General features: G+C 37.0%; 1 protein-coding gene and 2 pseudogenes across 5 annotated transcripts; 2 read left to right on the forward strand and 1 right to left on the reverse strand.

Annotated features, from left to right (window-relative positions):
- Positions 1 to 18,240: 18,240 nt before the first annotated feature.
- LOC138836959 (small ubiquitin-related modifier 2 pseudogene) lies at positions 18,241 to 18,529 on the reverse strand (annotated as a pseudogene).
- An 18,404-nt stretch (positions 18,530 to 36,933) lies between these two features.
- On the forward strand, positions 36,934 to 106,529 carry Cytip (cytohesin 1 interacting protein). 5 transcript variants are annotated; one of them, XM_070022909.1, is made up of 9 exons: positions 36,934 to 36,989; positions 76,736 to 76,895; positions 84,556 to 84,605; positions 84,816 to 84,870; positions 88,832 to 88,934; positions 89,131 to 89,224; positions 92,342 to 92,411; positions 102,024 to 102,090; positions 105,094 to 106,529. In XM_070022909.1, the coding sequence occupies exons 2-9, from the start codon at positions 76,740 to 76,742 to the stop codon at positions 105,558 to 105,560; spliced, it is 1,062 nt and encodes a 353-aa protein (XP_069879010.1). In that variant the 5' UTR covers positions 36,934 to 36,989; positions 76,736 to 76,739; the 3' UTR covers positions 105,561 to 106,529. The 5 variants fall into 5 exon arrangements, with proteins under 5 accessions (XP_069879010.1, XP_069879006.1, XP_069879011.1 ...); XM_070022905.1 differs by having other exon boundaries at positions 36,978 to 37,058; XM_070022910.1 differs by lacking the exon at positions 36,934 to 36,989 and adding an exon at positions 38,745 to 38,805.
- A 5,244-nt stretch (positions 106,530 to 111,773) lies between these two features.
- LOC138837017 (coiled-coil-helix-coiled-coil-helix domain-containing protein 2 pseudogene) lies at positions 111,774 to 112,393 on the forward strand (annotated as a pseudogene).
- Positions 112,394 to 142,510: the final 30,117 nt, after the last annotated feature.

A 142,510-nucleotide genomic window follows, 5' to 3' on the forward strand; every position in this document is an offset into this window, starting at 1 on the left:
AAATATAAAGAAAACCTTAAATATTGTGATTTTTCCTTAACTGTAAACATAATTATGCATAAAATTGCTTACTTATAAAAATAGGGCAAAGGCATATTTACTGTATATACTCATGCTGGTGATTTTTATATATTTTTAATAATATTTTGTGTAATATTTGTTTCATTTAAATTTTGTTATGACCAAAAAAAATTCTTATGTTAGACTCAAAGTGTCAGTGTTCTTTTGATTTTCTGGGGTATAAAACAAAGGTTGGGGAAATGCTATTACGAATTTTTGGTACTGTGTCAAGTGGTGTTGGGATTTATATGCATCATCACTTTCTGAAAATAAGAGAAGCATTATTTGTTGCCAGTGTGTAAGCATGAATTTGTTGCCTCCTAAGTTATGCGTTTAGGTTTGTAACTGGTACAGATTCTGTTGTATGCTTTCTTCCATGTCTCAGATATTTGGCATGTCATATCTAGAATTCTTAATTTATGTTCTGACTTGAGAGTTAAGTGAAACATGACTGTCGTGCACTATTTTAGGCATAGCGCTTGCTTTTCATCTTCATACTTTCAATTAACTTTGCATTTTAAATTTCCATGATTGTATGAAAATAGTAATCTGATTGCAGTGTCAAAAGAATTCAAAATCAGCTTTTATTTTTTTAAATGAGGCTACAACAAATTCATTAGAGGAAAAGTTGCACAATAATTTATTGTTTTTAATACTTCTACCATTGTAGAAGAATTAAACAAAGGAAAACAAAACTTGTGACATTTTGGAATGCTACTACCACGTGATTTCCTTGGGCAGAGCAAGCTCAGGGCAATCTTAAAATCTGCACAATGGAATTAAAACACCTGAATGCAGGGAGCTGGTTTGTGCCAACAATCAAAGTTCAAGTGAACAAGTAAAAATTACTTGGGAGGTAATCACGATTTACTGCTTGTTGAAAATAAATAGGAAATTTTACATGGTTAAATATTTTTAAAACATGGAAATTTTATTTCCCATGAAGAAATTGAGTATCAATAGCAAGTGAATAAAAATAGGCAGTGAATTCATAAACATTTCCTTAGAGAAATTGTCAAATACAATATTATAAAAAGTATTTAACATTTAAGACATTAACATTAAACATTTAAGAAACCAAAACCATTCATGTGTTGAAAGGATGCCATTGGTTATTTAAAGACACCGTACATACCTTTTTTTTTTCTTTTGTGAACATAGTACTCCTTTCATAATAGTTTGTTCTGGTTTCAAATACTAATTTTTACCTGGATTTATTCATTGTTATAGTGATGACAGTAATTTCTTCCGAGAGCTTTATTTATTTATTTATTCATTTATTTTGAGGATTTTCCCTGAAACAAAAACAAAAGAGGTCAGTGGAAATGTTAAATTTGCAATACAGGTATAATACTATGTATAATTTCTATCATACAGGAAGTTTTCAAAGCATGCTAACAGATATTGAATTTATTCCCCCTCCCTCTAGCTTTTTACTGTCTTATTAAATTTCTTACCTTTTAAAAAAAGTAAACATTCCATGGAAATATCTTCCCAAATTATAATTCTTAACGCATAGCTATCGTGCCAGGCATCAGTGACTTACACTTATAAATCTAGTTACTCAGGGCTGAGGTCTGAGGATCATGATTTGAAGCCAGCAGGGGCAAGAAAGTTTGTGAGACACTAAACTCTAATTAACAACCAAACCTGGAAGTGGAGCTCTTACTCAAGTGGTAGAGCCACCAGGCTTGAATAAAAGAGCTAAAGGATATCCCCCAAACCCTTAGTTCTAGTCCTAGTTCAGTATCCAGTACTGGTACATAAAAAAATAAATAAAACATAGCAGTTATTTGAGTTAATCATTCTAGGAATTTAGCCTTCAAATTGAAAAGAATCTCTTAATGGTCTAGATTATTTTAGATGTGTCATAAGCAAAAAATGAAAACCAGGATTGGGAATTAGAATATGAGGCTTTTGAATTGGTTCTAATATTTTTTCCCATTTGTAGTATACTTATTTATTTATTTATTTATTTTATTGTGAAAATACCATACAGAGGGGTTACAATTACATGGGCAAGATAATGAGTACATTTCTTATCAAGCATTGTTGCCGCCTCCTTTGTTTCCCCTTCCCATCCCTTCCCATCCCTTCCTATTCCCCCTCCCCCCAGGTTCCTCCTTCCCCTCCTTGTTTTTCGACATAATGACTTGTACATCTCATTGTTGCAATGGGTCCACCTGTATCCCTGTTTAAACAATTTGTTTTTTCCCTTCCCCTCCACAAAGTATACCAACATCAAATACAGTGGAAACAAGACTTTGGTTGATGCTTGCCTTAAAATAGTGTTCTAGCACAAAATTGGTGTTACTTTCATACCAAATGGTCAGAACAAGCTGTTAAAAAAACACAAGAAAAATCGTTCTAATATTATATAGACCACTGATCAAAGATTAAATGATCTAGTTTTTATAGAAGCCTGGTGGTGACATACCATCACTGTGCTAATTTAACTAACTTTTACTCTAATTAAAGGTGTATTTAGGAGCTGAGAATGTGGCTTAGTAGTAGAGTGTTGCCTAGCATGCAAGAAGCCCTGGGTTCAATTCCTTAGTACCCCATAAACAGAAAAAGCTGAAGTGCTGCTGTGGCTCAAGTGGTAAAGTGCTAGCCTTGAGCAAACAGAAGCCCAGGGGCAGTGCCAGGACTGCCCCCCCAAAGTATTTAACATGTAACAAAACTTGCCATGACTACACATTAATATACCTCCAGTGAAGATGTTCAAATTGTTCATCTTTTTCCATTGAAATGATTTGTTCAGACTAAGGTCAGTGAGGGAAACTAAAGCACACAAAGGAAGAATTTAAATAATTGTTAAGGGAGGTAGAAAAATCACAGAAGTGCTGACAAAACTTAGGAAGGATGAGCATGCAGAATTTCCTAGTGTAGGTGTGCAGGTTGTAGGGTGGTGGATGGTAGCCCAGTCGGGAGGGGCAAATACCTAGCGTGTGCAAGGCCCTGGATTCCTTACCCAGAATTATTTTTTTATGTTTTAGTATAAGTAATGATTGGAGAAGCTTCTAACTCTTCCCTCAGCACCCTGTCTCTATGGACTGGGGTAAGGGTGAAAAGTGCATTTGTGTGGATGAATCTGAGGTTATGGATAATGGTATATTGTTTAACTTCACTCTCTTCTCCCTCAATTTCTCATTAGTTTTATCATTGACATTCTTCTTTCAGTACATTTGGGGAAAAAAAATCCTTGCCAGATCTCATCAACCCCAAATCACTCCATAATTCCTGTCTTTCTTTAGTTGTGCTCTAGCCCTGTCCAGATTGTTACACACTGAATTTCTTAACAAGATTTTAATTTCCCTACCCATGTATGAGTGGTTTCGCCTCATAATTTCACCAGTAATTATTCTCTTGGCACTATAAAAGAGGTTTTGTTAATGGCAGAAATGACTTTCTTTTAAACTTTAAAAAGACTTGTTATATTTTCATTTTTAGCTACAGAATGAAGAACATTTACTTTTGCTTTAATCCCAAATTCTACTTCAGACAGACTTTGAAAGAGAATAGAAAATAATATGTCCCATTAAGTGACTGTTAAATTTATTTCTGTGATGTTTAATACCATTGCTTTGTTTTGCTTATGCCATCTTTTAAAACTAATGCATTGTTTTTGGGGGGGTCTGGTCGTGGGGCCTGAACTCTGGGCCTGGGCACTATCCCTCAGCTCTTCAGCTCAAGGCTAGCACTCTACCACTTGAGCCACAGCACCACTTCTGGCTTTTTTCTTTTTGCTTATGTGGTGCTGAGGAATCGAACCCAGGGCCTCATGCATGCAAGGCAAGCGCTCTACCACTGAGCCACCTTCCCAGCCCCAAAACTAATGCCTTTTGTCATATGGTCTGGGTTTTATACTGAAATTTGATAATCATCACTATTTAAACATTTATCTATTAAGTGCAGGTATCTTCTCTACTGTGGTTGTGGATGAACACAACACTTGGGAGAACATGAGTTCTATTTTGTGTTTTTGTTTTTTATTTTTTTGTTTTTTTGTTTTTTGGTACCAGTCCTAGGGCTTGATCAGGGCTTCTTTATAGCCAAGGCTAGCACTCTACCACTTGAGCCAGATCTCCACTTCCTACTTTTTTTGGGGGTAGTTTATTGAAGATAGGAGTCTAACGAACTTTTCTGCCCAGGCTGGCTTTGAGCCACAATCCTCACTCAGATCTTAGCCTCCTAAGTCCTAGGATTACAGATGTGAGCTGCAGGGGCCTGGCTTTGTCCTCATTTTAATTTTGTCAGGTGAAACTATATTTCCAAATCATTGGTCCATTTTGTACTTCAAGAACTATTTTCTCCACAGACTTCATAGTATTAATTGTAAGATTTTGATCCTGGGATTTATGACTCTGCTGGTTAACATGGCCACTAAGTATGTGAATACAGAAGGAAATCAACCTCATATCCATTGTCACCACATTGATCTGGGTTTGTTGTGCTATTCACAAACACTCCTAGATGAGGGGCTATGGGAACTAAATAAGTTATCCTTCCTATCCAGATACTTTTATAAATTTGAAGAAAATAATTTTATGTGTGCTATTTATCTTCAGGAAAATGACCCTTCTTATATAGCTTCAGGAAATAGCAATTAAAACTTGAAAATGAATTTTTTATATTTGTGAATTGAATAGAGAATTTAGAAGAAAAAAGCACTTTGGCTTATTTGTCTTAACATTTCCTAGGAAAATAAGTAGGATGGTTTGCCCTGTTGCTATGTTTACCCTGTTAATTGACTATTTCAACCCAAACAATCTGTAGCAAAGTATACAGACCCAAGTTTTGATATCATTTGATATTCATTCTATATATGAACTTATTTATTAACTTTGCCTATCAAGTCAGGGTAGTATGCCTAGGCTCTGTCAAACAAGTTCAAACAAAGAATAAGATTTACTGACATTTCGAGTTTTCCCAAGCTAAATAGTAGTAAATAAGACATATTAAAGATCCAACACCTTTTCCCCTTTTATATAAAATGAGAACCTCTGAGCAAAATATTAAGTTCAAGTTCATTTCTACAATGACTGATGTCAAGTTCATGTACTTTTATGATCCTAGACTGGATAAAATTATTCAAACTTGATCTGTGTTTTAGGTTTAAAAATGCCATAAAAACAGAAAATTAGATTCAGATCTCCAAAAAAAGAATTTTGGATTGACTTTCAAAGTACTAATACTAATTATACTTTTCTTTTGGTAGCATGACTCTTCTTATACCTAAGAATATATTACAAATGTCAAAACCATTGCATTTTGACATTGCAAAACATGCCTTGAACTCTTGAACTACTGTGAAAAGAATCACTGTTGTAAAGACTTTAAACGCTAGTGGATTTTCTTAAATGTGTACAGAAATATTTCCTTTCAATAGAAAGATCCAAATGAATGTATATAAAACATGAAAAAAATAAATTTAGCTTTTAAAATGAGAACTGGGCAATACATATTATCAAATCTGTGCAGATGGGACTTTTAGTATGCAATTTCCATTTAATTGTTGAGAGTGAAGAGAAATGAAAATTCCAAAGAGAAATAATTGTTATTCAGATGGTTTATTAATTTTAGTCTGTGAAGATATGCATTTTATAGTAATATATACTTATTTTATGTAGAAATAATGGTATTATAAAATTGAACAAAAAAAGAACTTAGTGATAGCCTTCATACAAAAATGTTAAATTCTATCAACAGCAAGCCATAAAAGTATTTATTTTAAAGCTTCAATGTATTGTCTTTCATCTGCCTCCAGATGTAAATATTTATCTGCCTAAATGTTATATTTTTATGTATGCATTTTCTGAGGATGTATTGTTTTGTAAAGTGGCAAAGATAATAAATTAAGTACTTCTTGCACTTGTTTCTGTGAAGCACATAAAGCTCTATTTTAAATAAAAGAATTGTGTCATAATTTGGTTTCCTTGTAGTTATTTACTATTGTTTAAAACTGTGCTTATATTTATGTGCAGAACATGGAGTAAATTTTGCAAATTTAAATGCTAGCTCCAAGGGCTGGTCTGTACTTTTCCTTCCCTCCCTCCCTCCTTTCCTTCCTTCCTTCCTTCCTTCCTTCCTTCCTTCCTTCCTTCCTTCCTTCCTTCCTCTTTTTTCACCCTCCCTCCCTCTCTCCCTCTCTCCCTCCTACCCTCCCTCCCTTCCTCCTTCCTTCCTTCCTTCCTTCCTTCCTTCCTTCCTTCCTTCCTTCCTTCCTTCCTTCCTTTCTTCCTTCCTTCCTTTCCTGCTTGCCTGCCTGCCTGCCTGCCTGCCTTCCTGCCTTCCTTCCTTTTCCTGCCTTCCTGTCTTCCTTCCTTCCTTCCTTCCTTCTTGCCTGCCTGCCTGCCTACCTGCCTGCCTGCCTGCCTTCCTTCCTTCCTTCCTTCCTTCCTTCCTTCCTTCCTTCCTTCCTTCCTTCCTTCCTTCCTTCCTTCCTTCCTGCCTTCCTTTCTTCCTTCTTGCCTGCCTTCCTTCCTGCCTTCCTTCCTGCCTGCCTGCCTGCCTGCCTTCTTTTTTCCTTCCACATACCTAGAAGAGGGTTACAGAAATTTCAAATTTCTGAGGTGAACTTAACAGATATTCTCTATATGGCATTTACTCTTTCCAGCATATTGTACTTTTAAAGGTATTATTGAAGGACTAATTTGTTGAATTTCTCTTGAGCCTAAAATAGTTTGTATCCCAGTAAAATCACAAATGCATTCTCTATGGGTCTTTTTGAAATACAGTGTATATCTCTGCCTTCATTTCTGGTATCTCTCATCTCCACCTTCATACTCTGGCTTCTTCTTGTTCCTTGAACTTGGTCTACACATGTGTCCCCAGAGGCCTTTGCCAAGCCTGTATTTTGTGCCTAGAATATTATTCCTCCAGATATTTGTATATATTTGTAGGTCAGTGGTAGAATACCAGCTTTTCTAAAGTAATATCCTCTATCTTAGACTGTTTTGTATTATATATTGCATTTTGTTAATTGGATTTTTTATTTCTATATTGAATAATGTATAGTATCATCATGATTAACTCCTGAGCACTGGAATTAGAGATTATTTCACTTGTACTAAAGATATAGTATTAAAGCTTCAAAATAATGTATGATTTGCACAGTGAGAAATATTTTATGGGAACTTACTGGTCCCAAATATCCATAGTGAAACTTAAGAAATAATTAGAAACTCAATCAAGAGTAGTTTAGCTTAACTAATGAGCTTGTTCCAGAAGGACAGTATGAGATTATTTGTTTATATGTCTAACCCTATGAAGCTGATGTTGAGACTTATCACAAATAAGGCAGAACACTTAGTTTAATTTTTTGTAAAATTTCTTAAGTCCTTTTGCTGAATCTTTTTACTTTTCTGGGAGTAGTTTTATAATGTGTTCTGATTATCTTGTATCATGCTAGTACTCAGCAGATTCAAAAACTAAACTTTGCTGATGAACAAATATTAAATTTTTAGGGTCTTCTTTGGATTATGGAAGCAAGTAAATTATTTTTCATTACATAAATACGAATTTGATCAGTTGATCAAATGAATTTGTTTCAGTAGCCTTAGCAGTAGCTTTTTCTTTAGCTGTCATTCTACAATGTCAAGATCTTAGTTTTCAAATAAAGTTTAATAGATAGGCATACTGATGAAATAGCATATCTAATGTGTGAACTTAATACTGTTACATTTTTAAAATGTAACTTAATACAGTTACATTTTTTCCCATTAGGGTAAATTTCTAGAGATTGAGAATCATTAAACCTAGGCTGTTTTGTGGGGCATTCTGGAAATGAGAATTATAAAAGAAAATTCATGTCTTTTAAAGGAAATAAGCCTGTTCAGGAAAGTGTTTCTTAATGACATCCAAATCAAAGATAGTACTGCTCATAATAGCAAGTAACCTACAGAACTGAATGAAGGGTTTGTTTGTAAGGCTCAGATTATAACATTTACACTTGGGCCTGTCAGTTGTGGGAGACTGAGGGCTTTTTATAAGCAACAATAATAATGTGAGGTTGTAGTTAAAGGCAGCAAGGAGTAAGCTCAAGGGGAGAGTGGTAAACAAATGAAGAGATTGAGATGGACCATGCAGTCATAATATTCAAGGCATACCCAATGAAATTGGGGGAAATGAGGGGAGGGTTTACTTTGGTAGGGATAGAGGAGAATGATGATGGGATGATGACAGATCAAGGTACATTGTGTTCATAAAGTAATTTGTTGAATGGTAACTCCTCTGTACAACGTCTTAAAGATAATAAAATCATACTTAGAAAAGAAAAGCCAAAAATAAATAAACAAAGGCAAGAAGAGAATTACCTTCTTGAGCACTTTATCAAAGTAACCTGAAGATTCAGAATATCTTTTCTTTCCTAACTGGTAAAAGTTTGGAAAGAATAGACAGGAGAAGAATTTCAAGATGGTATGTAGGCTATAGAATCTGTTATATGGTACGTTGCCCTCACTGTTTCTTAGAAGCAAAACAACAATATTGCTGTAAGGAAGAGAAAATATGAATTATTTCATCTTTAATAATTTCATTTTATTACAAATATAACCCATTTCATTTATTACTAATATAACCCAGGGATTTAAACACACACACACACACACACACACACACACACACACACTTTCACTTACAGGAACAATCATTGAAAAAAGGTCTAGCTTGTAATTCTATCTCTGCATGAAGAAATTTCCAGGTGCCATTGAACTGTGCACATTAAATTTCAAATATAATCAAATCAGGTTTAGAAATACTAACGGCGATTTCATAGAAGAACCTTGCTTCAGCAACTTAGGAAATTACACTTGATTTTCTTTTGAGTGTTACTCAATTGTGCTTGAAATTGTTCATTCCAACCCTTCTAAACAAGAAGCAGGTGGTTAAATGCAGAGCTGTTTAACATTTACACAGAACATTCCAGGCACAATGCACTTTTGCCTTCTAAATGTCAACTGGCTTCCCCGCCCCCTTCCCCCATCCTGTCCTTCCATGGTCATTTGATTTGACCTTGTTGCATCCCTGAGAGGAGAATTGGCTCAAATGTAGTTACGTGCTGGGGAGCATTAGACTATTTTTATAGTCTTCCAGCTAAAGCTTTTAATGTGGCAACTGCTGGTTACTGAAGCAGCATAAGAAAATGGAATTGCTGAGTTTGCTTTTTATTTTGTAATGGAGAAACGCAAGGTGACACAATCATATAAGATACCATTGAACCAGAACCAAAAGGGGAAATATAGTGTAGGTTTTCTATACTGAGAAAAAAGCAAGGATTTACAGAACACATTCCAATTCCATAGCAGAATCTGGATGTTTCTTTGAGTGAAACACATGGAACTAGGTAATGATATGTACCTTTCAGTAGGTCAGCTTTTCCCTTACAAGAAATACACAGTTGATTTTTATTAACATCCAATGGGGAATCCCATCACTCTGGGGTATTTATTAAATACCCCAAAACAAAAACAAAAATAAAAAAAACCCTAGCAACCATGTGGGAAGATGAACTGTAGAATGCATGGACTGTACTCTTTCCTTTCTCAGCTTCCTGAGCACTTAGGAATACAGATATGAGCTACCCGTACTGCTTCTCAAACATTTTGAAAACTACTTCCTCTTGCCCATTGAAAACTCTAAATCAACCTAGTACAAAGAATGTTTTCTCCATGTTCACTTTGGTCTTTGGAAGTTTTTTTAAATAATAGAATATTTTCTCTAAGAATTATTTCCATTTGTTTCTGAGTTACAACTTTCTTCTTACTTTTTGTTTCCTTGTTCTTTCTCTTCTGTCTCTTTGTCTCTCTGTTTCTGACCATGTGTGTGTGTGTGTGTGTGTGTGTGTGTGTGTGTGTGTGTGTGTGTGCCAGTACTGAGGCTTGAACTCAGAGCCTTGAGCTTTCACTTGCCTTTTTTTGTTTATGGCTGGCACTTTAATATGTGGACAATGCTTCTAGTTTCAGTGTTTTTGTTTGAGATTAGTCTCTATTTTTATTATAATGGTGATATGCAGAGGGGGTAAGGTAATAAGTACATTTCTTTTTGAATAGTGTTAGCCCTTCCCTTGTTTTCTCCCATTTCCCCCCTTACTCACTCGCCAAATTGTGAAGTTTATTTCCAAGATAGTGTCTGTGAGTATCACTATTGAATTGGTTCATCCTTTGTCTCACCATTTCCATTATTCCCTTCCGTTCCCCAAATCAGATAAATGGATATACAAGACAAAGGGTACTGAAATCAGTTTTGTATGGTCTTGTTTGTGATCATTTGGGTAAATACCCAAAAGTGGTATTGCTGGGTCACAGGGGAGCTCTATGTGGAGTCTTTTCAGGAACCTCCATAGAAAGTCCGTGGATTGGGAGAAGATCTTCACTAGCCATACAACAGACAAGGATCTCTGATCTAAAATATACTTGGAACTCAAAAAATTAAATCCCCCAACAACAAATCCTCAAACAACTGCCCGATAAATAAGTGACCTAAGGACTTACAGAGAAACTTCTCTGAAGAGGAAATAAGAATGGCCAATAGACATTTGAAGAAATGCTCATCTCTAGTCAAAAAAGAAATGCAAATCAAAACAACATTGAAATTCTACCTCACCCCAGTTAAAATAGCTATATTCAAGAACTCTAATAACAAGAGATGTTTGAGAGGATGTGGCCAGAAGGGAACCCTACTGTACTGTATGCCACATTTTCTTACAGACAAGATTTCTCTGCTCTAGCTGGATCCAGTGATTCTCAGAACCCAGGCTCCTGAGTAGCTAGGATTACAGGCATGCAGCATCCTCATCTCACTCTGAAATATCGTTTTCTGATTCTCACTTTATGTCCACTTCATTTCGTTCTGTTTTCCATATATTTTCCTTTTTCTGTTTATGACATTTTATTTCTGTGTAATGTGCTTATATTTAACCAGAATGCTGGCTGGGGCATTCTTCATCCTAAGCATGGCTCCTTAGTGATTGTCTCTACACATTTGTCTTTACTGAGGCTGGTGACTTGGAAACCCACACATTTGTTCTCAACACTTCTTCCAGGATCCTGATGTTCAGAAGCCTCTGGAGATAGTCCCTGGGATATGTCAATGTCAAGTCAGACTCAAATATCAACGTGTGCTTCTTTGTGTCTGACTTCTGTTGCTTAGCATATTGTTTTTGAAATTCAACCCTGTTGATAGATGTATCAGCAGCTTGTTCTTTTATGTTGCTGGGTACGATTCTGGTCTACGAGCATGCCACATTTTGTTTATCCATTCACTTCTTGAATATTCAAATTGTTTCTAGGTTGGAACTATTATGAATAAATCTGCTAGGAACATTCATGTGTGAGATTTTGGAGGAAGCATGTTTTCATTTATCTTGGGTAAATACTTAGGAGTGTCACTGCTGGAGTTTAAATACCTAGGAGTGTAAGTGGGTAAATAGCTAAGACCGTAAGTGCCCAACGTTTCATGTTATTTCACACCCTCATTTTGCTGCAATGGATGGCAGAGAAAGCTGCTTCTGGCCTTTTCACTCTACTCCCTAATGAGGATGCATTAGCACCTCATTGTTGTTTTAAATGATACTTTGGTGGTCACTAAGTATATTGAGCTTCTTTTGAAAAGTTTTATTTGTTTACCTTTATTATCTTTAAGTAGTTGTACAAAGGAGTTGCCATTTAACAAACAGAATTTATGAATACAATGCATCTTGATCAGTGTCATCCCTTTCAACATTCTCACACATCCTTCCCCCCCCACACACACACATACCTTCCTTCATTCTTCCTAATTGAATTCTTGAGTGTGTTCTCTATCTCTTCTTTCATCACTCTTTTCCCCTTGACCACACCCCACTCCTTTCAAGTGCCCAGTTCCTGGTGTTTTATTTTGTTGAACTCAGACTTTGCCTTTCTAAGAAATTATGCTGTTTGAGTTCTTCCATATATCTGCCATGTTTCAGTTAACACATTGTATACACTTGCATACTGCCAAAAATATTTTCCTATAACTATTGACTTCTATATACTGTGGAGCACATTAAAATATTATGTTCACTTTTTCTTTTTTTGTCAGTCGTGGAGCTTGAACTCTGGGCCTGGGCACTATCCCTGAGCTCTTCAGCTCAAGGCAAGCACTCTACCACTTGAGCCACAGTGCCCACTTCCAGCTTTTTCTGTGCATGTGGTGCTGAGAAGTTAGTTGAATCCAGGGCCTCATGCATGCAAGGCAAGCACTCTACCACTGAGCCACCTTCCCAGCCCTATGTTCACTTTTATTGGTGGTTTTCTTATTACTGAGTTGTAAGTTTACTTTGTCTGGATACAAATACTTTATCATAAGTGAACTCACTGTCATTCATGATACAACTATTCATGACTCCTCTGTTCTACCCAACAACTGTGTCATATTGTCCCTACCTCATTAAAATAACTATTCCTCCTCTCCAACTTTCTGTCATTACTATACAGTGGAGGATTCATGATGCTCTTTGCCTCAGGCTCTTGCCAATTCCTATCTTGATGTCTTGCTGTGGCCTTTCTCATATAGTTTTTATATTTACACTTCTACAGTATATACTTCCTTCTCTTTAAAGAAACTATTAGTGAGTGTTCTAAATAGTGAGCACAATGATGATAAATCATAACCATCATCACATACTATTCCTTTAAAATCACACTCTACTATAAAGCCATAGTAATCAAAACAGCTTGGTACTGGCATAAGAACAGACCTCAGGACCAATGGAATAGAATTGAAAACCCAGAAATGAACCTACAGACATATAGCCATCTAATCTTTGATAAGGGAGCTAAAAAACTAGAATGGAAGAAAGACAGCCTCTTCAGTAAATGATGCTGGCAAAACTAGTTAAACACCCATAGAAAAATAAAGCTAGAACCTTATATATCACCATGCATATCACCATGCACCAGAACCAACTCCAAATGGATCAAAAACCTCAGAGTCAAAGCAGGCACTATGAAAACATTACAGGATGGAATAGGAGAAACCCTAGGTCTCCTTGGCTCAGGCCGAAATTTTCTTAATAGAGACCCAGAAACACAACAAATCAAAGAAAGGTTGGACAAATGGGATTGCATGAAGTTGCAGAGCTTCTGCATGGCAAAGGACATAGCTAGCAAGATCAATAGAAAGCCCACAGATTGGGAGAAGATCTTCACTAGCCATACAATGGACAAGGGTCTCATATCTAAAATATTCTTGGAACTCAAAAAATTAAATCTGCCAACAACAAATCCTCAAAGAAACAACTGCCCAATAAATAAGTGGGCGAAAGACTTAAAGAGAAACTTCTCTGAAGAAGAAAGAAGGATGGCCAATAGACACATGAAGAAATGCTCAACCTCCTTAGCCATAAAAGAAATGCAAATCAAAACAACATTGAGATACCACCTCACCCCAGTTAGAATGGCAAAAATCAAGAACTCTAACAACAACAGATGCTGGAGGGGATGTGGACAGAGGGAAGCTTACTTCATTGTTGGTAGGAGTGTAAACTTGTTCAACCACTTTGGAAAACAGTATGGAGGTTCCTTAAAAGACTTCACATAGAGCTCCCCTATGACCCAGCAATCCCACTTTTGGGCATTTACCCAAATGTTTACAAACAAGACCACACTAAAGCTACCAGCACAACTATGTTTATTGCAGCATTATATACCATAGCTAAGATATGGAACCAACCCAGATGCCCCTCAGTAGATGAATGGATCAAAAAAATGTGGTGTATGTATATACACAATGGAATTCTATGCCTCCATCAGAAAGAATGACATTGCCCCATTTGTTAGGAAATGGAAAGGCTTGGGAAAAAATTATGTTAAGTGAAGTAAGCCAAGCCTAAAGAAATATAGGTCCCATGGTTTCCCTTATTTGCAATATCTAGTATAAGTATGAGTCAAGCAGAAAAGGTCAGATAATGTGATGTTAGGAAAATGAACCCTTAGATATGTATTTAAATGTTTTTTTCTTTCATGCATTTGTTTCTAACGCATTTATAAGATTATTTCTTTGTTGCTTTGTATGTCCCTCCCCCCCAGTATAACCCCTGCTTTCACTATATTTGATGTCAGTATAATTTGTGGAGGAGAAGGGGAAAAACAAGTCGTTTAAGGATACAGGTGGACCCGTTGTAACAATGAGAAGTACAAGTTGTCAGGTCGAAAATGAACTTTACAACTTTGGTGGGGGGTGGGGGCGGATTGGGTAGGTGGGAGGGGGGGAGGCTGGGAAGGAATGTGAAGGGTAAACAAAGGAGGAGGCTGCAATGCTTGATAAGAAATGTACTCATTATCTTGCCCATGTAATTGTAACCCCTCTGTACAGTATGTTCACAAAAAATAAAAATAAAAAAAATCACACTTAAGGCTTTCCATTTACTTTTGAGATTAGGACTTATTTCCAATTCATTTCATTGATTTGTCTACTCCTAGGCTCCCTTTCTGTCTCTAATACTTCTACCAAGCCCAACTATCAGAAGTGATAGAAACATTGAATGCTCTTCTGTGATTCTGAGATTTTGCTTAATTATTATTCAGTTTTCTACAGCTTTCCTTTGTCTATATTTCTAATTAGTTTAAGAATCTTATTCTTTTGGATGTTCTTACACATATGTATTCTTGAGGTAGAAATCTGGCTTAGTATTAAAAAAAGAGCCCATGAAAAGTGGAATATGTTGGTTTGCTCATTTGGGACATGCAAGGCTGGAGTGGTCAGCGTAGAACAACTGCACTATTGCAAATAAGGGAAACCATGGGACCTATTTTAATTTGGGCCTGGCTGACTTCACTTAATGTAATTTTTTCCAAGTCTTTCCATTTCCTAACAAATGAGGTGATGCCATTCTTTCGGGTGGAGGCATAGAATTGCATTGTGTATATATACCACATTTTCTTGATCCATTCATCTACTGAGGGGCATCTGGGTTGGTTCCAGATCTTAGCTATAGTAAATAACGCTTCAATAAAAATAGTCATGCTGGTAGCTTTAGTAGGGCCTTGTTTGTGATCATTTGGGTAAATGCCCAAAAGTGGGATTGCTGGGTCATAGGGGAGCTCTATGTGGAGTCTTTTGAGGAACCTCCATACTGTTTTCCAAAGTGGTTGAACAAGTTAACATTCCCACCAACAGTGCAGTAGGGTTCACTTCTGGCCACGTCCCCTCCAACATCTGTTGTATAGCCATAGTTGTGGAGGTGGGAGGGAAGGGATGAAAAACAAAGGAGGAGGCAACAATGCTTGATAGGAAATGTACTCATTACCTTGCTCTTGTAACTGTAATCCCTCTGTACAGTGCTTTTAGAATAAAAAATATAAAAATAAAAAGAACAACTGCACTATAGTTATTTCCTTTAAGCATATGAAAAACTATGGTACATAAATAAACCTGTATGTGTGATTGAATCCTTACACTACACCTATGAAAAACATACAGGTGTCAAATTTAATCATTAAGGATTGAATGCCATTTTTCAGGTTAATAATAAAAATGTTCATTTTTGTAAGATATTCAACATTGAATTAGAACCCTAACCCATAACATCAAATAATAAAAAAACATAGAAAAGGAAGAAATAAATAGTCAGATGAATTGTACATACAAAAAAATCTATTTTTGTGTCCTGGCTCTGAGGGCCTGAGCCCTGTCCCTGAGCACTTGGCTCAAGGCTAGCACTCTACCACTTAAGCCACAACTTCACTTTCTGCTTTTTGGTGGTTAACTAGAGATTAGAATCTCCAGGACTTTCCTGTCTGAGCTAGCTTTAAACCATGATCCTCAGATCTCAGGCACAGGAGTAGCTAGGATTATAAGTGTAAGGCACCTGCACCTGGCCATAAAATATTTTTAAATACTGATCAGAAGGCTACTAGAAGTAGCAACATTAATTCAGCCAAGTCACAACACACAAGACTGATTTGCAAAAAAACAACTTAACGTGAATGGAATTAATAGAGTTTTACTGCTTTATGTAAGCACTAGAAATATTTTCTTCTACTTCACGATTTGCTTTATATTGACATGGTTTTCAAAGAGCAGAAAGTTTAAAACTGATAAAGTCAGTGAAGACCAATTTACCATATTTTTGGTCTGTGTTGTGTACTTTATTTTCTATCTAAAAGTCTGTCCATTTTATGATAATAAAAACGTGTCTTCTATGTGTTCTAGAACTTTTGTAGATTTTGATTTAGGTTTTTAGTCCCCTATGGATTTTTATTTGATTTTGTGTATGGTCTAAGATGAAGATCACACCCATACAGATGCCCACTGTTGAATATTTTTTGTAGAAAAGACGATGTTTTCGTATTTAAACATTACCACCTTTGTCAAAATTTGATTGGCAATACATTACCACACAACACATTTTTTACTAGGATTATATTGATGTCAAAAGATCAATTTGGACAAAATAGTTTTTCTAATGCCAAATGTTACATCTTATGACCATTATATCTCTTTTCATTTATGTGTGTTTCCTTTATTTTTTGCAGCAATGTTTTGAAGGCCTTCCTGCTTGCCTATTTGTCTTGCATTTATTTTGTTTAATTTATCCCTAAATATTGCAATTTTAAGATGACATAAAAGCTTTCCAATTTCATTCAAAATTGAAATTTTTTCACTATATTATTATTTAGAAATACTATTGCTATTACTAGATCAGTTTATCCAGGTCTTAGCCTTACCTTAACTATTTCTCATTTATCGATAGAATTAAAGACATTAGGATAGACACACTAAGCTGTTGGTCATTATCTGTTGAATTTAATAAGTCTGTGTTTGAGAGTTAATTTATCTCCAAGTCTGAATTTAATCAAGGAAGCATTGAGTTTTAGTCCCCCGTAAGTGATAGAGGAATGTCATATGTGTGTATATGTGTGTGTGTGAGTGTGTGTGTGTGTGTTGTCTACTTTAAAACTCTTTACTGACAGCTCACATCTGTAATCCCAGCTGTTCAGGAGCCTGAGATCTGAAGAATGCAGTTCAAAGCCAGTCCAAACAGAATAGTCCGTGAGAGTCTTATCTCCAACTAACCAGCAAGAAGCCTGAAATAGGCTGTGACTTGAGTAGTAGAATATCACCCGTGAGTGAGAAAACCTACTGGGAGGGTGGGACTCTGAATTCCAGTGCCAGTACTAGCACAAAACAACAACCAAATTCCTTTTTATAGGCATGTAATGGAACAGTGAAGTCAAGAAAAACCTTTCATTTGCAGGTGAGCAAACTGAGGACCGGGTATTAAATAGCCGACCATATGTGGTAATAATCACAGTTGTAGCCGTGACCACAGTAATCTGAATATTATGGAGGGAAGTGACATGCTGTGTGTTGCATTTGACAACTGCTATTTTCTCAAGATTGCCAAGGAATTCAGGATAAAGTTTAAAACCAGAGAAACTTATCTGGAAATTTTCTATGGATAGAAAGAGGGTGTGGATAAAAAAATCTCATTCTTCCTTTTTGTACCTATTCAATAGTAATATTGGACAAACAAAATAGGAAAAAGTCATGAAATGAAAGGTTTTGGATATCTGGACTCTGTTTCACATATACGTAGACTGACAATTTCCCAAGGGGCAAGGATAGACGTGGGGAGAACATCTGCCCAGAAGCTGTCACTATTTCCCCTTTGCTGTTAGCAGGTTGTAATGGGCCTCCCTACTGAGCTGTCATCTGAACTGAATCTTGTTCTATTTACTAGTGGTTTTTCCCCCAAAGGTCCTTACTCTGGTTGTTTTCTTTCTCAATGTATAAAAAAAATGTATGGCCCAGAGTATGATTGATCTTGGTATTTGTTCTGTGTACACTTTATTTTTTTTAACTCAGAACCTGGTCACTGTTCATGAGCTTCTTTTGCTCAAGGCTAGCACTCTACCACTTCCAGGTTTTCTGTGTATGTGATTCTGAGGAATCGAACCCAGGGCTTCATGCATGCAAGACAATCACTTTATCACTAAGCCACACTCCCAGGCCTGTTCTGTGTACACTTAAATTTAGTGTGTATTCCATAACATTGTGTATAATAAAGGAATGGGGAAGGGGAAATGAAAGAATAGAGAAAACTATACTGTAGTAGTCAGGATATGGTGGAACCAAATTGCAGTTTTCTAGTTATGAATGTATTCTTGGTCTATAAGAACAAAGTTCTGGAGCAAAGTAGCAGGTTCCCTTTTTTTAGTAGACACCTCCTGTCTGCTGCTGGAACACATCAATTGTATCTCCATCCTCCCTTTCCACCTGTTGAAGGTGTGTCTGCTTCATTGATTGGCTGCCCATCAAATCGGAATCTCATCTGCCTCATTGACAAACCCTGTCGTTCACAATAGACTTTCATTGGTTTACTAAGTGGTGTGTGCCTCTTAATCTTAAACTGTACCACAGAACCATCCTGTCCCGCCACCTTCAAATTAATATGATCCTTGTTCTCAGCCTTGACACCTTCCTTGGGCTTTTTGTCAGCCATCTAGAGCACCAGAGTCTCCTTAGATGCAGCTTCACAAAAGAGGTCCCCGGTCCACACCGAAGGAACACACAGGCAGCACCACAGCGGCTGGAGGAGGTGGCAGAGGTGGATCTGTTTTTGTCATGCATTTTATATCTATACATACTATACGTTTCAATAATATTTTGATTAAAGTTTTGTTTTAAGTAGCCAAATAGAGCTGTAGTCATAGTAGTAGAATGCCTGCCTAGTAATCACAAAGCCATACAACTGCTAAGAGAAGAAGAAAATGAAGAAAGAGGAAGAGGAAAAGCAGGAGAGAGAGGAGGAGGAATAAACTTTGATGAGAAAACAGTTATATTTTAATTAAAATTTGAATAAGCACTATTTCTTTCTTATTTCCTGTGATGGTAACCTTTTCATTGCATAGTTCTGAGGGTTTTACATTTATGTTTAATTGTTTGTGCTGCCATGGCCTTGTGCATGTTAGCAATCACTCCCTCAAGAAACCACATCCCAGCCTAGTTCTGAGTTTTGCTCAGACACTAGCTCCTTCAAGTTCTCTTCAGTTGCTCTTTCTTTTCCTGTGAATTATAATTTTCTAGTAATTTCCTATTAGATTCATGACACTGTAAAGGTTACACTATTGACTGTCTAAATTATTTGTCATTTTTTTTTCCTGGAGAGTTGAACTTTGCTTTGGAATTCATTTAAGGTGATCCAAGAATAGCTCATTCCTTTCCAGTCTTATTTTTAAATTTTGTTTGGAAAGGTTTACAGTAAACTTAACTCTAGGAATAGCTTACTCTTCCAATAGAACAAGGACTCTCCTGCATTTTGATCTAATGGCCAATTTTCAATAACTCTAAGCTCTATTAGTATTCATTCATCTTCCCTGCTCCACTCAAACTCTAGAAATTGATGCATATGTAGCTTCTGGTAATAGTTCTTGTCTCACTGACTGAAGATTCACTTAATTGTGTACCATATAACATTTAGAGAAAGACTTAAGAGTAACAATGTAGAATCTTATTTCTTTGTGAAGCATTATTCTTACCTTTGCAGTATCTCGAGTCCTCAACTCAGCAAGACTGCATGCTCAAAGTGGTTCTTCCTGTTTTCTTTTAGTGCCTCTAGGAAGAAATTCTGGACAATAGTGAGGCTTGTTCCTCTGGTTCATTATTTTAGAGATTATGATCCTGTACTGCCACCTGTTGTTCTGTTGTTGAATGTCTGAAGTAGTTTCGATATATACGTATAGTAAATACATATATATATATATAATAAAATGACTTCTATACATGATACATTATATTATATTAAATAATATCACATATATTACACATATGTATTATAATATATAATGTACACAATTTATATAATGTATATAATTTATATTATATATAACTATAATAATGCTATCTTGGTAGAGCGCTAGCCTTGAGCTGAAGAGCTGACAGTGCCTAGGCCCAGAGTTCAAGCCCCATGACCGACAAAAAATAATAATAATGCTATCTTACATATAATTACATTAAATATTAAACTATGTAGTATTATGTATGGCGTATTTTACATACATGTTGCATACATGTTTAATTAATATACAGGAATACACACACATATATATGTGTATATACTATCAATTTTTAGTTGTTTAGAGCAGGAGAGAAACTATAGTGCCAGGTAGTCTTTCATGGGTGGAAGCAGAAATCCCTGTTTATTTTTTAATTTCTAAACACACTATATTTGGTTTTGGGTTTGTTGATTGTTTTTTTTTTTTTTTACAATTATTTACTTGTGTTTTTCTATTCTATGGATTAGATCTTTTGAGATAGAATAAAATCCAAGGCAACAGATGAGAAGTACCTAAAATAAAATAAAAATTTGAACATATCCAGTTCATTAAAACATGTTGCTATTACTGGGAGAGAAATGGCAGCAATGGAAGAAATGGAAACGAAAGAGAAAAAGATCATGAGAGCTCCACAGTGGATTGCTCATATTGAGTACTAGAACAGTCAGCTAGTGGGAAGTGGCGAATAGTAACTCTTGTGGATGGACTAGTAAGCATGACAGATACCTCCAAAACTTCTGCTATGATGTGCAATCTTACTGATAATATTTGTGCTATGTTTATGTTACTTGGGTCTTTAAGCATTCGTTTTCTACAAAATTTGCCATTTTTTTAGGATGCTAGAACAAACTGATTATTTTTCTAAATACACACATTTGATACTTCTGTCTTATTTCTGACAGTTACAGTGTTTCCCTCTTTGGATGATTGGGGGTTGGATTGGCAGGTACCTGACGTACATGTACTGACGCACTCAGCATCATTTCTTACTCTCTTTTCCTTTCTGATTCAGTGTTCTTCTATGCCCCAGACTTTCTCACTTGAGAAGTATCATAGGAAGAAGTTATTAGCATTGGCTTAGAAGTGGGGAGAGTTTGGCTTATAACTTTAGTTATTAACTATAATAATTACTATTAACTATTATTATTTTTGGTGGTGGTGGTGGTCGTGGGGCTTGAACTATGGGCTTGGGTGCTGTCCCTCAGCTCTTCAGCTCCAGGCAAGCTCTCTACTGCTTGAGCCACAGCGCCACTTCCAACTATTATTAACTGTATAACATCTAGCATGATTTTACGAGACTAGGGTTGTGAAACAAGTGACTATTGCTTGGCTTTTGAGTATGAACAACTCTAGGGACAGTTGATACAGTGTCTCATGATGGCTTTAAGTTTTACCATCATGTACCTTTTAGGTACCTGCTCTAAGGAAATAGGAATTGTGAACTATTAAAGTTACTGTCACTTTCATTTGAGCTAAATTATAAAGGCAGAGTAAAGAAAGGGGACAATATATGTCTGCTTACATGTGTGTAATGTGCATCTATTAAATTCTAAAAATGGTTATATATGTAATTATTTTGATGTCAATCTCATTTTCCTAGTAATGTCTCTGAACAAAATATCTGTTGTTGACTCATAGTCATACAGAAAAGTAGGTCTTTTCCCCCAAAATATTTTAAAATATTTGTCTCAATGATACAAACTATTATTTCTCTGGAAATTTATATCTTATAGACTCTTATGGATGTTTTAACTTTCAAAAAGAAATTATATACACATGTCTGTTCAGGAGCTTCGTATTCAACCCAAAGGTCTTTAAAAACCACATCCAACTCTATGTTAAAGCTGTATTAAAGAAGAAGATGGGAAAATAAATGGGAGGGAACTGACATGTTGAGTACTTGTTTTTCAATATTAATTACCACACTTGAGGCAGAATACTTTTAGCAAAACCCATGGCAACAAGATTTTTGGTTCCACATAGACTTGCAAAACTTTGCCACTTCCCACCTGTGGAGTCCATTTCCCTCCCCTTAAATGCAGAGTCCATTAGATTGTCTCCATGAAAAGAATGCAGCAAAAGTGACCATCATAACTTCCAAGGGTAGGTCACGAATATCAGTACATCTTTCTGCTCATTAGTTTCCTTAACTGCTGATTTTAAGAACCCAGTCTTAATATCATGAGGAAGCCAAGGACATAGAATATTACATGAAAATGTTCTAGTCAATAGCCCCAATAAAAAGAAAGCATAAAATACACAGTAAAAACCAGCAGATATGAGCCTGAACAAGTCTTCACAGGAGCCCTGTCTCTGAACAAGTTACCTGTCTCACTCATTATAGAACAGTAACAAAAAGAGAATTCTATGCTTCCATCAGAAAGAATGACATTGGTCCTTTTGCAAGTAAATGGAAAGACTTGGGAAAAAATATACTAAGAGAAGTATGCCAGACCCAGAGAAATATAGACTGTATAGTTTCCCTCATTTGTAGTAACTGGAATATTTCTAGAAATCTACAAGTTAATCCAATGGATAGTAAAAGACAAATAATTACACTTGGACAGGATTAATTAAACAGTACTCTAGGCATTCATACTGTGAGACCAAAAGAAGGTATTCTTAGGAGAGGATCATAATGTCTCAGTAGCTATGTGCATATGACTATATAGAATGATGCTTATCACAATAAACTCCAAGAAATGGAAACAGGCATTTTTTATTGTACTGTTTGCAGTTGTCTCTTTTTTCTCTTTTTTCCTTTGGTTTGTTCCTTTTTGTCACTGTTTTTTATTTCTGTACACTTTGTCTTGGACATAAGTTTATCTGACTTGAAGAGGGGAAGAGAGATCACAAAAATGGTGAGACAAAGGGTAAAACAAGGGGCTGGGAAGGTGGCTCAGTGGTAGTGCGCTTGCCTTGCATGCCTGAGACCCTGGGTTCAATTCCTCAGCACCACATAAGCAAAAAAGAAAAAAGCTGGAAGTGGTTCTGTGGCTCAAGTGGTAGAGTGCTAGCTTTGAGCCGAAGAGCTGAGGGACAACGCCCAGGCCCAGAGTTCAGGCCCCATGACCGGAGGCCCCCCCCCAATAAAAAGGGTAAAACAATTCAACAGAAATACTCACTAGATACTATGTTGGAAATGAATGCCACAACTTGGGGGGAAAGGAAGGGAAAATGTGGGAGAAAATGAGAGGGGGGGTGACACTGTTCAAAAAGAAATCTACTTACATAACTGTAACCTCTCTGTACATCACCTTTATAATAAAACTTAAATTAAAGAAAAAAGTGAATGCAATCATCAGCATCTGCATTTTCCTTCTCTTACTGAATTGAGCCGAGATGAACAAAGTTGAGCAGAGATGAACAATACCTACAGAATGTTCCATAAATAGCAAAAATTTGAGCAAAATAAATGTCATTCTTTTAGCCCATCAAATTTCAGGTGGTTTTTATGGACAGGAGTAGATAGCTAAGACATATTTTGTAAAGTACAGCGCAAGTCCAATCTACTACATGGCAGTGGGTTTAGGTTTAGGCCACAGGTGGGGAGGCAAAGTGCCTTTGAACTTCTAGCTGAGTTCAAGGAGATGAATAGAAGAAATCTAATGGACCTTGAAAAGACTGATGGTAAGAATTTGGAGGAAAGAGAGTAAACTGCTATTGCAAGTAGGAAAAAAAAAGGAACTCTTGTTATCTACTGGCAGAAAGTTTAGCAACAATGTTTCCTGCAGTGAGGTGAAAACAGGAAACATACCTATTTTCTAGCTAAGGAGTGTTACAGAAAAAGGATTGGGAGTGCTTTTTGCCTTCTGTCTGTTTCTAGCTGCCTGTAGTAAAATGCAAGGAAGAAAGATGAGCTAAAGAAAGAACTGTTATATATAAAGTCTCCAGGACTTGCTGGGTTGGAAAAGAAAACTGCTTCTCATTCCCAGCCTCCCCAGATGGTAAATGATGCTAAATTAAGATATGGCTTCTGAGTAGAGATCAAATCCAGGGTGCTGTCAAGAAAACATGATCTAAAGATAAATACCTTTTGTTAAGGCCTCATGAAGTTTTGAAATAGTGTGTTAATGACCATTTTGAACAGGAAAAAAGGCCATATAAGGATTTACGATGTACCTCAATAATGCTGTCTTTGAAACAATCATTTCCAAGAACTTATGAGTGGGTATTCTTAAAGAAGTCACACTTTCAAAGAAAAAAAGTTATCCTACTGGTTTTAGGCATATGGCTTTTGTGTAATGGATTTTATTATAAATTGATTCATAAGAAACCCATAAGGTATCTAAAGGAACCCTATCACATTGTACTGAAAAGTAGTAATGCAATACAATTAAAAGAAGCCTTTCAACATCCGAATATCTATGGCAAGGAAAGTGGCCAAGAAAAACTGACTGAGCTACAAAGATGACCTATATTTTATGGTTTGGAGAAAGTACACTAGTGAGTTGATAAAAATCAAATACAGAGCAAAAGCCATTGAAGAATTCATTGGTGTAAGTCTAACCAAGGACTGGTATCATATACCTGGCTATATTTTGTAACTACTGTGGACCAATGACTTTTGTGCTTTGTCTGTCCTCTCTCAATGATTTTTCTCTATCACATTATTGGAGGCCTGGAGTTTGTGGAGTACAAAAATCATGTTAAATTCTCAGATTTTCAGCTCAAAAAGATTGTCAATTTAAATGGAAAACACAAGGAACTTTTATAAATCTTGACCTCAAGCTTGAGTCTGATAAGCTTGGAAGAAGAGTCAGGAGTGAACAAATACGTGCATTTTTCATAGGAAAGAGACGTGAATTGTTGTGGCTGAAACTGGATTATGGCAGATTTTAGTTTCCAAGAATATCCTCCCCAATACTTTTGGTGCCAAGTGTCTTTTCAGAATCTTGCCCTGTGAGTGCAATATATGGCCCATTTCCTAAAACTGGGTAGGACTCTGAAACTATTTCAAGAATGGAATCCCACCAGGCTGGGGATGTGGCTTAGTGGTAGAGTGCTTGCCTAGCATGCATGAACCCCATTCCTCAGTACCATATAAATAGAAAAGGCCAGAAGTGGCGCTGTGGCTCAGGTGGTAGAGTGCTAGCCTTCAGCAAAAGCAGCTCAGGGACAGTGCCCAGGCCCTGAGTTCAAGCCTCGGGACTGGCAAAACAAAAACAAAAACAAAAAGAATGAAATTGCACCAAAGTGCAGGAGCATGACTCCCTAGGCTAGATGATAGGAAGTTATATAAGTTCCACAGAACTGCCCTTTTCCTCAGAGTGCTTGTCTTTGGAATTCAGACCCCATATAGTGAAGTAGTCTAAGCTGGAGGCAGAGGTTGAGTGTAGCTATTCTTTTGGAGGGTACCCACTAAGATATAAGACAAGAGCCAAAAGGAGTTGTTTGACTTGTGAGAAAGGATGACACCTAAACACTGATTGGAGCAGGGATGAACTATTCCTAACACACTCATCAGATTACAGATTTATGAGCATAGTAAATACCATTTTAAGCCATCAAATCATGTGGCATATTTGCTATAAATAGTACACAATGCACTAAGAGTTCTGTAAGAGATATAGGAACCTATTTTACTAATGGGAAAGTATGCTGACAGACATGCATAATGTAAGTGATAGAGTTGAGTTGTGAACCCCTGTATGCATGAGGTTTGGATTCTTTTCACTCTTATAAGAGAGTATAGGTTGCCCAGAAAGACATGGAGTTGAACAAGAAAGCCCATTAAGCTCTGGTTTGAGAAAATTGAGCTCAGTAGACTCAAGATCACAGTTGTAATCTGTCAATACAGAGGACTTTCCTGACAAAAAACTAAACAAACAAAAAATATGGTCATATTCTGTTCTTGTATTTATAAAATTTCATGAAAACTTCAGCAATCTATATGATTTCTGTATAGGTAAGTTTTCTCAACTGGGAGATAAGAATATAGCTTCAATGATGCAAAGTTGTTTTAAGGAGTTAATTTTAACACGGAAATAAAAACAATATAATTTTTCTGAAGAGCTTTTGTCTAAAAGCCATACTAGGAGAGGAGAAGCCCACACCGAAGGCATTCTGATGATTCTTGAAGAAAATGTCACTTCTGTACTTTTCCATTGTCCAATTCTCTATTAGAATCCTACCACTCTCTGGAAACCTTCAGATATTTGTTAACCTCAAGGCCTCTGGTATCAGGAGTGTCTCCTCTCCTTTCATATCACATTGCCCTGCCACAAGATTTCCTGCCTTGAAATTGAGCTGAATTTGATTATTATTTGTTTAATGGCATTCAGTTGTAATGAGGCATAACCCTATGGGGCCTTTGCACTTTAAAAGAACAGCTCATTACCTGTTTTGAAACTCTTGATAGATTAGTGGGAGAGACAATTTTGTTCCCAGAGTTCTTTCCCTACAATCTCTCTCCTCCTACAATATCTTGAAAGTTACTTTGTAACCTCTCCATACCCTTTTGGAAAACACTCTGAAACCTGAAAAATATTCTAGTAGAAATGAAATTGTTGCCTGTGGAGAAAGTGGGGGATGAAAGCAAACACAAAGTAATCTTATTTTTAAAATTGTGATCATTGTTTTCTACTCTTCATCCTTCTCAAAGAGTGGGTAGAACTGCAAGGGTTGGTGTAAACCAGTATTTATTTATTGGCCATTTTGATACAATAGCTGTTTGATGAAAATGTCTTTTGGCTTAGTTAAATTTTATCTTTTTAGGAGTATATTCACTAGTAGGTGATTTTATGACCTCTGATGGATGGGGAACAGGAGAGGGATAAATACATTGTCCCTCTCACTGTGGAAGTGGCATCACTTTCACATCAAAGCATAAAACATTTTTCAGTTCTGTTACATGAAGGATCATGAGATAGAAACTGTGTAGGGAATAAAAATGGAAAGTCTTTGAGAAGACCTTTTATTCACTCGTTAAGAATCATGCATAGGAGATTTTTTTTACAGCTCAGAATAATAATGAGATGGAGAAAAAGAACAGGAGTAGATACAGCTTGTGTTGTATCACACATATTTGAATCGTTAATACTGTCCCCAAATTACATGGAATAAAATATAAAGTGTATTGTAATTTAATAAAAAGTATAAACACATTTTGGACAAAACAATATGGACAGTCCCTATCCAAATCTTTTTTATCTATTTCTAATCATATATAATTGTAGAATTCATTGTATTGCCTTTGGATTTACTACATTAAGTTTTCATTTGGGGCAAGCTTCCTGGTTTGCAATAAATGGACCCACAATTTTGTCATACAAATCTCATATTTTGTTTAGCCTCAATCTGGTTTCTATTGGCCTCTAATCTTAGTCTAGAAGTTGTGCTTCATTAATATCACCATATGATGTGAGTACCTCTCAAGTTGCAAAGTTCCCATGTTTGATTGGTTATCAGAATTTGTGAAAATAATTACAGATTTTTAAAAACTGTTATATCATTAAATTTATTTTTAATATATATATTTATTGTATAGATACTGTACAGAGGGGTTACAGTTACATGAGCAAGGTAATGAGTCCATTTCCTATCAAGCATTGTTACCTCCTCTTTTGTTTTTCTCTACCATCCTGTTCCTCCCCTCCTTCCTGACCCTCCCCTCCCCAGACAAAGTTGTAAAGTTTGTTTTCAACATAGTGTCTTGTCCATCTCATTGTTATAATGGGTCATCCTGTATCCTTGTTTCAGTATTTTGTTATTTCCTTCCCCTCCCCAAATTAGAAAAATGTATATATAAGATGTAGGATACCGGAATCAAATACAGTGACAACAGAGGTTATACTATGGGGGAAGAACATAAAAAGAAACAAAAAAAATCACACAGTACATTATAAGTACATTAACAAGAACATCAAGAAAGATAAAAATCTCTTGTGTCCCTATCTTGGTTCATTTCGCTTAGCATCAGCTTATATAGCTTTTGACCTCTTCTGCTTGTCCTACACATATAGTAGTTATTGTAGATAAAGGAAACCATGGGCCTTAATGTTTCTTTGGGTCTGGCTAACTTCACTTAATATAATTTTTTCCAAGTCTTTCCATTTCCTAACAAATGGGGCAATGTCATTCTTTCTGGTGGAGGCATAGAATTCCATTTTATATATATATATATATATATATATATATATATATATATATATATATATATGGAATGGTATATATACATATACATATATATGCTCATGTATATATACATTTTCTTGATCCATTCATCTACTAAGAGGCATCTGGATTGGTCACCATAGCTATGGTGACTAATGCTGTAATAAACATCACTGTTCTGGTAGCTTTAGTATGGTCTTGTTTGTGATCATTTGGGTAAATGCCCAAAAGTGGGATTGCTGGGTCATAGGGAGCTCTATGTGTAGACTTTTGGGGAACCGCCATACTGCTTTCCAAAGTGGTTGAACAAGTTTACACTCCTACCAACAATGCAGTAGGGTTCCCTTTTGGCCACATCCTCTTCAGCATCTGTTGTTTCTAGAGTTCTTGATTATAGCCATTCTAACTGGGGTGAGGTGGTATCTCAATGTTGTTTTGATTTGCATTTCTTTTATGGCTAGAGAAGTTGAGCATTTCTTCATGTGTCTATTGGCCATTCTTATTTCCTCTTCAGAGAAGTCTTTCTTTAAGTCCTTAGCTCAAAATTACAGATTTCTGAGGCCTACAAAGAGCTACTATACCATAATGCTCTTCGTATCTGCCCCCAGTCCTTGCTTTCATACTACCATTCACCTCTAAACATCTGTTCCCTGGGATGTTATACTTACATATTAAATTGCATGTCAAACATCTCTCATCTCCCCAAGAAAGCTTTTTCCAGGCAAATTTTTCTGTTAACAGTGTATCACACATATTATTCCATTGTTCAGTAACTATTATTGAATCACTACTGTCCTCAAGAAGAAAATTATCTTTAGTGTAAAATCTAAGACTTCTACTTGGTTATGGTATTATGTTCCAACATTGTTTAGTTACTAAGTATAGAGTCCTTTAGTCAGTCCAGGCTGGTATACCAATATGTAAAGGCCTAATCAACATTTATATCTCACAGCTATGGATCCTGGGAGAGGGAAATCAAACATTAGGTTACTGAAAGAAACACTTTCTACTGAATCACTTCCTTTTACTGATGCTGACTTTTTACTTCTTCATATGGTGAAGAAAGGAAGCCCTGGTATCTTTCTCTTCTTCATAGAGGCAGTGCCTCATGACCTTAGCTTATTTTCTTCCCAAGCCCCTCACCATTTCCTAATACCATTTGCATTTGGGACTCAGGCTTCAACATGAATCACAGGGGAAACTAATATCCATTGTAATTATCATTGTAAGAAAATGTCTGTCTTTCAAATTGGTTTAATGATATAAGACATATTAAATACAGTAAAATGTTAATATATGAGGAATCTGAGTGAAGTATCATACCTAAGAATTACTTTTACTAGCAAGTTATCTGTAAGTCTGAAATTATTTCAGCAGATACTTTTGTTTTATTAGAGGAGGGTCTTACTATATAGTGTAGTTTGTTCTTAAACTCACAGCCCTGTTGCCTCCAGAGTTCAACATAGATATTTTTAAGAGAATATATAACATCAAAGAAATCATAGGAAGGGAACCCTCTGTATTTGATATTTCTCAAAATGAGCAAAAATAATTCATGGTTATAAAAATCAGAGCAGGGGTTGACTTAGTAGAGAATATTTAGAGCAGAAAACACTCTGGGCTGGTCTTCTATACCTCAGGTGGACTGTGAAATTTCTAGGCATATATATTTGTTAAAGTTTATTGGCTCTACACATGATACTAGGTCAATTATACATTAGTAATACATGTAAAACAAGTTGTGGATGGGCTGCAAACACTGGGGATAACACACGGGAAAGGGTTTATAACCCCTGGAGAAAACCATGGTAAAAATGAGAACTTTAATGTATGAGAACCTTGGTCTACGAGAGACTTACATCTCTAAACAGGGAGACCTAGGTGATAAAACAGATTTCCAATCATCAGAAGGAAAATTACTCGGACCTAAGAGGCCAGTATACTGATTTCAGTTATGGACCCAGACAATGCTTAATGAATGTAAAGATGGAATGTAGAAGTTAATCCTCCTCTGCCGTCTTAGTTTTAGTGAGGGCTTCCCACTGCTTGAACCATTTGAAAGAGAGCATGATCTGTGTAGTTCATCTTCCCAGGGCACAGAGTAAGAAGGAGAATGTAAGTTAGGGAAAGAAAGCTATCTGTTTTTTTTGGTTCTGGGGTTAAAATCTAAGGCCTTGAAAGTATTCTATCATTAAGCTACACCCCAGCCTTATGCCATGTTTTTTATTCCACCCCTTGTGGTACCATTTACTTGTAATACTGATGGCTTGGCCAAAAGTTTGTACATGGAGAGTGGGCAAGTGTGTTAAGGATAAATGAAGGAAAGAAATTACAATAATTTAGTCTAATTTAAACAGCCTAATAATGAAAATGAGGATAGGGTGGGGCAAGGGACCATATTGTTTCTATTGATAGGCTCAATAGAATAGAGAGCATAGAAGCATCAAAGGATTGTTGGTGTTAAGATACCAAGAAAAGTTTTACAAAGTGGTGATGGAAAGATTTCAATTAACAGTAAAGAGATGCCAAAGGTACATCCATGGAATCAATAGCTAAAGTAGTATAGAATATTTTTAAAAATCAAAAGAAAGGAACCCAGAGAAAGATAATCTGCATATATAATGAAATCACTAAGGGTGAAGAGAAATACAGACAGCTAGATGTTAAAAGCTCCAGAAAATGAAGATTGAAGAGGAGAGGGCTTTGAATATCCACAAAGTGGGTAGTGTAGTCTATTAATGAGACATCCTGTTGTCTCAGCCCTCAATGTCAATCCATCCTTGACTCCTGACAATTTATTGTGATTATCAATAATAACTCTACTTTATTCACCATTGGAATTAAGAAAAAAATACTTCTCCTAGGTTGGCAAATCAGTTTTCTATTGCTTTCCCCATAGCTACTATTGTCAGTGTATTTTCTTCACTGCAGCCTCTTAACTTTTCTGAATAAACCTATCCTACAAGCTTGTTTACCCTCTTCTAATATAGTACTTAAAAATTTTCACTTAGTTTCCACTTCTTTCACTATCAGGACCCAAATTCTTTAGGCCAGGCAATCTGGCCTCAGTATACTTTTCCAATCTAATATAGCCACATTTTCTAGTCTTTTGTTTCCTGGTCTTTGCCTGCTCTGTTCTGCTTGCGCTGCTTGCTTTGCCTTCAGTCTGTTGCCCTCTGCTTCACTGTGTTCTTCCAGGTTAATTCATAGTTGTCAGTTAAAACTCAGGTCAGGCATCCTCAGTGTAATAATACCACGTCCAGCACTTCTTGGACTATATCTAATGAGACCCTAGATAGATGGAGCAATATGAATGCTTCTTAGAGGAGTCATTCAAAAACTATCTCATAATGAAAGATAGTTCAAATGTATGTTGACTTCTCTATTTCTAAAGTTACAATTGATCAATTGCTGGGACAGAAGAGGCCAATGGACATGAACAAAGGGATGGCCTGAAAGAAGTTACAAATACAGTTTAATGGCATGGCTGCAACCCAAAGCTCCAGTGGAGGGGAGCAAGATTAGACAAGTAGATAACTTGTGTTAGAAGCTCCCTCAGATGCAGCCTAGTGATACGATTTTGACTTTGAAACAGGACCAATTTTGAGCTGCATGCTTTTCTTCAATAGGGAAACAAGTCCCATGGGATCTAAAGCAATAGTAAGTTGAGTAGCAACAACATTAACATTAGACAAAAAACAAATTAAAAAAAACATTAAAACAAAAAACATTAAAAATAATGGACCAGTTCAGTCCTCTTAGCATATAATCATTAAAATCACTGAATGAATTTGAAAAAGATACCAATACTAGTGATATTTTCACAGGTGTATAAGTTTCTTTTTTAAAATCATTGAATTGTCTACTTCAAGTTTGTGAATTTATAGTATGTGAATTATACCTAAGCAAGTAAAAGTCTAAAAATAGGTTCAAATGTTTGCCCTCAACTTTGGCTAATCATAATAGAACATCTAGTGATAGTACTTGAAGGTGGACAGATATTAAAAGCCATCCAAGGAAATTTAGCAGCATCAAAGTAAGGTACAGATTTGTTTGGTTTTGAATTAGCATTATATTGCAGTATGAGGTGGTTTTGCAGTCATATTTCCATGCACACACTGCAATGTACTTTGAACAATTTCCCTTTGTTCTGTTTCTTCCCTTTTCCAACAGTATCTGATTGGTCCCATCATAATGTCTATCTATCTCTGTTCCGTCTTGCTCCTCCCACCCACCTACAATTTTATATGATCAGCTTACTATATTGGAGTTTGGATAGTCCTCCCATGGCTATGTGTAGCCAGAACAGCCAAAAAAAAAAGGTGTAGCTTCTCTGTCCAATATCCTGGAAGCTTTAAAAAAGAGGATCCAATGCTATAACATTTAGTCTGAGGCTGAAAGCTGGGAAGTCCCTGGAAGCGTTGCTTTGAAAGCCTGAAGAATTATAGGCTGAAGTCTAGATATGGCAGAAGTAAAAAAAAGTGCATAGTATCATCAGATAGGAAATAAAAAGCTATAAGACAATATATATTATGTGTGTGTATAAATCTATATATGCACATATTTGTGCAAAAGGAAATGTGGGAATTCTAAACAAAATACTAATTATTGAATATAGAGATTTCAGGGAATGGGATGAAAAGAACAAGGGACTTAGGGAGAAGGAAACATTTCTTTAAGAATTATCTGTATTTTTGTGAGTTTTAGATTCAAGTAGTATTTAAAATACTATAAAATAATATTAACTCAGATGTGTGGGAACTCAATAGACTGTAGTAACCAAGGAATCTAATTATACTAGAAATTAGTACCACAACCATAACAAATTGGATTAAAAAGCACTTCTTTCCTTCCTTGCTTCCTTCCTTGCTTGCTTGCTTGCTTGCTTGCTTCCTTCCTTCCTTCCTTCCTTCCTTCCTTCCTTCCTTCCTTCCTTCCTTCCTTCCTTCCTTCTCTCTTTCTTTCTCTCTTTCTTTTTTTCTTTCTTTCTTTCTTTCTTTCTTTCTTTCTTTCTTTCTTTCTTTCTTTCTTTCTTTCTTTCTTTCTTTCTTTCTTTCTTTCTTCCTTCCTTCCTTCCTTCCTTCCTTTTCCTTTTTTTTTTTTTTTAGTAATGGAGGTTTGCATTCTGAATCTTGTATCTTTCAGTTACCTGGAAGATAGATGTTCTTACTGCTGAGCTACATTCAAGTCCTGTTTCTTTTTTAAAAATTGAATTGTTATTGTAAAGATGATGCACAGAGGATTGTAGTTACAGAAGTCAGGTAAAGTGTACATTTCTTTTGGAATAATGGCACCCCTTACCTAGCTCTTTCTCAGTTTTCCCCTCCCATCCCCCACCCACAAGTTGTATAGTTGATTTTCAACATAGTGTGTAGTATCACTGTTGCATTTGTTTACCCCTTGACCACCCCCATTTCTGTACCTCCCCTTACATTCCCAGAGACATATAAATGAACAAACAAGGCATAAAGAAAGTAAAACAAAAACAGCAATAAAAAAGCCTCTTAGTCTACCATTGAACCTTGCCAGCTCTCAATCTCTGTATCAGGGCACATTTTTTTTCCACAAATGAATACACTATGGAGTGATTCTTTGATGCTATGTTGCCACGTGGGTGCCCTAGTTCTCAGTAATCTTATAACCAATTGTTTTATTTTATTTTTTTATTTTTTTGTTGGTCGTGGGGCTTGAACTCTGGGCCTGGGTGCTGTCCCTCAGCTCTTCAGCTCAAGACGAGCTCTCTAACGCTACAGCACCACTTCCTAACCAATGGTTTTAATATTTAGTAGTGAACCTTGTCCAAGTAAATTATTGCATTGCTAATTATTAGATTGTAAAATACAAGTACCAGTGCCGTTATCTTGCTCAAGAAGGAAAGCTTAGATATGTTTTTATTTCATAAAACAAATGTCAATTAAAAATTATTGGACTGAGGATGTGACTCACATGGTAATTTTCATATAGCAAGCCCAAGGCCCTGAGTTTAACTGCTAGTGCTAATAATAAAAAGAGGAGGAGGAGGAGGAGGAGGAGGAGGAGGAGGAGGAGGAGGAGGAGGAGGAGGAGGAGGAGGAGGAGGAGGAGGAGGGTGAGGAGGAGGAGGAGGAGGAGGAGGAGGAGGAGGAGGAGGAGGAGGAGGAGGAGGAGGAGAAGATCATAGGGAAAACAATCATTGAAAATTATAGACTTTGTAGTCTGTAATATAGTGGTAATATCGGCAGGCAAGCTGAGATATTCTTCAGTAACTATAGTTTTAGATTAAAAAACAACAACAACAAAACAAAAACCCAACTTCTTGTTCCCATTTCCTTGAGTTCATTTCAATAAATATTATTTTATATGATCAGATGTACATAGGCATTGCACCTGTGTTCCTCTTCTAAGTGTGTTCTCCTTTGGTCTCACTGTATGTGAATTCCTGGAGACCTGTATAATTTATCATGTCCTGATATATTTTAGATCTAGCTTCTACATATGAGAGAAAACATGGGCTGTTTTTCTCTCTGAGCTTGGCTTACCTCACTTAACATGATTTTTTTCTATATCCATCCATTTTCCTGCAAATGTCAAGTCCTGTTTCTTACTACTCATTTTAAGACAGGAGCTCTCTTCCTGCCTGGATACTAGGCCTTGTTAGATTTCCAGATATAACTAGAATAACAGGTGCTCACCACCACCACCAGCTTTCTTTTGAGAAAGTTTCTTTTGGACTTTCTACCCAGGCAAGATTATAGGTATAATATTCCATAACCTTGTTAGTATTTTCATTACATTGTGCAAAGACTAAAAGACTACACTGCACAGACATATTCTACTCTAGCAAATTTGTTTTTCTTAGGTGTATGCTAGTGATTCAGATACGATTTTATATACACTCTGAGTAAATATGTTTTTTTTTTGTATAAAAGGCCAGTTTCTAATTGTTAGAGAACAGAGTTACAGTGAGGGAAAAGGCTAGAATGTGATGTATGGATTAGAATTGGAAGTATGGAAGTACCGATTTGGTTTTATATAAACAGCTTTTCTTAATGTTTTCTGGATTTGTGTGTATGAGAAAGAGACAGAGAGACAGAGAAAATTATTGGTGGGCTGGAGCTCATTATCCCCTATCAATGACAGCTGAAGTAATAACAGAGTAGGGCATGTGACTAGAATGTGACTTAGAGCTGTTAAGAGTTTTCTAGGACAGAGGATAGATGCAGGATGTGGTGTGCCTTTAGATAAGTGGTGTGAATGCAGTAGTAGCCCAGCTATGACCTGAGAAAGACTACAGTGTTAAACAACAATTATTGGGGTAGATCTTAAATTAATTCCCTATGTAGACTTTAAAGCAAGACATTCCAAGATGATAATAGGAACTGGTTTGTTTTCAGTTCATAAAATCATATTCCTTAAGAAATGTGGTCATGCTTTAATGCAGAACTTTCTCTGGTATTTCCAGGGACATAACTCAGAACTCCTATTCTCAGGTCAGGACTCTACCCTGGTTCAGATTCAGGTGGTAATCAAGCAGCGATTCATTTGATATCAGATAACTCTCCACTGGGGTGTTGGATTGGTCTGGCTGTAGGCCATAGCCAGCTGGCCATTGGTGGCAACATCCTGCCCTCTGCTGGATCTGGCTAGAAAAATGAATCCGTGTTGCCCACTAAAGAATTAGTACAGGAAGCATTTAGTTTAATCTAAAAATAAACATTTGCTTGCATATTTATAAAGTTTATACATTGCCTAATGATATTTGTATTTTATGGGGATTTCAGATAGCCTGGCCAAAAAAAACCTCTCATTATGTGTCATTAGGTACTTCTTGCTTAATAAATTTGAGATCCACAATAGATAGATATTGCCCACATTTTGAAAGAAATGACTATTTATGATTTTTAAAATATATGTACATTTGTGAGACCTGTTGTAGTATTCATGTGTGTTTCAAACTGGATGAGTTTGTGACTCCCCCCACCTAAAAAAAAAAAAACAGAATCCTTACCTTGCATTTTTAGAAGACAACAGATTGAATCCCTTTTGATTCACGAGAAAGTCATACATTTTTAAGAAGCAACTACTAGCATCCTTTGTCCTGCTAATCTTAGAAAACTATGCAATGGTAACCTCAGGAGATGGGTTTAGAAATGATATCAATCACTTCCTGTGTTTGGCTTGCCATTTTGTCATGGAAAGTAAAACAATCAGAAAAAGACCCATGGATAAGGGCTGTCTGCTTCAGCTACATGCTTGCTCATCTCATTAATCATAGATGTAGATTAGGTATATAAACTGCTCAGCATGAAATTACCGATCTTAATTCTCCTCGTCTCCTGTAGCAGTTCTACCAACACCGAAAGAGACAAGGATTACTCACATGAAAGCTTTGTTTATGGCATCATAAAAGAAAGCACTTTGAATTTATATTCCTCAATTCCTGTAATTGTAATGAGATTTATAGGTAGCCTGATTTTTTTTTCCTTTTGTGTGTTTGCTCAGCACTTAGCACGTTATGAGCATTCTGAAGAGCAGAGCACATTCCATTAAACAATTTGGCCAAGAAAGAGTGTAAATAAATGTAACAAACAGTGTAACTCAGTGCATAGTGGCCAACACAGCAAGCAGTAGATCAGAGAATAATGTGATCTCTCTGTAGGCATCCTTCTATCTCTATCACCCTGCACATAGTAGGTGCGCAGTGAAGATGAGAGAGGTTATAAAAAAAATAAAAAGTCTCTTTTCTAATAACTTGCCTGGAGTAAACTATCTTAAGGGTATATGAAGTAGTGATTGCTTCATGACTACTTGGTCATATGAATTAATATTTACAAAGTACTTTGAACTTCTTGGAAAAAAGAATAGTATTTTTGTTGGCACTGTGTCATGTTTGCAGTGGCACACAAAATTTCTCCACCTTTTCTTCCTCTAGCTGCTGACATTGTGCCCTCCTCCAGCCACATGAGGGTTAGGATCATGAGGGAAGGCTGCCTTTCCTGCCTTCCTACAGCCTACTCCAGCACTAGAGCACAGGTAGGGATGGAGCAAACATCCAAATAATTTCTTCAAGGTCTCCAAGGAAGCTGTGGAAATAAAACTTGGGTATGTACTGATGACTCGTAGCAGTATTCATGTTCAGAGTGATACAGGTACTCAGGGAGCCATGGAACAGACAGACTTCTCCATCAAGCTAGAGCTAGAGTCTGAAAAAGAGAGAGAGAGAGAGAGAGAGAGAGAGAGAGAGAGAGAGAGAGAGAGAGAGAGAGAGAGAGAGAGAGAGAGAGAGAGAGAGAGGAGAGAGAGAGAGAGGGGAGAGAGAGAGAGAGGGGAGAGAGAGAGAGAGGGGAGAGAGAGAGAGAAAGACAGAGAGACAGAGAGACAGAGAGGCAGAGAGACAGAGAGACAGAGACAGAGAGAGACAGAGAGAGACAGAGACAGAGACAGAGACAGAGACAGACAGAGACAGAGACAGAGACAGAGACAGAGACAGAGACCGAGACAGAGACAGAGACAGACAGACAGACAGACAGACACAGACACAGAGAGGGATTATTTAGGCAATTTGGAGTATATACATAAATTGCTGAATTCTCATATTTCTGATGAGAATTCAGAATATTATATATATAGTTCAATCAGAAGAAACATATTAAGACAACCCAGATTTCTTTTATATAAACAAAACTTACAGCTATTATTACACTCTTCTATGTAAAATTTTTTGTATGTATATTTTATGGTGGCAGCTAGAAGGATTGCTTCCATTTCATATATGGTTGGTCTAGTCCACATGATTTCCACTGCATTTGTTACTATTTTGAAGAAATATCTTTATGCTTAGGAACTCAGTAATGAAATAGTTCTAGTGTGATCTGGAGAACAAAAGTTATCTCTTTTTTTCTTATGGAGAATTATGAATGTGTTCAAGCCAAAAAAGGTTTTATTTTCTAGATTTACAACTTGTTAGTTTTCAACTGATCACTCACAATAAATATCTGAAAGTAATACAAGGAGAGCCAATTACAGGTTCAAAACAAGGGAACTAACTCTGCCATTCTTGGTGGCAGATCTTAATGGGAAGAACAGCTTCTATTTCCCACAACGTTAAACTGATTTGTTTTCCAAACCAGATTATGAATTTCTCTATAAGGATAGAAATCTATTTATATGATAGCTGCTGTCCATGTGACACCATTTTTTCTTTCTATAAATTATAGAGAAATCAATGTTATCTGAGAAAAATAAACCAACATACCATTGCATTAAAAAGAGAGATCACAAAAAGCAGTGTGTTTCATGCGTCAAAGAAAAGAACTTCAGGTTAGTGTGGTTTTAATTGAAGAGCATGAAGTTAACCGAAAGTAGGGCTTTAAGTTTTAAAGCAAAAATGATAGAAGGAAATGTCCAACTGAAATGCATTCATTATTTATCTGCTAACAAAAGCAAGTGGAAGAAAATTTGCAGTTAATTACAATAAATAGCATTTGAAGCTCTGAAAGCTTACAGGCTGCACAAAAGCCATATTTAAAACCTGTATTTGCGAACTTTTAGAGAAGTAACTTTTCTGCTCTGGATTATAGAATGAATTTCCCATTTGTACAATGTTCAAGAATCATATAGATATCACTTGAAGTTTTGTTGCTATTTTTCTCTGTTTATGACTATCTGACCATGTCATGAAAAAAAAATCGGAAACTGATGCTGAGAAAATGAGGCAGGAAGAACAAATTAGGGCAATTCTGTTTCTTTCTCAGTATGTTATTGTTCTGTTGCATAATGGGGCTGTGAGTTCCTAGGAGTTTGGAGACCAAGAGGTCTCAGTCACTGTGCTTTGCTCACTACATCTATGGTAAGTTTGACTTTGAGATGTGTGGGTTGATTCTCATTGTTCCTTATTTGGTCTCCTGGGGGGAAATGAAGGGGAAATTTTTTAAATAAAGTTTTATCTATGAAGGTAAGAAACATATTGAAAGAATTTAATGCTGATTATGTTTTTACTCAAGCATTTAATTAGTAAACTGACTGCTTTTGGGGGTTTTATTTTCTCAGTAATTTGGTCTTCTACTTACTTGTTGGTATTAGATTATTTTGTTGTTTCCTTGTTATAGGCAATGGATTTGCTGCTAACTATGTCTTCTGTTGAGAGAAATGTTGAATTTAGGACATGCAGACATTTTTATAATAGAAATGTTTAATTTGAGTGTGACATCTTTGTAAGGAGAGGGACAAAAACAAGAGACTGCTCTAAAAAGTTGAAGGTTTTTATTAAGAGAAAAGAGAAAGCTGACAAGGCCAAGATTAAGTACTACAACTCAAACATGACATTCATATGAGTTAGATAGGACAAAACAGTGTGTGAATATGTAAGAGAAAGACAGAAAAAAACTGATTCTTTTTTATTTTTTATTATTCTTAAATAGTTGTACAAAAGAGTTTCAATTTAGCATGTCAGTTTGTGAGTATAATACATCTTTTTTGGTGTAAAATAAAAGCAATGCTTTTTGTTGCTTTCTTTTTCTTTTTCTTCAAAAGAGGTTTTATTTTTAAAATATTTATTGTAAAGGTGATGTATAAAGGGATTACAGTTATATAGGTAAAGCCATAAGTACATTTCTTTTAAACAGTGGTATCCCCTCCCTCATTTTCACCCAGTTCCCCCCACATTCCCTTCCCCTGCAAGTTGTAAAGTTCATTTTCAGTATAGTGTCTGGTGAGTATCACTGTTGCATTGGTTCACCCTTTGTCCTACCATTTGAATGCAATATATCTTGATGATTATTTTCTTACCTACCATCTACGCTATCCTTTCTTAGGATGGGATACTCTTGTTCTTTCTTCTCTGCATCATTTGCAAAGGAGCAGATAGTAAACATTTTCATCCAAGGGCATATCCCTTTTGTGTATTCTAAAAGTCAGCACCTATTTGCCTTTAGATGCTAAGAGGTGGACATGAATGGGGTGATCAGAGCTCAGCTAAAGGCAGCTGCAATTTAATAAAGTAAATCACCAGCTAAAAGGAGAGAGTTCTGAGCAGGGTAAGATAATTTGTTAAGCCCCCATCAGGTCAGTTACACTTTTGGGCTAAACCACCAGTGGTCAGCCTTTGTTGAATACACTAAGAAGAAAGATAGCACAGCAGATTCAAACATTTATTATATAAGCCCCTTGGTGAGTGTACAGTTCTGGCCCTTGGTGAGGTATAGTAGTTATGACTCTGAGAATCTTAATCTTGCGAATGGTACAGGTGTTGAAGGATCTTTTCCTTTTATTTATTCATTTTTAAATTTTTAGCCAGTTCTCACTGGTAGCCCAAACTCACCCTCCTGCCTCAGGTCCTGCCTGCTGGGATTACAGCTATGCCACCAGGCCCAGCTGGAGAAACTTGTCCTAGCATTTCTCTGATTTGTTTATTTTAACGGAGGCCAGCAATTTAGGTCAGACCAGTGAGAAATAACTGCAAATCTAAATGCAGAAGCAGATCCCGTGTCACCCAGACCTGAGTTTGAGCCCCTTGTAGCTTTTCCTCTGTAAGATTTAGGGTATTCTTTTTTAAATGTGCAGAAACACATCATATACCAAAAAATAAGGCATGCAAAGTTTATTGGCAAAGTGAGTGGTGCATAATAGCTAAAGCAATTAACTAAATTTCTAACAGTGGAGGGAGAAAAGTGATGTCTCTGCTGCTCTATGTGGCCAGAAAAAAAATGAGCAGAATAGGATTAAGGTGTCATCAGCCAGGTGACAGGTAGTGTTTGGGTTTTGGGAGTATAGACCTAGTGTCTACAAGTAGATTCTAGATTAGATGATGAATAAAGATGAGAATACAAGACACATTTTCTCACTATCACAAATTTTTCCAAGACTAGTAATGAGCAGTCCAGATGGCACAGTTAATTGGAATTATAATCAATCCCACAATAGTATTTAAGTCAATAGTTTAATTGATTTTCCTAAGGAAAGCCATTAGAGGAGCTGCTAAAAGAGAACAAAGTGAAATCCATCAAATCCATCAAATTCTGATTTGTTTACATCTGCCACCAGCCCTGCATGGAAGTAATGAAAGAAAAGGAAAATGGTCAGAGAAAGGAAAGGAACAGTGATCGCAAATCAACTAGACGGTGATTAAATCAAATACTCATCTGGTAATTCAGTGCAATGTCAGGTCAATCTGAATCAACTTGCTGGCTGGTATCAAGCTGATGACAACTACTCTTCACCGAAATGCAGCACCAGGAGTAGAGGGATCAGCATCATAGGTGTAGTTCTGAACAACCAAGGTGAAATATGGGGTACATAACTGCTGGGTGTAATAGCTGCAGCCAACACAATGGGAAATGTGAATGATGAGAGAGGTGATCTGTGATCAGGCTGCCAGATAGCTTAAAATTGTTTTAACCTCTCAGGGGACTTAATCTTCTCTGTTCTCTTTTAGTCTGGATCTACTGTAAGACAGTAGGGATAGCATTTTCCCTCATATTTTTCTTACCAGCAAAGTAGTACATAACTGGAGGTGTCGGAGTTATCACAAAATGCTAGTATTTTGAGGAGTGTTGTTTACCCTGAACTATAATTTTTTAGTTTCTTTTCCATAAACCAAAATTTCAACCTAAATGCCATTTGTAAACAGTGTTGTATCAGTGCTGATATGTCTTTGGGTGTTATTGGCATATAACTGACCAAGATGGTTATTATGCCAAATTGTTATCAGACATTGAACAACCAATAATCATTGGAAATGAGGAAGAAATGAGAAAAGCTCTGACAACTGTAGCCATCATTATTTGAGCACCTACCATTTGTCAGGCTGTGTTTGATTATCAATCCTCACCATTATAACCATTTCCCAAGTGATTTCTGAGATGTGAGAGAGGTAGTAAATTCATCAATAGACTAATTTTAACACCAATTTATTCCAAGTGATTGCTTGGTAATCCAAAGATACAATGGAAAGAATGAAATTCCAATCTAAATTATCTGGATTTGACTCTTTACTCACTGTTTATATTGAGTGATATTGTAAAAGCTATTTCATTTTTTAAATTGTCATCTCAATTCATTGGTGACAATAAGATTACCTTAATTAATTGAAAATGTGTTAAGTGAACATTTTATAATACGTTCAGCCATTTTATGTGTCCCTACACCCAATGTATTTCTAATTCAGCCCTTTTGCCTGATTATATGTAGTTTCACATTCTGAATCAGCAGTGTTTCCCTTACCTGGCAAAGTTAATATTAAATACTGTTATACTGCCTGCCAAATTAGTCTTTCTTTATGGCATTAGACATTATTATGATTTATTACAGCCTTTTCTATTATCTACACCATGCCATCACATTACTGTATATATACCCATTAATAGGTATATATGTGTACATATATAAATACACATATAGAAGCACATGTATAAAGAATTATGAGTATCTACTACATAAAATCTATTAATTCTTCCTATGAAAAAGAAGTGTCCTTCCAACTGGAGCTCCAGTAAAGATGTCATTCATGTAATCAGCTCCATGGTTCACAAGGGCTGGCCAATGAACTAGGAAGCAACATGGGTGAGTGAAAAGAGGCCACCTCTTCCTGCGATCTTATCTTAGACAGTGAATCTATTGTATTTCAGTACTGCAAAGAAGTACACATCATCGTGAGTATTCTGATTGTTACAACTCAATAGGAATGCTTTGTAACTGCAGTCCCCAGAAATTTGGATAGGTTTTTTCTTGGAAAATACTTTTTTGGTCAGTTGTTGGGCTTGAACTCTGGGCCTGGGTGCTTTTCCTGTGCTCTTCAGTTCAAGGCCAGATCTCTACAGCTTGAGCCACAGCACCACTTGCGGTTTTCTAGTGGTTTATTGGAGATAAGAGTCTCATGGAGTTTCTGGCCTGGGCTGGCTTTGAACCGTGATCCTCAGATCTCAGCCTCCTGACTAGCTAGGATTAAAGGTTTGAGTCCCAGGTGCCTGGCTTGGAAAATTCTTTTACATGTTCACAAATTCATTTCTTAACTAGGTTATGAAAACCAGAGAAAAAGCAAAATGAAAAGTGGCATGTTGAACATGGTGGTGCGATGATCTATATTTCACTAAAGGTCTACAAGAAAGATGAGTAAGAATAGGAGGAAACTTATTTAAAATAAGAAGAAAAAGATATACAGTGGGAAATTCAGAGATAAGGAAATAAGAGCTGATGATTGGAAATGAAAAGCACATGATGTCATCTCAAATCTGAAGCAACATTGGTATTGGAATGTAGCTTAGCACAAATAAAAACTATTGGGCCAATTGTTACCATTGGTTAGCTCCCTACAAGCACTGGAGTACACAGTACAAGTGGAAGGAAAGATCTGAGCTTGTCTTACTAAGAACATATTGATAAAAGTCAGTTAAAAAAACCCTACAAAACTGGTTCAGTCCTTAAATTTACATTTTAAAAATAGATACCACATAGCTTTCACTTTATTTCCAACAGATTCAGATTAAGATAAACCAAATGAATCAGGCACAGGTGAGGCAGGCCTATAATCCTAGCTACTCAAGGAGGTTGAGGTCTGAGGATTCAGATTTGAAATCAGCTCAGGCAGCAAAGTCCATGAGATTCTTATCTCCAATTAACCACTAAAAAGCCAGAAGTGGAGCTCAAAGGGTAAAATTCAGGTCTTGAGTGAAAGAGCTAAGGGACAGTGCCCAGGCCCTGAATTCAAGTCTTAGTACTGTCACACACACACACACACACACACACACACACACACACACACACACACACACACACAAACACACACACACACACACATACACACACACACACACAAAACATAAAAAGAGACAAATTAGGGGCTGGGAAGGTGGCTCAGTGGTGGAGTGCTTGCCTTACATGCATGAGGCCCTCGGTTTGATTCCTCAGCACCACATAAGCAGAAAAAGCCGGAAATGGGGTTGAGGCTCAAGTGTATAGTATAAGGCTAGTCTACAGCTGAAGAGCTGAGGGACAGTGCCCAGGCCCAGAGTTCAGGCCCCACAACCTACAAAACAAAAACAAAAACAAAAACAGACAAATGACATATATTCAAATGAACAAGACTTAGATTTCAGTCTCTTATTTTCTATTTGTTCACGAACTTTCTAATTCATGTTATAGAATAAATTGGGAAGGGTGTATGAACAGCAAAGGTAGATAAAATTTGCTGATTTACTGTTTCTGAAATTTTCTACAGTCTAAATATTTGTGAGTTTCCAACTTTCCTTACATTCTTTTCAGTTGTGACTTTCTGAAACTACTTAGAGGAATTTCAAAGATGTAATTATTTTCTTCAAACACCTTTCTCCCTTAGGAAGGTGAATATATTTCCCTCTTTCTTGCCTGTAGGCTCTGTTCTGTGGCTAGGACAATTTATGTCTCTCATTTTTTGTTCTCCCCTGGCTTCTTGGTTCTAGGCAACTTTCCCTGAGGAGTCAGATTCTAACCAACTTGCTTGCAATATAATGCACATCTCATTCACACAATCAAGTTTATACTTTCAGCTTCTATGTGCCTCTTCCACTAACACACAACCTTATCCCCTTCTGTACTAGCCTGAGCACCAGCACTCAGTCCTATGTCTTCTAACAGTGAATGACAACTCTCATAAGCCTGGTGGAAAGAATGTTGCTGTCTTTCATGTTCTTTTAGTATTTTGGCAAAACACCAATATGATTGTTTATATCTAATAAACTTGTAGGGAACCAAAGTGTATTCAAAACTATATTTTTATAAGGAAAATCATTTTCTTTCCACCCAGTCTCAGTAAGATGACATTCGGTTCTCTATTGGTCCAGGAGATGAGAAGATAGTTCTTGGATCTTGAAACTGTGAGATCATTGAGCACCAGGACATTAATCATCATGGCATATGTATTATTTTCTTCTTTGTTCTGCTGAGCCCAGATGATACATATAAACTCACACTCCTCCCTGCTCGCTTCGTTCTTTGTCCCTCTTCATTTTCTATTTGAAGGCAACTTTAGCTGCCACCAAATACTATACCCCAAGTGGCAATTTTTCAAATGCAAACAATACTGTGTCAATTTATAGGACTATCCCATCATTTGGGCTGGTCATCTCTCAGTGGGAACCTATCCACTGGCAGTGTAGTGATGATTTTGGTTTGCTGATTCTATCAAAATTATCACCAGAATTACATGCTCATTTAAAACTGGAATGTGGCTATAGGTAGCCTCCGATACATTTGGATTCACTAAGTTTGTTTGGAGGCGTGAAGGTATGTCAGCCTGAGGTTTCTTTCTATGTTTCACAGAACCTTTATTCCCTATTGGGATTCCTGCTGCCAGTAACCTCAGATGCAAGTTCTATTACCCTTGCCTCTAGCTCTAGCATTCATCATTTATCTAGCAAAGAAGGTGAGAGAAGAAAGAAGGAGAAGGAGAAGAAAGAAGGAGAAGGAGGAGAGAGAGAGAGAGAGAGAGAGAGAGAGAGAGAGAGAGAGAGAGAGAGAGAGAGAGAGAGAGAGAGAGAGAAAGAGACCGAGAGAGACCGAGAGAGAGAGAGAGAGAGAGAGAGAGAGAGAGAGAGAGAGAGAGAGAGAGAGAGAGAGAGAGAGAGAGAGAGAGAGAGAGAGAGAGAGAATTATCCATTGTCAGGCACTCTTAAGTGTTAGAAGCAATAGAGAGAAAAAGGATGAGACTACTCTGAAAGAAGGTAGAGGCTAGGAGAAATAGGGACAGGAGTTATTATTGTATGGAATGAAAAAGCTCTCATGCTGTGACACAACATAATACACAAGAGGAACATACTCAGAGTTATCTTTGGAAGCAGTGGCCAGGTAGAGTTCCATGGAGAAGTTAGAACTTGAAGAAGAAGGACTTACAGCTTCAAGCCTCATGCTTCTATCCCTTGTCCATGGATGCTCTGGGATTTCGAAAGCATCAGAGTGCCACAGCTGTAAACCATCCAGAGTAAGCCTGGCAGCCAAGGAGGATATGAACATCTTTAATCTCTGTTTCCTCTTGGGGATCGTTAGCACCATTGACATCTTGGGGAGTGTCTCTCAGTGTTATTTAATATATGTTAAAAAGAAAAAAATAAAGAATGATTTCTTTCAATGAACAGAAATGTTGAATGTGCTTGCCAGATGCAAGGACTTTTCTAGGGTCTGGCAACAGGCCTAATTCTCTGCAGGTTGGTTCCATGGTAGTACTGATTTTAAAGGATGACTTGCTCTGTGAATAGCCTCATTAGAGAAAGCTGCAGAAAGACTGAAGTGATGCTGCCATTCCTCCAGGATGCCTTCTGTAGGTTTGTCTCTACTCTGCTTGAAAGCAGACATCAGTGACTCATGTATCCTCAAGCATAGCATCCCACTGATTGTCCTGGTTGTTCCTAAGTTTGATCATCAGTCCTCATCCTTTTCCTTCTGCTCAGTATTGTTCTAATAACATCCCAGATGCCTTTACTAATGTTACTGCTGTTGCTGCTTCTGCTACTCCTAAGGCTTTTCATTGTTGTTTGTTTCTGAGTGACTACATGCTAGGCATCGTCTTAGACATTTTTATTTTTATAACAGCCCCCCAAAAGTAAATATTATCTTTCTTGATTCTTTTTTTTTTTAGTTGAGGCTACTGAGGCTTAGCAAATTTCCAAAGCTTTGGCTTATCAAATCTTTTCAGCATATGGGACATATTTAAAAATGAATGTACCAACTCTAACAGCAAACTACCATTGATCATCGTTTATAATTCCCTTGACTCAGAAAGGCTGAGTTGCTGACAGTGCTTCCTAATGAAGGGACTACTACGGCCATGTGATAAAATAGTCAAACAGGCCTTTTGTTATTGATGGTTGTCATAGGTTTTAAGGCAATCAAAGGAGCTTTTGGGGCCAGAAGTTCCCATTGAAGGAGAAAAAATATGTCAGACTCCAGAGGCAGCCAGGAGCCAGGAAGTCTGGCCACTCCTGTCTAGTACAGTCACTAGTGACTAGTTTTTATGTATTTAGTTTGTTTGCACTGCTTGTTGAGTATTGGTGATTATAGATTCTGGGCTATTATTTATTTTAGCAGTACTGAGGTTTGAATTCAGGATCATATGTTTGTCACGTTGGTGTTCTACCACCTGACCCATCCCTACAGCTCTGTGGGTTGTTAATCCTTCAAAAATTATGATCTGAAACTAGTTTGAAGCCCTTCCTTTTGGAGACAGGGTAAGAAGTTCTAGGATAATTGGGTCAAAATTACTAACATCAGGAAACTCTGTGCAACCAAGCATGCTCTATGACATTTATTATTAGAAGAGAGAACCTCCATTTATACCCAAAAGTTGTTTTCCTTTGCTACAAATTCAGATTGCTTATTCTAGTGATCCAAAAATTTAGATCTTGATAAAAAAAACAATTTAGATCTTGAAAAAAATAGGGGTCCATGTGCTAATAAATTTTTACTGTAGGCAGATGCCACATCCAGTGTGTCCTGGGCTCCTGAGACAACACACTGAACAGCCTATATATAAATGTAACAAGGACAAAAGAAATGTTTGAGGGGCTGGGAAGGTGGCTCAGTGGTAGAGCGCTTGCCTTGCATGCCTGAGGCCCTGGGTTCGATTCCTCAGCACCACATAAGCAAAAAGAAAAAAGCTGGAAGTGGCGCTGGAAGTGGCTCAAGTGGTAGAGCGCTAGCCTTGAGCTGAAGAGCTGAGGGACAGCGCCCAGACCCAGAGTTCAGGCCCCACGACTGGACCTAAAAAAAAAAAAAAAAAGGAAATGTTTGATTAATTAAATAAATGTATTTTGCTTAGAGGCTAAGAGTCAAGAGCCAGAGTTTTAGTTTCAGTAATTTTCTCTACCATTTCTGTTTTTGATTTTATTGATTTCTGTTCTTACCCCCTATATTATGTTTTCTTCTTATTGTTTTGTGATTTTGGTTTGTTTGTTTGTTGTTGTTTTGTTCTTCTTTTTTTCCCCTACGTTTTTGGTTGTCATTAATTAGCTACTCTGTACACTAGGGATTTGGTGTGTGTGTGTGTGTGTGTGTGTGTGTGTGTGTGTGTGTTGTGTTGTGTGTGTGTGTGTGTGTGTGTGCCCACACGCATGCGCACATGCACATACATGGGCTTTGACAATTTGATAAGAACGAATTGAAATGTTTTTTGCCAAGAAGAGATGGAGTTGTATTAGGAATCTTGATTTTGATCAGAGCATTAAAGAATCTAGGTCAACAGTGAAGAACACAGCCTGGGGAGGGGGGCGGGGCTAAGAATAGGTATGTTTAGCCTCAGCCTATGGCTAATAGGGCTTTATTTTTTGCTGTTTTGCGTATCATCAACCTTAGTGGCCTTCCTGTTGAAGCAGCTGCTTATGTTGATGAATTATGATGAAAGAGAACTTCATAGATACAAGAGAGCCATTTGGCTTGTTATGTGAAAAAGATTTTCTTTTCTAAAAAGAGAGGAAATGGTCTACAAGACCTAGGTATAATGACGTCACATAAATTCTGTGCACAGTCTCTTTGCTGATGATTTGAACCAGCTTGCCAACATCCCATTAAGTGTTTACACACACATAAAAAAACTTCTAAATGATTTTCTTCTTCAAGAACTTTATATAGAGGTAATTAGGGGCTCACTGTGCTTATACATTTTAGTGTATCATTGAAAAATTTGAGCACATAGTTTGTACAGCCCTCTTTTTGAAGTCATTGTAATTCATATACACATTTGTTCATATTAACAACACAGAAATGGAATTGGTGTGATTTTCCTAGTTAGTCAATCTCTTTGTTTATTTAATCTCACCCAGTTTTATACCAAAAGCGATTTGAAGTAGCAAAATTAGGGAAATTCAGAAAGTTCTCCTTTGTTTATATTTGACATTTTTTTTATTCCTTAGAAAGCTTTATTGGAAAAACCACTGAAGAGGTAAAGAATTATTTCATATTTGAATAGCAGTTAAAGAACATTTATAAAACAACAGACATTCCTTCCCTCCTCCTAAAATGCCAAAATTTTTCTTGAGATGAAACATCTGGTTTCTAAAGAGAATCACACCTAGCCACCCTTAAGGAACTGAAATAATACTTCATCTGTTACTAAGATACTTGGGTCAACAGGAAAAAACCACAGGTCAAAGAGGAAAAACCCGCAACAGTCCTGAGTCAGGGAGGAACTGTTTCTTACAAGCAGAACAATGATGTCATTACCCTGAAATGTACAAAACTTCAGATAACTTGCTCTCTGTCATGAAAAGTAAAGATATTATGGGTATGTGCTTGTATCATATCATCTCATGGGAAATTCTCCATTCTCCATTTCTCCCTTCATACTTAGATCGATCATGCTTTTGGAAACCTTTTTAGACATGGGTCACTTCAGGGAAGTGACTTCAGGGAAGAAGATAAATTGCCTCCTCAGTCTTTTAAGTTACCTAGCCCCCATACCTAATTTGAGTGGAAAGACTGTGTATGAATGCAAATGGAAAGATCAGAATACGTCTAACACAATTGAGACTATGTGCAACATCTTAGAATATTGTGAAAAACTAAACCTTAAACATGAAACTACTGTTAGCCACCAATCTCCTTGGTCTCTTGTGGTTGGGCAGTCATCACTTATATGCAAACATCTTGCCACACCCAATGAAACCATAAGAAAGGGGAAGCAGAATGGGGAAGTGAAATGAAAGGTATACATTTAGTGGTCTTTTAACATTTTGGAAAATGTAAGTCAATGTGGCATTTGCAGAAGTTATGACATGATTATCAAAACCATCACATACCTTTCTTTGAGACTGCATCTAAGAATATCAATTACTTTTTGTTCTTAATCTAAAGAGGAGACACAATGTTTTTCTTTCTAAAGCAAGTTTGACTCTACCACTTGGGTGTAGTAGGTCCACATGCCATGCCACTGCTCAGTGGTTAGGGGTTCTTTAGGAATTGTTCTAATATGTACTGAGGGCTTACTATTGTGTCAAGTATTTCAATAACACTTTAATTTTCACAAAGACCCCAGGAAGTTGGTACTATTTTTATATGGATGCAAAAAATGAGGGAAATGCAGCTGTCCCCAGTGGCTTCATTGTATGTTGTCCTTAGGGGACCTGCAGCACTGTTTAGTTCTTAGATTTTCATTATTGTACAAATAGAAACAGTTTTTGAACTCACAGATATTAGCCCATGTATAAGATAAGCATTAAATCATACTAACATACAAATAAAAAGAAGGGTACCTTCTCTTGCATTCCAGGACTACTTCACAGACATAACAATGATGATTACTTTTTAGGGTTAGTTAGACTATTTTGATACAAAAGCCAGGGACAATTGTTTAGCATTGTTTATAAAATAATTCTTCTGTGATAGCGGGTGGATATCTTTGTCCAAGAGATCTCGAAGAATTACTTTCTTGAAGATAAGAAGATAAAAATGAGGAAGGCTGAATGTGAAGTATAAGTGTTGCTTTTAGATTTGAAGCTGATAATTATCTACCAGAGTAGGTCAGGAGCAGCCGATAACATCTCTGTTGGTCCTCTGAGGCTGAGACTACTTAATGACAGCTGAGATCTTGATGTCAAAGAACACTTTGGACCAAGCCTAGCAAAGTATGCTATGGGTAAGAGAAGTGGGAGGTCAGACAGAAGGTCACATCCACAGATTTGTTTGAGAATGCATACCTCTTGTCTTATGTACCTCTCTCTCTTTCTCTGTCTCTCTCTCTCTGTCTCTGTCTCTCCCTCTCTCTCTCTTTCTCTCTGTCTCTCTGTCTCTCTGTCTCTGTTGTCTTCTTTGCAACAGCCTTCAGGCTCTATTTGTTCTCTGGTTAGTTGTCACCCCCATGCTCTCTGGACATTGATACTTGATAATCTGGTGTCCGACCAACCTGAACCCTGGGAATCATGTTACCCTTTTCCATTACACGCACACCTGAATGTATGCCTGGTCATCTCATGTAGAGTTTTCAATTAATGCATTTAGCCTCCAGAGTTTTGCTTGTCTTTCTAGTATGGCCCCTAAAAAATTGAACCCAAAAGCTATTGGGCCCATAATGATGTTATCAGAAGGCTTAGAATTAGAGTTACAATGGAAGAAAGAGCTTAGTGGCTGATATTTGAGTGTATTTAGAAGATATCTATCAGAAGGACAAGCTCAATATCTCTTGCTAAAGTTGTCTTGCTACTTCCAGGAGCTGACATACTGTCTTCCTTGGTTCCTTTAATCAAATGGGTGCCCCAAGTATCAATTAAGCATATTTTCCTTTTAATATATGATTATCTTTTAAAATTTAAACAATTCTAAAACATTATTCTAAAACAGGTCTTCTAAGTCCTCTGTCATTGTTCATGAGCCCCCTACTGATAAGATCCATCAGCAGTGCCTAACTTCACAGTAATTAATAGGAGAGTAGACAACTGTAACTGGATTTGCTGACATTATGACAACCCATTTGATGCTCAGGTCAGATTCTTTGGTGAGTCATTGACATATAGGGGTGGTCAGATCCTTCATCACTTAGTTGAGATCAAGGTATATTTAATTATTGTATAGCTTTCACAATTACTGTTTTTGGAAACAAGATTATGATTACACAATCCTGTTGCTTCTTGACTTTGTATGGTCAGTGGCTTCTGTAGAGTAGGAGCAAATTAGATCAAATTAGATCTCCCAGTGTGGCAAGAATTTTGTGGCTTAATATTTGGGTTTCAAAGTGAGTATGGTTTTCCAGAGCTTGTTTGTAGTACTGGCAATGGAGTTAAGACTTAGAGTGGGACAGAAGAGCAAAATGTGCAGGCTTACTATGATGCCTGCTCATAGAAGTTGATTCAGAGTCTTCCAGTTGCTTTCCTTAGTACTCCTTGAAACCAAGACTCACACAATCCTAGTGCTGATTCCTCCACAATACCTCTTGCTTCTCCTCTTTATTTTTTCTCCTCTGCAGAGGATGCTCTGGTTCAAGCTTTTATCAAGTATTTTTAAGATCATGATCACAAGTTGAACTCAACTTCAGCTCTCTCATCCTCAATTAACTTATAACCCACTGCCAACTCAATTTCCCTAAAATTAGTTAACTTATGTCTCTGCTTAAAAATTGGTAAGTTCCCTTTTATGGTAGAATCAAGTCCAAAGCATTTACTATAGTATATAAAAATCCTTATCTATCAGCTCCAGTAAAACTCTTGATAGTTAGCTCTGAAGCCACCCACATTCTTGGCACACCTGCTCTGGTATGTTGGTTTGTGTGTGTGTGTGTGTGTGTGTGTGTGTGTGTGTGTGTGTGTGTGTGTGTGTGTGTGCTCTCCACTCATTGATATTGGCCACCAATTCTATTTGCTGAAATTGCGCTGTGTCTCTAAACTTGTCTTTTTCCTTCAGAGGTAATGTTTGTCACCATCTAAAGAAGAAATTCCCCCTTCTGCTAGATCCTTTGAATGACTTTGTGTATTTTTTTTCTTGTGCTCTACAAAGGTGAAGTTGTTTTTAAGACTCCTTCATGCAGAGGCAGAGACTAGACAAATTCAGCATCAGGTTCCCCTTAGAGACAAACATTTAGCAGGGTGAGCAAAATGTTGTCCTTTGGAATTGAGTTTTTATAGATTCTCTTTGGGAAGAAGTAATTCAATGTAGGTCATCAAGAGTATTAAGAGTATTATAAACCAAATGTGGAATGTATATTTATTTATATCTAATTACTTCAGTATTATTTTCTAAAAAAAAACAAAATGTGATTTCATGTAGTTTGTTATAAACATGACAAAAAACAATAATCAGTGCCCTCAAAGCTTAGAATTTGAGTTTAGAATTTGATTCTTTTTATATATGACAGCTTGAGACTCTAATGATTCATACAGACAAAAATTCTAAACATATTAACAATGCCAATGGATGTTTATCTAAGATGTTGGCCTGGAAAATCTTTAAATATTTTGATACATACATGTTGTGCATACATGTTGTATTTTCATTTCCCTCCTCTCTTTTTAGAAGTGCACTCTGTCATATAATGTATTTATGAGAAAAGGATAATATTTTACTTTTCAACTAGAGTAAAAGATCTAACTATGTGTAAGCTAGTTTGAGATTCAAGAAAAGAATGTGTATTAAAGTCAGGAAATTGGGAATTTGAATGATTCCTTCTTCTGATCGTTCCAAATCTTCTTTCTTTTCTGCTAGTGGTTTAGAATTGATTTTCCTTGACCTTTGTAGCCATATTTTGGATAGTCTGTCATATTTCTGTCAGTGCTTTTATGTCTTATACAATTTTTTGCTAATGTTATTTAGACTGGCATACTTTTCAAACTCTGCCACACACTTCACTGCTACTTCGGGGGCAGATCTTCCTTTGAAACCAGCAGGAGCTTTATGCACAGATGAGGAGTGCAGCAGGAAGGGAGGCATTTCTTACCTTCCTCTCTAGTGGACTCTTTCATCACTGTGTGGCAACGTTTTCCACTCCTCCGTAGATAAGAATCTTAGTATAATTTTCTAAATTTACACTCAGTGCTGTAAAACAGCATCAGCCATTCTCACCACATCCATCCAGATTAGAAGTGAGTCAAAGGCAATTGGTCTACTCTGGCAGGAACTGTGACCACAAACTGATGTGTGTGCGTGTGTGTGTGTGTGTGTGTGTGTGTGTGTGTGTGTGTGTTTTATAGCATTTTTCAGCATGTTCTCTTCTGCAAAAGCCAAAAGATAAATTAAGATAATTTCCTTTCCCTCCCACCCCCATAAAAAATAGAATTCGCTATATTTCTTTTTTTCCCAATTCTCAATTCTTTTCTGGTTATTACTTTAAAGAGTTAAACAAGAGTTCAGTGACACTCACTGTTCAGGTCTTTGTAGAAACTGGATTTCATCCATCCACTGCTGTATATGCCTTGCCTCATGTGGTGATATTTCAGATACTCCATAAATTTCCTATCAGTCTATATCAATGTTGAATAGTCTTCTTTTCAGAAAAAGTAGTACCTCAAAGAGTTGCATGGAGTCAGAACCACTTTGCTCTTCTCTGGGTGTCTGCAACTGGCTGGTCAATCATATCCTGTCCCCTACAGACAATAGATAGGCTGATAGCAGAAATCCTCATGGTCTCCTCCGGAAGTCTCTGCTTCTTGATAACTTACTTGTCTGAATTATCTTTCAGATCTCTACAACCAAAGGCTACATGAAATAAACTTAGTATGGAAGCTGGTTTTTTACTAACCAGTTCAGCTCCAGTTTAAGAATTCAAGAATCTGAAAAGATACCTCAGTGACAGCTTTTATAAAAGAAATTCTCAGTGTTTCAATATGCATGTTTTCATATGCATGGTGTTGCCATTTGAGTTTATTTTTCCTTCCTTCCTTCCTTCCTTCCTTCCTTCCTTCCTTCCTTCCTTCCTTCCTTCCTTCCTTCCTTCCTTTCTTTCTTCCTTTCTTCCTTTCTTTATTGTGAAAATACTGTACAGAGGAGTTACAATTACATGGGCAAGGAAATGAGTACATTTCTTATCAAGCAATGTTGCCTCCTCTTTGTTTCCCCTTCTCATCGCTTCCCATACTCCCCCCTTACCTCCCCCAACCCGATCCTCCCCCCCCTTATTTTTCTAAACATTCAGGTTTATAAATTGTAATCACTATTAAATGAATTTAAAGGATTCTCCACAATTAAGAGTAATTTAGTTTTGGACTATATGTTTTCTAATTAGATTTATTTTCTGTGTGTTATTGGGTCAATTTTCTATGGGAAAAAGGCAGAATTTTACTGGGAAGTTTTTGCAAAAGTTATTTCAAGTATCTCCTTTTTTATAGACTGAGCAAAAGAAAACAAAAAGAGATAATTCATGTGTGCATCTTGAATGCAATGGATTTTTCTTTGCTATTTCATTTTATTTTCCTCTGAAAATCCATTTATAATCCATTAAGCTATATCACATTTCCCACCTCACCCTAGAAGCTAACACAAAACCATGTTTTAGAGTTATTTATTTATTTTTAATAAGAAAAAATCAGTATTGCATTGCTGTTTTTTTATCCTTTCCCTGTACCTGAAGAATGAAACCTATATATATATATATATATATATATATTTTTTTTTTACTTACTTTCTTATAATTATGTTTTAGTATTGAAGATTTGTCAGAATAGATTTCTGGAATTTGGTAGATGATGTAAAATCCATCAGAATCTTTACGAATTTTGTCCTGCCAAGACTGTGAAATACATTCCTACATATTCATTTTTGATTTGATGGATGGATGACAGGCAGTAGGCAGCAGGATTGAGTACTAAACGGTTCTCATGTCAGACTTCAGAAATCTTAGCAATCTAATCTGTAGCACATGAAAAAGTGTAGGAAAAGAGCAAAACCAGAAATATGTATGGGAATTTAGGTCTTAAATCAGAAAATAGCAGCAAAGAATTATTTTTACTATGAGAAATAGAAAAACTAGTAAAACTGGAACATTTGATGACATTATGAATAAATGATCTGATTATTTTATGTTTTCGTCAAACAAGTGATCTGTTATGTTATACCATGTTGAAGTCTTAGACCATAGTTGAAAGAGAAGAAAAATGATTGAAAGGTTGAAAATTTACATTTATAAAGACAGCTGAGGAAAAAAAAAGCACTGTCTTCTAGGGAAAGTAGTGTCATATAGTGCAAGTAACCACAGATATTCCAGGAAGTAGAAGGCTGGATCTTTGTCCAGCTACTTCCAATGATAGGTTGCATCTCCAGGCACACTCTGTTACCCTCTGTCAAATTGGCTATTTCAATAAGGCATTGCATCTGATTCCACCCCCCTTTTTTCTTTTACTTTTTGTCTTTTTCCTTCCCTCCCTCCCTCCCTCCCTCCCTTCCTCCCTCCCTCCCTTCCTCCTACCCTCCCTCCCTCCCTCTCTCCTTTCTTTCTTTCTTTCTTTCTTTCTTTCTTTCTTTCTTTCTTTCTTTCTTTCTTTCTTTCTTTCTTTCTTTCTTTCTTTCTTTCTTTCTCTCTTTCTCTCTTTCTCTTTCTTTCTTTCTTTCTTTCTTTCTTTCTTTCTTTCTTTCTTTCTTTCTTTCTTTCTTTCTTTCTTTCTTTCTTTCTTTCTTTCGTTCTTTCGTTCTTTTTGTGTGCCAGTCCTTGGGCTTGAACTCAAAGCATGGGCACTGTTTCTGTGCTTTTGTGCTCAAGGCTAGCACTTTACCTTTTGAGCCACAGCTCCACTTCCAATTTTTCTGCTGCTTAATTGGAGATAATAGTCTCATTGACTTGTCTTTTCTGGCTGGCTTTGAATCATGAGCCTCAGATCTCAGCCTCCTGAGTAGCTAGGATTACAGGTATGAGCCACTAACACCAGTATATCATGAGATTTTTAAGTTTCCCCCACCACAAATTTTATAATGACTTCTCATTTACCAGGAAAACAAAACAAGGAGACATTTGCACATATTCAGAGTGTATGGAATTAGTGTTGTTGAAGAGAAAAAAATTACAGCACTTTTTAAAGCTAAAGATGAAACACTCAGAATTTGAAGAATGTTATTCAATCTAGAATGTTGATGTTTGGGTTCAATACTTGTCTTCTTTGTCTCTCCAGAGTTCACTGTGTCTTTCTTATTCACTGCCATATTCAAGCACAAACTCTAAAAAAAAAGAATTAAAATTAAAAAATTAATGCAAGTGAAATTACTTTTGGGGCATCCACTGGTTTCCTCTTAGCCTGCCCTACTTTTTCTTAAACCTGGTTTGCATGCCAATTTGGCATATTTCTTTGCAAATCTTGTTAGAGTTTTTGCAAAAAGTTTTTTTTAAAGAAAGGAAAAGAAACAGAATGACAATTACAAAACTGAATAGAACTTCCAGGGAACCAATACTTTAAAACAAAATAACAGAACTGTGTTTCTCTCAGTACCCTTCTCAGCTCTTGAAAATCAAGAGCCCATAAAAAATGTATATATCTAACTACTATTCACTAGGAAAATAATGAAAAGACTTCAGGGTTTTTAGAGCAAATACTAGATGATCTTCAGTGGTTTATGTAGTAAAAAAAAAGTACCAAAGTATGATTCCTGCTTTCACAGGCAAACAGAAGATAGACTAAGAAAAAGTAGTTTACCAAAAAATGATGAAAGGTAGTGTGCTTACTTGTGTACTTATATATCTATAAATATTCCCAACACTCCAGCTCAGTTGGTTGAGTGCTAGGCAATGAACAAAGAATCTGAGTTCAAGTCCTGGTCTTGCAACAAAAAAAGAAAAGATGAAAAGAAAAGAAAAGAAAGAAGGAAAGAAGAGAAAAGAAATGAAAAGGAAAGGAAAGAAAAGAAAAGAAATACTTCCAACATTCCATACAAATATATCTCCACCAACCCCCTGTTCAGGTAGTTTTGGTTTTCCAATTTCATAGAAAAGTCTTTACTCAAAAAATCATCCCATTGGGAAGAAAGGGCCAACAGACAGGAAGGGACACAGTAAAGAATGAAAAATATATAATAGTCTATGCAGTTATGGACTATTAACTATCTCAGGTAGCAATAGTTACAAACAAGTAAATTGTGGCAATCACCTCTAATTATGAATACACCTACACTGAAGAATAGATTTCAAAAACATCTATTTTTAAAAATATCTGGGGAGGGGAAATAGCTAGTAAACTGCTGTGCTAATCCAGGGAAGGAAGGGAAAGAGTCAATAGATTGGCATACCCATCTTGTAAAGATTGCTTCTTGGGAAAAAGCTTGGGTCTGTAATACAGAGTGAAGTGGTAAGGGAACATTCATTTTGGGTTTTTCATTTGTGTATAATTACTGATTTTTCCAGGTGTTAGAAGTCAGACAAAATATGGGACACAAGCAGATTTTGCTCTTCAGAGAGCTATTATTTAGGGAGATGAAGTATTAGAACGTAAGAAAGATGAAAGAATATTAGCAATGTGCTTACCTATGAGTGAAAATAGTTTTCTACACACTGATTATGAAGTTGAAGATCATATGATAGAGAGGAGTGACAGATCAATACAATCTGGCTGTTCCTTCATTTGGTTTCTTTGCTCATGGCTAAGAACCAGTGATATATTTTCGCTGTCTTTGTTCTCCACCACACACGTGTTCTGGTAAGCAGCTGCTGTGTCTTCCTTTGGGTGCTCAGCCATGATCAGTGAGGTCCCAGTGAGAATTTTCATCAGTCCTGGCCAGTAATTACTGTCTCTCTCTCTCTCTAGACACATCCCTTACACATCCTGCATTTTAATTTTTCTCAGTGCTGTGAAATGGAGGTGGGGCTGAAATTTTCCTTATTACAGAGCTTGAAGTTGTATCACCAGCAGGAGAGAAACAATATGATTCAATCTCACTTCCTATAAATTGAGTGAAGGATTCTTTTTTGTTTATATTTTTCTCTGTTCTGTGGAATTACAATTAAGTACTTGTACAAAGAGATTATAATTCCATAAGTCAGAGTATGGATACAATGCATCCTGATCAAAGTCATCCCTTCCATTGTCCTCCCCTATCTTTACCCCTCCCATCCCTACTTCAAGTTACTTAGTTCAATTTTTATATAATGTACACTACATGTAATGGCTGCATTTGCTCAACCTTTCTCCTCCTTTCATGTATTCTCTTTTTCTGATTCTGTGACCTAAAGCACAACTATTGGCTGCTTGGACATACCTTATTTTTCTTCTTCATGACCAAAGAATATTTAACTTTTTTTTAAAAAAAAATTCTATTTTGCCCTTATTTGACTTGTATTAAACAGAACAATTAGTCAAACTCTATGGCTGTTTTTATTTCCTCATGTACCCTAAATATGCTTAGTACCTCCTGCCAACCTGTTGTGTGTCCTGCCAAGTGATCAAATGAAAAGCTTGCCACAAGGTTCTTAGCCTGTCATTTTTGTCTGCTCCATTATCATCCATGACATCTCAGAAACTTTAGATTTAATCAAGTAAATGATCTGCTCTAAATATTGTTTTGTATTCATTTGTCACTCACTTTTTTACTACAAGGATATCATGTGTGCCTTGGGGTGATTACTAAATGTATAAAATGAGGTTTTTATCTTAATTGGTAAATGGACATGCATAGAAATTAGGAGTTGTATGCATATAAGTTAGGACTAGTTGAATAAGGCAAACACTAAAGCTTGTGGGAGACTTCCAGAGGAAATAAGACCTTCTGTCTGATGTCAACATAGAATTCTTTTAGTAGGAAGAGTTCAAAAGAGAAGGTAGTATTTAGAGATGAGGTCCTATCAGTGGTCAGAATATCCAAGTTTAGAGATAGAACATGTTATTGAAACAAAGAACAATTTACAAAATGACAGTAATGTTGACTAGTACAAGGTGAAGGTGTCAGAAGGAAGGTCAGTAAGCCAATTCATTTATTTATTATTTATTTATTATTTATTTTATTTTATTTTTTGTGGGTTGTGAGGGCTGAAAGCTGGGTCTGGGCACTGTCTCTCAGATCTTCAGCTCAAGGCTAGCTCCCTACCACTTGAGCCACAGTACCACTTCCTGCTTTTTTCTGCTTATGTGGTGCTGAGAAATTAAACCCAAGGCCTCACACCTGTGAGGCAAGCACTCTACCACTGAGCCAACTTCCCAGCTCCAAGCCAATTTATTTTTATGACAAGTTAACATTAGAAAGTTAAGTAACAACTTGTAAGTGAATTTGGATGCAAGGCTAAGAAGTTCAAACAATCCAGCAGTTAGTGGGACAAGACATATTAGGTAGAGACAGTTAGGCTGAGAGCACTATATATACAGAGTCCATCTATTATGTGTTTAGGACTGAGCATCATGCATCATGGTGTTATGGTAACAAAGAAAATGATGTCAGAAATATCAGAGGAAGAATGGATAGACCAAGAGATGGAGATGTCTGGGACAAATGCAAAGAAGGTTGCATTCTGCCCTACAGAATTGGCCTGGCAAGTCTTATTCCTTCTATAGTTTAGTTATCTGTGTCTTGGGACATGGCAGGGGGCTGTGTTGAGAGACAAGTATACTTCAATTCTGATGTGCATATTCTCCAATTTTACATTTCTGAATTAAGATACTTCTAAAGCCATCTACAGACACAGTTAATATGAACTATTTTCTTAAAAAGTAGTCAATACGGCTGGGAAGGTGGCTCAGTGGTAGAGTGCTAGCCTTGCATACATGAGGCCCTGGGTTCAATTCCTCAACACCACATAAGCAGAAAAAGCTATGGCTCAAGTGGAGCTATTGCTCGAGTGGTAGAGCGCTGGCCTTGAGCTGAATAGCTGAGGCACAGTGCCCAAGCCGATTTCAGGTCCCATGACTGACAAAAAAAAATAGCAGTCAGTAAATCAAGAATTCATATTCTACTTGATGACACTTCATACAAAGAAATAATGTAAAAGGTATATTATTATCCTATTTGAGATTTGCTTTCCAAACAAAATTATTTTATACTCATTACAATTTAGCCAAACAACCCAGCAGGTATAAATTACATTTGAGTATTAAAATAATCATAAATATTATTCAACAAACACCTACATTGTCCAAAGTAGGGTCTGTGGGAAGATAAATCAACTTCCAAAGCTTTAGGCAGATTATGAATCTATTCATCAAATCTATTCATCAAAATCACTGTTAAGTTCTAGAGGAACACACAAAAAAAGGAAAGAGCTCCAGGTTGGAATAAGGAAGAGAAGTTGGAGAAGTTTGAATAGGGAAGAAGAACACTCAAGAGAAAAAAGCAGAAATATACAATAACAAGAAGAAAAATGTGATTAATCATATGAGAAATCCCCAAGGTATACTTGGATTACCTGAGAAGAACCTGCTTGTAGCTACCTGAATCTCAGGTTAAGCTTTATGAAAGATATGGCATTGAAGAAGGACCTGAGAGAGGGGATACCAACTATATAAAAGTGTTATAAAAGTAAAAACCTAGAAAGAACTATGTATGTTCAGAGTACACAACAGTTCAGAGTAGTCGGAGAGAAATAATGTGAGAAATAACTATGCGAAATAATAGTATTTTATATGAGAAATAACAGTAATGACAAAAGGAAGCCTTGATGAACAATGTGACATGGTAGACACTGCTGGGTCTCACTGGGGACAGGTAGCACAGATCAGTTAAGTAACTCGCTCAAAGGTCTAAGAGTCCTGGCTTAGCCAGTGGGCCTTACTCCTTATACATGAAGTCAAAGGCATGCCCAAAAGGACACACTGCTGTGAAAAGATACTAGACATAGGTCAGGGGAAGTATTACAGGGTATATAAAAGAATGTGAACTTTATCGTGTAGGTGAAGGGATGACATTCTCTGAATTTGGGATGCTGTGTTTGTGTAATGGAATTAGACTGTAATGGTTTTAATAATGCAGTATCAGGGAAGGATAGGTTATTTATCTAATTCTATCATTCATTCTCTGGGGAATTTTTAAACTCAAAGTTTTATAAGACTTTGTATTGTCAAAGTTATTTTCCATTTCCTATGTCTTTGTCATCTCATCTTCATAATAATGTGGTGTTTCTACTTGCAGGTGTGTATGGGGAAACATAGTCTAAATTGCCATTGACCTTATCAAAGCTCCATGATGGGGAGATTAGCAGGGAAGGAAACAAGGTGTCTTGGCATCTAGGTGATTGCTATAGGCTTCCATTCCTCTCCTTTCACTAGTTTTATCTTTTTTTTTTTTATTGTGAAAATACCATACAGAGGGGTTACAATTACATGGGCAAGATAATGAGTACATTTCTTATCAAGTATTGTTGCCTCCTCCTTTGTTTCCCCTTCCCATCCCTTCCCATCTCCCCCCTCCCCGCCCCCCCACCAAAGTTGTAAAGTTCATTTTTTCAACATAACAATTTGTACATCTCATTGTTGCAATGGGTCTACCTATATCCCTATTTAAACAATTTGTTTTTGCCCTTCCCCTCCACAAATTATACCAACATCAAATACAATGAAAGCAGGGGTTATACTGTGGGGGAAGGACATACAAAGCAACAAAGAAATCATTTTATAAATGTGTTAGAAACAATCACAAGAAAGGGAAAAAAACCATTTGAATATTTACCTTGGGGTTCATTTCACCTAACATCAACTTATCTGACCTTTTCTGCTTGTCTCAGACATATACTAGTTATTGCAAATACAGGAAACCATGGTTTTATCTTATATCTTTGGGTTTTTGTTTTTTTTTTTACAACCAATCAGAGTTGTAAATGGATATAGGTTTGCATATAGGAGAATGAACCTCTCTTGCTTATCATGTCATGGTGAGCCAGATGTTTTGCCCAGGCAGACAATAAGCTTATACTGAATTTTTTTCTTGGAAACACAAAGGAGCAGTCTTGGCCGGATGCCTCTGGAAACCCAGTGTCTGGTCTGCATGGCAAATCCCATATGCTTCTGATTGTAAAACTAGGCTAGCTGTTCAATTGTCCTAGCTTAAATAATTTATTTCACAATCTTTTTTTTTTTTGCCCACCTACTGCTCTACTCTTCAGTGAGTAAAAGAGGATGGTTACAGTGCTTGACCAAAAAGAAAACATCATTTTTTAAAAAAAATTCAGTCTAATTCACCATATAATTGTTTATAAAATTCCAAATAATTTTCTGATGTGTTTTGGTCATTATCTAGGCCCAAGACAATGAGTAGTCAGCTGTTCTTTTAGTGGACAGCACATTTCCCTTCTCATACTGTCTTATTTCTAAATAATAGGAACGGAGACTATGTGAATTTAACAAAAAAATTTAGTACCTCCAAACAACAGATGTTCTAGAAGGGAAAAGTCTGAAACTGAGATGTCAGTAAGAATGAGTTTCCCTGAGACCCCAGGTAGAATTCTCCCTACTTTACTTGGTAACTGTTAAACCTTGTTGCTCCTTGGTTTGCAAACAGAGTTTATAATCAAAATTTGCCTCTATCATTACATGGGGTTCTTCTTTTCCTGTGGTATTATCAATCATAATGGATCAGGTCCCTCTAATGACCTCATACTAGCCTGATTATAGCTGCACTGATCCTCATTCTAAATAAGTCTACTTTTGCAGGAACTGTTAGGACTTTAACTTACTTTGTATAAGTTTTAAGTCCCAGTTTAATCCATATGTAACCAATGTTTTTTTTTTTATCATTTTATTATGAGTACTTATACCTGATCTGATCATTTTATTAAGTCTGCAAAATTTCTCAGAGGTATAAAGTGAGCCACAATAGAGGAAATGTTTTAATCCCCTTTGGTACATTCACATTATTTCTCAGAACCATCGTTTCATTGTTTTAATTATAATGCATTTTTTGTTGTAATAATACAATCTGGTCTATCATTAAATTTAACCCTGGCTGTCCTAAGCAATAGCTATGAATGCATTTGGCAAGTATTTTAGCTTCAATATCCTCATCTGGGAAAGAATGATAACTGTAGTACTATTCTCATAGTTGGTATGAAATTAACATCATTTGGTGCATTACCTAGCTTATTCTGATTATAGTCTCAGTAAAGGCTTGTAGAATTCAACCAAAAGAGACTATGTTTTCTAGTCTTAGTTCTGCCATTCAATCATACTGTCTCTTTGGACAAGGCCGCTATACTTTGTAGGCCTTAGCTTTTCATCTGGAAGTAAAGGGAGTTAAATAAGATGACTACTGTTTTGTAAATTCAGCAACTAACATGTTTTTAAGGGGAGACAGAGAATAGATGAGAGAGAAAAAAAGACAGATATCATTGATTCTATTGTCTGTTGGAGGTTCTAAAGATAGTATGGATTTATTAAAGATGGACATATTGTTATTGGGTTTTGTGTGCTTAATACTTTGTACTATACCTCTTGGCTTGTTATTTTAATTAGAAAATTTGGAAATATTTCTTGATTCCTACTCTAAGTCCTCTCTGTCCTTTTCCTACTGTAAGTCCTCTTTTTTCTAAGGGAACATAGAAATGATTCGTATACTATCCTTTCTTCTACTACATTTAAGTCTCAAAACAATTGAGATTTTTTTCATCTATTTAAAAAAGTGTAGGTGGTTGAAGTAGAAATAAAAGAGAGTATTCTAGTTGTCTAAGGAGTTACCTTATTGTCTGTCTATAGTTCCTTCTGTTACACACACAAGCAGACATGTACATACATGTGTGGATGCATGTGCACGCCTGCGTGCGCGTGCACACACACACACACACACACAGTTTCTAAAATGTGAAGCAAACATGGACAATGAAGCACCTCTCATCATTTGCTTCCTGTTGGCCCTTCCCAGCCGAATCACTCACTGTGTTCAAAGACAAATTCCCTACAGGTGGCAGAGTTAATCCAGGCAGCAGATGGAGAACAGACTGGAGGGAGGACTATTTAGTGAACACTAAGGGAAAAGCTTTCCCTGGAGCTGTTCCTTTTGGAACAGCTTAACACCTTTATCCATTCAGTTGGATTGAGTTGGTGCCTCTCTAGTTCTCTAGCCCTGAGAAATGAATGGAGAGGCAAATGCACTAGCTTCTAGCAGTAGTGTGTGGGCAGAAGAATAAGGGAGTGGGAAAGCTCTGAGAAGGAGCTGCTTTCTGTTAAAGGCACAGAAGGAAGGAATGTGACCAGGGTTTGGTGGGTTATGAGGTCAGGAGATCTACCAGAACATGCAGGACCTGAAAGGAGTTTGGCTAAGATGTTTAGAATATATTCAAAGGTGAAGGGAAGTCTCATGTACTTTCTTTCCCCCATACATTACACAAAGTTCCAGCCCCAAACAAGTTTCCTTTCTATTGTCCTAAAGCTTTTTCTAGCCCTGCAGAGTCTGTTATCTACACCAAAGGGCAAGAGTTAGATTGAGTCCACTTGTAGCCTGATTGGACACCCAGAGTGTTAGAGTTAGGGGAAGAGAAAGGAGCACTGTTGTTTGTTTACTTTAAATTTTGATTAAATATTTGGTTTTGTAATGTAACTCTGTTCCTGTTGGGGGGGGGATAAGGGTAACAAATGGCGGAAGAGAAACTAATTAGACACTAAGCTGCTACTTTAGAAAGAGAAGATTTTAACAGCACAAAGCAATGCCTGTCACTTCCATAAAAATTAATGGCCTGTGATTGCATTCCTAACTTTTACTGAATTACTTTGTAGTTTTCTTTCTTTGTAGATAACTTTCTGATGAATTTTATTTCACTGGGTCTGGGAAAATGGCTCAGTGGTAGAGTGCATGCGAGGCCCTGGATTTGATTCCTCAGCACCACATAAGCAGAAAAAGCTGGAAGTGACACTGTGGCTCAAGTGGTAGAACTCTAGCCTTGAGCTAAAGAGCTGAGGGACAGAGCCCAGGCCCAGAGTTCAAGCCCCATGATCAAAAAAAAAAAAAAAAAAAAAAAAAGGATTTTATTTCATTGATAGAAAATGATGAAAAACATGAAATGCTGTAAAAGTATATATATCAAATCCAATTAAACCAAATAAATTCTTAAAGCTGTTAATAAACACCAGACATCCAGTGGCTATACCAATAATTTCCACCCAGAAGAATACACACGAGTTCATGGACCTATAAAATAATGTTATTATCAAGAAGATGTAATTGACCTCTTAAAATACTCAGTGAAATTTTGATATTTTTAGTTTACCAAATAATATGTAAAATACATTACTGTACATCAAATTTGTGGAAAAGATTCAAGCCTTATGTTACATAAAATCATTTCTATCCCTACCAGCAACAGGCTTTCTACTCTTTTTTTTAAGGTCTATATATGCTTGTGTATGTGATTTTTCTTTAGGAAAAGAGCATAGCCAAGTGCCTGTGGCTCAGCCTGTAATCCTAACTGCTCTGGAGCCTAAGATCTAGGGAAGGTGATTCAAAGCCAGCCAGGACTCTGGAAGTCTATGAGACTCTTATCTTCATTTAATCACAAGCAAGGAGTGAAGCTGTGATTTAAGTGGTAGAACACTAGCTTTGAGGGGAAAAATATCCTCAGGGATAATACCTAGGCCCTAAATTTAAAGCCCAAGATGACTCCCTGGCCCATAAAACATAAATGGAATTATGGGATCAGACCAGCCATATTACCGTTTTCGCATTTTGTCTTAAAGATCTTTATCAGCAAATGAATATTTGTTTTATATCTTTTTAATGAGCACAACCTATTCTACTGAATTGCCATGTTAAGCATGTCACATCTAATATATATTTAAAGTTAAACTTTTCTGAAATTACAAATAATTCTACGTTAATTATTCTTATATAATTTTTGCATAGGTAGGAGTACTTTTGTAGGAGTGCTTCATAAAGATAGAATTACTGATATAACCCTTTAAATTTTGATGTTAATTATTATATCAATAGGGTTTTATTGATTTATATTCCTACAAAAAGTGTTTAATTTCCCACTCTCTTGCAATTTTGCTAATACTGGTCATCACCAATTTAAATTTTTTGTCCATTTGGTAGAAATATATGAGTATTTCTTTTAATTTTTACTGTCTTGATTACATATACAGATGAACATGATTTAACATATTAATAATTTGTATTCTTCTATAGATTATATGTTTATAGCTTTTGTACACCTAAAATACTTTTCTAAGAAGCATATTTTTAAGCACTCTGTTATAAGCAGTAGGCAATTGTCTATCACAAACAATTTCTTATTGCCGCTTCATTTTACCTCTGTATTTTATAGCTTTTATTGAGAGCTATTAGAAGTTTTTCATATTATGTTGTTAATATTCTCTGGGCTTTTATATATTACTTAAGAAAACTCTTCCCAGCCTTATCATGCTAAAATATTCTACATTTTCTATTATTCTTTTATACATTCTAGAAGTTTGCTGTTAAGGTACCTGTAGTTTGATAATATATTCTGGTGAAAGGTTAAGAGTTAATTTCTTTCTTAAATGGTCACAACCTCATTTATTGGAGGATCTGTTGTTCTCCTAATGGGTTGGAATAATTACATTGAAAATGCACGGATATGTTTGGGAGACTACTCATTTCACAGTATAATTTGTCAATATTTTTTTTTATTGATCTCTTCTATTTGACAATACAGCTTTAAGTCCTATAATATAATTTGATGTTCAATCAAGCATAGTTTTGCAATGCATACTTTCACTTCCATACTCCCAATTATTATTATCAAATTTTCTTTGCTTGTTTTACATGCTTTCTCTCTAACATGTCTATAATTATGGGTGTTAACATTCATAAACAATGAAAAATTATGGACACTTTGATTTGTAGAGCATTGAATATTGTAGAACATTTGAAGATAATTAGCATTTTTAGAAAAGGACTTCTATTCATACAGAAATGTCGCTAGCGTGTTCTTTAGCCAGCACATTAAAATCTTAAAAGTACTTGCATAACTCCATAAATATCTTATCTTTAAAATAAAAAAGTACTGGCTGGGAATGTGGCTTAGTGGTAGAGTGCTTGCCTAGCATGCATAAAGCCCTGAGTTTGATTCCTCAGTCCTACATAAACAGAAAAAGCCGGCACTGTGGCTCCAGTGATAGTGGTAGAGTGTTAACCTTGAGCAAAAAGAAGCTCAGAAACAGTACCCAGGCCCTGAGTTCAAGCCCCAGGACTGGCAAAAAAAAAAAAAAGTACTTGCTGAGTCCATTCCTGTTTTATGATAATAATAGCTATTTTGATGTTTCTTTTCTCTACTAGTATGTCTTTTCATAGTAATATAATTATAATATGATATGTGAATCAATATTATATCAATAAATACAATAATTATATTACATTGTATATAATATATACATTATTATATTTAAGAAATTTTGTTTTCTGTGATTAATTAGAGATAAGAATCTCATGGACTTTCCTGTTTGGGGCTGGCTTCAAATCACAATCCTCAAATCTTAGCCTCCTGAGTTGCTAGGATTACAGGTGTGAACCACAAGTATGGCTCAAGTGATAGGGTGCTAGCCTTGAGCAAAAGGATCATGCGGGTAGTGCGAGAGTTCAAGCCCCAGAGTTCAAGCCCAGGAATGGAAAAAAAAATGGTATCTTGTTTTATGTTTTATTATTCTACCTCTATATTTATTTATTTATTTATTTGGTGGTGGGTTGGTCGTGGTACTTGAATTCAGATCCTGGGCTCTGTCCCTGAGCTCTTTCGCTCAAGGATAGCATTCTTTTACTTTCAGCCATGGTGTCACTTACTGTGTTCTGGCAGTTAATAGGAGATAAGAGTTTCATGGACTTTCCTGCCCAGGCTTCGAATGGTGATCCTCAGATCTCAGGTTCCAGAGTAGCTAGGATTATAGGCATGATCCACTGGAGCCCAGCCATTTTGAATTTTATACACAAAGAATGTATTTTCTTTTTGAGAATAGCGGCAGTTTTTGCTGATGAGGCTGGCCTCTTGAGCCTCATGAGTTGCTAGAACCACAGAGATGTAATACTGTGTCAGCTAAGTCTGTTTTTTTAAGACTTGAAAAGTCTTTGTGAAAGTCTCTGATTTCAATATGTCCTGGTTCTCTTTATAACTTTATATCTCTTGTTGGTATGGAATCCATGATGGCCAGGGTCATCAGAGCCTTCCTTCTTAGGATAATGGAAATATTTGCATTTCTGTATTTGGTGTTAAATTTAGTAGTCATTTATCAGATTTTCTTGATTATGTTTTTTTCCTTCTAGCTTACTTGAATATTTATTGCTTTGATATCTACTGTATTTAATTTCTTCTTTAATCCAGAAATTGAGTTATTTTTATTAATATTTTTATATGCTAGGGTTGAACTGTCCTTATATTTTTGGACTACATACAATTTGAGAGGCATTATTTTTAATGCACTGATGGATTCAATTAAATATTTTCACTAGTATGTTTATTTAACCATAATAAGTGAGATTGGTCCTCCCTCCCTCCCTCCCTCCCTCCCTCCCTCCCTCCCTCCTTCCCTCCCTCCCTCCCTCCTTCTTTCTTCGTTTCCTTCCTTCCTTCCTTCCTTCCTTCCTTCCTTCCTTCCTTCCTTCCTTCCTTCCCCTCTCTGTCCAGTATTGGATCAGGTTAATTATCAATATAAATAACTTACTTTGTCCTCTTGGAATTCCTTGAAAATACTGGTAAAAAAGTCTGTATCTCATAATCTTCCAAAGGATAAATCTTTACCTATTTTTTGAAATTTCTGTAATTGTTGTTTACGTACACACATACACACACTCATATTGTGCCTAAATGGCTGAAGTCTCAGCCTTCCTCAGAAAGGCAGCTCCACATCACAGCACAATTCTCTGGATGCAAATGTAGCTTGGTTCCTTTCATTTCAATGTCCATTCGTCTGCTTAATAGATTATTAGAAATTATTTCTTAAATAAAACTTTTAGACAAACCCAGAGTTAGGTTTCCTGTAACTACTGGTTATACTGTTTGCTTTGTGTTTATGTTTGCGTGAAGTTTTCACTATCAGTTTTATTGCTGTAAAAGGGAGCTCTGTCTTTAGAAACTGGGGGCAGTCTGACACTTTTCTGCAGAACTCAACAAGCTATTGTTCTTTACACACTATGTGTGGACTGTTTTCTCTCTTCTGTAGGCCTGTTGTTTTCATTTGGTTTTTATTTTTATGACCTGACTAAATCATGTGGTCTGGGAGAAGCAAGATATAAAACAATTAAAAACAGAACTGCAAGCCAGGCACAATGACTCAAGCCTAGCTACTGGGAAGGTAGAAATTGGGGGATTGAGGGCAGTCAAAGAAAAAAAAAATCTTGAGACTCCATTTCAACCAATGATTGGGCCTGGTGGCATGCACCTGCCATTTCCAGAGATATAGAGAAGTACAGGTAATAAGATTATAGTACTGGCTGGTTTAGACATAACTCAAAACTCTACCTTGAATATAACCAATGAAAAAAGAGAATAGAGACTTGGATCAAGTGGTAGAGTGCCTGCCTATTAAGTGTGAGGTCCTGAGTTCAGTTCCTAGTACCAATACCACCTTCCCCTCCTTAAATGAAAAAGCATAGCTAATGTGTATGGAAGGTTGAAGGAGGGCTTAAAGACTTAAAATCTTCTTCTCAGGTCTTCTCTTTTACCTCACTTCAGCTCCCCAGCTTCTCCAGGCAATTTAAGGAAGCTTTTCATTCTGATAAGTACAGATTAAAATTATGACATAGAGTCAAACAATACTGATGCATTTTCAGGGCATTTTGTATATACCATCAGAATGCTCAAAGGCAAAGGTGCCTTTTAAAACCTACATATTTCCTTATTTTTCTCTCACTGGCCCATTTACTATTGTATATCTTCAACCACAAGTCTAATTAGACACCCATTTTGCCTTTTATACACTGTGCTCAGAGAACTCTCTATAAACCTGTAGCAGATGAAAATGTAAATGGATCTTTAAAAAAGGCAGTCAGTGATATTCCTATATAGTAAGTGCAGCAAATGAATGTGGAAAGACATCTATTTTTACACTTGAACAACTTAAGACTTATCTGCATAAGCCAGTCAAGGCCCCATGAATTTAACGGCTTAACTTCTTGGATTACATTAGAATCTACTCATAGCTTCCTGATTTGCTCAAATTAAAAATTAATAGGTCATAAATTGTTTATACATTAAAAATATATTTCGTAGGTAGGCACTTATGGCTCACATCTATAATCCTAGCTACTCAGAAGGCTGAGGTTTGAGGATCGTGGTTCAAAGCCAAACTGGTCAGGAAAGTCTGTGAGATTCTTATTTCCAGTTAACCCTCAGAAAACTAGAAGTTATGCTGTGGATCAAAGTGATAAGAGTGCTGGCCTTGAATGAAAAAGCTCAGGGACAAAGTCTAGGCCCTGAGTTCAAGAGTCATGACTCACATACATACACACACACAAGCATATATAGACATATATATTATATAGATTGTATGCTTTTTGTAGTATTTACATTAAATATATTGTTAACTATTATGTTAGTTATAATTTTTCGTTGTTCTAAACATGTTTGTCAGAACTCCAGCTAACAATTAGATTTTGTTCATATCCGCATTGGAATTGTAGGATTATAGGATTATCATGTGCTCTCTTTCTGTTATTTCTTTTTCCTAAGCTGGCTACTTGTCAGAGCTAGTACTCAATTGAATTTTAAATTGTCTTTTTCTGAAGAAATCTACCCACTTGACGACTCAAAAAAGATGAGAATTAGGACAATGAAGTTGTCAGAATTAGTGAGCCTCTGAAGCGAAGTGAAAATAATTTTCTAAAATTAAATATACCCTATATAAATTTAAATATCATATAGTCAAATATTGTCTGTGCAACATCAACTCATCTCCTTGTTTATTCCATGGACCCAAGTAAATGATTCTTTTTTAAATTATATTTTAATTATTTTTCAGTAGCTATACAAATGAGTTACCATTCAACAAAGCAGTTTATGAATACAATTTATCTTGATCAATATCACCCCTTTGAACATTTTCACCCATCTCTCCCAATCTACCTCTTCCCTTACTTTTCTTAAATTTCCAGGCTATGTTTTATGTATTTATGTATCTATTTATTGTCAGTCGTGGGGCTTGAACTCTGGGCCTGGGCACTGTCCCTGAGCTCTTCAGCTCAAGGCAAGTGCTCTACCACTAAAGCCTCAACGCCACTTCTGGTGTTCTGGTGGTTTGTTGGAGATAAGAGTGTCAAGGACTTCCCTGCCCAGGCTTGCTTTGAACCTCGATTCTCAAGCCTCAGCCATCCGAGTAGCTAGGATTACAGGCTTGAGCCACCAGCATCCAGCTTTTTGTAATGAATTTTTGACTATATTCTCCCCGATATTCATTTCTTCATTCATCTACCTCTTCCCCTTCACCCTAACCCAGCTCTTTCAAGTACCTGTTTGTTTATTTTGTTAAACTGTGGTTTTGCCTTTCTAAGGAATTATGCTGTTAGAGTTTTACCTAAATTTACTGTATCTTAATTAATACATTATTTATAATTGCATAGCACCCAAGAATTTAATTATATATTTATAAAACAATTATAGCTTCCACTAATTAGGGAACGCATGCACCTCTGTCTGTCTGGGCCTAAGACAAGTATTTCCAGATCCAAATAAAAGATTCTTATCCTAATAAAGGCAAGAAGCCCAAAGCAAAATAAACGGTGGAATCAAACAAAACAAAATATTATGATATTCTAGAAAGGCAACTACATTTTTCTCTCACAAATAACAGCTATCTTAAATGAGAAAAATTATATAAGGAATCTCATATTTTAAGCAACCACTCTTCAACCCTAATAAATAAAGGGTAACCAAGAAATTTCAGAGATTTGCACTATCTTGATCTATCTATTGAAATAGACTGAGGACAAATTCTAGCCTTTCAGCTGTGTGTGTGTGTGTGTGTGTGTGTGTGTGTGTGTGTGTGTGTGTGTGTGTGTGTGTGTGTGTGTGTATGTGTGTGTGTGTGTGTACATGCATTCCCATACCAGTACTGGGGCTTGAACATAAGACCTGGGCACTGTGCCTTAGCTGTTTTACTATAGGTTGGTACTCTACCACTTGAATCACACCTCCACTTCTGCTTTTCAATTTCTTGAGGGTGGATGGAGATATCTTTGTTTCATATATTGGTAGTGGGTATTATAGTTCATGTAGAATTAAAGTCATTTTTTGAAATTTTCCTTTTGAATTCTTATTACTTTAATTCCAGTAACAGTAGCTATCGCTGTACTATGTACAAAGTGTAGACTCTTTTACATATTCCTCTCTAATAACTTTCTTTTGATATATGAAACTTTGGTATATAGAGTATATTAGTTATCTGAAGGTACCATATAAATATAATGTAAGTCAGATCATAGATTAGGTGGCTTCACACAAGATAAAATTATTCTCTCGCAATTCTACAGGTGGTGATCAAAATTCAATTTGTGGTGAAGGTCTTTTCTTGCTCTCCAGAATAGTCACTTTCTGCTGTATCCTCATGTAGTAGAAGAGTCCTCTTATATTTCTTTTTATAAGCAATATTCCTATTATATCACAGCCCTATCCTACAATTTCATTTAAACATAATTACTTCTTTATAGACCTTGTCTCAAACTTCAGTCACATTGAAAGTTAGGACTTGTAACATATGAACTTTGCTTTAAAGCAGCAATGCCAGAATCTGAATTAAACAGCATTTTGGCACTCAAACCCTGTTATCAACTCTGTTATTTTTCTCCCCAGTTGACAGAAGACTAGTCACATTTCCTTGTATACCTTCCTGCCTTTTGTTCGGCATTCTGTAGTCTTATCCCTCTCACTGGCCTCTACCAAATCGTTCCTATCTTCCAAACTCTCAGGGTTCATCTTATTTGTATCAAAAAGTCATTCCTTCCAAAAGAATTTACCAGTGAATGAACAAAAATGCACTCAATGAGAGGACTACTCTCCTCCACAATGTGACTATTAGTCAATGGAGCATGTGGCAGAATCTGTGGATTCAGAACCTGGTACTGATGGCTTATGCCTGTATTCCTAGCTGCTCAGGTGGCTGAGATCTGAGGATTTAGTTTGAAGTCAGCTTGGGCAGGAAAAGGCCTTGAGACTCTTAGATATGGTTAATTACCAAAAAGTCAGAAGTGGAGCTGTGGCTCAAGTGGTAGAGTTTCAGCTTTTACTGACAAAAGCACAGAGATAGAGCTCAGGCCCTGAATTCCACACACCACATGTGCACACACACACACACACACACACACACACACACACACACACACACACACACACACACACACACACACACACACACACACACACACACCAAACAGAGTCTATCTTTGCTTACATCATGCTAAGGGAAAATGGTAGCCCTTGGAAATATGAACTATGGTTTATTTCCTAATTTCCTACCAGGATGGCTTTTCTTCTTTCATGCTTCCTACTACTGTTGTTTTATTCCTTTAGTTTAGTATCTACTTATTCTTTTCTTTTTATTGAAAATTTTTTGAACAATACCTACCTGTAAGATGCAAGGTACAAACTTAAAGATAGAAGGTAGACTGAGGCAATATTGGGAAACGACGGTATACAATATAGTCCAAGTAGAATAGGTTTGTTCTCAATTGAAAGATCTGAGAGCATGGAAATGAGATAAGAACTCTAACTTCTCTATTTTTTTTCTTATTCTATGGACAGTGAAGCACACTGAGTTGGTGATACATTGATAGAATTCATTATCATAGTCACAACTCCTTAAAATAAAAAGTTTAAAGACAAAGATGTCCAGGCTTTTATAATGCTTCTGAGATAACATCGTAAAGTAAAGAGAAATTTCAAATAGTAGAACACTTTTGTGAGTCAAGGATTTGATGATTCGAAACCACATTGCTATTCAATTATTTGGTGTTTTCCCCAATTTTACTATAAAAGTACTTTTTATCAGTATGCTATTTAAAATATGCAAAAACCAATTTTCATCATCAGTTCATAAATATATTGTTAATGAATATGACCACACTGATGTTTGGTTGAATGTCTGACCTGCCTTTGCTTTGGATTTTATATTCAAAGAGCATATGATTTGAAAATTGTTACCTATTAAGCATATTTCATAAATTAAATAGTAATTTCTGAAATATATTTATTGAGGGGTTGACGTCTGTAGTACACAGCTTAAGGTATGCATAACTCTGAACTGGTTCAATTTTAGTACTCATGTATTATAATTCTTGGTATGTTAGTCAGCCTATGAAGACTTAGTTTCCATTTGATTTGTTTAAAAGATCAATATGTTAACCTAGCTTTGTAAGGTTGTTGGTTTAAATTATACCATGCCTCATAGCTTGGAATGATTTTTTAAAAATCAGTCTCTAGTGTATATACATAATGTACAAATATTAACATGTACACATATGTGAGCATATTATATAAACACAAGTCGGAGTGGGCTGGGAAGGTGGCTCAGTGGTAGAGCGCTTGCCTTGCATGCCTGAGGCCCTGGGTTCGATTCCTCAGCACCACATAAGCAAAAAGAAAAAAGCCGGAGTGGCGCTGTGGCTCAAGTGGTAGAGCGCTAGCCTTGAGCTGAAGAGCTGAGGGACAGAGCCCAGGCCCAGAGTTCAGGCCCCACAACCGGCCCCCCCAAAAAACAAAACAAAACAAGTCGGTGTATATTATATACACATATTATATATATTATGTGTAAGTATAAAATGCAATACACATAAATGCACACACACATATAAGTCCCCTAAAGGCATTGTAATCTTTGACTTGGATCTTAGTATGTTTGGGGAAAAAATATTTTGTCCATATTATAATTCAGTTACACTAGCAATAAGTCATATTATAATATAGATTCAAAATTGCTGAGTTGGCTCCATCTTTTGAAACACACTGGAGATTTTAACACTTCAAATATTTTACAATTTATACTTGACAAGTTTTACTTGAGCTAAATTCACCTTGATGACCAGTATACATATTATTTTAGCTCACCCTCTTTCTAATGATTTTTAATTCTAGTGTTGACCTTCAGAATGATATTTAAAAACACATCTGACTTTTGTGCTACATAAACACTTCTCTTTTTCATTTTTGCTTTGATTTTCCCTTTTACTTGCTTACCCATTTCCTCCCCTAGAGCAGGTCTCTCAAAACTATGTAGCTACCCTTAGCCAGGTGCCAGTGGCTTATGCCTGTATTATTAGCTACTCAGGAGGCTGAGATCTTAGGATCATGGCTCAAAGTCAGCCTGGTCTGAAAAGTCCCCTTGAGACTCATATCACCAATTAACTTCTCCAAAACAGAAGAGGTGCAATGGCTTAAGGTGCTGGAGCGCTAGCCTTGAGCAAACAAGCTCAGGGACAACAAGCAGGCCCTGAGTTCAAGCCCTATGACAGACAAAATAAACAAATGAAAAACTACCTACTCATGACCTCTGCTCAAAAAAATTTTTGTTAATTCCTTGATTTTGAGTGCCCTGTGATAATATCTTACACTCATGTGTACTTGCAGAGACCAATTAGAAAATACTTGTGCAATTTTGGTTTACCTGTTTTGTTCTGTTTTTTTTTTTTTAATGCTAATACTGGCACTTGAACTCAAGGCCTCATTCTCTTACAGCTGATACTATACTTGAGTCTAACTTTTTTGCTGGTAAATTAGAGATGGATTTCCTTGTACTTTTCTGCCCACACTGGCTTTGAACTAGGAACCTTAGATCTCAGCCTCCTGAGTGCAAGAGGTGTCCAACATTGTTCCTTAACTGCACACTTTTGTTTTTCGCTTTCCATTGTAAAGATTATGGACAATTTTATTAATGACAGAATAGAAGAAGGGCAACCAGAGATATGCTGAATGTGTGCAGCTCAAGTGACACACACAATGTCTTTTGGATGAACATAATGAGTCAGGGTGTACTTGGAGAAAGCACATTACATGGACTTGTGAGGGAACATTGTGTACAGCACCTGTCATTCTTGCTGACATTCACAAGAACTGAATGTCTGCACATCCTGACTTTTGCATTACACTCCTAATGTTAAATAAGAGCATGGATGGGAAAAGGGGATAGAACTTGGGGGAAAAATTGCTTCTTTTAAAAAAAATGGCGGATAGTGTTTTGAGCACATCAAACCATACAAGCCTGAAAGCATAAAAGGTGTGGCTGTTTAAAGGAGAAAAAAAAAAGTAAGCTGATGTTTTTAAACCATCATAAAGAATTAGTTTGAGGAGCTTGAAAAAAAAAACATTGGGCAATGGGAGTGAACGGCAGGGTTTGTGTAACAAGTACCTCAAACCACAAAAGTCACATGGGTTCTTTCTGCTTTGCTATTTTTGATTGCTTGTCTGAGAGTTGTGCATTTAGCTTCCCCCATCCTGCAAAGCCACTTGAGCATGTGCTAGCTGGACTAACCTTGTCTTTATTCACCATGTCTTTGCAAAGGCTCATGCAACAACAAAGCAGCAATGGCAATCTGGACTACTGCCCTGGACCCTCCTATGGCTCTTACTCCATGCTCACAGGCACACTCACCATGGAGGATAACAGAAGGCTTCAAGTGCTGGCAGACACTGTAGCAACGTTACCTCGGGGACGGAAGCAGGTAGGAGAGCTGGTTTACACCCTCATAGTATGTTTCTGTTCTCTTGAGCATGGAGTGATACGTCTCTCTGACTTCTTACTAATAATGTTCTTTCTGAAACATTGGAATTAGTGGCTGAGATGAATTATTGATTATTTTCCTTTTATGTTTCCATTGATTCTTTCCCTCCCATCCTCATTCCCAGTCTTTCATAATCATTTTGCTTCAAGAAAATTCTTCTTGAGGACACATTTTATTGAGTAAGCTAATCTTCATCTCTGGAGCACTAGCACACATCCCATGCTGCTGGGAAGTAAGCTTTTTTTTAGTAAGTTCCAGGTAAAACATCAGGGGGCTAGTTAGTAGCTGTAGGATCTTGAGTAAGTCACTTGCTTCTCCTAGAATCAGTGTCCTGACTGGGTATATAAAAATATACCCATCTTTATTGACCCCTTTCACTGCTTAGGTAAGGATATGTGCACCAAGACAGAAGCTGACATGCTCTGTTTGTACATTAAAGCTAAAGCATGCTTCTTTTTCTTTTTCTTTTCTTTTCTTTTCTTTCTTTTTTTTTTTTTTTGAGACAGGTCTCTCTTTACAACCCAGGCTGACCTCAAACTCATGACCTTCTTGCCTCAGCCTCCCTGGTGTTAGGGCTCCAACCATGTTCTACCACCCTAGGCTTGTTTTAAAAGTTTTTATTGCAAAGTAGTTTTTGAGGGATGAGAACTCATTTGAAAAATATCCATATCAAACTAAAAGTATCCTGATATTCTTCCCTTATCTAATAGATTAAAAGGTATTTAGCTGTATACTGCCTAAGATTTTGTTTATAAGGCTTGAAGCGTGGCGTTAAGTGGTAGAGCACCTGCCTGAAGAAGGTATGAAACATTGTCTTTGCTTATACAAATTATTGTAAAGTCTCAACTGTATATTTGAACTTAGAAAATATTTAGAAAATATTGGGTTTTTTTGCTTTTACATCACTGTGTATATTGTGCTCCTTTGAATTCTAATTTCAGGATTAAAGGTCACTGGGTAAAGGTAAAGTCTTGGCCTTTTGTTGTAGGTGCTGTGTAGGAATGAATTGTTGATATTTTTCACAGAGGAAGTAAAGGGTGCAGTATGCCAGGATTTGTATTCTAGATATTTTTCAATCCCAAACATTTTTATGATGCAAAATTTAAGGTAATGGTGAACATTTCTATCAAGTTATACTCTGAAAATTAAACAGTCTGGCGAGTACTCATGTCTTCATTGAGTTTTCAGAGAAAGTTGTTTTCCTTTTTGTCATGAAGCTATCAAACCAAATGTTGTTCTATTGATTCAGTCATGACTTTGGTTTTTCTGGTAGAGGCTATTTACTATGAAAGGAAACTGTGAATTTTTTGAATCTGGATGAGAATTTGCTGTCCTTTATGTCCTTTGTTTATGAAGCTTTTTTAGTCTCTTTCTCTCCCCCTCTATTTCTTTCAGCTCAGCTATTGTAATGCAACAGATAATTTCTGAGCACCTACAAAGTGAAAGACATTGTGTTACTGGTAGGAAGTACAGAGATTAGAAGGCCATGTTTCCTGCCTGGAGAGGGTTTACAATTCAGGTGGCAGGGATGAATAGGACTTACACAAAGAAACACAGTATAAACACTCTCAGCCAAGTGACATATCTTTGGGAACAAGCTTGAAGGATTTTTTGTATTCAAAAGCAAGGGAATAATTCATGCTGATGCATTGTCTTGGTGCTTTGGGGGCAGGTTTATATAGCAACACAATATTCAGTGCATCGTGAGGATCCTCTATGTGTATAGAAGGTCAGAGGAGACTTCAGATTTCTGCTGCTTTGTAGAAGAGGTGGACTACTTTCCTTGAGAAAGCAATAGAATTGTCCTCTGGTATGCAAATGAGATGGGCTCCAGGACTCCTCACAGATTCCAAAATCTGTGAATGTTCAAATCCCTGATATACAATACAAGTTATTTGCTTTACACTATGTATATCCTCTCATATACTTTTTTTGTTTGTTTCTTTGTGCTGGTTCTGGGACTTGAACTCAGGGTATAAGCATCGTCCCTGAGCACTTTTGCTTAAGGCAAAGTATTCTACCATTTGAACCATAGCTTTACTTCTGGCTTTTTGATGGTTAACTGGAGATTAGAGTCTCATAGAGATTCCTGCCCAGGCTGGCTTGGAGCCACACTCTTCAGGTCTCAGCTTCCCGAGTAGTTGGGATTACAACTGTGAGTCATTGGTACCTGGTTTATCTCTCCTCTACTTTTAGACATCTCTAGATTAATTAACTCACGTAATGTGAATACTATGTAAACAGTTGTTACATTGTTTTAAAAGTTTTTATTGCAAAGTAGTTTTTGAGGGATGAGAACTCATTGTCATTCTCATTGTTTGAGAATGACAATGAAAAGGCAAGCGTTCAGGATAGATTCAAGATTTTTTTTTAACATTTTCAATCTGTATTTGGTTGAATCAACAATCAAAATGTGCAGATATAGAGAATAGATGCTAATTTTACCACTCTAGAAAGCCATACAGTGGAGCACTTTATTAGGGACCATACTTTGAAACCATGGTGGGCTGGTTATCAAAGGCAGTGGTTGGCATTAGAAAAAAATAAGAGAAATGTTAAGAGATAAATAATAAGGGAAAGTTAGACATGAATTAGATGTGTAATCCATGTGTAATTCTCCCCACATGAATTAATGTATGCATGTGTTATTATCTTTTCCATGTCTTCCCTTCCCCTGGCCCTCGTCTTCTTTTACATGCTAGGCTTCCCATAAGTCTCACAGCTTTTTCTTACTGTGTAAAAATTGCTTTAAACAAAAAGCAAAACCAAACCAAACCCCTTTGAACATGATACTTCTGCTTCCAAACATTTATTATCAATGAGACCTATTTCAACATTGCAGGAAATGGATGTTCAAGACTTCTTAAAGTGTTTTTAGAGAATAACCACCTTTGATACTGACTGAATTTCAGGCAACAAGATCCCTCTGAGACAACCACACAGCAGGTGTTTCTCGGTCCACTGTTATTTTCAACACTTTGAGAGCTGACACCAACAATTCATACTTTTAATTTTTGTTGGCTCTTGTTTCAGCAAAGCTCTATTGGTTAGCTTCTAGTTTTGGCTTACTCTTGAAAATCAGTTGGGTATTTACACTTTAAAAGTTGATTTTAGCATATGCACATTATTTCAATACCTGTGTTTTGGGAAGTGCCAGACACATGAATAAAGTCTCTAATTTTGAACACAGGATTTTTGGGAAAGCATTCCTGCAATAGGAAACTCTATGAAGGAGATGGAAGAAACTAAAGACAGGTATTGTAAATGTGGTGAGCACATAGGAGTATTGACATGACTGAGTGCACAATCTCACAAGGCTAGAAGAGAGCTTTTGGAAAGTGAACTTTGCCAAATGCTGCCGTGAGAACAAGTAACCTGACATACAGGCAAGGAACGTGGCTGAACATTAGTAGGACCACAAATTCACTACCTAATTCTCTTTTACTCATGAAATCATTACCAAGCAGGCAGCTTATGATGGGCCCATTTCACATACCAACTCAATTGAGGCTTTTGTGCTATTCTCTGTAACATGGAAGTGCCTGGTTCCATTCTACCCCCAGGAGTTTTCTGAGAACTGTAGCTAGCACATCCACCATGTACCATAACTGCTTCCCACTTGCCCCAAAAGATTATGGTAATCTCATTTTGCTCTTAAGTAGAAACTATATTCACGCTACTATGAAAATTAAAAAATATCTCTCATCCATATTATGGCATAGGTAGGTCAATATCCAACTATTCTAGAAGAAGATGTTCATCAGCTCACAGTGGGATCTTCCTGGGGTGCTGGAACCTTCCATTTAGCTTCCTTTAGGACTGTTACAACTTAGGGCATGGAGAGCAACTCCATTATTCTGCTGTATTCTTGAATAGTGGTGAGCCTTGCTATCCAAACTCTCTTGACCTAAAAAGTGGTAATGTTTTCATGAAACACTTGGGGCTAGAAGGAAAGATAAAAGGGGCTTGAAAGAGAGAGGAACACATAATTTTGAAACATTGGACACAAACAATAACAGCAAAATAAAAAACCACCCACCTTCAAATCAATACACCCCTTATCTCGCCCACAATGCTTTCAGGAAATGAGCACAAAAGGCTGGGACAAGGAAGTAACCGTCTGTAACTTACCAGAAGTGGCCACAGCATTGACCTCTGAGCTCACAGAGTGGATAGCTAGCTGGCTCATTGCAGTTTCTTTCTCTCGTTTGCAAACCAACAGCTGCATTATTTGGTCTTGGTTTCCCGCTTAAAGGGAGACCTGTGAATCACAAGAGACATTGCATTTTGAATATTAATACCTCATCTTTCAAGTCACTTGACTAAAAGCAGAAGGGCCATTCTAAATTCAACCCCAGGCATCACTAGATTAGTAGCTAGTGAGGAGTTAAGGAGCTTTATGTATTCAACAGTCAGAACTGAATGTGTAGTTTGCGAGACTGCCAAATTGCTAAACCTAGACTTCTCATATTAGATAATGTGTAATAAAAGACAGCTGTTGCCAGCATATGCTGTGAGTTGCACACCATTCCCTCCGTTATGAGTTTTTGTGATATCACTGTAACTAAGCAAAGCCTCCGCCTGAGAGGGTCATCTGGGGTGCGCTGATCCCACTGGTCACATGTTTAAATAGGGTTGCTGACCCTAGGAAAGGGACACAGGGAAAACTAAAAGTGTAAGACCTGATAAGGAATTGGATATTGTACATGTCACCTAAGTAAATATTTTGATGGGTGAGGCAGAATGAGCTTCCAGTCTATTTCTTTCTAGATCACCTTAGTCTGACAGGTCAGACCAAAAAAGAAAGATTCTGTCAAGATGGGATATTTGCATCAGGGAATTTTATATTGACTACAATTTGCATAATTCCTTTGTATTTATATATAAGGTGCTTAAACAGACCATTTGCTAATCCAGAATGGAAAATAATTGATAATTTGTCTTGGTCTGAAATTTTTGTGCGTATAACTGATAATTCAAATGAGTCAATTACGACAGGAATTGAATTTGAATTTTGACCATGTTTCTCCTGTTGTGTCAGGCAAATATTTTCATGTTTAGTCAGTTATCTAAACAGGGAGAAGGAGGGAGGTGATATATTTCTTTCTCCAGCGAGAACTGTGGCCTTTTTTCTCTGGCCTAAAAGATTTTATATTTGGAAGGCATGTAGGAAACCTGTATTAGTGTTTTGGGGGTAGGAACAGGGAAATTAAAGTTGATAAGGCTGAAAGTTTGGAAAAGAACATTAATTATTGCCACCATTCATTTTTTGAATAATGATAGATTCAGACATTGCTTTCTTACTTTAATTTCTGGTATTTCTTTTTGTTTGTTTGTTTGTTTGTTTGTTTTGGGTCTGGTCATGGGGCCTGAACTCTGGGCCTGGGCGCTATCCCTCAGCTCTTCAGCTCAAGGCAAGCGCTCTACCACTGAGCCACCTTCCCAGCCCTGGTATTTCTATTTCTGTACTTCTTACTGTTTTAAAATTGATTTTTGTCTTCCATTGTATTTGTTATATTTTAAAATTTTAGTATATTTGAGATTTTAAATTTCCACCTTATATTTTTATGATCATCTTTGAATTTCCCTAGGAATATTTGATTTAACGAAAAACAAAAATAGTTAGCACATTCCTCCTGAATGTGCATGTTTTAACTTAGTTTTCTCACCCTTTTTGTTCATTTGTTTTGTCTAGTAGTTTTCTTCCTGTGCTATTTTTTGCTATATTTTGGTTCCTGTTCTATTTTAGGCACTGTGCTATGTACTGTGGCAGAAAGTATAAAACAAATATATTCCCCAGAGGATCAAATAATTCAGATGATTGTTTACACATGTGGAATATTTGATTGAATATACTCTTCATGCAAATATATATGTGTGTGTGCATAATAAACAAACAATATGATGAATCAGGATAACAAAAGTAATATCTTAAAAATAAAAACGCCAGTCCTAATTATCGATTGCAGATTTGAATGTGGTTACATATGTCTTTAAAATATGAATTAAGGACAGAAAACAAGCTGAAGACAAGATGATAACAAAAAATGATCAAATACACTAAAAGGGGTGATTGGGAATGTTTGCAGACATTGAGATTATTGTTTTCATTCACAAGAAGGAGACCCACTAACATCATTGCATGGTCCCCCATCCTTGTTAAAAGTACATTTCAGGTACAAGATATCGGATCATAACAAACCATATCAATTGCTCTAGGCATTTCACAGTTTCTCCTGGTAAGTCCTAAGTAGATGCTTTTAGCAAGTCTAGAGCATCTTTGTGGCCCTGAGCCATCCTGTGTCACTCATCAGCATGATATTACTGAGTTGAGCTCCAGAGCTGACAGAAGAACAAAACACAATTGATTTACACTCAATCTGTTGAATGAGATTGCCTCTAGCAACATTACACTAATTTTACTGATGAGTGGCAGAATTCTGAACACTGGGATATTCCCAGAAAATTTGGTAGGTAGCAGTAATGTAGGCTTTTGTGCAACTTGCTACATACACATTGATTTCTTCTACTGGTTTTACTTCTGGTTTCCTCTTCTTATTGTACCTGGACCGATTTGTGTAGATTAGATGTGATATTTTCTGTATTCTCTTTCATGTATGCATATATATGTACAGGTATATATATGTATATATATGTATACAGGTATACATATTCGTGTGTCCGTATGTGTGTATATTTGTGTATATATGCACAAAATCATGTTAAGTTGGCAGTTAAACATCATAGTTTAGCTAGTGCCATAAACTTAGTTGTAAAGCCCTTAGGCCACACTTGAGAAATAGCTAACTAGTAATTAAGACTTTTTAAACATTCTTCAAACACACAAAATAGCACAGCAAAACAAAAGTCTCAACTGCTGACTGCAGTGTCCTAAAAAGTCAAGTGTTACCCTTTTTGTCTTCTCTTCTGTGTATAATTGTGGAATATATCCTGAATCTGGGGGTCCTAGGAGTTCTTTCCTCCCAAAATGTGGAGCAGATTAAGGGTGATAAAATTTCTGTCATTTTGAAGTCTTTTTCCTTGCTTAGCTCATTTCAAAACTATTGGAAAAATAAATCATAAAAAGAATTGGGGTTTTGAGTCTCTGATGTTAATGTTTCTGTATGTAAGTTTATTCTTCAGAGATTTTTTTATGCTGCTAAAAGTAATAATATGTTGAAATAGTACAATTAAATATCCACCACCATCTCCCAAAGTTTTCGAGTATTTGGACTTTGTGTATTTCTATGGGTATTACTTTTCTTTGGACTTCAGTGTAATTATAAATTGATATGGTTCCTCTTTCAGAGGCTATTTTTAATACAAATCAGAAGTGAAGTAATTGTTGGAAGCCTTGGAGTAAACTCTTGTCCCTGTGTGTTACTGTCTGATCTTCTTCTAATCTTAAATGGAATGTCTGAAAGTCCTTATTCCCAACTCTCGTTTGTCATCACGGGAGAATGGAAATTTCTGCCTTCAGTACAAACTTCCTAGGATCTGGGCCACGGAAAGATAAGGAATAAAGTCCTTTATGATTTAGAATACTTTATAAACGATCTTAAGGACCTTAAGATAACTGTACACTTTCTATATTTTTCAGCTTGCATTGACGAGATCAAGTTCTTTGGGTGACTTTTCATGTTCTCAAAGGTAATATTTAGGAATATAGCTCTTCATCCTGTTGATACACTTGCACACACACACACACACACACACACGTGTGAACACGTATACACATGTTCCACATTCTACAATTTATATAAATGCTATTTGTAATTGTGATGGTTATTTTTAATGACAAATACGTGCCAAACGTGACACTTTGATATCATGCAGTTTTATTTTTAACGTCTGTTACAGGAAGCTGGTTTCTCTGGAAAAGCAAGACAATGGAACATTTGGATTTGAAATTCAGGTGGGCACTTTCCTCATTTTCCAGACTGTCAAGGATAAAAGTGACTAATAGTATCATGATAAAAATGACTTTAGGGCAGGATTTGAAAATGATAGAGACTGAATTTTAGTCAGTGTATGGCTGTGCTTGGCTACTTTTCAGTGCGTTGTGTACTAACTAGCAAGGAAAGAAAATATTGAAGCTGATAAATACTACTTCTGAGGTATGATCAGATTCTTGTGCTGAGTACTTTCAGACTTTCTTTTTTGTTTTTTTAATCTTTATTTTTGGGGTCCGGTCGTGGGGCCTGAACTCTGGGCCTGGGCGCTGTCCCTCAGCTCTTCAGCTCAAGGCTTAGTGCTCTACCACTTGAGCCACAGTGCCACTTCAGGCTTTTTTCTTTTTGCTTATGTGATGCTGAGGAATCGAACCCAGGACTCATGCATGCAAGGCAAGCGCTCTACCACTGAGCCACCTTCCCAGCCCCTTTCAGCCTTTCTTATGTCTAAGATTGGACAGAAGTACTTGACATCATCTGAGTCTTAGGAAGAAGAGTGAAATATATTCCACAGATGTGCATTTTACATATTTGCATTTTTTTGCATTTGCATGGTCTTATGTGTAGACTGTATATCAAGTTGTAAATCCTTTTTTTTTTTTTTTTTTGGCCTGGGAGCTGTCCCTGAGCTTCTTTGGCTCAAGGCTAGCATTCTACCACTTGAGCCACAGCTGCTCTTCCATCTTTCTTGGTAATTTATTGGAGATAAGAGTCTCAGATTTTCTTGCATAGGCTGACTTAGAATCACAATCCTCAGATGTCAGCCTCCTGAGTATGTAGGATTACAGGTATGAGCCACTGGTGCCTGGCAAGTTCTAAATCTTCAACATTTAAGAAAAACTTGAAAGACTGTATCTACATATGGAATATGTGGTGTGTGTGTGTGTGTGTGTGTATGTGTGTGTGTGTGTGTGTGTGTGTGTGCATGCAATTTTTGTTACTACTGGTACAAAATATTTCTTTTTCATATAATTAGAAATTTTATCTATTGTTTTTCTAATACTTTGTTCTTACTACTTTCTGACAATTCATTACAATTATTATTTGATAAAGTAGGATTGGGCTTGTGACTTAGTGGTAGAGCATACATGGGGCTTCGGTCCAATCTTTAGTCCACAAAAACAAACATGCATGAGGCTTGGGTTCAGTCCTTAGTGCATACAAACAAACAAACAAAGCTCTTAAGAACCTTTGCACCTGCTTACATATTGCTTCATGCTGTAGGAAGAATTTTAAAAAGTCTTTGCAGTTTTTAATGTAATTACCTAACTTATTAACTGTCTGCTTTTACATGACTATATTTATAAAGATTGTGAATGAAGTGCAATAAAATCTAGTCAAATTAAGTGCTACAGTAGTAGCCTAAGTATAACTGTTCTTTTCCATAGTACTTTTGCATTACCTGTAGGTGTGTTTTGCATAATTATATTCTCATACTACACATCAGAATTTAGACTTTAGCTCTGGTTCTGTTTTTAGAAAATGTTGATATGATATGAGACCCAAAATGGAAACTCAGTGAGTTTTTAAGATCAGGAACAGGAAGCTGCTATGTAAGACATAGTTTATGAATATAGAAAGAAAATGGAAAGAATAAGCAAAAGTTAACAGGAGAAAAGACAGTTTTACCTTCTCATCTCTACTACCCTGAAATTTGGTGATGCCTATAATTTGCCACAATAATTGTTGAAATTCATCAGACTTCAGAAGAATCATGCTCTCTTATTCCCAGTTCACAGTAAACATGCCTCTGCTTCTAGAGACATTGTTTCATTTTAAATTATGGTAGTCCTCAGTGATGTATAGAGGTTGCTCCTGAAAACCGGATAAATAATTACTCCTTTACCTTAATTTCCTACTCTGGCATGATATATTATAATGCCCTTATGTTTATGTACCATAAATTCTGAGCAAGTGTCAAAATTATCAACAGGTCACAGATTGTTGAACTTTTGTAGATCACCAGTGTTTTTAGTGCCTTTCCTCTGAGCTTAAGAATGCACATGTTATCTCCATGAGGTAGGAAATATAAGGAAATGCTGTGGGAGCCTTTTGAAGACAAGATAGACATCTCCTTTACCCATATTTTGCATATGTGTGAAGATATATTTGGGTCCTGGCCTACCTGATGAGTAACACTTTGAAAGAGATCAGGCTTACCCTTCTTTCTGGGTTTCCATAGGTGCTAGTTGTATAAACTTATGAGAATCCTGGAGCATGTCAAGAATACAGATTTCAGAATTATACACACATGAGTTCATGCTCTCTCAATTCTTGCCTTTTTGGGTCTGTATTTGAAATAAAATAATACATGTAAAGCGCCACTAATGGCTTGATAGCAGTAGAAGATCAACAACTGAGAATGTTAGCATAAAGGTCATGGGGCATAAGGGCAATGTGATCTTTGTCTCTAAGAAATGATGATGATCATTCTGTTTTTGGCTCCCTAATGGGAATAAAAAAAGGAGAAAGAGGAGGAGAGGGATGATAAAAATGAGGAAGAGAAGAATAAGGAGGAGCAGAAGACAAAGGAAGAGAGGGAGAAAAAGATAACTGACTTTAATATTTCTTTCTGTAATACTTGGCTTCTGTCTTTTCCTAACTCTGGCCCCCAAATGTATATCTATTGCAGACATATGCACACATAAATCTACATGTTTCCCTGCATCTTACTCAGTTTGATCAGTGATGATGGAGAGTAGATTCTTATTGCTTAATAAGCACATGTCTGTTATCTGAGGTTTCTGCATCTCCTGAAATACACCATCTCCTATCTTTGGAGAACTGCAGTAAGATCTTTGTCAAGAAAATTGTTAAAAGTCTTTCAGGTGGAAAATATATCACATCTTTCAAAGTTCCTTTAAAATATGGGGAACCCAAGTGCCTTATAGATTGAGTAGAAATCCCCTGGAGTTTAACTGACCAAAGTTTCTGAAAATTATTTGTACACTATTGACTTGTTAACTCAGGGATTAGCAAATAAGAATAAAATGAATACCAGGCATTAATTTCTTTACAAGGAAATAGTGGCTTTAATGTGATTTACCATTTGGGATCAGATGTTTAAAAGACTTAACTCAAAGCACTATTTTTGGCTTTAAATACAGCTAGGCCTTACAACTTAAGTGAATTAAAATAAAAGTCTTTTTGTTCGGGGTTCCCAGAACATGGTACCTAGCAATTATTCAGTGCTTTGATAAAATTTGAAGAAAAGGTAAAAAAACAAGCAAACAAATAACAAAACAAGCAAACAAATAACAAAAACAACGAAACAGGCAGCATCGTCAAACTACTTGTGCCAAGCTGAAGCAAGAGGCAAAAGATGCCTTTTTCTAATTAAGTTAGGTAATTGAACTAGTGAGAATTCAGGGCAGTCATAGCAGAGCATGCTCAAGAATGAAAGTAATTGAATCAACTAGAGTACTTTTAAAGGAATGCAAGGCAGATTGCCATTATTTGCAGAACTCTGATTTAAAATAATCATTGTTGGCTTATCTCCCTCACTGGTGTGTACTCTCATACTCTCCTGTAATGAATGTTTTATTGCTTAGCACACCCACATACACATTGCTCTCTTTGCTTGTGGTCCCCATTGTTTTCCCCAATTGGAAAAAGAAGAAACATAATTTTCTTAATAAATATGAAATGATGCCATCAGGTGGTCTCTTGGGCTCAAAATAGAAAATCTTGAGCCACTTTCTATTTGATGCCAGATGTTTTTTTATGAATGGAATTGGCTGCATATTGTTTGGTAGAATTGCAAAATTGGTACCCTTTATTCAATTTATCAACAGGAAACCCTTTCTAAATTGTCCTTTGCACTTACCTATTATATCACTTAATTATAATTGACAAAATTTTATGTTTGACAAATGCGTTTTGAGTGTTTTGAATAGTAACTGTTTATCTCCTTGTATTTCATAGACACGCAGGCTCCAGAACCAGAATATTTGTTCCTCAGAAATGTTTACTATCATCTGCAAAATACAAGAGGACAGTCCAGCTCACTACGCAGGCTTGCAAGCTGGTAACTTTGCTCTTGTTAGCAGCCATTTAAATAGCAAAAGAAAACTCTTTGACAGTGAAGCCAGAATGTGATTGTTGCTTGCATTTTCTTAACTAATGCTTTGGCTGATAACTCATTTGTATTGTTTCATTTGCATGTCAGGAAGGATTATTTAACAAGACAGTATTAAACACTCATTTTTCTTTGCATCTCCCAGGTGATGTCCTTGCAGATATCAATGGTGTGAGCATAGAAGGCTTTACCCACAAACAAGTGGTTGACCTGATCAGATCATCAGGGAATCTGCTAATGTAAATATCCATTTCATTCCTAATTATTCTATTTAGTGGGACTAAAATAATGCCCTCACAATGCCCGTTGAATGAATAAGTAGGCTTTTTGTTCACATCTTTTATTCTACAGCTTTCAAATTGAGTACAATTTTTTTTTGTCAGTTCCCTTTGTGTTTCAAGGTTTTCTTAGTCTTGAATGTATTGTTAGCATATGTAGTAGTGGTATCAGTAGTCAAAGGTCATTATGGGAGGGATAGACTTTACAAATGTATTTTCTAATGTCAAATTCAATTAGCTGGTGCATATAATTTCTTTGGAGTAAAAGAAAATGGCTCAGTTTCCATGGCTGATATAAAATTTTGGTTACAACAAATAAAGGGAGGGTTGAATTTTTTTCCTGTTATGTCATAAGCCACTCTTTTTTTCTTTCTTGCTTTTCCATTTTGGAGAAAGAACAACAGTATTTAATCTCCTCTCCCTAAAACATACATATTCAGCTTTATCAATATTCTAATTTTTGTTTTTTGTTTTGCCAACTTGCGATATTACTCATTCTTCAGAATGTTAGTACCAGCCTCAATGACTTAGGAGACGGAAGTAGAAGGATAGTGGCTTCCATAAAACCAAAAACTCAATCTCAAAAATGATTTTAAAACAAAAGGATTAAGATATGACTCAAATGATAGAGGACTTTCCTATCAAGCATGAGGCCTCGAGTTCAAACATCAGAATACAAACAAACAAACAAACAAATAAACGAAAACCAATGGAAAACCAAAGAAACAAAATGCTCCATCCCCAGGAGAGTCAATATTGCCTAAACCACTATTTTAATTGATGTGACAACATTCCTAGGACCTTAGACATTGGTAAAGAAATGACTGAGGTTTGAAGATGACTTAGCTAAGGTCATCCAAATAGGCAGTCATTTTCAGGCTGGATTTGACCACCTGCTGAGGTCAGGATCTTTTCAGTAAAGGATTTCACTAACATTAATATTATACTTAGGAAAAACTGGTATTAGCAGCTTTATAGGTCCATAATAGGCAAAGATAAAGCCTTGGATAGCCAAAGAAAGCTTGAAAAAGGAGTGATTTTTGTGTTTCAGTTCTTAATAGGGAAAGTAAAAAAGGGCAATTGGGAGGGGAGAATACTGAATAAGCAGGCTGCTGCTTTAGCATAGCTGTTTAAAGAGGTCTTCTCTGATGGAGTGACTGGAGATGAAGGTAAGAAGAGGGAAGAGATCTGAACTCCTGGTAAAAGGATTTTAGGTAAAGACCTAACAAATCATCTTGACATAGTCAAAGTCAGAGAGGATCCAGTAGAATTGGGGACTGGTGGATTACATGAATAAAATGAAAAAGCAAAGGTAGAGTATTGGCCATAGAGCAGATCAGAAGTATCATCTGCCCTACCAAGAAGTCCAGATTTTATTTTGATTTAGGTGGGTCCTAGATTATCCAGCTAATTCTTTATGACTTCTGGGTTTGGTTTTATTTCTATGTATAGATGAAGTGCACACGGCTTAAAGATGACTTAATTAAAGTCACCCAAGTATTAAGAGTTAGGGCTGGATTTGACCACCTTCTGTGAGGTCAAGATACTTTTATTTAACTACAGCTGCTCATTGTAAATGGCAAAAAAAACTTTTGGTGGATGCTTTCCAGTGGTACTTCGAAGATATTGTCAGGGTATGTGTGTGTGTATGTGTATGTGTGTAGTTTTGAAAAATGACTGCTGGTAATACCAGATTGAATGCATCTCTATGAACCCTATGATATCCTGATAAACAACAGAACTACTTTTGTTTCAAAGAAACCTGGATCCAATAGGAAACTTATAGATTCCAAGAAAAAAAAGACTGGTGCCCAGAGCCTGAAAAATATGTTCCACATTTGCAAAGTGGGAAGACAACAGGTAGCTAAGGGTTAGTATAGAGAAGCAATTCTTGGAAGTGTAGAAGTCAGGAAAATGTGAGACAATATGTATAAACACTGAAGACACTGTCCAGTCCATGCTGGCAATTTGGCTGTCCCATTCATGCTGGCAATTTGGCTCATACACATCTCTTTCTTGGACAATCAAATCAATATTAAAATTCTCAGTAAAACAGCAGCATAGGATTCTTTTTACTGATCAGAGAATCAAGACTTGTCTTGCCCAGAGAGCAGACAGCTTTTTAGGTTGCTATCTTCTCATTTCTCATTATCTCAGGTATGATGCTGGTAAAAATAGAGGAAAATTGGTCTCCACATTACATACTTTGCCATGCATTAAAACATTTCTTATATTTTCATAAACAGAATTTTAGCTTAGTTATCAGAACCATTTGCCAATACTTTTAATTGCTTAATTGTGTGACTCTCAAGAGAAATTTGCTAGTATATCCAGACTTAACAGTCAAAGTAAGGGTCTTTAATTTCAGTGCACAAAGCATCAAATCAATAAGAACTAGCCTTCTGGTTTTAGAAAGGCATTTAGTGTAGAAAGAAAAGAACACCTTAATTCTAGGGTTAAAGTTTATAAACTAAAGGTCCCGAGATGCAAGTGTCATACTAATGTTATTATCTTACAATACTTGTGGTTCTCTTTGTTCTTGTTCCAAAATTATAAATCACTATTTATAGGTAAATGCTCAGAATTCTAGGGAGGACATTATTAATTTTAATTTGTTTCAAGAAATAGCATGTTGATTCCACTGTTGTGATAGTTTGCTTTTGTTGTTGGATAATGTGGTAGTAAATAGTCTGGCACAAAACAGATGTCCAGCAATCATTTATCTAAAGAATGTGATGTGATTCTGCCTGTCTCCACAAAGGTAGATCCAATAGACAGCAGCCATTTTTACCATACAGTAGATTCTATAAAATGAGCTCCAGGTTACACATTAGGCAACGTCTTCTCTTCCATTCTTTCAAAGGGTTTTTTTCCCCCATTTTCTTCCCCCTAATGTGGTCATATTTGGCTTAGGTCCAGATTTCTAAAGTGCCACAAGAAGTGTGACTTTTATATTGCATTTTTAGTATAGTCTGTGCTCCAAGTGTAGTACTCTAGTGTAGTACTATAAGGATGGTACTTATTTAAATGAATCACTTGTGCTGTTTACTCTCTCTCCCCTTTTCCCCCTTAAAACAGGATAGAGACTCTTAATGGAACAATGATTCACAGAAGAGCAGAGCTTGAAGCAAAGCTGCAGGTTTTAAAGGTAATTTGATTTAATACAATGAGTCACATTTTTCATCCTTGAATGTGTGAGTGGTAAAATAAAGATGTATTGGAGGAATTAGTTAGCCCTTGAGATGAAATGTCATGATGAATCGAAACTGTTGAGTTATCAAGAGCCACAATTACCTTTGCGGGGATATGAAATTCAGTAAACACATAAATCACTTCCTTCCTTCTTCAGAAGGTTTCTAAGGCTCGGAAAGGCAAGAGGAAGGCAGCATTGCTTGAGCTCTTCATTGACACACCTGTGATCTTTCTTGATTTACATTTTGTTTGAAGGAATAAAGAGTAAGAGCTGGCGTTTTCATCATCTTCCCAAGTGTTGCATGAGTGTGATGGAGGGGAGGGGACGGGGATTTGTACTTGCTCAGTGTCCTCCTTTGTGTCCTTTCCTTTTGTTTTATTCTTATAACTGAGATTATCTTGCCCCAATCCTGTGGCTGCCCTTGAATTGGCAAATAGTATACATCCTGAAAGGGAAAAACGGTTACTAAGAGACAGTCAATAATGCAGGATATTCAGTGGAAATTCCTGGGGTTGGTTGCTTGAGGGTCTCAAATATCTGTTTTATAGTTGGTGTAGGTCTTCCCAGCCATGAAGTCCAGGCCCTAACTTGGGTGTCTAAGTGATAGCCCTGTAGACCCTTCCCTGGCCTTGATGACTTCTTCCTTGTGGTACTCACCCTGCATGACAATAAGCTGAGCAGATGGCATGATTTACAATAGGCTGTTTGTTTCAGAAAAGCTACTATCGATTAGTTTTCCTCATGAAGTGAACACTTAATTTTTGAGCCTGAGCAGTTAGGTCACTGGATTTGTAATTTATCTCTCTCTTCCTCCATGTTAAATTCATTAAAAAGTTCAGTTTCTTCTTGGTTGGTTTGATTTTAAGATTGTTAGCATTTGCTTATCCCTATTTGAATCTATTTTTTTAAAGTTCCTTGGAAAAAAAAAACAACAAAGCTCTACTCAGATTTTTATATCAATTGAGTTGAAGTTACAAAATAAAATGAGATCAATTGAAATATTTCTGGTTTTCAATGTTCTCACTTTGAACATAAGATCTAATGTTTTTACTCAGGTCAGTCATACACTTCAAATGTTTTGTAATTTTTTTCATCCACATCTTTTATGTTTATTCTTTTTTCTACTACTTACCGCCATTAGTTTTTGCATACATTTTAAAACTTACTAGTCATGCTGAACCTTTATTTAATAACAATTTTATGGTTTCCTTTAGATTTTCTACATGTAAAACTTACTATCTGTACAGCTAAAACTCTTGTCCCTTTATTTCAATTATTTAATTAATTCATTTTTCTTCTCTTATAGCATTGGCTACAATTTTCAGTTAACTTTAAATATTGGTAGTCTTATTCTTATTACATTTTCATAAGGAGTAAAGTAAACTTCATGTTATAATTTTTAAGTATATTGATAGTTTTTAAAACTACTGGTGTAAAACTACTGAGAGGTAGTCTTAGTGAACATCTTTTTTAAAAATGTTTAAGCGACTCATCATTAAGCGAAAAAAATGAAAGGATGATAGAAAACAAACCAGTGAGTCTATGTAAAATAGATTTATATTTTATTTGAAAAAACATTATTTAAGGGTTTATATTAACTTCTACTCTTTGAGCTGTTTTCCTGAAGATTTTTTGTCTATTAATTTATTCATATACATATAATTAACTTATTTTTCTTGCAATGTACATATGTTTCAACACCTTTATCCTCTTCCAGAACATCATAAAAACCTTAACATTCTAATAGATCATTTTCAAATCAATCTTCTCATTGAGTTTAGGACTTTGGAGCATTTTACTCCAATATGGGATTTTATTCTAAATATCTCCTAATGAACAAATACATTAGTGTTGAATTGATGTGTTTGCTGTTGTTTCTCAGATTCTATACCTTGACTCTCTCTCACCTTTCTCACTCTATACACACACACACACACACACACACACACACACACACACACACACACATGTTTCTTTCTTGCATAGTATTTCCTTCAGTGATGTAAGTAGGTTCTGACAAAAATGTATTTATATCTTTGCTACTCTCAAAAAAATTTGGCAAGATAACTGAATTATTCAAATTAATATTTTGTTTTCTTAGAACTTGCAATGTACTCTACCTTTGATGTATTCCTACTAAGAGAGCTTCTGACTTTGGCATTTTGTAACTAATCTGAATTTTCTATATTTTCTCTTAAAATATTGCTTTTCATATTAAGTCCTTCTTTTTTTAAATTAATTTATTATTTTTATTTTTTAATTGTGAAAATACTGTAGAGGGGTTACAATTACATGGGCAAGATAATGAGTACATTTCTTATCAAGCATTGTAGCCTCCTCCTTTGTTTCCCCTTCCCATCCCATCCATCCTCCCCCTATCTCCCCACCCAATTCTCCCTCCCCCCCCCCACCAAAGTTGTAAAGTTCATTTTCCACATAATGACTTGTACATCTCATTGTTGCAATGGGTCCACTTGTATCCCTATTTAAATGATTTATTTTTCCCCTTCTCCTTCACAAATTATACCAACATCAAACAGTGAAAGCAGGGGTTATACTGTGGGAGAGGGACATACAAAGCAACAAAGAAATAATCTTATAAATGTGTTAGAAACAATAGCATGAAATAAAATAAAAACATTTGAATACATATCTTAGGGTTCATTTCCCTAACATCAACTTAGCTGACCTTTTCTACTTGATTCATACATATACTAGATATTGCAAATAAGGGAAACCATGGGACCTATGTTTCTTTGGGCCTGGCTTACTTCACTTAATATTATTTTTTCCACACCTTTCCATTTCTTAACAAATGGGCAATGTCATTCTTTCTGATGGAGACATAGAATTCCATTGTGTATATATACCACATTTTCTTCTTCTATTCGAATTCACTTTTACACATTTTGACAAGTACAGGGCAAATTGATTATTTTTCCTTTGACCACTCAGTCTTCTCAATATTATTTCTTTTAATGCTTTTCTAACTAAACTGCAGTGAAATATATTTCTCTTTCTTTCCTCTTTCTCTCTCTCTTTCTCTTTCTCCACATAGATATTTTATATATTGTTTAATATAATTATAACATACTTGTATATTATATAATATATTATGTGTGTATTTTGTATATTTTATGCATTCCATATATGTATAGACCATACATGTGTGTATTATCTCATGTTATATGTATTATATATAAAATTTATAATTTGTATAATACTCACATATATATGTCAGTATGTTAGCCAGTGAGCTCACGTACTCATACTTGCTCTGCTTTTTTTGCTGTCCCTGCAGCTCTGTTTTGGGTAGTTATTTGGAGATGGGGGTCTGATGGACTTTTCTGCCTAGGTTGGCTTCCAATCATAATCCTCTGGACCCTATTCCCCTAAGTAGCTAGCAGTACTGACATGATATCCCCCAGGGACCAGCATAACCTCTATTTTTAACTTATGTTTGTTTTTAAACCAAACTTCTTGTATACATAAGTTTGCTTACATACTGCCTAGCATAATCCTCTGGCTATTTTGTTTATCCCAAATTCAGTTGATAATAAGTAGTGATTTATTTTATGCAAATAATCTATTTTTGGTCTCTTTTGGTCTTTTGACCATCCATATAAATTTTAGAATCAAGTTATCCAGAATTTTGACTGATGTCATAGTTTATAGAGAAATCAGTTCAAGGAGAATAGGTACTTGGATAGCATTTCATTTTCTTATTGATGGATTATCTTACCATTTTAACTTTTTTCAGTATCTTTAAATAAAATCTGATAATCTTATGCATATACTTATTATGTAACTTTTGTTAGGCTTAGTCCTTTGTACTTTATGATTTTTATTGTTACAAGTTTTTATAAAATAAAATCTTGATTATGTATAGACAATTGAAATGGGTTTTCCATGCTGTTTTTGTTTTGTTTTGTTTTGTTTTTTGTCGATCATGGGGCTTGAACTCTGGGCCTGGGTGCTGTCCCTCAGCTCTTCAACTCAAGTCTAGTGCTCTACCACTTGAGCCACAGTGCCACTTTCAGCTTTTTTCTGCTTATGTGGTGCTGAGGAACCCGGACTTCATGCATGCAAGGCAAGCACTCTACCACTGATCTACCTTCCCAGCCCCTCCATGCTGTTTTTAGTATTCAAATATCTTAAATTTTATGTACTGTATAATTGTCTACAAACCATTTTAGATTTTCTATGAAGATAGTAACTTGCAAAATGATACTCAGTTTCTCACCTTTATTACACAAGAAGGAATTTTCAGAATTCCATATATCTGTAAGAGTGAATGTGTGGCCCTTGATAATTTGGCACTTTAATTTTTACTTTACTACAATTTCTAGGACATACCATGTAAAATTAATGGAAGTGATAACAGCAGGCATCCCGATTTTGTCCTTTAAAGTGAATTCTTCCAATTCTTTTTCACCAGGAATGACTTCTGTCTATGGAGAGACTTCAGGCTGAAACTTCCTTCTACACAGCATTTTGAGCTAGCCTTTATGATGCTAACATATTAAGTTATATCAAATACTTTTCCTTCATTTGCTAAGATTGTCTTTTCATTTATTCTTATTCAAAAATCTGTCACCATAGTAATTACATTCAAAGATCTAATGTACAACACTCATCCATTTCTAAGATAAACCCAATGTGGTTTACCTTAAAATATATAATAATTTCATATATGTATAAGTTCAAGTTGCTATTTTTAAATTACTTTGAACACAGCTTTATTTTGTATAGTCTGATTTCTATTTTCTCAGGTTTCTTTTGTGGTTTTGGATCAAGGTTACTAGCTTTACAATATGAGCTGAAGTCTGTTCCTCTTTTAATTCTGTGGTAGAATTCTTGAAATGCCATCTGAATCATGTTGACTTGGAATTCTTTTAAAAGCACTGTCTATTGTTTGTAAGATTACTCTGGAACTCTTTTATGAATAGTTTTATTAAGTGTTTTTGTTTAATATTTTGAATAGCTGACAAGCCAGGTGCTAGTGGCTCATGACTGTATTCCTAGCTACTCAGGAGGTTGAGATCTGAGAACCATGGGCCATACAGGGCAGTAAGGACTCTTACCTCCAATTAATAACCAAAAATGCCAGATGGGAGCTGTGGCTCAAGTGGTAGAGTGCTAACCCTGAGTAAAAGAAGCTCAGGGACGGAACCCAGGCCTAGAGTTCAAACCTAGGAACAGAATACATACATATATACATATATATATCATATTTATCATATATATGCATATAATATACATCCTTTTAACTTGTCCTCATTTTTACTTATACAACTTACAAGCCCTTTTCTTTCTTCCCTTTTTAATTCCCTTCATCATGTTCTCTGGAAGACTTTCTATTTTAAAATCTTTTTTTAAGCCAATATTTGGATTTGTTGTAATTAAATTATTTTTTCTGGGTAGGTTTTTTTTTCTTTTTTACTATTCTATTTTATTTTTTGATTTAATGACTTTTTGTTGTTGTTGTTGTTGTTTAACATGTGTAAGTACTTTACTTTTTTTCTTTTTCTTTTCTTTTTTTTTTAATTGTGAGAATACCATACAGAGGAGATACAATTACTTTCTGGGTAGTTTTAAGGTTTTCTTTTGTCCTTATTGATTTATAGTTTCAATACAATGTTATCAGGTCAAGAATCACTTTTTGGTTTATATTGCTTAGAGTTCGCTGTGTTCCTCTTGGCTTCTTCAGCTCTCAAAAACTATAAGGTGAACCTCTGAATATGTTCTTCAACCTTCCCTATGTTATTTGGAACTCTGTTAGACATATGTTAGCGTCTCTTGATTTATCTCCCTTAGTAATATCTTTACAAATAGTCTTGAGATGGTATCTGTGTATAGACTGTATTCTTTCTATTGAGCTTTTATACTTAATGTCTGCTTTATCATCAGGTACTTCTTTTTCATATCTGTCTAGTTTTGTTTTATTCTCTTTGTTTTATGCTTTTTAAAAAATGTTGTGAAGGTGATATACAGAGGGGATACAGTTACATAAATAAGGTAGTGATTAAATTTCTTGTCTAACCTGTTACCCCCTCCCTCATTGTTTTATGCTTTTAACTCTGATGAACACTGAACTTATTTCTGAGAATTATATACATTATGTGTATGTGCGTTTGTGTACACACATGTGCATGCCAGGGCTTGAACACAAGGCTATGGTCCCTGTCCCATCCTTAGCTTTTTTGCTGAAGACTAACTTTTTGCCATGTAAGTCACATCTCCCTATCCTCCTTTTTGCTGGTTAATTGGAAGAAAGAATATTATGAACTTTTCTGTCCAGGCTAGTTTCAAACCTTGATTCTCAAATCTCAGCATCCTGAGTAGCTATGATTAGTTAGTAGGCATGAACCCTTGGTGCCCAACAGCATTTTTATTTTAGTTTCTTCTTTGGACATATTCCTGTTTTCACATTTCTTGGTGAGAATCTGTGGACTGATGATCAATTTATTGTCCTTGTCATTAAACATTTGTGAATGTTCAGGAGGTTAGAATGCCTTCCTTCTCAGAGTGGTGGTTTCTCCTTCAGCAAATTGTGATGGTTCAAGGATCCTAAGGCAGGGGCTGGGAAGGTGGCTCAGTGGTAGAGTGTTTGCCTTGCATGCATGAGGCCCTTGGTTCGATTCCTCAGCACCACATAAGCAGAAAAAGCTGGAAGTGGCACTGTGGCTCAAATGGTAGAGTGCTAGCCTTGAGCTGAAGAGCTAAGGGACAGTGCCCAGCCCAGAGTTCAGGCCCCATGACTGACAAAAAAAAAAAAAAAAAAAGGATTCTAAGGCAGAGTAGGTCTGGCAGCTTGAAAGCCTTCTCTGGTGAGTTAGTGCACAGCTTGGCTCAGGTCACAAGGCTGTCCTGTATGCTCTTATTTCTCTAGGTACCACCAGCAGCAGCATCTACTTTTCTGTCTCTTTTCTTATGCATGAGCTTCAGCCAGGGTTCATTTCTGGAGCAGGAAACTTGGCTCAACCTTCTGCATTTAAACCATCTCCTGCCCTAGAAACAAAATTTCTAACTACCTCTTTTTGCTTCTTCATAATAGATCATGACTTTCATCGCTGCTTACTATCTTGCATGTCTAATATAGAGATTATGAGACAGAGCCACAAATGACTAAATCTAACCTTGAACCAGGTCAAGCTAGCCTCCCTTCCATGCAAGGACATTTACTTTGTGCTACCGAAGTAAGCATACTGTTATTCACATACTCTTTGGTTGGAGGGAGGAAGGGAAAAAGTTCTTTAGAAACAGTAATCCCTTCTGAGAAATTTTCAGGGATTTCCTTTCTCTACTTCAGATTCAAATGTTTAAGATGAAAACAGCGTATCTATTGGACTGGCCAAGAGAGCCCGTTTTTAATCTACTCGGGTTATTTTCTAAGTAGGTAGTATTAGTAGGTAGTAGTATTTCTTCAGAAATTCTTTGCTACAGTGAAACCTTATTTTCTAGGGTATAACACCTTAGAGAATACAAAAATTAAATGTCATATTTTTATGAAAGCACAATAAAAGTACTAAAATATCAGAGAAATACTTAGTTGTTATCTCAAGTAGATTAAAAACATCAGTAATGTATTTGGAACTAATCCAGTGTGTGATAGTTGAGGGCTGTTCTGTGTGTTCATTCAACCAATTTTCTTATTTCAATCATGTTTTCAACTGCTGTGTTCTAAGCTCTGAGCTAGGCCCTACGTGGTGTCGTGACCCAACATGTTTTTATCTCATCTATACTTTAAGGCTCACTGATGGTGAGAGGGTAGATTTACCAGGTTTACAAACGTTATGTCAGTAACACAGGAAGAAACAGTATTCTGAGGAAAACATGGAAATGTAGTTAGACTGAGAACTCTTCAATCACTTGAATATATCTGCTCTTACATTTTCTTGGTGTAAGTGATGTCATCCTTAGATGACTGGATCAATTCCACAAATTAGATACTTTAAAATCTGTACATTCACAAAAATAAATTATTTGGCAAGCTCGGATTATGAGCTTTGGATAGTAAGAGCAAAAATAAAACTTCTTTTTTCTTTCTATATTTAGTTTTGACTGTCAGTCTAACCTTCTGCTCCTCTATTGGACTCTTTTATTTTCTTGCAGGAGGATAAATCTGTTTAAGAAACAAGAAAGGGGAAGGTATATATGCCAGCTCTTGCTAATCTGCTAGATTAGGATTTTAGTTCTGACCTTCAGAGATCTATGGTTTAAAAAATATTGTAGCTGACAGTCCTCTTGTCTTGTGATCATTATAGATAATATTCAGATTCAAAAAGAATAAGAAATTAACCAAGTCAAGCATTCTATTGCTTTGATTGTTTGTTTGCATATTATATTGGCAATCATAAGTATCGCTCTTTAGTGTTATTGTTATCCAGGCTTGGAAAAATACTGCCCAGTTGTTGTTCATTCCCTGCTGACTGAGCAATGACCTTGTTTCCCTTATTCATTTAATAATGTTGTAGATTAATCCTTTTCTTTTATTTGACCATTTTCCTTTCAAACATCTCTTTTCCTTTTAACCATTGACTATGTCTGGGTTTCTCTGTTGAATGGACAACTGCTTATTTCCAACCAGGCTATCATTCCTATTTATCTTTCCTTTAATATAGATATGCAGGCAAAGCCTGTGCTCACATGCTAAGCTTGCTATCAGGATCTGAAATGGCCAAGAAGGGTTGGGTAGGAGATAAAAATTAGGAGGTGTGTGAACCTGGAACAGCTATCTTATCAGATGTCTTCTGCTTGCTTTGCTATTTTTTTAATTGTGAAAATACCATATAGAGGGGTTACAATTACACAAGCAAGGTAATGAGTGCATTTCTTATCAAGCATTGCTATTGACACATGTTGACTTGTCCTCTTTTGCCCTCTCATCACCCTTGACTTACCGGTCACTTCATGCCCATGGTAGCAGGTCCCTATGTGCACTGCAACAGCAAGGGAAGAAGCAGTCAAGAAGTCAGGGTAATTAGCAGTGTTCTAAGCTTAGTCGTCAAGGAAGCATTTTGAAACAACTTTGCTCTCTTATTTTTGGTGTAGAAGATACATAGATGTTTGGCTACAAAGGCTGTTTTAGTTCCCCAGGCATACAGGTTGATGATGACAGAATTTGTTGAGTATTCACTGAGTTCTAGTCACTGTTATGAATATTTTACATCTGATAACTCATTTCACCCTATGAGACTCAGAGGGCTTAGATTCGATCATGTTCACCATGCTTTGGAGAAATCCTAGTGTGTTGGGTTTTGTCTAAACAGCTAGTAAGATCTGTCAAGCCCAAACCATCTGGTTATATAATACTTAAGAAAATTCATTGTTCCTATTATTTTTTTGAAAGAAGGCTTATTGGTGCTGTTAGGTGATTTCTGCAAAATTAGTATTCCAAATATTCTCTTCTAAGATAGTAAAATGTTTATGTGAACAGAAGGAGCTGGTACTACATAAAAGGAAAGGGAGAATTTTTAATGATAAATCTCAACCCCTGGAATTCATTTACTTTCTTTACTTGGGGTTTCCTACTAGTTAGAATTACATATATTTTCTTTCTCACAGCAAACCTTGAAGAAAAAATGGGTGGAGTTCAGATCTCTACACTTACAGGAACAGCACCTGCTTCATGGTAAGTGTGACTTCCTGTATAGAAACCACAGCTACATTTCATCCTTTCAGTACTGCTACCTCTAGGTTTTTATAAGATTATTACCATTACAAGAAAAGCTCTCTAGTACCAATCCAGAACATGTATAGTATTTCTTTGGCATGACTTGGGCATTTGGAGTATACTAACCCCCTTCACCATACATACAACACACACAGGAAAACATGCATGTACATATCCATTCCCACACTCACAAAGGATGTGTGAACGTTTTTAAAGAGCCCTTGGAATCACTGGCTGACTCTTGATACTTGAGCAAATGAATTAGGTTCCTGAAAATGATCATGGCTTTGGGAATCACAGATCTCAGACACTTTTGAAGCCAGAATGGTACCTACATCCTTAGGTACAGCTTCCCTTTGTTCAAATCAGATGTCATATTATTCAGTGAAATCCTCTTCCTTGGACCCATGACAAACACATTCAAGATTATTATTACAGTAAGTACAGCTTTTGTCATGTGCACATTCTGAAGAAAATGATTGAAGTTAGTGTTTGATTTAGTCTTTGCTTTTTGAATGATTAAACCTACAAATGAACTTTTCCATACAAATATTTAATAGTTATGAAACTACTAGCTTTGTGGGTATAAAATATAGGTTATGTCTTTAGATAACAGTTCAAATCCTTCTTTGTAGCCTGGACTATCTGTTAAAGGTGATGATCACATTGCAGAAAAAGACACAATTTAACAGATTTTAAAAACTAAAATATCAAAACATAAAATTTTTTGCATAGTAATGGAGTTACTTGTGATATATATGCACATACATATACAAATACATATATATACACATACAAACACTGTGTTATATAAGTCATGTTGAACATAGTAATATTCTCAAACATTAAGCATTTTTTTGAAATAAAAATCTTTATAAGACTTCCAGCTATTTAATTTTTAAAATTCCTATTTTATTATCTTTAGTTTTATAGTTACTATTGAACAAATCAGTTTATGAATACAATGCATCTTGATCCATGTCACCCCTTTCTCCATTCTCCTATTCCTTTGAAAATACATTATTATTATTATACATTATTTTCATAATATGTTATTATTATTATCTGTAGTTATCTCTAAATTGTTTGTGATTATGGTGTTTCTTAGGCATTAACGTTGGAGTAATTTGTGCATTTGAAGGAGGAGCAAGTGAAGTCTCTCCTTCTCTCCAACACATACGAATGCACACATTAGCAAAAGATGTCTTGAGATTTTTGAAGAGAACATCTCCTGACATTCTACTATTATGCAATAGCATAGACAAAATTTCTTGCTCCTATTAAATGTGTCCATTGATCAGTATTCATTGCTTAGTACTTGCCCGTTCCTCCATTTTCTTCTTTCCTGCAGTCTCTGGTAGCTACCATTTTACTGTCAAGTTCTATGAAATCAACTGTACCAGATTCTACATGTGTGAGGATGTATGGTGCTTGTCTTTCTATGCCTGGATTATTTCACTTTACATAATCACCTCTACTTGTGTGTTGTCAAAAATGACAGAATCATATTAATTTTTTATTAACAAATAGTATTCCATTGCATGGATGCATTATATTTTCTTCTTTTGCTTAAGAAATATTTGGGTTAATGCAGTGATGAACACTTGAGCACAAATGTCTCTGCCATGCTGCTTTTATTTCCTTTTGCTATATATACATTGTGGGATTACTGGATAATATGGAAATTTTTTTTGGGGGGGGGGTCCAGTCGTGGTGTACCTCAGCTCTTCAGCTTAAGGCTAACACTCTACCACTTGAACCACAGCGCCACTTCCGGCTTTTTTTCTTTTTACTTATGTGGTGCTGGGGAATTGAACCCAGGGCCTCATGCATGCAAGGCAAGCACTCTACCACTGAGCCACCTTCCCAGTCCGGCAATTCTTATTTAGTATTTTGATGAGCCTTCACACTATTTTTAATAATGGTTTTAATAATCTATGTTTCCACCAACAGTAAGGGAGCAGGTTAGTGTGTAGCTGACTGAAATTTCAGTTCAGAGCACTCATGTAGATTATGAAGAGTTGATGAAAAAAACTTAGCCAAGCTGGTAAAATTCAACTTTATCAAATAAAGTTTTAAATATCTGTGGACAAGGATTTTTTTAAATACAATACTGGATAGTGCATTTGAGAATTCTAAAACAATGCTTAAACAACTGAGACTGGAAGACATACTTTACTAACCAAATCCTTTGTCTGATAGTAAATTATTTTTAAAAGAAAGTTAAAATGAGAATCAGAGAAACGAAATGGAGAAAGTCCTTAAGATTAACATTTCCCTAAGTGTTTCTGTAAATTAACCTCATTCCTGAGTGAAATTTAATAACCTAAAACTTTCTCTTATGAAATACCTGTCACTGTAACCTAAACATGTAAATTTATAGAGAGGAAAGTTTCGGAAATTTCAGTCAGTGATGGATTGGATTTATTGTTTTGAGTCTATGGTGACACAGCAGGAAAAGAGCATGTACTCAAACTAAATTATTATCCTCATGGTCTGGGCATGAAAAAGAATGAGGAAGAGATCAGAATTTCATAATCTAAATGAAGAACATGCCCTCAGTAGCCCGAAACCTCCCAGTAGGCTCCACCTCTCCAAGTTTCCACCATCTCCCACACTTGGACCACGCCTTTATCATTTGGGTCATTTGGGGGAACATTCCAGATTGTAACATGAAGCATGTTTAAATTTATTCAAACATCACATAATATTGTCATGACTGTACAATTCTTTTGGAAGCTAGTCCATAAACAAGAGTCCCAGAAACCTTACTGTGTGGTTAATCAAATGACCTCATAAAGTCACTTACATACATCAAATCTCAAGACTCACGATAAATATTCACTCTTACTTTTCCATGTGTGCTTTAAATAAAAAAAAAACACATAAAACTTCATGTATTTATTTATAGGAGAGAGGACCAGATCTGTAACATAATAGGCTTTGCTGTCTGTATTTTAGGTGATGCCACTAACTCCCCAAGTTTGGAAAACCTGGATTTGGAAGAGTTGTCTTTGTTTGGAAGCCTACCCGGGCCAAGTCCAGTCCTTGAGGACCGGAATCGATTATCCAGTGAGAGCAGCTGTAAGAGCTGGCTGAGCTCCATGACAGTGGACAGTGAGGATGGCTACCACACGTGTGTGTCGGAGGACTTGAACAGGGGTGCCTTCAGCCGGCAGACCAGCACAGATGATGAGTGCTTTGTCTCCAAGGATGGGGATGATTTTCTGAAGGGCTGTTCTTCAAGGAGGAGCCGAAGCATCAGTACCACCAGCAGTGGATCCATGTCTCCCTTGTGGGAGGCCAATTACTCAAGTATGTTTGGGACTCTTCCCCGGAAAAGCAGAAGGGGGAGTGTGCGGAAACAACTCTTGAAATTTATCCCTGGCCTGCACCGAGCAGTGGAGGAGGAAGAGAGTCGTTTTTGATGGGTTACTGTGCCCTTCAAAACTGGCTTCTGTCACAGGGTTCCTTCGCTTATCTAGATCAACTCCACACAGTGGAAAAGTGCAAATGGCTTGTGAAACTGACATCCATTTCCCAGCAATAGTGACCTTTACTTAAAATTTTACATCATTGCCTTTGCTTCTTAAACCACATTTCAACCAGAGCAGCTCATGTTGTAGGCAGGAAAAAGGAAATGAAGCAATAAGTTAGATAATTTATCAAATATATACAAGTGCCTGTCCACACCACTGCTACTGATGAAAGAAAGAATACTGTTTATTTTTCAGATTCTGCACATCAAAACTGGAGACATTTTTGGAGGAAAGTATCAGGTTTACATTGTATAGGAAAATTTGTTCAGTTAGAAAACTTCATGTTTGCTTAATTAAACTCTGGGCTTCTGGCAATTTGGAACATATCTGTTTAAATCATTAAAGCACAGATGGCTATCACATTCGTAGTGACAGTACAGGAGGACATGTAACATTTGATATGAAGTATTAAATCATAGAGCCATGGGAAGATGGGCAATGAGTTGGGTGCTGAGGGAGTTTGTAGTAAGGCCTTTGTAATTAGCAATCTAATCAAAAAAGTGTGGGAATCTTGTACTGTGTACCCATTTAGGTTTTTTGTTTTGCTTCAACATGGACAAGAAGTTCAACCCTTGGGATCCTACAGCTTTGGATTTAAAAAAAATTATTATTTGGCTCATTTTTTTAATGAGGATAAGAAAAGAACTTTACTCTTCTGGGTGTTCACATCACTCCTTCTTGCATGTATTTCCAATACTATTACCTGAGCGCTCTTCTACTGAAGACACCTGTGTCACATTCTAGCTTTTAGCTTTTCAGACATGCTGTTTTTTATTCAATGCCCTTTAAAGTTCATGCTTCCCTTGTTCTGGTTATTACCTATTTTCTAAAATAAATAATTCTGATTTTTGTGTTAAATAGTTTTCATTGATTTTAAGTTCTCTCTCTCTCTCTGTGTGTGTGTGTGTGTGTGTGTGTGTGTGTTGTATAAGAAAAATAGAGAAAAATGACATAGAGTAGAACTGCTATATTTTAGCAAACTTTACAAAAAAAATTCATTTTCAGGAAAAAAAGAGGATGGATAAGGAAGAATGGAGGGTAGGAAATTTCTGTTTTCTATTAAATTCTTTGAATTCACAAATCTCCAATGTGCTCTGCATGAAAGCTGTTCAGATAAAGGCAGTATGTACTTCTTTTCTCAGGTATATGGACTATCCTGCCTACCAGTTATTTAACCTAGCAGGCTAATGGCAATTTTCATGTGTTCCCAGGATGGTAGGTGTTAGGCATATAGATGAGAAGGCAGGACTTTGGAGAAGCAATCCTCTGCACATGTGGCAAGGCTGAAATCAGAAGCTAGTTCTTGGATCCAGCCTACTGTCTTTCCTTTATTCTTTTGCTGCTTCTATGTACTTATTATCATAGTACTTTTTAATATCTGGACAGGAAAACTACAAATGTATGTTGTAGTTTTTGTATATACTAACCATGTTGTTTTTTTGCAAATGGCAAAGCATACACTTAGAGTGACTCTTTCCACTGTTTTTCAGAAGCAAGTTTTCAGATAAGCATGTTAACACCTACATGGTTAATAATGTGTGTGTTTTCAACAAGAACTTGCAAACCAGTTAGGATCAAATCACACCTGGATTTGCTCGTATTGTTTATTTCTCATTATATTTCTCTTAAATTATTGTGTTACAGTTATGAACACAGAACTCCCTATTAATCCTATTTCACAAATCTGGGAGAAACTAATACATTTGCTTCAGCAAAATGATTTTAAAATCACTTTTAAAATGAGAAAGAAAATGCTGTAGGAACTGCTTATAGATAATCTGGGAAAGTAAACCAAAAGTCATCACTTGTTGCTTTAATAGAGAAGAGTAATACTTCTGCTTTAGAGTCAATGTCAAATGTAAAGTAGGGGCGGGGAAGGGATAGGGAAAGTATCTCTTTAGTCAGTAAAAAGAATTAAGACATAGGTATATGTTCTGGGAAAAACAGAAAAAAAGCAAAGCTGGTTAACAAAGATACAGAAAGGAAGGGTGGTTCGTGTTTGTGTGTTCACAGGGTATTTGGTGGAAATGTGGGTAAAATTTCACAGTAGCTTTTCAGCCTGCATCTGATCAGAGCGTGGCTTAGGAAGAATCTTCTTGTGCAATGTGACTCACTCTGATGCAAGTTCGGAGAAAATAAATTCAAAAGTGGTTTTTATTGTTTCAGTCCTTAATTTGTAATTACATAAGAGTAGTGAGTTACATTAACTGACAATTTATCATGAAAACACATTTTATCCAGTGGCATTTGATAAACTAGTTTTGAATCAAGCATATTAGAAATTATATGATATGGTTGAAATAATAGCACCCTATCAAACAAGTAGGAAATACATTTTTTTGAAATGAGCAATTGCTCATCATTTATAATTTTACAATACTTTTACATCTTAGGTGCATAAGTGGAATTAAAACCAAACTTTGAACCAATGAAATTAACTTATACATAATTTGTGTACATTGATCATAAAGTATAAGTGTGAATGTGTACAAAGTATGGTAGGTAATACATCACTATCTTAAGCCTTTCAGATCATGGTTATTCTGACTTTATATCCATTTCTATGCAGACGTGGAGAATATATCTTCAAAATATTTTGCCTAACTGAAAAAAAATGCTATTCTTCAGTGTCAAAAATTTCTGCCCCCTTCCTCTGTTTTCTCTCTTTTACTTCCGTATCTTAAGTAAATTTTTTTTTTCAAAGTAGATTGTTTTATCTGAGTGATCGATTGACATGGGTCTGGGCATGTAGCTCAAGATTGTAACACTTGATTAGGGTCACAGATTCAATTCCAAACACTGCAAACAACAAAAACAACAGAAAAACCAACTAATTATTTAGGTTTTACATTCATATCCATTTTCTATTAACAAATTACTACAAATTTTAAGGCTTAGCTCATATTTAATCTATAGTTTCTGTCGGCTTAGAGTCTAGGCCTCAGGCAACTATGGTTGTTCCTGGTCTTCTTCAAAATTTAGGTCTCAACTTAAGATTTGACTGGTTGACTGGGGAAGGATATACTTTTAATCTCCATCAAGTTGTTGTCTGAACAATTTCATTGTCAAGTGTCAAGGATCTGCCTATAGTCCTAACTACTCTAGAGACTGAGATCTAAGGATCTCAGTTCCGATCCAGGCTGGGCAGACAAATTGGAGAGAGAGATTCTTTTTTTTTTTTTTTTTTTAGATATAGTGATTTTAATTCTTTTTTTTTTTTTTTTTGTGAACATATTGTACAGAGGGGTTACAATTACATGGGCAGGATAATGCATACATTTCTTACCAAGTATTGCAGCCTCCTCCTTTGTTTACCCTTCACATCCCTTCCCAGCCTCCCCCTTCCCCCCAATCCCCCCCCACACCGACGTTGTAAAGCTCGTTTTCGACATGACAGCTTGTACTTCTCATTGTTGCAACAGGTCCACCTGTATCCTTAAATGACTTGTTTTTCCCCATCTCCTCCACAAGTTATACTGACATCAAATATAGTGAAAGCAGGGGTTATACTGTGGGGGAGGGACATACAAAGCAACAAAGAAATAATCTTGGAGAGATTCTTATTTCCAAATAACCATCAAAAAGCTTTAAGTAGAGGTATAGATCAAATGGAAAAGAACCAGCTATGAGTGAAAAAGCTGAGCAAGAACATGAAGCTCTGGAGAGAAAGGGTAAGGCTGGAGGGGATGTGAACAGAAGGGAATCTTACTGTATTGTTGGTGGGAGTGTAAACTTTTTCAATTGTTAGATTTTTAGAGAAAGAAGTACACCACGCACGTGGTGTTCAGGTAAGGGGTAGGTTTATTCATTGTTCTGGCTGGCACCAGGCCATGTTAGCACTCCACATGGCTGGGAAAGGCCTGAGAAAGAGGATGTCTGGCCTTGGGCTAGGCCTTATCTAGAGTAGGGGCAGAGAAAGGTGTGGCCACATCCAATCCAGATATGACCTCGTCAGATGCAGATGTGACTTCTTCCAGGTATGCTAGTTGCCTAGGTAACGCAGGTACTGGGCAGAGACTTTGCTGCGAGGAAGGTGGAGTCTGCTCACCATCCAGGAGCGGACCTTACAATAATTATGGAAGCTCTATGTTTAGGAGAGATAAGTGGGAGAAAATGGGGGAGAGAATAACAGTGTTTATAAAGAAATGTACTCATTACCTTATGTATGCAAATGTAATCCTCCTGTTCATCTCCTTTACAATAAAGATATATATTGAAAAAATTGGAATGAAAGACTGTGGCCAAAATTTAGTAACTATCCAGAAGATGAGTAGGAAGCTGAATCTTGGACCACTGACCTCCATCAAAGGCCTATTGACCTATGAAATTTGCCTGTTAGGTACATGAAATGGTTGAGGAACTTTTAATTTCAGACTATTAAAGACTGAACTAGTTTCTTCCTTTTAAATTCTATTCAAGAAATATATTTCAGTGAGTCCAGGGACAGGTGAATCTTCACAAGCAGCAACAGTAGCAACTGCACAGAAACACAGACAAAATACTCATCAAAACTGTAAAACCCAAAGGATTTTTCAGGATAATAGTGTACAGAAGCATCAGAGAAGGTGTCCTAACTTTTAATCTGATCTCAGGGATAGAACACCCCCATTGAGCACTACTACAGTATTAAGTGTAGGTCTTTGTAGACAATCTGTATCTGATATGCTCTTTGTTTGTTCAAAATACTTTTCCTTGTATTTTTGGTCATTTTATTTGTGGTATACCTTACCTGTTGAACTTTATAATAGTGAAGTGTTCATATCTGATGTTTCTGAAAAGGCCACATTCTTTGAAGACAAATTGTGTAATCATTCATCTCTATGTTTCCAACAGTACCTGGCATCTTACATGACACCCAGGAAGGGCTATCAACTCTTTTATTAATTTAGTTTCTTTCCCTCCAAAATTGCTTCTCTCTCCTCTCATTTGAGAACAAATAATGTATACTGGCAAACTCATCTTCTCTTCTGACATGGTGCTTGTTAATCAGAAGATGGTTTTGAGTGGATTGCTTTTAAATACTCAAGAGACTTTGAGGCTCAATCAAAAAACGCATTTACGATAAATTCGTGCTTTTCTGCTGTCACTGGAGTTGACAGTCAAGCCTTGGTAAAAATATACATTGAAATGAGAAGAGGGATATGCCCAGGACTGAATGATATTCAATTTTCAGCAAAAAAAATGAATTTAATGTTATCATGTTTACAGAATCTCTGCTGATTTTATAATTCTAGAGATTATAAAATCCATGTAGTTCCTATTTGCATGTTAGAAGGTTTTGATTATTTCTATTTCATGGAAAAGAGTATTATAGTAAAATAACGACATAAAGGTATTTATTAATAGTTTTGTCTTAAACTGCCCCCCTCCAAAAATAATTGCCAGGCACCAATGGCTTACATCTATAATGCTAGCTACCCAGAAGGCTGAGAACTGAGAATCATGGTTCAAAGCCATCCCAAGCAGCAAAGGAAATCTGTGAGACTCTTACTTCCAATTAAAAAAACTGAAAGTGAAACTGTGATAGAGCGCTAGCCTTGAGGAAAAAATTCAGGGACAGTGCCTGGGCACTGAGTTCAAGCCTCAGGACCAGAACACACACACAAAAACAAAATAAGAAAATTAAGTGCTATGTATATATAGATATATAGATATACATATATGCATATATGTATATCTATATGTGTAATATAGATATACATATATGCATATATGTATATCTATATATGTATATCTATATGTGTATGTACATATAGATATACATATATACATATATAGGTATATAAGTATCTATGTATGTGATATATGTGTGTATATATGTATATCTATACATATATACACATATATACATATATACACACATATATATCATTAGGTATAGAACAAATGAAAGTTTGATCATTTAAAAAAGTGATAGAAATATTTGTGTGTTTTATCCTTAAAAAGGAAATTGAACAAATGAAAATAGTACCTTTGAAGGAAAGTTGATCCCCTTGGGGGTGCTGCAATAAGACCCATGATTACCTGTTGTCCAGCATGAATCACTACAGGTCCTCAAATAAAAATGCTCGAGCAGCTCCTGAGCGCTTTGTAGGTGTCGTTTCTAGACGTGGTTCCTCGTCGGGGTCCAAGATGCCTCGTGGAAGCCGGAGCCGCACCTCCCGCATGGCCCCTCCGGCCAGCCGTGCCCCTCAGATGAGAGCTGCACCCAGGCAAGCCCCTGCAGCCCAACCTCCACTGGCAGCCTCAGCATCTGCTGTGGGCTCTCCTGCAGCCACTCCCCGGCAGCCTGGGCTGATGGCCCAGATGGCGTCCACAGCCGCTGGTGTAGCTGTGGGCTCTGCCGGTGGGCACACACTGGGCCATGCCATCACTGGCGGCTTCAGTGGAGCTGGTAATGCTGAGCCTGCCAGGCCGGGCATCACTTATCAGGAGCCCCAGGGAACTCAGCTGGCGCAGCAGCAGCAGCAGCAGCAGCAGCAGCAGCAGCAGCAGCAGCAGCAGCAGCAGCAGCAGCAGCTTAGTGACCCATGCTCCTATGAAGTAAAACAGTTTTTGGAGTGTGCCCAGAACCAGGGTGATTTTAAGCTCTGTGACGGCTTCAATGAGGTGCTGAAGCAGTACAGAATTGCAAATGGACTAGTTTAACCATGAAGTGCAAGTTGAAGAAATGGAAAATCACCTCTGATGACCAAGTTAATTTAACATGGAAATGTAATTGGTAGTGTAAAACTATAAGTTAACTTCTTGTTGTTAATTGCATAGTTGCCTCAGAGTGGCCATGGAAGAGGGCATTGTGACTCTTAATACAGGTTCACTGAGATGGTATAGACTTGGGGCTGACAGGTGTTTGTGTGGCCTTCATTGTTCTGATGTTATTTTGAGTTAATTAGAATAAACTGATTTCTTCCAAAAAAAATGCTCAAGAGCAGTTACCTGGTAATGACAAAATAATTTTGGGACTGTTAGCATTTGGTTCTAGAAAGGCCAGCCTTTATTTGCAAGTTGTTACTCTTTTCCCAGATTTTTTAAATTTGTTGTGTTTGTTTATTCTACATTCTCATTTATTTTGTTGTAAGACATTCTATTTTGTGAGAGGTACTATTGTTATGGTTTCTTCAGAATCCCCTAGTATTGTAGAAAACTTCATGCTTTGTTTGCTAGAGGCAAAGTTTACTTTTTTAACCAGCACCTTTATGTTTTTTCATGTTAGTAACATGGCATCTATTTTTCCACTTATTTCTTGTTGTTTTTGTATAGTTTTATGAGCTGTGCTAGCTGAACTTTCATTTGTTTCTTTCTCTAAATGTCTTGATCAACTGTATTTGTTTATTGACAGCCTTTTTGAGCTCATATTCTATTTAATTTCACAATAGCCTGATTTTATGCAGTCTCTTACTATACTCTTATTAATGTTCACCTGTGCTTTGCTTAAAATGAATGTGAAGAAATACAATTGACCTGAAGGCTCTGGGGCAGCTGGAGACCAAGAATGCTGCCTGCAATGCCTCCTCTTTCATTTATTGGCCATTCTTGTTTTCTCACCTTGTGGCCATTTCCATTGGGAGTGAGCAGGTGACATACTGAGAAGTCATTTTTGGTCTCAGGAGAGCCTTTGGGCTTACCAGGGTTTTAGAAGTGATTGTTCTGGAATTGTTTCTGCATTCATATCCACCTGCAAGGCCAGTCTTTGTTTTCCTCATACTCTTCTCTTCCTCATGTTACCTCTGAAAGAGGATCCCACACATCCATCCCAGGGGACCACGCGGAGGCAGGCAGGCACAGGAGAAAAATTATTATGAGGTTTATTAGAGGAGTCATACTTCCTCCAAGAGGAAGCACATGGCACCTGTCCCTATCCAGGTAGCAGGAGGGTCTGCAGGAAGGAAGTGAGGTAGATGGGAGTTCAGGTGGGTCTGGGTGGAGAGAGGGAGAGGCCAGTGGTATGCAGGGAACTCCAGGAATGGGAGGGGGGCCCAGGTCTGGGTGGAGCTGAGGACCAAAGGTGAGCATAATACTAACAACTTCCAGATGGTTTTGAAGGTCAATGATTCCCATCTGCATTGACAGCTTGTTATATGCCAAGAACAGTGTTGACTTTGAATGCTTAGGGCTCTCCCTGGAGTCTTTTGTGAACTGTGTGTGTGCTGGGAATTTTTTTTTATTTTATATAAAATATTATTGGGAAAGGCTTTAGAGATTCTCTGGCTTAGCTTAAGATTCATTCACTTATTTGACACATGAATTAAAAGAGCATAGAGCATGGAAGCTTTACATTTCTTTTCCTTTCCATGTTGCAGCTAAAATTAGCTGAATTTTACACTGAGTTGATACAATCAGTAAAATTGCAGTAAGACTTGCAGAACTAAAGACAAATTTTTCTACATCCTTGTTGATGTTCCATTACTTATTTAATAAAACTATAAACATAGGCTTACCAACATACCAAGGAGGTTCGAGGGAGAGGTTCTATGGGAAAGGACTCAGCCTGAGATCCCAGGGTCTCCTTTTGGTGGTATCAAGATTCCTGGTGTTATCATTGTGGTACAAACATATGACATGATCATTTCAAAATCTCTTCACGAAGAGTTCAACCCTTTGCATTACCTGGCTGCCTGATAAATCTTGATTAGCCAATAAAGAGGATGGAAAAAATAATAATCAAGAGTAAAGCTTAAAATAAAATTGTCCAGTGCCCCTGTTTTCTGTAGTTTTTTCTTTCAGTATTTCATAAAATTTGGCTTACTAGAATCCCCTTTCATGAAGAGAACTTATTTATCAGAAGGGAATGATCAGATTCATTTTAACCCATTGAGAAGTTCATTAGAAGACTTCTAAAGATACCCATCTTGAGAGATTTGAGTTAAATTTTCTGTCAACAAAGACACTTCATCAGACTTGGACACCTTTTGAACTTAACCAATTCCAAATTTCTTAAGTTCAAAAGTAGAAAGGAGCTAATGATTAGAGATCAACTTTTGTGTTTTGGGTTTTTTTTGCCTTTCAGGTACATTTTCCTTTTTTTTCATTCCTTTTGACTTGATATTTTATCACAATTTTTATTTCTTTGTTTTTGTCTTTGTCCATAATCTCTGTGAACCATATTTTATAAAGATGGGGTAATAACTGGCTAGGGCTTAATGAAACTACAAAGTTTATGATTGGGTGTAAAATGTAGTGACAGAAGTAAAATAATCTATACAAGAAAAAGATGGAAAATTTCCCAAGCTTGGGACCCCTCTTCTCTTTATAGTGATCACACACACAGGGGACAGTAATTGTTCTTGTTCTCTCAGTTCTCTGAGTTTCCAGTCTCTGCTTTATCTGTCTTCATTTTCATACTTTCTTACATTTAATGCCAATTTTGAACTTCTACTATGCTAAGTATAAAATAGGCCGAGGAAATGCTGCTTCAATTTCTCTTTATTTCACATATCAACCAAAAGATATATTCTGGCTTTACTGCAAAATTAGATCCTAAATATCACCAACTTAGAAAACATTTTTGTGAGACTGGGGTTTGAACTCAAGGTCTCAAATTTCCGAGGCTCGGGTTCCCCTACGTGAACCATGACTCCAGCCCTGCTTTTTCAGGTTTATTTTGAGATAGGGTCTTATGACCTTTTCTGCCTGGGCTGATCTTGGACCTTGATCTTCCTGCTCTTGGCTCCCAAATAGGAGTCACTGGCACCCAGCCTTTTATTATTATCAATATTATTATTATTACTTAATCACTATAGTGTTTGAAATTAGGTCCTTGAGCTTATTAAACAGGTGTTCTACCAGTTGAGCCCCACACCTCCCTAGCTTTGTGCTTTAGGGTATTTTCATTAGTCTCTTGTTCCTTGCTCTAACCTCTGCCTGTCTTATACCCCACAATCTTCTTACTTATGCCTCCCAGTTTCTTTCCAACTGCCTGCAAATACCTGCAACATTATCTTTTTTTTTTTTTTTTACTTTTTATGTTTATCTATACTACAAATTGTTGGGAGCCAAAAGGGAGTCTCTCAGCATGATAGGCTTGACTATCTCACTGGAACATCTTGAGGCTGTTTACAGAATCCAATCTTTTCATCCTGCCCCAAGCAAACACCCTGTAGCTGCTAATGACCACCTTTTCACACTGCCCTAAGCAAGCACCCTACAGCTGCTACGGCCAATGAAAAAGCTTCCTTATTCTAAGCATATAAATACCCCTGTGTGAAAAATAAAAATTGGCAGCTTGCTCAGAATCCTTGTCTTGCTGTCATTCTTCATGTCTCTTGTCACTTCATTCCTTCTCACTTAGGTTCATTGCCCTCGTTGAAGGAAGTCCTGTGGGTCAGGAAAACAAATGTCAAAATGATTTCTTCTTATATTCCTATCTTCACCTGTACACAACCAGATTAAGGCTTTAATTAATAATATATTGCTCCATTGCTTCAAACTGCCTGCTTGCTTTATACTGAGCTTAGATTAAGTCTGAACCCTTCTTATGTTGCCCATGTTCTGAGAACTCTAGCCCTTCTTCCACACTACCTGTGTCTCCAGCCACACTCTGATAACTGTGTCAGCTACAGTGTTTTCTCTTCCCTAACCACAGCACATGTACCTTGTACTCTTCCGTTGTCACCATCCTTCTTCTAGTGTTTGATTGGCAGTCTTCTGACTGGTTTTTTCTCCCTTTCCAGAGTACCTGTGTTAATATTTCAAAGTAAGTTCTTCTGGGTCCCCACCTCTGTGGCTTTTTAAAATTCTGTTTGTTACCTAATTTGCTTGTGACACTTATCACTATATGTTCAATTATCTCTTCAATTATTTCCTTGCCTTCCTAAAATACAATTAAAATTTTGTGAGAGGAAAGTGTTCATCTGTGACATTGACAATGATATCCTCTACCTTGGAAGCAGTGCCCAGCACTTTAGAGATGCTCAAGAAAGAAATGCTTGTTGAGTGAATGAATTCTTAATAAAAGTTGTGCTTTGAGGAAAGAAAAATGTTTGGTGTCTCCTACTTAGGTCAAGGATTATCCACAATTAAGAGTAGAACAAATTGTCTCAAACAAATGTAAAGATATTTAAATAACCTATCCATTTTTATTCACTAACAAAAACTTTACTATAGATGTGCTTCTGCTTCTACTAAGTGAAATAATTGCAAGAGGCTAAATGTGTAACCGGTCAAAATAAATATTTAAAAAGCCCAATCCCTTAGATGTGTCTATAACAAAAACCTCACAGGAAATCTGTTTTTTCAAGTGATGTGCTTGCTTATGTCAGAGAGCAAAAGTCTGTCATGACAACCTTCTGATCATATATCTCCTAGGAATTTAGCTTACAGAGCTTAATAGGAAGTATACAATAATTGGTGGTTGTATATTTATATATTAAAACCAAATAGGAATATGAAGGAGAGGAAGATGAAAATCAAGATGGAAGATTGCCCCGTATGAACTTAGTCACATGGGTGGATTTTGGATTTCTGCCCCTGTGAAAATTTCAAATGCCATTTTTCTTCTGAGTACTGAGCAGCTAACCGCCCCAACCCCCACTTTTTTTGAAAGACTATTTTTCTAAGTAGAGATACTGATGTAAACAAAATCCAGTGGTTTTAATCTTTTGGGGCTTGTTGGCTAAGGGTATAATGGAGATGTTTTGCAATTCATTAAGAAAAAATGTCACAGCCACAAAATCAAGTGATGAATCCATGTTTTTCAGTTTGGGAGATGAAGAGAGTTGCTTAAATAAAAACACCCAAATGCCAAGGTGAAATTTCTGTAATACATTCTTGTGTCTGTGTATGTACATTTATATCTTATTCTGATTTTTTTCCTTTGTCTCTTTTGTTGGTAAATGGTCTAGATTAGAGGCTATTGCTGAAAGAAACATTACCAGTTCCATTATGCTGTGTATTTAATATGGTATCATTAAATTTATTATTTTCATGATGTGTAAATTTTGGTTTATTAATATAAAGGAAAACAGCAGCTTCAAATTAAGCACTAATGTAATAAAATTAGTTTTAGAAGGAACTGGTATTAACTTGAGGGCTAGTCAGGTGCTCTGCTGCTTTTTTTCTTCTTTTAGTTACTTTTTTGGATGAAATTTCATGTTTATTTGTTTTTCTACACAACCTGGGCTGCAGTCCTTCTACGTATGCCTCCTAAATGGCTGAGATTACAGAAATGAGTCACAATATCTAGACTAGTGAAGATCTGATTAGTCTTTAATGCAAACAGAACCAACAAAAGTATCCTCATGACATGGTGGCTCTAGGTAGTAGACCATTTAAAGTGCTGTCATTTGGGCTTCTCTAAAAAACTCTGTGTAGGTTACAATGTTGGCTCTTAATTCACCTCAATGTACCAGTCACAGCTGGGGAGCTGTCCGAAGGCAACTATTTGGAGAAAGTTATCTGTAACTGGCTTAGTGAGAAAAACAAAACAAAACAAAACAAAAAACTAAGTGATGAGCTATGTTATATATTGACAAGACAATCCAGTAAGAGTAACTGCTAGGAAGTTAAAATATAAGTCTTGAGGAAATTAGATAGTAGAAATGTCAAAATCTAAACAACAGAAAAACAAACAATTGAGGAGTTATGGGGCAGAAAAAGCCTTGGAAACCAGGAGCTGGAGAAGCCATGAAAAGAAAGAAATCAGCTGGGCCAGGGCAGGAAATCCAAGGAGACAACTGCAGCAAGCTATTGATTCAACAGAGCCATAGTTGGTGATCAAAGAAGCCAGTGACTGATGGACACCCTTAAAATTGACTTTCTTCTTTAAACATGAGACTTGAGAGACACTTTTGTTTATTAGTAAGTTTCCAGAGTGAATTGTGTTAAGTGAAGTAACTGGAAATTACATATTTGCTGGCAGATTCTATGATAGCATCTAATAAGACTTTCCTAGAATTTTCCCACTTTTCTCATTGCATTTTGAGACAGTTTATTTATAGAAAACATAAACTTAATTCCTTATAACTATAGTATGTTAGTTGAGGCCAGGATTCCAGAAAAAAAACAACAACCCTAAATGTATCTAATTGTTTGACAGTCTATTAACTATAAGAAGATCACTACATTTAAGGAGTCTTAAGCCTCCAGCTGTATATTTATAACTAAGGTATTACCAAATTCTCGAGTATCACCATGTGATATCATACCCAAATTTTCAAGTTTATTGGTAATATCTGATTTCTGTAAGCACTTTATTGAACTGTTTCATTCTGACCCAGATGTGTACTTTTAGTCCCACTGATACAGACAGCATGCTTGTAGTAGTGTGCCTAAGACTTTGTTCACTTTCAGATCTGTCACCATCTCTTTTTGTTGCTGTTGTTTTGTTTTGTTTTGTTTTTCCCCTTCCCATCCCTTCCCATCTCTTCCCATCACCCCCCTCTCCTGCCTCCCCCCTCCCCCCGCCAAAGTTGTAAAGTTCGTCTTTCGACATAAGATCTTGTACATCTCATTGTTGCAATGGGTCCACCTGTATCCCTATTTAAACAATTTGTTTTTTCCCTTCCCCTCCCCAAATTATACCAACATCAAATACAGTGAAAACAGGGGTTATACCGTGGGGGAGGGACATACAAAGCAACAAAGAAATATCTTATAAATATGTTAGAAACAATAGCAAGAAAAAAAACATTTGAGTCCTTATCTTGGGGTTCATTTTACCTAACATCAACTTTTCTGACCTTTTCTGCTTGTCTCAGACATATACTAGTAATTGCACATAAGGGAAACCATGGGAAAGAAACTATGTTTCTTTGGGCCTGGCTTACTTCACTTACCATCTTTTAACACTTACCATCTTTTAACATCTTTTACCTGTGTTAAAAAAAGTGTCCTTCTCCAGGACACTTTAAAAGGCATGGTTGGCCTGAATTTTTGTTCTTGTATACAGAGACTTCTAAAATATCAACAAAAGACTTAAATTTATAACTGCTAAATAAAGCTAGGAACTTAGCTTTATTATAGCTTTTGGCTTTCTTTTCCAAACTCTGTTTTATGGAGTACTCATGCGCTCACAAAGTAATAATGCAACATGTATAGGACACGCAACTGTTAGTTTTTGTTTTTTGTTTTATATTGACCATTCTAATTGGGGAGAAGTGGAATCTCAGTGTTGTTTTGATTTGCATTAAGGCTAGAGTGGTTGAACATTTCTTCATGTGTCTATGGGCCATTTGTACTTCTGAGAAATCTCTCTTTAAATCATTAGCCAATTTATTAATTCAGTTTCTTTAAGGGTTTTTTTTTTGAGGGTTTAATTTTTTTGAGCTCTAAGTATTTTTTGGATATTAGGCCCTTGTTTGATATATAGCTGGTAAAAAAAAAGTCTCTCACTCTGTAAGCTTTCTATTTAGTTTATTAGCTGTATCTTTTACCATGCAGAAACTTTTAAGTTTGGTACAATACCATTTGATTACAAATAAATTAACTGAAGTGTAATAGACCCTATAGAGAGCACAGATAGTGTAATTCTTTAAAATAAAATCCAAATCCTAACAAAATAAGTACCAGGAAACTGGTACTTGGAAGAGGGGAGGTGAGAGGGATAGGAGAATGAGGAGGGGGAGGGAGAATACAGGCAAGAATTCATCTGAGAAATATAATGGAAGGTGTGAGTCAAAGGGGGTAAAGATGTTTAAGTGATAACACAGATCAAGATGCATTTTATACATAACCTGCTTTGTTAAATGGCAAAAAGTTCAATATATAACCTAAAGTTGGTAAGTGAGGGAAGGGTGGGTGAGACTGTTGAAGGGGGTGCTGGTGATCAAGATGTATTGGGTTCATAAACTGCTTTGGCAACTCCTTTGTACAACTACTTCAAGTGAATAAAAATATTCAGAAACACACAAAAGAAAGGAGCGATATAAACTAGTACTAAAAAAGGAACAATGAACTTTCCACGTAGTTCTTTATATAGAATAGCTACTAACACTTGTAGGAACCCAAGTATCATTATGAATCTCCCTGAATCATACAAAGTTCATAAGTAGTAAGGGTGATGCTGTATTTGAGTCATCTCTCTTAGTCCTGACCAGTAGAAAGGGTTCAAACAATGCTTTTTTTAAACATTTTATGTGTTTTTAATGACCATATTTATTCAATTTTTTTCTTCGTATATTCTTTTCCCCCCCATGAATCCCATCTTTCCTTTCTTTTTTCATTATTCTTCCGAGGATATGATTTTATTTAGAATTATTTCAGTCTTCTCTTCAAATATTGCATTGAAATTCTACTTTGTCGGCTAGGTTGGATGAAGTTCAATTCATCAGCTGTTTCCTGAGAATTTTGCCTGGGCACCTCAGCCTTACTCACCTTTGATAGGCTTCCATAGCCTCCTGAGTTGCTCCCCCGTCCATTTTCCCTACTTCATCTCATATTGTTGGTTCAGGCTTTCCTACCCAGTCTCTAAGTCTAAATTTGCAAAAGCTTTTCAGGGTTGTTTTGTTTGTTTGTTTGCTTCTTTCTAGCTTTCTTGTGGTTGAAATTGAAAGAGGATTTTTTTTCAAACATGAAAATGAGATAGAGATTTGGTCTATATTTGCCACTGTGTGTCTTGGTGCACCCTCTTGTCACACAAAAGAGTAACACTGGATCCTCCTGTGTCTCCCGTCCAGATGTCTAGCACACCTGCCACTTTCAGCAGTCATATGCAGTGAGCCAGAAATGAGGAGGAGGAGGAAGTGGGCTAGTGTTTGGGGTGGGGGTGGGGGCAGAGATGTGAGCAAGATAGCATATTTCTTTTAAAATAACAACTACTCACTTAGAGTATTAGAATCCACTAACTTTTCTATTGACCCATCCCCTTGAAATAATTAATCTATAGAAAAGTTTCTGGAGGGAACTCATTTGGAACAGAATACCTTTTGGAATAACTCTGACTCTGTCCTTTCTTCCCTTTGGGGGTTTGTGGTCACTGGATGGGGTGTCATTGCTCTGGAGAATCATCTATGAGTATATTACTCCTAACTGCTCAAGACTTCATCACTTAAGAGGTGGATGCAGGAAACTGTGATACTATTCAATGAAGGAGGAGAAACTAGTGTCCCTATCTTTTCATGTCCCTAACTATCTTATATAATGTCATTTTTTTCCACCTATGGTACGAGGGATTGAATTCAGGGCCTTGGACAAACATTCTATCACTTATTCCTTATTTCCTCTGCTCTTAATGTGCTTTTTTGTTGTTATTGCTGTTGTTTCTTTGTTTTTGTTTTTTAGGTAGGGTATTCAGACTGAGCTTGAACCATGGTTCTCCTACTACTACTTTCTGAGTAGCTGGGATCATAAACATGTGGCACCTTTCAAAACATTGTTAAGTCAATCTTTTCTTTTTCTTTTTCTTTTTTGCTATTCCTGGGGCTTAAACTCAGGGCCTGGGCACTGTCCCTAAGATAATTTTGCTCAAGGCTAGCATTCTACCACTTGAGTGAGCCACAGTGCCACTTCTGGGTTTTTCTGCTTATGTGATACTGAGGAATTGAACCCAAGACTTAATGCTTGCTAGCCAACCACTCTACCACTAAGCCATATTCCTAACCTTGTAATGTCAATCTTAAAGAAGAAGCTCACTAGACCCATGATTTTTTTCTGATAAATATTACTCTGCCAAGTGGGTAAATTACATTGTCAATTTTTCAAGACAGCAATACTCTTGAACATACTCATCTGCTCCAAATTCGCTTCATAAAGTACATATTTGTTTGTTTGAGGATTTTTTTGTTGGAAGGTTTAATTTTTTGAGCTCTCTGTGTATATTTTCTTTTTTTTTTTCTTCTGGCAGTCGTGGGGCTTAAACTCTGGGGCTGGCATAGTCCCTCAGCTCTAGTGCTCAAGGCTAGTACTCTACCACTTGAGCCACAGTGCCACTTCTGGTTTTTCTGGTTGCTTATTGGAGATAAGAGTCTTAAGGACTTTCCTGCCTCTGCTGGCTTTGAACTGTGATCCTCAGATCTCAGCCTCCTGAATAGCTAAGATTATAGGTGTGAACCACCAGCACCCAGCTCTCTGTATATTTTTGATATAAGGCCCTTGTCTGTTGCATAACTAGTGAAGATCTTCTCCCAATCTGTGGGCTTTCTATTTATCTTTCTAGCTATGTCATTTGCCACGCAGAAGCTCTGCAGTTTAATGTAATCTTATTTATCTAGCCTTTCTTTGATTTGTGTTTCTGAAACAACAACCCCATTAATAAGTGGACTAAAGAATTAAAAAGAGACTTCTCCAGAGAGGAAATAAGAATAGCCAATAGACACATGAAGAAATTCTCAACATCTCTGGCCATAAAAGAAATGCAAATCAAAACCACATTGAGATTCTACCTCACTCCAGTTAGAATGGCCATTATTAAGAAAATGAGTAATAGTAGATGCTGGTGGGGATGTGGCCAAAAGGGAACACTACTACACTGTTGGTGGGAATACAAACTGTTTCAACCACTCTGGAAAGCAGTATGGAAGTTCCTCAAAAGAGTAAACATAGACCTCCCCTATGAACCCACCAATCCCACTTGTGAGCGTTTACCCAAATGATCACGAGCAAGGCCACACTAACGCTACCAGCACAACTACATTCATTGCAGTAGTATGAATATGGAACCAACCCAGATGCTCCTCAATAGCTGAATGGATCAAGAAAATGTGGTATATATAAACAATGGAATTCTATGCTTCCATCAGAAAAAAATAATATTGTCCCATTTGTAAGGAAATGGAAAGACTTTTAAAAAATTTATTAAGTGAAATAAGCCAGACCCAAAGAGACATATGCTCCATGGTTTTCCTCGTTTGTAATAATTAGTATATATCTAGGATAGTCCTAGTGGAGGATTATAACAGCTCAAAAGCTGTGTACATATGGCCATATAAAATGATGCTAATCGAAATGAACTCCAGGGTATGGATTTGACCTTGTTGTCATCAATGTAATGTATTTTTATTTTTATTTTTTATTTTTCCCTTTGGTTTATGCCCAGTAGTCACTGTTTTTGATTCTGGTACCCTGCATCTTCTGTATACACTTGTCTGATTTGAGGAAGGAAAGGGGAATAGCAAATTGGTGAAACAAGGACACAGGATGAACCAATGCAACAGTGATACTCACAAGGTACTAGGTTGGAAATGAACTTTACAACTTGGGGGGAGAAAGAGTCAGGGGGGACAGTGGGAGAAAAACAAAGTGGGTAACAATGTTCAACAAGAAATGTACTCATTACCTTACTTATATAATCATAACTCCTCTGCACAGCACCTTTACAACAAAATAAAATTTAAAGAAATACAGATTTGCCTAGATATGTCCTCAGGTAGCCCCAGCATATCTTTCTCTTATTGCCATTCCTATGTCCCTGTGTGGAGACATGGGAATTAGTCATCTGTGAGACAAAGGATGTGTATGTTCATGTTATGATGCTGCTGCTTTCTGGGTGAATGTGATAAGTGGCCCAGTGTCACTCACTAATGTCTAGTGAGTACTGCTGTCTTTGTTTACCCTTTGGTCCCCATTTCTGTGCCCCTCCCACTTAAACTTTCCCTTTTTCAATCAACTAAAGAATCCATTAAAAATTCTAGGTGAGCTCTGGGGTCAAAACTATGCTTCAAAATTATTTTAAATAACAATTTATAAATGAATTGAAATACCAGCACAATGCACTTAAAAACGGCACAGTAGAGTGATTCCCACATTTTGTGATATTTGGCCAAACTTCAAACCTCCTGTACTGTATATATAAGTTCTTTAAAAATGAATTTTATTTCTATTTAAATTAGTTTACATAAAAAAAGAAATATTTGCCATAGTATAATTTGATTGTTAAATTGAATACAGTTCAACAAAATGATGCAACAAAATACTAGAAACACACTGCTGTCTTCCTAAGGGAGCCTGCAACCTAGATCTTTACTTAAAATGACAATAGCAAGAGCTGAACCTTCTGTACAAACCTAGAAGGGTTATGAAATTTGAAATTATTGTCTGATGTAATATTATTTACTTCTTGCTTAACATTCATCCAAAAATAATCTTGTTCCACAGATAAATTTTACTACCTTAACGCTTATAAGGTCAAGCTTGTCAACTTAGTTTTGTTAGATTTATAAGACTAGGAACATGTTCATTAATTAATCCAAGTTTCCACATGAGGAAACATATACAGAAACACATCCTAAAAGGATGAGGACACAGAGAAAAGGGAAGGATTCCAGTAGAAGTATGCTGTTACCTTGCACTTTGCCTGATTCCTGGCTTTTACTTCCACTACACAGAACACCTGTGTGAGGATCAGATTTTTCCATCTATGAAAAGAAGCAGTTGGGAGAGACACTATTTATTCACTCCATAATTGTTTTTAACATTGGTAGCTGTAACTGGGTTAGCTCTTTTTGTGTTTCTGAGTGATGCAAAGATTCTTGGCCCTTGTCTTTCCTAAATTAACATTAACTCAGTTAACTGCCTTTGCCCCTCCTTTGTACCCCGAGGCTGCCTCTTGCTGCCCAATCGCAATAGCTTGCTATAGCTTGAGGTGGTAAGGTAGTTTACTTCCTCCTTCAAATAGACCATAGGTAGTGAAAGGACTGAGAATTACCTGTAAACACACTATCATTATTTAAAATCAGTATGGAAAAGCTGGAGAGGTTAGAGATGAGAAAACAAACAAACAGTTGCTGAATGACTTCCAATTTATGCTTCAGGACATCTGCCAGTTACAATTCCCTGCATTTTCATTCTCTCTCTTTTTCTTTCTTCTTCCTCCCTCCCTATTTTTCTCCCTCCCTCCCAGCATTTTGGATGGAAAATTGGCAAAGGTTCCAAAGATTGGGTACCAAAGCCTAAACTTATCTCAGCTCAAATCTCATGAGAACCTAGGCTGAGAGCTGCTAGTCATTCAATCAGGACCCTTACCTTAGATAGAAAGAGCTAAGTATAAACTTCAGGCTCTCTGGTGTCCCGACCCGCAGGACTTCAACGAGACACGAAGAATGACAGCAAGACAGGGATTCTGATCAAGCTGCAAATTTTTATTTTTCACACAGGGGTATTTATATGCTTAGAATAAGGAAGCTTTTTCATTGGCTGTAGCAGCTTCAGGATGTTTGCTTAGGGCAGTGTGAAAAGGTGGTCGATAGCAGCTACCTGGTCTTTGTTTGGGGCAGGATGAAAAGACCAGATTCTGTAAACAGCCTTGAGATGTTCCAGCGAGATAGTCAAGCTTAGGGCTCCCGACATTCTGGCTTTATATATTAGTGATTGTCCTCAAGCCCAGCCTTTTATTTTCCTTGTTTTGGATTTCTTCATTCCTTGGGCTTTTGTAAACCTTGGTCATTGGCAAAGATGGGTTGATTTTATTAAGCAACTCATATTTGAAAATTTAGAGATCTTTTCCAACCTGTTACTATAAATACTAAGTTGAAGAATTGTTAATAATGAAAATTCCACTTTGGAATGAAAAAAGAAGCCGAGACCTTCCCAAATGTAGGAAGAACAGAAACTGTCCCATCTAACACAAAGCGTAAGCACACGCGCATGTGCACGCTCACACACACACACACACACACACACACACACACACACACACACACACACAAGACATCAGTGATAGTAATATAGGCTATCATTTCCTCTGAGGCCATGATTAACTAGAAAATTGCTAAATTTGCCCCCTTATTTTGATGAATTCTTTGTGATTTGATTAGATAGTTACTTCTACTTTTTCTTTGGTGATGGTACAGGGGTTTGAATTCAGGGCTTGGTGCTCTACCACTTGAATCCATGACCCCAACCCTCTTTGTATTAGCCTACCTTTTTAAATGGAGTATTTCTTTTTGCCTAGGGCCAACCTCAGATTGCCACCAGACAGAGGTGAGGATTAGTGAAGCTCCCCTTTAAATATAGGAACTCTTCAATTGGGTTTCTTGATTTCAATCGCAGAATCAGAATTTCTGTACAAATCACAATGGTAAGAAAACTTGGCAGAGCTTTATTAAGTAAACAAGCAAGGAAACAGAAACAAAAAAGCAGACAAACAGAAGGGCAGGGACACACTCTAGGAGAGTGTGGGTGCTCTCACAGGGACACAAAGACACCGACACAGACAAGGAGACACCAGAGAGACACACAGCTCCTTGGGCTGTTCGGTATTTATAGGGTAAAGACAGGGGGTCTGGCTTAAAGTTATGCAAAGCTAGGTGTTTTGTCTTTGCTTTAACTACACCTGCTGTCATTCTCAGAGTTTCCAGGTGAGAATGCATCCTGCATAAAACAGATCCTTATCCTTGAAAGGAGGAGACATCTTGCTATCTGCATTTTGGGGCATCCTGTCAGGCAGTTGTGAGAAATGCATCCCTCAGGAAAGAATGCATTCAGTTGCCTTTCTTTGAAGCAAAAATAGCATTTCTAAGTTTTTAGATACCATATTTCTTAGTTGCCTACACCAGGCCTCAGTTTCCAAAAATTATCCTGCTTCATTTCCCCCAAAATGACTTTTGTTCCCTTAATCTTAAGGGAAGTACATGAAGGAATATTTCCTTTATTTGCTATTAGCTGACCATACCTCATTTTTCCTAGTCTATCCGGCTTCAAGATCTTGATCTTACCTCTGCCTCCTGTGTAGCTGAAATTACAAGTCTGCAAAATCACATATAACATGGTGTTTTGAGCTAGTCTTAGCATTTTTGGGGGAGGGGCCTGACCTCAAAAGGCCACCTTCCCATTTCTGTCTTTTGCATAGCTGAGATTCTAAGTATATACTACCATACTTGGTGATTAATTTAGCCATATTTTTAGTGAAGCACAGATCTATGTTTAAGAGGCTTGGTCTAGTGGGATACCAGTGGCTCACATCTGTAATCCTAGCTACTCATGAGGCTAACATCTGAGGATTTATGGTTCAAAGCCATCCCAGAGAGAAAAGTCCATGAGACTTTTAACTGCCAAAAAGTGGAGCAGTGGCTCAAATGGTAAGGCAGTTGCCTGTGTGAAGAAGAAAAAAAAAAAGGAAACAAAAGCTCAGAGCCCAGGCTCTGAATTGAAGCCCCAGGAAGAGAGAGAGAAGAGAGGGGGAGAGAGAGAGAGACAGAGACCGAGACAGAGACAGAGAGAGGCAGAGAGACAGAGACAGAGACAGAGAGGCAGAGAGACAGAGACAAAGACAGAGACTGACAGAGACAGATAGAGACAGAGAGACAGAGACAAAGACAGAGAGACAAAGACAGAGAGAGGCAGAGAGACAGAGACTGACAGAGACAGATAGAGACAGAGACAGAGAGACAGAGACAGAGACTTGGCTCCAGATGAGGGAGAACACTACTCATAAACTGATATGTTTAATTGAACCCCCTTTGAAACTGATACTTGAATTAAAACCTATTTAAGACCCCCTTTTTTTAAAGAATAAGCTATGGTTCAAAACTTGGATCTGTTACTCATCATACAGGTAAACTTGGCATACCACTTAAACTTCCTATGCCACAATTTTCTTTCCTAAAATAATGAGAGCTGGCTACCAGGTCATCCTTGGATTTGAACTCAAGGCTTTATATTTTTTAAACAGATGTTGCACTGCTTGAGCCATGACTCCAGTGTAATTTTCTCTGGTTCTATTTTTGAGATAAGAGTCTCACTTTTCCCCTAGGCTGGCCTGGATGATGATCTTCCTGTTTACACTCCCCACAATAGCTGGGATGACCCTCAGGAGCCACCACCACACCCAGCTATGGCCTAAAATGAGGTTTGCTTTGGATGAGATTTGTTGAACTTTTTTTTTTTTTGGCCCAGAGACCTTGAATAGAGATCCTAATACCTATGGAATGCAACAACATTAAGCTTTTGTGTTGTTGCTATTGTTGAGATGGGGTCTTACTAAATTTGACTTTCATCTATGATCCTCCCAATCTCAACCTGTAAAGGAGTGACATGAAAGGAGTGAGCACCACATCTGATCCCAGGTGTTGTTTATAATGCACATTCTGGACTGCAAGAAAAGCAGGGTATCTGGGAGAATGTAGTTTAGAACACAGTTTTAAATTGAGGGATTCTGAGATTCTGAGCCGAGCTGAGGTTGAGAAAGCGAGCAGAGGCTTCTTTTTGCTTAATCAAAGAAATGAGTCCATTTCTTTGTAAACCAGCCTCTGAGCTCGTGGGTTTTTATCTTATTAAATCCTCATGAGTCCTCAGAAGGCAAGTTCCTATCATGAGCTCAGTTTTTCAGCTCTGAGATTGAGGCATTCAAAATGCTCCGATTAAATGATTTACTGAGGATACTTTGGAGATGGAATTGGGCAAATGGAATCAAGGTCCACCTGGCCAGAATTTGGTGTCTCCAAACACATCAAACATTTTGCATTCTGTCTGAACACAATTCCTCCTCTGTTGAGCCTTGATGCTGTGGGAAATATCATTCAGAATATTTGCTTCCAAATTAGACAAAATGGTGACAGAACCTTCTTCATAAAGACTATACTAACCAAATGGCATTCTCTTAACCAGGTCTGTCTGCTAAACAGTGGGAGTGTAGGTAAAGGTCAGCACATCCTTTTGAGCATAGTGTTCCTAGGTTTCTTGATTATAGCCATTCTAATGAGCTCCCCTATGACCCAGCAATCCCACTTTTGGGCATTTACCCAAATGATCACAAACAAGACCATACCAAGTCCACCAGCACAACTATGTTTATCACAGCATTATTTACCATAGCTAAGATATGGAAGCAACCCAGATGTTCCTCTGTAGATGACTGGAAAATGTGGGATATATACACAATGGAATTCTATGTCTCCATCAGAAAGAATGACATTGCCCCATTTGTTAGGAAATGGAAAGACTTGGAAAAAATTATATTAAGTGAAGTAAGCCAGGCCCAAAGAAACATAGGTCCCATGGTTTCCCTTATTTGCAATAACTAGTACATGTGTAGGACAAGCAGAAAAGGTCAAAAGCTATGTATGTATGACCATATAAGATGACGTTAAACGAAATGAACCCCAAGATAGGGACACAAACATCTTTTTCCTTTCTTGCTATTATTTCTAAGGTATTTATAATGTACCATGTGATTTTTTTGTTTCTTTATATGTTCCTCCCCCATGGTATAACCCCTGTTTTAATTGTATTTGATGTTAGTGCCCTGCATCTTGTATATACACTTCTCTAATTCGGGGAGGGGAAAGGAAAAGACAAAATGCTTAAATAATGATACAGGTTGACCAAATGTAACAATGAGATATACAAAACACTATGTTGAAAACGAATTTTACAACTTTGGGGGGGGGTGGGAGGGGAAGGGGAGGTGGGAGGGACGGGACGGTAGGGGAAAAACAAAGGAGGAGGCAACAGTGCTCAGTAGGAAATGTACTCATTACCTTGCTCATGTAACTGTAACTCCTCTGTACAGTATTTTTACAATAAAAAAACGTACAAGAAAAAAAAGAATGGTGTTCCATGGAGCCATAGTCACTGCCTATCTGCCAGTAGGTGGCGTCTTCTCAATCTACCCCACAGTCCCACAGAGTACATAACAGTGCCTGAATCCCTAGTTTCATTTAAAAAGTTAGAAACAGGTATATAAAAGTGGGGACAGGGATTTGTTCAAATGAATTCACTGTCACATTATAATGTTTAAAACCTCTAGTTATGGCTGACTTAAAGCATATTTATACAACATAAGCCACGAAATGTGCTATGCTTGCTTGTTCATGCTGAAATGAGAAAAATTAATCACGTAAAGTCAGAAAGGATAAGGCAGTTTCCTAACAAATAGCACTGCCATTGTTTTGTAAATCCCAGTAGGTGACAGGCACTGTTCCTGGTGATCCACATATATTTTGTTATGCTATTTAATAGCTGCAGAAACTCCATGTTTTAGGCATTATTCACGGGCCCCAAGGCTCTGGAAATTTAAGAAGCTTGCCTAAGATCCTATAGCTGTTCTGTAGCAGAACTGGGATTTAAATCAGGATCTTTCTATTGAAACACAAGCTTTTCTGATAGGAAGTTCAGACAACTGCATCAGTACATGGTAAAATAACCAGGTGATGTTAAAAGGACATAAAAACATTGCTAAGGGGACTGCAAGAAAAGTACAAGAAGAGCCTTTAGGTAAAACTATTAGTGAAATGTTTGAGGTGGGCCTTGGCCTCAGGCCCTAACTTGACAAGGGTGCTACTAGGCACTCCAGATACAAGCAGAGAATTGTCAGGTCAGGGAAATGGGCACCAGTTTTGGTAAGGTGAAATAGTTCACTGTGGCAAAGACAGAGATAGGATTGGGCCACTGGGATGATATAATCACAAGGTAGCCAGGAGTCATATTATGAGAAGATTGTACTAAGTAAGCAAAGGAGGAAGCGCAAGGTCTCTGTCTCTCTGTCTCTGTCTCTCTGTCTCTGTCTCTGTCTCTCTATTTGGCAAATAGAAAAGCTTTGAGACATTCACTTTTTATTATATATTTTCTATGAACTGGCCAAAGTGTCATGTGATTTACAATATTATCTGTTGTTCTTGTATAATTATATTTAAAAGCTTTCTGTTTTATCTAATGATAGTGGGTATGGATGGAGGTCAGAGACAGACAATTACAGTGGTTCAGATGAACAATTCTGAGAGCCTAAATTTAATTTACTGTGTAAATTCTATTGTTTGTGGAACACTTCAGCTTCTTGATGGTGAATAAGATCATGATTGGTCTTAAAATCATTGTTTTCCTTATTCCAAAGCCAGTAGAATCAATGCAGCTATTCCTTGTTCCTCTTGTGGCTTCAACACCAAACCTGTAAAGGTTTTTAAGTGGTCTTGCTATATGAATTATTTCCTTCATTGTCAGCCTGAGACAAAGTTTACTCAGCTAAATTACCAGTAGCAGACTAAGAGAAACATTCTGATCATAGTCACATTGCCATCATTTTCTTACAAAAGCAGACTCATTTTATATTCACTTTTTCTTTCTATTTTTTTCCTTAAGGAAAAATGTGTTTCATTATTTCCTTGCTTTTCTCCATTGAAAAACAACATGTTTCCTTAACTCCTAGTGACATTCAAAATAGTTTCAGATGGGCGATACTGACAGAGATATTACTTTCATACAGTTCTGCTTCCCCAGGAGGGTTATAAAATGCTTTCAAAGTACTAAAGAGTGTATATGCACACATAGTTAGAAATTGTTTCCATGGTTTTATAAATACTCCCCCAAATCCCCCTTCTATCTATTTACCACTTACAATCTCTATGAGCAGAGAAATCATTTTTCCCATTAAAGGGCAACAAGCAAAATTCTATCATGAGTAAACAGAATTATAATTGCCTAGCTAAAAGCTCTAGAGAGCTAGTTCATTGGAAACATTCCTTATGCATTTAGGATGGTATATTTAAATTGTGGCCAATTTTACTTTATAGGGATTGCTTCTATTCTTATCTGCACAATGGCTCTGTCACATTAAATAAAAACAACTCATGCTCTACTTGCATGGATTCTTATGTGTAAGAGACATAAACATCATGATCTATAGATCACCCTGTTAGATCACATTCTCTTAGGATCAGTTTTGCCAAGTAAAATGCACTGCAGTATTTACAGTATTTACAGACCTGGTGCTTCCATACTATCCAAAGACAAGAAGAGTAAAGTTAGGTGCATAATACAAACCAAATTCTATCATTATTTGCAGTTAACCTCCTATAAAAAGCCATTTTATTCAAAAGAGGGCAATGGGAGAAAACTTTCCCCAGGAAGAAGCAGGACTAAGGTCATATCTTATCTGAACTTTCTATGTGCGAAGTATCTTGGGAGCAGACACACCTCAGCATCCACCCTGTTTCTCTGAGTAAGAGCTCTCCAGTACTCTGACTCCAGTACATCTCAGAAGTCAAATTTCAAAATTTGTTTTATAAAGCTATTCATGCATATGAAAATGCATATTTTTCAGGAATTTTTTTCTTCCAAAATAACAATTAAAAGTGATACATAGAATAGTCATGACCTTGCTGGTCACTGGTAGCTCATGCCTGTAAATCCCAGCTACTCAGGAAGCTGAGGTCTGAGGATCATGGCTCAAAGCCAGCCTGGGCAGGAAAGTCTGTGTGACTCTTATTTCCAATTAACCACCAGAAAACCAGAAGTGGCACTGTGACTCAAGTGGTAGAGTGCTTACAGTGAGCTGAATTGCTCAGGGACAGTGCCTAGGCCCAGAATTCAAGCTTCACGACTGACCAAAAAAAAAGAATTGTAATGACCTCTTCCACATGTAAGCCCCATGCTTGGTATTTTGCCCACATTTACTTTAACTATTGTTAGCCAAGATATGTGTTATCATCCCTAATATCAGATTAGGAATTCCAAAGCTACTTCATGACTGGTAAAATCATAGTAATAGAACTACCAGTCAGTGAAACACTTAAAACCTGAGTTGCCACACTGTGATAAATACTTTCCTTTGATTGAATTATTTAAGTTTAACAACATTGTAAAGAAGTATATAATAATTTAAGAAGCACATGCTTTTAAGAAGCATATCATACTTTAAGACGTATAAGCTTTTAAGAAGTGTATCATACTTTGGCAGATCAAGGGTCTGAGTCTCCAACAGCTAACTAGGTTAGAGGCCTAATTTTAAGGACTACATGTTATAGCTGGAGGCTTGCTCTAGTAGACCAGACAAAGATATAAGTAGTGATGAAAGGAGAGAAAGAGGCTTTATGAGAACATGAGGAGCTTTATGTAAAGAGGCAAAGAAAACACTTCAGCCCATCTGTGGGGGTACAGACATGCACTTTAGGTTTAGATAGAGGAAGAATTAAAGCAAGGAATGTAAGGTGTGGTCTGGTTGCTCATTATTTTAGCATTTGTTAGGCATGGCTTGTAAGAGCAAGTCATTGTTGCCTGGCAGAAGACTAGCCCTGTCACGGGAATAGCTTTGCCACAGCATGTGGATGTATCAGTCCTTTCCTTCCTGGATTCTAACATGGCTGCTGGCTGACTTGAGGAGAGAAAAGAAAGACTGCTCAGAGAAAAGGTCAGAGATACAAAAAGAAAACAGAGATAATTTTTTCCTTCTTTCAGTTATCCTTGGCACAATTGCAAGCCCAGTGTTTCTTACCAAAGGCTACTTCTAAGTACCTGCTGTAGTGTCTTTTACTTGTTGGTGTTTGCTCTACATTCACCCTCTTTTTTGTCTCAGAACTGGGTGATTGCATATTTATCCCTCTCATCAGAATTGGGTCAAAGGGAACTGTTGTCCAAGCTCAATGTGGGCTATCCCATAGCCTTTGATGGGAAATAAGCAGTCTTTTTCTTTCACATCACCAATCATCCTTACAATGTAAACTTACAGTTAACAGATGTTTACCACAATGTGAAAATCAAATATAGAGGAAGTAGGACGAGAATAAAGAGAGAACTTTCCAGAAGTCAGAATAAGTCCCATTTCTGGTGAATTCATTTTAGGTGGAATTTCTTTCATTTTCAAACAATGGATCCCTGTATTTACAAAATAAAAACAAAAGTGAGATGCAGATTATAGAGTTTAAATCATGGAACTGGGTCAGTAGAGGAGCAATGAAAAACCGAGAGAATTTGCCCAACCTAATTGCAAAGATGACTATGATTGCTATTGTCCTTCTAAATCATAATTTAGACTGTCATATACTGAAGATTGAAGCTTTGGAGGCCTGTAGAGAAGTATTGGAGAGCTTTTTTTTTTTTTAAAGTTCTTATCATTTTTGGTAGACTCCTCCAAATCTCAGAAAAACCTGGACTGTAAGAAAGTTGAGAAAGGGCTGGGAAGGTGGCTCAGTGGTAGAGCGCTTGCCTTACATGCATGAGGCCCTGGGTTCAATTCCTCAGTACCACATAAGCAAAAAAGAAAAAGCTGGAAGTGGTGCTGTGGTTCAAGTGGTAGAGCGCTAGCCTTGAGCTGAAGAGCTGAGGGACAGCTCCCAGGCCCAGAGTTCAGGCCCCACGACTGGACCAAAAAAGAAAAAAAAAAAGTTGAGAAAACAGCACAGAACCTTGTTAAGAAAGATCTTTTCAGATAATAGGAAAGAATCCAACATCACTCCAAAATAGTTTGGATTAACAAATATATATCCTAAAAATAGTATGAAAAGCTGAATTTTCTGTCCTTAGGCACTTGTCTCATCTTCCGCTGTATCTTATAGCAGCCTCTGGAATTCCTGAGCTATGATGTAGGGACTATCTTCCCCTGGAGGATATTCATACCATAAGGTGAGAAGCAGTGAGTGTTGATACAGGTTCTAGCTTCTCCTTATATGCATGCTCCAGCTTGTTCTTGCTCTTTCCACTTTGTAGACATCTTTCTGTCTCAGCTCCCAAATGTGAAGTCTCTAGGATAGGAAGTTCAGATTCAGATGCCACAATCGCCTACGATTGTGTAATGGCAACACCTCTAAGATAGGTAAACGGTAGGTAGGTAAGGCAGGTAGGTGATTATTGGTCAGACCAACAGGTTTGTCTTTCACTTGTTAGTCCTTTATGCTTCCACCTTGATTGAAACAATAACTCTGTTTCACCTATGTAAACCTCTGTTTGCATAAAAAAAATCAGCCCTAAGCTGCCAGAATCAAAAACATATATATATTGGGTCTGGTAGTGGGGCCTGAACTCTGGGCCTGGGCACTGTCCCTCAGCTCTTCAGCTCAAGGCTAGCGCTCTACCACTTGAGCCACAGCCCCACTTCTGGCTTTTTTCTTTTTGCTGAGGTGGTACTGAGGAATCGAACCCAGGGCCTCAGGCATGCAAGGCAAGCGCTCTACCACTGAGCCACCTTCCCAGCCTCAAAAACTTATATTTAAAATTTTTTTCTTTATTTCATCAGTGATTACTAAGCCACATTATTTTATGGCTTAGCTTTTCATCTATTATACCGATTCAGGATTTCCTTGGTCCTAAGTTCTGATTCCATAGCACCAAGCATTTAGCATCTAACACATAGAATGTGATTATTTATATACTTCTATTGTAGCATTGTATTTTTTATTTTATTATCACATTTTGCTAAGTATTTCATAATGGGACATTTATCCAATAACTTTTGCTATTAAGATGAACCAAGTTGTTAGCCTAATGAGCTCCCTTCCTATAACTTCGCATGCACCTTCCCCTTTCCACAGTTTAGGATGCTCCCTTCCTAGGTAACACTAGAACCATTTAGTAAAGGCAGTAAATAATCAGCTTCCAACTCCCTCTACCTTGGGATGGTACTTCTTTGGCTCAGCAACAAGAGCCCCTTAGAGTGACCTTCAGGTCTGGGAAGCTACAGGGCCCCTTATCTACTATTTGGGCAGCAGCCATAAATCTTAATCCACCATGATGAAGCCCCTGGTTCTCATGTCTACACCAGAATCTCTGCCTCCTAGCCCTAGCCCCTTTTATCCCCTCCTAGCCTCAGTAGGTTATATAAGTCACCTCAGACATTAGTACTTCTCATTCCTCTCTTGTGAGAAGGGGTCTTGCCGGCCCCTTTATCAGCAAAAACCTTTTCTTTGTTCTTTGTACCTAGATGTCTGCAGTGGTTTTCTGGCAAAGTCTAATATACTCTAGCACAAGTACTCCAGGAAATTATGATTAAAAAGTCATGTTTCATTCATGAAACATGATGCAATTATACAATTGTGTTTGAATTAAAGATCATTAGTGTAAATTCCAACAAGTGTTGTACATCATAGTGAAGTAAATAGTTTGAAGCCATCCTGGTACCCAGGCAAGAGATTGGGGGCTGTCCATCCAGCTCCAAGGCCTATAGGTGAGGCAAGCCATCCTTTGAAATGCAGATGCCTAGCTCAAGATGAGCTAGGAGGGCACTGCTTCAGAGAAATGCAGATGTTATCTTGTTTTCATGGTGGGGAAGGTGATGTCCCCCAACCTCCTCAGGTGATGGGTGTTCCTGGATCCCTGGAGACAGGGCAGGCATTTGGCCAATAGGTTGCTGAACCTGTCAGTCCAGTGCCGGGGACTGGGAATGTCCTGTGACCCTACCCCTTGCACGGACCCTATTTAGGCATAGAACAGAATAGGTGCCAGGACACCATGCCACGTTGTCTCCATGATCCTGACCTGTTTCCTGTCTCCTGGCTCATCTCTGATCATCATGGTTTCCCAATTCAGTTCTCCATCAGAGCTGAATTGGTTTGTTGGAATTGTTTTTGCTGTTTCTTTCCTATCTGGCCTGTTTCCTAGCTGTGCTATGTGTATTTGGGGGATGCAGGCCTTTGTAACAACTGGCTGTCTGTACCCTGCTAACTGTGTGATAAAGACTCCAATATTCCATCTTCCAAAATGTGGCTTGTGGGATGTTACCTTATAACAATAGATGGTTCTGAATAGTGGGTGGTAGTTCATATCCTTATAGATAAAATAATTCATGTTTACTTAGTAGTTACACTACTCTTGATTCTCAATTTGTCTTTTATTGTGTCTGATTTGTGGGAAAATGGAATATCAGACATCATTAATCTGGTCTCTATTACTTTAATAGGAGTATTAAATACTTAAAGAAACACATTAGCGGGGTAGGGCCGTGCGTCGCCGCTAAAAAAAATAAATAAATAAACACATTAGTTAACCAAGGATGACAGAATTCTGGATCATTTTTCTATCTTTCCCAATCTGAAATTATTTTAGTTCCTTAAAAAAAAGTCAGGGTATGGCTTTAGAGAAAAGACAATGTATAAATAAATAAATAAGTTAATTCCCACTAAAAGCTAGGTTACAAGTCAACACTGACATTGATAAAAATAATAGAAATGTAGAAGTGGTAGAGACAATGAGAATAGACTTACCTTTGCTGGAGTCCTCAGATGAGATACTTGAAAAGTCTATTGTGAAAAGTTTGAGCTATCGCCTTTAAAGTGAATGTTACCATTTCTATATTTTTATACATATTGCAGGGCATCTGGTTGAATTAATACTACATTGTATTCTTAAACATATTTCACTATCTCTTACGTCTCTGTACTTAGTTTCTGCATTCTCTCATCTGTTTGTGTTGAGTATATACTCATCTGGAATCTTTCCAATTAAATTTCTTAGGATAACTCTTCCCAACAGCATTTTCAACATCTGTAACATCTCTTCCGTGAAGATTTTGATACTGCCTCAGATGCTTTGCTGCCCTCTTATAGCTACAACTCTTTCTCTACTGCCAAGGTTTTGATTCCTGTGTGTGGTGTCTTCCCATCCCCTAGCCTCCCTCCAAACAACAACAACAACAACAACAACAACAACTACAACAAGAAAACAAAAAACAACACCTAATACAGGCCAGGGATGACACCTGATTTCATCCATGTTGCAATTTCTTATCAGTAGTTTATTAATTGCTTATGTGTAGACTTTACTCTCAGTGTTTCATATTTTAGTCTGTAAAATAGACTAACTGAAAGAGAATCGGACACATCCATCCCAGGGGACCATGCAGAGGCAGGCAGGTACAGGAGAAAGATTATTATAAGGTTTATCAGAGGAGCCATATTTCCCTGCAAGAGGGAGCATATAGCCTCTATCACCATCCAGGTAGCAGGAAGTTCTGAGGGATAGGAAGTCAGGTAATGGGAGTTCAGGTGGGTCTGGACAGAGGCAAATGGGTCTGGGCAGAGAGAGGGAGGGGCCAACTGTATGGAGGGAACTCCAGTATGGGAGGGGGACCCACATGTGGGTAGAGCTGAGGACCAAAGGTAAAGCATAACACTAACATTCCCTGCTCTGTTGTTTAATAAAAATAGAGGGTACCAGGCCTGAGGATATGGGTGGAGGTCGTCTCTTCTGGAGCTACTTCCTACTGTCAAGGGGCGAAGTAGTCAGGGGTCTCTGCTTTGTTGCTTGGCTGGGTACAATTCATGAAGCATCTGCTTGACAGTGGTTGGCAAGACACAATTAATAGGTTCCGGGAAGATGGCGGAGAAAAAGCTGGAGTCTAAGCAGGCTCTCACATAGACAGCAGTTTTAGAGTTCCAGTGAACAGTCCTAAGCCAGAGAATCACACCAAGTGTGCCATCACAGGACAGAGAGTCAGGCCAGAGAGGGGAAACCCAGGCAAGGAGACACATCTGAGCTCTTGCCAGCAGCCGCCGTGGCAGCCGCAGCTGTGGTGGGGGCGGGCGAGCGCAGGAGCCATACCTGAGCCACAGAGAGTCCGGGACGAAGGAGCCAGACGCAGCGGGCGAGCGGATTCTACTCAACACCAGCAAGAACTGACAAGGAGCGGACATCTTCATCCTGCAGTTCGCAGACCAGAGACGACCCAGGATCCAAGACTCGATGTGAGTAGAAGCCTGACGTCCTCACTCCTTCTCAGGGAGCAGAGGAGGGAAGGCCACCCCTCCCCCCCCAGCACCGGAGATCTCCATCTTGGATACCAACAAAGCTCGGCAGAGCTGCTAGCTCCAACTCAGGCCTTGGAATAAAACGAGTCATTTAGCAGGTCACAAGAACTTAACGGCGGCGTGACCTGCCAGACTCAGCTCCACCCAGGAAAAAGTCAGCCAGCTCGGGCGCCAGCCCTAGGTGTGGCTTGCTTCACTGGGTAACCAGAGCCAGAGGCTGCCCCTCCCTCTAGCAGCCTCATCAATCAATTGAAAATCAGTAAACAGAAACCCTGAGAATGGCTCCAGGCTGGGCTCTGTGAGTTTTTCACAAACTAGCCCCCAGGAAAAGCTACTGTCTGTTGAAAGGCCTCAACTCTACCCAGAACCTAGCCTCATCACTGCTTCCCCCTTTTGTGATACTCAAACCAGATCTGCCTCCCAATGAACTAGACTGGGAGGAGGATCGCCAAATCCTGGGTAAAGCAGAGCATTTTTCTGCCTGTTCGAACAAACTGACTTAAGAAACCAACCAAGCCACAGGACCACAAGCAGACCAGAGACTCCAACAAGAGGCTGGTTAAGGACACAAGGGAGATACAGGATTTTTCCCACCCCTCCCCCCAAAAAATCAAAGAACTTTTTCTTCTTCTTCTTCTTCTTCTTCTTCTTCTTCTTCTTCTTCTTCTTCTTCTTCTTCTTCTTCTTCTTCTTCTTCTTCTTCTTCTTCTTCTTCTTCTTCTTCTTCTTCTTCTTCTTCTTCTTTTTTATTTTTTACTTTTTATTTTTTGGTACCTTATATAAAAAATTTTTTTTTCTTTTCTAAAACTTTTTTTAATCTTTAATTTTTGCCTTTTTTCAAAAAAAATTGTTTTCCAGAAAATTTTTTTTCCTCTTATAATTTTTATTTTAGGGATACGAGAGTGTGCATTTTTTTCTTTTTTTGTTTTCTTTCTCTTTTTTCTTTTTTAATTATCTTTTTGTTTTTTGTTTAGCTCTACTGAACTTCTCATCTTTTTTTCTTCCTTTCCTATCCTTCTCACCTTCTCCTCTCTTTCGTTCTTCTTTATGTGACTTAATTCTTGTCCTGCACATCCTCAGATAAACTGATAGTTGACTATTAGACCCTATCCCTCATTGTGTACACACTTAAACCACAAATTTATTACTCAATTCAAAACCTCTAAGACTTAAATTCCTTAATAGCAGTATTACCTCTTTATACCTATATAATATTTTAAGCATTTTTATTTTTAAGTTTTCACATCTCCTTTATATCCCTCCCTTCTCTCAATATATTCACGTTCTTCTCTAAATAGATTGTTATGGACTCTACATAATTTTATTAATTTTTACATTTCTATTTTTTCTGGTCTCTTTTCTTTTCCCTTTCCCTTTCTTCTTTTTTTCACTCTCTCTACTTTCATCCTACCCAACCTATTTCCTGCTTTGAAATTAGGATTGAGTTAACTCCCTGAGCCTCCCCACATCAATCTATTCTTTTTTTTTTACCCACATCTCTCCCTAACCCTAATAATTTCTGGTCTTCCAAATTCTTCTTTGCGGTTCGTAGCCCATTAACATATAGTTGTTTGATGCTGAATAGATGTATCTTTTGAACTAGATTGTATCTGTAGACTATTGACTGTGTAAATTCAGACTTTGGTTGATGCTTGCCTTAAGATAGTGTTCTAGCACAAACCTGGTGCTATTTTCATCTCAAATGGGCAAAGTAAGCCGGAAAAACACAAGAAAAATGGCAAATCCGGGTATCTCATTTCCCAAACTTGATAATCAGGGGACAGAACAGATAATGAATAATCCAGAGGAGAATTCCCAAATAACTCTACAAACACTGCTGGCAAACATGATAAATGAAAAGATTGAAAGCATACAAAGGACTCTGTATGAGCGTGATAGGGAGAGAGAGGAGGCAATCCAAAAGTTTATAGAGGAATATCATAAGTGTGAGGAAGATACGCAAAAACTGATACAGGATTTGCGTGAGCAGCTTGAGAATACTCAAAGAGAAAGGCAGGAATAGCGTGAGCAGGCTGAGAACACTCAGAGAACTACAGGAATCCCACAAATGGGATGAAGCTAATCAAATAGTAATACAGGATTGAAAGAGCAGGAAGAGAATACACAAAGATCACTAAAGGCATTCATGGAATCCATTAACAAAGAGCTGAGGGAAGTCAGGGAGACCACAAAGGGAATGCTGAATGGAACCCAACAGAAGGAATGGGAGTCCAAGGAAACCATAACCAATCAACTAAGTGATTTGAGAATAAACACTGAACACCAAATTAAGGAAGTAAAGAAGTTCATACAAGAGCTAAAACAAAGCTTCAACAAAGAATTTGAAGCCATCACAGCGGACCAATTAGAAGGAAAGGAGATAAAAAAACAAAGTAGAAAGTCTTGACAGCAGGTTAGACCATGCAGAAGATCGAATCTCAGGGATTGAAGACAGCCTAGCTATTATAGAGAAAGAACATACAACCATCCAAGACAAGTCCAAGAAATATGATAGATCTATCCAACACTTGGAAGACACCATCAGAAGGCCTAATCTAAGGATAATGGGTGTAGAGGAACACCTAGAAACAGAAGTTAATGGTCTAGGAAATTTGTTTAACAGGATCCTAGCAGAGAACTTCCCAAACACGCAAAAAGATAGGCCTATTCAGATACAAGAAGCTTTTCGAACTCCAAACAGACCAGACCAGAATAGGACATCCCACCTTCACATTATAATCCACACAGGATCAACTCAGACCAAGGAAAAGATCCTTAAAGCTGTCAAGGAGAAAAGATTAATCACCTATAAAGGGAAACCAATTAGAATCACCTCAGATTTCTCAGCAGAGACAATCAAAGCAAGAAGAGCCTGGAATGACGTATGCAATGCCCTAAAAACAAACAACTATCAACCAAGAATACTGTACCCAACTAAACTCTCCTTCATAACTGAAGGCCAAATAAAAATCTTCCATAGCAAAGAAAAATTGAAATAATACATCTCCACCAAACCAGCCCTACAAAAGATTCTTAAAGATGTCCTACACATAGAAAACCAACAAGACCACAATAAAGGCCAAGAAACTGCACCCAAACTGAGAATCCAAGAACCATAGGAAGAACCCAGTTTTCGCAGCCCCCAAGAAAGTGGACAACATGGCAGGAACTCCCAAATACCTCTCAGTCCTATGTCTTAACATTAACGGACTGAACTCTCCAATTAAGCTACAGAGACTGTCTAGTTGGATTAAAAAACAAGACCCTTCTATCTGCTGCCTGCAGGAGTCACATCTTGCCCGTAAAAACAAACACATTTTCAATGTTAAAGGCTGGAACAAAATCTACCAAGCAAACGGCCCCTATAAACAGGCAGGAGTTGCAATCCTAATATCAGACAAAATAGACTTCTAATTAAAATTTGTGATAAGAGATAAAGAAGGTCGCTACATACTAATTAAGGGATCTCGCCTTCAGGAGGATATTACAATTCTAAATACCTACTCGCCAAACAATGGAGCA

Source organism: Dipodomys merriami, unplaced genomic scaffold (assembly GCF_024711535.1).
Source record: "Dipodomys merriami isolate MVZ:Mamm:240054 unplaced genomic scaffold, mDipMer1.0.p SCAF_1, whole genome shotgun sequence".
In the NCBI taxonomy this organism is placed as follows: domain Eukaryota; kingdom Metazoa; phylum Chordata; class Mammalia; order Rodentia; family Heteromyidae; genus Dipodomys; species Dipodomys merriami.

What these genes read in the sequence shown, in the direction of transcription:
- Cytip (XM_070022904.1), top strand. Translation starts at nt 76,722, where the DNA reads ATGTCTTTGCAAAGGCTCATGCAACAACAAAGCAGCAATGGCAATCTG. An exon ending in GACTTTTCATGTTCTCAAAG is followed by an intron (nt 84,606 to 84,815) that starts GTAATATTTAGG and finishes CGTCTGTTACAG; the next exon opens with GAAGCTGGTTTCTCTGGAAA. An exon ending in CTACGCAGGCTTGCAAGCTG is followed by an intron (nt 88,935 to 89,130) that starts GTAACTTTGCTC and finishes TGCATCTCCCAG; the next exon opens with GTGATGTCCTTGCAGATATC.